Raw genomic sequence first — 142499 nt, 5'->3', positions numbered from 1 at the left:
TAGAAGGAAGCCAAAATACCTTTTTGATTTGGTTGAGGGTGATTCCGATTCACACCCAAAACACACAATGCAAATTGAAATAAGCCCACTCGCAGCTTATTCGTCTTCTTTCTACGCATATGGGAGCGAAAAGACGGTCATTTGCTATTTTGGTCTCATTACAAACACTTTGTGATTTCTGGGTCATTGTGCATTAAAACCAAAGAACACGAGTTTGAAAAAAGTGAAATCCAAGATGCTTCTTTCTATGTGGATGGAACCCAAAGCAACCTGTTTTACTTTGTTTAGGCATTTATGACACTTCGCTTTGCTATTTGTGGGTGAATGAACAACGAAAGAGCAATTTAAGCTTATTCGCCCTCTTTCTATTGAGATTGAACCAAAACACCTATGCTTGATTTGGGCTGATAAGAAAAATTTCACTCTGGGATTTTTGGCTGAATGTGCATTTTAACCCCAAAAACACCTATTTGAAATAAGCCCAATCAGAGCGTTATCATCTTCTTTTTATGTAGATGGAAGCCAAAACACCTTTTTGCTTGATTGGGGGTGATTCTGGTGCAAACCCAAAAACCACGATGCGAATTGAAATAAGACTAATCAAAGCTTATTTGTATTCTTTCTATGCTATGGAAGCGGAAAGATGGTGTTTTATTATTTTGGTCTCATTACATACTGTCAGAGCTGCCTCTAGGTCCCAGCTCACAGACCAACGCCAGGCTGTCGTTATGTACAAAAGTCTTTATTGAGGTTTAGTTTCCATTTCAAAGCCGCAGCGCGCAGCTCTACGTCTTAAAGCCTAGACCGGCGAAGTACCATCTGAGTCTCCTCCCCTATGACACCAGTTTAAGATCCTAGCCCGGCTCCACCTTTTACGCTGCTCTCTCCTCCTCTGGGTCCTCCTGCCCGCTAGGGCATTGCCCTTTCTGGACTCTTCCGACGCTGACTTGCTTAGCTCCTCCCCCTCCCTCCAGCGGGCTTTAGGACCCTGTTCCCAATCCTCATTCTCTGCTGTCCCGCGCTCCTGTACATTTGAACTTGCCTCTCGCGCCAACCCAGTGACCTTCCTCCTGACCGTTACACTACTTCTGTCACTGCTTCCCTCTTCCGGGATACTGGCCGGATCTGACCTCCCCTCATTTGTCTGACTCTCCGATGGAGGTGTGGTCAGCCCTGCCTTATCTTCTCTCCCTGGTGGGGAATGCACTGGCCCTGATCATTGGGACTCTCCCCCCCCCACTCTGCTCTGGTGGGGAAGCTGGTCCTGATTTCCAACTACTCATCTGGGAGTCCCTGCTGCCCCCTTGCTCCTGGGACGTTCCCCTTGGGAACCCCCTACCCCTGGCCACTGGCGCCCCCTTCTGTGAATCTTCCGATTCGCTGGAGAGGCTCATGGAATCCCTTGGTCGACTGTCCTCTTCTCCTACGCTCCCCTCGGATTCTTCCCCTTAGCTCTCCATCTCCTCTCTTCCCTGTGCCTCTGCTCCTGAACCCCTGACACATACTGTCAGAGCTGCCTCCAGGTCCCAGCTCACAGAGGACCAACGCTAGGCTGTAATTATGTACAAAAGTCTTTATTGAGATTCAGTTTCCATTTTAAAGCCGCAGCGTGCAGCTCTACGTCTCGACCTTAGACCGGCGAAGTCCCGTCTGAGTCTCCTCCCCTTCCACACCAGTTTAAGACCCTCACCTTGCTCCACCTCTTCCTAAGTTCCTTTCTCCTCTGGGCCCTCCTGCCCGCTAGGGTCTCATCCTTCCTGGACTCCTCTGACGCTGACCCTGACGATTCTTGCCCCTCCTTCCGGCGGACTTTAGGACCTGGTTCCCTATCCGGGCTACCTTCTGTGCCGCTCGCCTGTACCTTTGAACTTGACGCGCGCGCCCAGCCTGCAACTTTCCTCTTGACTGTTAACTCGCTCTCCGATGGAGGCGTGGTCAACCCTGACTCATCTTCTCTTGCTGGTGGTGCATATGTGGGCTCTGACACCTGGGACTCCTCCCCCCCACTACGCTATGGTGGGGAAGCTGGTCCTGATTTCCAACTGCTGCTCTGGGAGTCCCTGCTGGCCCCTTGCTTCTGGGGTGTCCCCCTTGGGTCGCCCCTTGTCCTGCCCATCGGCGCCCCCTTCTGTGAATCTTCCGATTCGCTGGAGAGGCTCATGGAATCTATCGGGCTGCTGTCATACTCTCCTACGCTGCCCTCGGATTGCTCCCCCTCGCTCTCCATCTCCTCTCCTCCCTGCGCTCCCGCTGAGTCCCTGACAGATACACTTTGCGATTTCTGGGTAAATGTGCATTAGCACCAAAGAATACTACTTTGAAATAAGCGAAATTCAAGATGCTTCTTTCTATGTAGATGGAACGCAAAACAACCTGTTTTGCTTTGTTTACTCTTATTACAATTCACTTTGCTATTTGTTGGGGAATGAACAACGAAAGAGCAATTTAATGTGCCACTACTTTGCAATAGAATACTACTTTGAAATAAGCGAAATTCAAATTCTTCTTTCTATGATGGAACCCAAAACAACCTGTTTTACTTTGTTTAGGCTTATGACATTTCGCTTTGCTATTTGTTGGTGAATGAACAACGAAAGAGCAATTTAAGCTTATTTGCCCTCTTTCTATTGAGATCGAACCAAGACACCTATGCTTGATTTGGGCTGATATGAAACATTTCACTTCGATTTTGGTTGAATGTGCATTCTAACCCCAAAAACACCTATTTGAAATAAGCCCAATCAGAGCGTTATCATCTTCTTTTTATGTAGATTGAACCCAAGAAACCTTTTTGATTTGGTTGAGGGTGATTCTGATACACACCCAAAACACACCATGCAAATTGAAGTAAGCGCACTCGCAGCTTATTCATCTTCTTTCTACGCATATGGGAGCGAAAAGACGGTCATTTGCTATTTTGGTCTCATTACATACACTTTGTGAACCCAAGAAACTTTTTTGATTTGGTTGAGGGTGATTCTGATACACACCCAGAAAACACCATGCGATTTGAAATAACTCCACTCGCAGCTTATTCGTCTTCTTTCTACGCATATGGTAGCGAGAAGACGGTATTTTGTTATCTTGGTCTCATTACATTCACTTTGTGATTTCTGGGACAATGTGCATTAACACCAAAGAATACTACTTTGAAATAAGCGAAATTCAAATTCTTCTTTCTATGATGGAACCCAAAACAACCTGTTTTACTTTGTTTAGGCTTATGACACTTCGCTTTGCTATTTGTGTGTGAATGGACAACGAAAGAGCAATTTAAGCTTATTCGCCCGCTTTCTATTGAAATCGAACCAAAACACCTATGCTTGATTTGGGCTTGTCAAGGACTCAGCGGGAGCGCAGGGAGGAGAGGAGATGGACAGCGAGGGGGAGCAATCCGAGGGCAGCGTAGGAGAAGATGACAGCAGCCCGATAGATTCCATGAGCCTCTCCAGCGAATCGGAAGATTCACAGAAGGGGGCGCCGATGGGCAGGGCAAGGAGGGACCCAAGGGGGACACCCCAGAAGCAAGGGGCCAGCGGGGACTCCCAGAGCAGCAGTTGGAAATCAGGACCAGCTTCCCCACCAGAGCGTAGTGGGGGGGAGGAGTCCCAGGTATCAGAGCCCACATATGCACCACCAGCGAGAGAAGATGAGTCAGGGTTGGCCACGTTCTTCTAGCCGCACACCAATCGTCAGCGCCTTCTGGACCACTTCTTGAGTGCTCCGTGGTCTCTCCCCCCTTGCGATTTCGTCTTTCACAGCCCCGTTCAGCCCCTCCCAGAACAGGTCCCTGACGGACGCTGAGTCTTTTTCCCATCCCAGCGCATTGACCAATGCAAAAAAGCGGGAATGATATTGCCTTACAGTGGCTCTGCCTTGTTTCAAACCGTGAATCTCTTTTCTAGCGACATCCACATCTATCTCAGATAAAAAACAATCGTCCATTGCCTTAATGAAGGCTTTTGCGTTTTGGAGGGCTGGATCATTATCTCTCCACAGATTGCGCAACCACGCTTTAGCTTCTCCATGGAGATGCGTTAGTATGAAGCCTACTTTCTCCTGCTCATCTCTAAAGTCCTTCTCCAGCAACTTTAGCGCAAAAACTACGTCTGCTCTGAAGTTAGGATATTGCTGCAGACTCCCATCGAAATGCGACACCAGGCTCCCCCCTCTCTTCCCGAGCCCAATCCCCTCTGATTTGGCTCCCGGTGGCCCCTGCTTAGTCAACATTTCCAACCTGGTTTGCAGATCCTTGCAGACAGCATCTGATTCCTCTTCTCTCCTCCTTGCCGCTAGTATTTCTGCGTTAAGTTGTGCCACGGCGTCTTGCAAAGCTGCCAGTCGTTCTTCTGTAGACATCTTGTGCTGCTTTTGTGAGCTCGCGAAGCACCAATCTTCGCCCCTCGCTGCGTCCTCTCACGTTGCGAGGTTCTTTGAAACAGACGGGACTTACTGTCAGAGCTGCCTCCAGGTCCCAGCTCACAGAGGACCAACGCTAGGCTGTAGTTATGTACAAAAGTCTTTATTGAGGTTCAGTTTCCATTTTAAAGCCGCAGCGCGCAGCTCTACGTCTCGACCTTAGACCGGCGAAGTCCCGTCTGAGTCTCCGCCCCTTCCACACCAGTTTAACACTCTCGCTTTGCTCCACCTCTTCCTAAGTTCCTTTCTCCTCTGGGCCCTCCTGCCCGCTAGGGTTTCATCCTTTCTGACGCTGACGCTGATGATTCTTCCCCCTCCTTCCGGCGGGCTTTAGGACCTGGTTCCCTATCCGGGCTACCTTCTGTGCCGCTCGCCTGTACATTTGAAGTTGGCGCGCGCGCCCAGCCTGCAACTTTCCTCTTGACCGTTCCCTCGCTCTCCGATGGAGGCATGGCCAACCCTGACTCATCTTCTCTTGCTGGTGGTGCATATGTGGGCTCTGATACCTGGGACTCCTCCCCCCCACTACGCTCTGGTGGGGAAGCTGGTCCTGATTTCCAACTGCTGCTCTGGGAGTCCCCGCTGGCCCCTTGCTTCTGGGGTGTCCCCCTTGGGTCCCCCCTTGCCCTGCCCATCGGCGCCCCCTTCTGTGAATCTTCCGATTCGCTGGAGAGGCTCATGGAATCTATCGGGCTGCTGTCATCTTCTCCTACGCTGCCCTCGGATTGCTCCCCCTCGCTGTCCATCTCCTCTCCTCCCTGCGCAGAGCCACTGGGGCCCAGAGCCACTGGGGCCCAGCCATATGAGTCAGTGAAGCAGTCCCCAGGAATCTTACAGCCCACAGACCCCCTCCCGCCCAAACCAGTGGTGCAGCTCACCGCAACACTCCAGCTTCCCAATGGGCTCACCATGGAAGTCCCTATTACCATTGACTCTGGTAGCAATGCAGACTTTATAGGAGTGGATTTCATCAAGCAACATAGCATAGCGCTCCTGCCTGCCGCGATGCCCCTGAAAGTAGTGACAGTCGATGGAAGAGAATTTCTGGGGGGACAGGTGGTACAGGAAACGCCGCCAATGGTGATGTGAATTGGAAATCACCATGAAGTCATCAGTTTCAATGTCACCCAACTGTCAGACACGCCCATAGTGTTGGGCATGAGCTGTTTGGACAGGCACAGCCCGGCATTGGCATGGTACCAGCGTAAATTGACCTTCTGCTTCTCCTACTGCGCAGAACATTGCATCATGACTAACCAGGAGGACGAGGGGCAAGAGGATGACCCACAGCTACAACGGGGCATGCTGCAAGCGGTACCCGACAAGTACAAGGCGTTTTTGGAGGTATTCTGCGAGAAGGAAGCGGACAAGCTGCCTCCCCACAGACCCTACGACTGCAAGATTGACCTCCTGCCGGGGGCAACGCTGCCGACCGGAAAACTGTACTCCATGTCTGAAGACGAACTGCAAGAGCTCAGGGAGTTCATAGATCACAATTTGAAGCGGGGATTCATCCGAGAATCCAAAGCAGTGGGGGGCAGTCCTGTGTTCTTTGTGAAGAAAAAAGACACGCCCCAAAAGAGGCTGGTAGTTGATTTCAGAATCTTAAACTCGAAAACCAAGCCCACGGCTTTCCCGATGCCCAAGATCGACGACTTGCTTGCGACGGTGAGGAAGGGACGCATCTTCACCAAGTTGGATCTACCAGGGGCGTACAATCTTATACGCATGCGGGAGGGCGACGAGTGGAAGACGGCCATGTTCACGCCCTTGGGCACCTATGAGTATAGGGTTATGCCCTTCGGTTTACAAAATGGCTCCCACTGCTTCCAAGCCTTCATGCATCACGTGTTAGCGGGGCTCCTCTACAAGAAGTGCGTCTGCTTCCTGGACGACATTCTGATCTTCTCGGAATCGCAGGAGGCTCACGAGAGAGATGTCAAGGAAGTCCTGCAAAGACTACGGGAGCACAGGCTTTACGCCAAACTGTAGAAGTGCCAGTTCGAGCACACCGGCAACGAGATGGAAGCGGAGGAGAGCGACGTCGATGTACCCGTCACGGACTGGCAGCATGCCAGGGGGGAAGAACTGTATCCGGCATGCACTCCCACAGCATTGGAGCACCCGGAACCCACGCCAGAAGAGGGGGAGGGGGGAAGGGGGGGCTTCAATAGGGGGATGGATGTCAGGGACTCAGCGGGAGCACAGGGAGGAGAGGAGATGGAGAGCGAGGGGGAGCAATCCGAGGGCAGCGTAGGAGAAGATGACAGCAGCCCGATAGATTCCATGAGCCTCTCCAGCGAATCGGAAGATTCACAGAAGGGGGCGCCGATGGGCAGGGCAAGGGGGGACCCAAGGGGGACACCCCAGAAGCAAGGGGCCAGCGGGGACTCCCAGAGCAGCAGTTGGAAATCAGGACCAGCTTCCCCACCAGAGCGTAGTGGGGGGGAGGAGTCCCAGGTGTCAGAGCCCACATATGCACCACCAGCGAGAGAAGATGAGTCAGGGTTGGCCACGCCTCCATCGGAGAGCGAGGGAACGGTCAAGAGGAAAGTTGCAGGCTGGGCGCGCGCGCCAACTTCAAATGTACAGGCGAGCGGCACAGAAGGTAGCCCGGATAGGGAACCAGGTCCTAAAGCCCGCCGGAGGGAGGGGGAAGAATCATCAGGGTCAGCGTCAGAGGAGTCCAGAAAGGATGAAACCCTAGCGGGCAGGAGGGCCCAGAGGAGAAAGGAACTTAGGAAGAGGTGGAGCAAAGCGAGAGTGTTAAACTGGTGTGGAAGGGGCGGAGATTCAGACGGGACTTCGCCGGTCTAAGGTCGAGACGTAGAGCTGCGCGCTGCGGCTTTAAAATGGAAACTGAACCTCAATAAAGACTTTTGTACATAACTACAGCCTAGCGTTGGTCCTCTGTGAGCTGGGACCTGGAGGCAGCTCTGACAGGGCTGATAACAAACATTTCACTCTGGGATTTTTGGATGAATGTGCATTCTAACGCCAAAAACACCTATTTGAAATAAGCCCAATCAGAGCGTTATCATCTTCTTTTTTATGTAGATGGAAGCCAAAACACCTTTTTGCTTGATTGGGGGTGATTCTGGTGCAAACCCAAAAAACACGATGCGAATTGAAATAAGACTAATCAAAGCTTATTTGTATTCTTTCTATGCTATGGAAGCGGAAAGATGGTGTTTTATTATTTTGGTCTCATTACATACTTTCAGAGCTGCCTCTAGGTCCCAGCTCACAGAGGACCAACGCCAGGCTGTCGTTATGTACAAAAGTCTTTATTGAGGTTTAGTTTCCATTTCAAAGCTGCAGCGCGCAGCTCTACGTCTTAAAGCCTAGAGCGGCGAAGTACCGTCTGAGTCTCCTCCCCTATGACACCAGTTTAAGATCCTAGCCCGGCTCCACCTTTTACGCTGCTCTCTCCTCCTCTGGGTCCTCCTGCCCGCTGGGGCATTGCCCTTTCTGGACTCTTCCGACGCTGAGTCGCTTAGCTCCTCCCCTTCCCTCCGGCGGGCTTTAGGACCCGGTTCCCAATCCTCATTCTCTGCTGTCCCGCGCTCCTGTACATTTGAACTTGCCTCTCGCGCCAACCCAGTGACCTTCCTCCTGACCGTTACACTACTTCTGTCACTGCTTCCCTCTTCCGGGATACTGGCCGGATCTGACCTCCCCTCCGTTGTCTGACTCTCCGATGGAGGTGTGGTCAGCCCTGCCTTATCTTCTCTCCCTGGTGGGGAATGCACTGGCCCTGATCCTTGGGACTCTCCCCCCCCCACTCTGCTCTGGTGGGGAAGCTGGTCCTGATTTCCAACTACTTCTCTGGGAGTCCCTGCTGCCCCCTTGCTCCTGGAACGTTCCCCTTGGGAACCCCCTACCCCTAGCCACTGGCCCCTTCTGTGAATCTTCCGATTCGCTGGAGAGGCTCATGGAATCCCTCCGTCCACTGTCCTCTTCTCCTACGCTCCCCTCGGATTCTTCCCCTTCGCTCTCCATCTCCTCTCTTCCCTGTGCCTCTGCTCCTGAACCCCTGACTTTATCCTTCTTCTCATTTTTTTTCTTCCTCCTTATAGAGTTCTGTTGTATTAAGAAACCTCGCATCACGGCTTTACTTGCGTCCCAAATTACTCTTTTCCCCACCTCAGTTTTCAGATTTATCTCAAAATAGTATCTCAAAGTTTTTTGGGCTATTTGTAGACCTCTTCATCTCTAAATAGGGTGTCATTCATCCTCCATCTAAAGGAACCAGCTGTTGTTAATTTCATAAGTCCATCAATCTCAAGAAGCCATCAGCCCAGAGATCTTACATCGGAGGCTCTTAAGTCTCTCTCTCATGTCCCCTCTGCCAGCCTTTTTGATAGTCCTTAGTATTGAAAACGGGACGCAGGTGGCGCTGTGGGTTAAAGCCTCAGCGCCTAGGACTTGCCGATTGAAAGGTCGGCGGTTCGAATCCCTGTGGCGGGGTGTGCTCCCGCTGCTCGGTCCCAGCGCCTGCCAACCTAGCAGTTCGAAAGCACCTCCGGGTGCAAGTAGATAAATAGGGACCGCTTACCAGCGGGAAGGTAAACGGCGTTTCCGTGTGCGGCTCTGGCTCGCCAGAGCAGCGATGTCACACTGGCCACGTGACCCGGAAGTGTCTCTGGACAGCGCTGGCCCCTGGCCTCTTGAGTGAGATGGGCGCACAACCCCAGAGTCTGTCAAGACTGGCCCGTATGGGCAGGGGTACCTTTACCTTTACCTTTACCTTAGTATTGAAAACCAAATCTCGGGGAAGTTCCAACCCAGCATCATCCACATTCCTTCCAGCCAAACCTCCGTACTTAGAAGTAAGGCTTATGGGGTATTCCAAATCTTGTTTCATTCTCCTTTCAAATCCAAATGTCCCCAAAGCTCCAACTTCCACCTGAATCAAATTTGTAATCCTAGGGTCATCTGATCTCCACATAAGGAGATCTCTCCATCTTTCACTTTCCAATTCAGGCCAAGCTTCCATCTTCAAAAATTTATTTCCCCTTGTTGCCATCATGTCAGGCCTCAGATTGCAGCTCTCCTTTCACATCTGCAGCGTTACAGCTCCCCCTTTCTTCTCTTCAGAGACAACATAATTCTCCTTCTCAAATTTCCCTGTTTGTTCAGTTGAATAGAATTCCTGTACCGAGTTCTTATCGAGTTCAATGATGTATTCACTCTTTTGTCGAAAGTTGTAACATTTGTAGTCAAAACATCAATTTGACCTTGCAACTTTCCCAAGAGAAAAAATGTCCCATTCAGTTCAAACTGGATTTCCTCTCCAACAGCCATTCTCTGCAATATCCAAAGCTCCCTCTAGGGGAATTTAAGTTTCTTTTTACTCCTTTCAGCGCAGATCCAAAAGTCCAGTTAAATTGTTAAATTGTAACAGTCCTTCCTTCTTTTCAAAAACAAGCTTGTAACAAATGTAGACAACAGATACAAAGTCCTCTTTTTGCGTCTTGACAGCTAGCTTGACAGCTGTCAAATTGTTCTATACTTCATCAGTTTACACCAAAGAAAACGACTTGAAATAAGCGACATCCAAGATTCTTCTTTCAATGTAGATGGAACCCAAAACAACCTGTGTCAGAGCTGCCCAAGGTCCCAGCTCACAAAGGACCAACGCCAGTTCTTGCTATATACAAAAGTCTTTATTAAGGTTCAGTTTCCATTTCAAAGCCGCGGCGCGCAGCTCTACGTCTCAACCCTAGACCGCTGAAGCTCCATCTGAATCTCCTTCCCCTCGACACCAGTTCAAGACCCTAGCCTTGCTCCACCTCCTCCTTTGCTCCTTTCTCCTCTGGGTCCTTCTGCCCGCTGGGGTGTCGCCCTTTCTGGACTCTTCTGATGCTGATTCCCCGGATTCTTCCCCCTGCTTCCGGCGTGCTTTAGGACCTGGCTCCCAATCCGACCTCCCTGCTGCCCCACGCTCCTGTACATTTGAACTTGGCGCGTGCACCCAGCCGGCAACCTTCCTCCTGACCGTTACACTGCTCCTGTCACTGCTTCCCCCTTCGGGGGGGTTAGCTGGGTCTGACTTCCCCTTCGTTCCCTCACTCAGCGATAGAGGCGTGGTCAGCCCTGCCTCATCTTCTCTCCCCACTGGAGTGGAAGCCGGCCCTGACACATGGGACTCTTCCCCCCCGCTACGCCCTGGTGGGGAAGCTGGTCCCGATCTCCAGCTGCTGCTTTGGGAGTCGCCGCTGGCCCCTTGCTTCTGGTGCGTCCTTCCCGGGACCCACCTTGCCCTGGCCATCGGTGCCCCCTTCTGGGAATCTTCCGAATCGCTGGAGAAGCTCATGGAATCTCTTGGCCCACTGTCATACTCCCCTACGCTGCCCTCGGATTGTTCCCCTTCGCTCTCCGCTCCCTCTCTCCCCTGTGCCTCTGCTCCTGAACCCCTGACATCCATCCCCCCCTCAAAGCCCCCCCTTCCCCCCTCCCCGTCTTCAGATGCGGGTTCCGGGTGCTCCAGTGTTGTGGGGGTGAGTGCGGGATACAGTTCTTCCCCTCTGGTGTGCAGCTGGCCGGCTGGGTCCGGCCAGTCCGGAATGGGCTCGTCGACGTCGATCTCCTCTGCTTCCATCTCTCTGCAGCTGTGCTCGAACCCAGGATCCTCCCCCAACACGTCCATGTCCGTCTCCCCCCCGGTCGCCTCGGGGGATGCTGCCTGCCAAGGCCCCTTCAGCAGTTCCCTGCTCCACCCCACCTCCGGTTGATCGTCCCACCAATAAGAGCGGTCTGTAACAGACCCCGAGGATGATCCCTCCGGGGAGCGTGTGTCGGGTGCTGGTTCCTCATCTGACCCCTGGAACGTGCTGGCTGAAAGTGTGGGTGTGAAAAGATATTCGTCGAAATAATCTGCTGGCATAGGTCTGTGTGGGAAGAGTGCATGGAACTCGTCTTTGAGGTAGTGCTCCTCCACCACGTAGTATGGTACCCACCTGTTGGCGCTGGCCGGGGTACCTTCCCTGGCGAGGAGATATTCAACCCCCTCTTCCCCCCATCTCGAGTCCAAAATCTCTGTGACCTCGTTGAGTGGCCCTGCTCCCGGTGACCCCCCCTGTTGGCGATTTGCGGGGTGGGTCTGGTGCATTCCCTGGTGCCTGGAACCTGTGGGGTTCCTTGTAGGGTGTGAGCACTGATCTATGAAAGACCGGGTGCATTCTGGAGCCCTCCGGGAGTGTCAACCGGAAGGCTACCGGATTGATTTGTGCCTCGACTTGGTAAGGCCCTAGCTGTTTGTGTCTGAGCTTCTTCTTAGCTAACGTCCTGGCCGGCACTGCCTGGGCTGCTAACCAGACCCAGTCCCCCACCTGGATGTCTTCCCCAACTCTCCTGTGCCTGTCTGCCTGCACCTTGTATGCTTGCTTTGCTAGTTCTAAATTCCTTCGGAGCTGCTCGTGGACCTCCCGCAATTCCTCTGCCCAAGCCTCTGCTCCCTGTGTGTCCCCCTCCCCCACTTTTTCTAATCCCGGGAAGGTTCTGGGATGCCGTCCATTGTTGGCGAAGAACGGTGTCACCCCCGTGGACACGTGCTTCGTGTTGTTGTAGACAAACTCGGCCAGCGGTAGGTAGTCCATCCAGGTCGCGGGCTGTTGATTCGCGTAGCATCTCAGGTACTGCTGCATGATGGCGTTGACCCTCTCCGCTTGTCCGTTGGTCTGCGGGTGGCGAGCCGACGCTAAGTTGATCTTGACGTTCAGGATGCCCAGCAGCTTCTGCCAAAAGCTCGAGATGAATTGACGACCCCGGTCGGACAGGATGGACCGCGGTAAGCCGTGAACCTTGAAGACGTGGTCTATGAACAGCTTGGCTGTCTGTTCCGCTGTGGCCACCTTCGCACAAGGAATGAAATGCGCCATCTTGGTGAACAGGTCTACGACCACGAGTACCGCTGTTTTGCCTCACGAACTGGGCAAATCTGTGACAAAGTCCAGGGCCACTTTCTCCCACGGTCCGAGCGGCGTCTGTAGCAGTTCCAACAGTCCCGCCGGCGGCCTGTGTACTGGTTTGGCCCTTTGGCATGTGTCACACCTCGTGACGTAATCCGCGACTTCTCCCCTCATCTTGGGCCACCAAAAGTCTCTGGCTACTAAGTCCGCCATCTTGTCCTTGCCGAAATGCCCAGCGCTGGGCGCGTCGTGTAACTGCTGCAGCACTTTCGTGCGGAGGTCGTTTCCCGGCACGTAGAGGGCCCCTTTGCGGATGAGCAGTCTGTCGCGTATCTGGAACTCGTCATCCTTCGCAGTGCCTCTTCGCACCTCCTCCATCTTGGATTGTGCGAACGAATCCACCTGCAGCGCGCGACGTACCGCGTCCAGGTCCACGATAGCTGAAGCACACGCCCACGCCTTCGGTGCGAAAATGTGCTTGGCCGCCACCGGTGCCGCTTCCTTGAGATACTGCGGCTTCCTGGATAGCGCATCCGCCATGACGTTGCTGTCTCCTGGGATGTATTCTATCCTGAAGTCGAAATCCGCAAAGAACTCCGCCCAGCGGATGTGTCTCTGGTTCAGGAACCGCGCCGTGCGCCAGTACACCAGATTCTTATGGTCCGTGCGGACCTGCACCGTGCGTTTGGCTCCGATGAGGAAGTGCTGCCATGCTTTGAAGGCTGCATGAATGGCCAGCAACTCCCTGTCCCAGATGGTGTAGTTCTGTTCCGACTTGCTGAGTTTTCTGGAGTAGAATGCGCACGGCCTCCAGTCCCCTCGCGGATCTTGCTGCAGCAGGACCGCCCCCACCGCTCTGTCCGAGGCGTCCGTCTCAACCCTCATTGGTTTGCTGGGGTTGACGTGTAGCAGCTGTTCTTCGGACGCGAAGAGACGCTTGAGTCTCTAAAAGGACTGCTCCGCCTGGTCCGTCCAGGTGAACTTCTTCTTGGAGCTGAGGGTGTCCGTGATGGCTGCCGTCTCCATCGCGAATCCGTTGATGAACTTGCGATAAAAGTTGGCGTAGCCGACGAACTTCTGGACCTCCTTCCGATGGCGCGGGCTCTTCCAGTCCAACACTGATCGGACCTTGGCGCTGTCCATGGCGAGTCCCTTGTCGGACAGCTTGTAGCCCAGGAAATCCACCTCCGTCATGTCGAACTGGCATTTCTCCAGTTTGGCGTAAAGTCTGTGCTCCCGTAGTCTCTGCAGGACTTCCTTGACGTCTCTCTTGTGAGCCTCCTGCGATTCTGAGAAAATCAGGATGTCGTCTAGGAAGCAGACGCACTTCTTGTAGAGGAGTCCGGCTAGCACATATGCTATATACAAAAGTCTTTATTAAGGTTCAGTTTCCATTTCAAAGCCGCGGCGCGCAGCTCTACGTCTCAACCCTAGACCGCTGAAGCTCCATCTGAATCTCCTCCCCCTCGACACCAGTTCAAGACCCTAGCCTTGCTCCACCTCCTCCTTTGCTCCTTTCTCCTCTGGGTCCTTCTGCCCGCTGGGATGTCGCCCTTTCTGGACTCTTCTGATGCTGATTCCCCGGATTCTTCCCCCTGCTTCCGGCGTGCTTTAGGACCTGGCTCCCAATCCGACCTCCCTGCTGTCCCGCGCTCCTGTACATTTGAACTTGGCGCGCGCGCCCAGCCGGCAACCTTCCTCCTGACCGTTACACTGCTCCTGTCACTGCTTCCCCCTTCGGGGGGGTTAGCTGGGTCTGACTTCCCCTCCGTTCCCTCACTCAGCGATAGAGGCGTGGTCAGCCCTGCCTCATCTTCTCTCCCCACTGGAGTGGAAGCCGGCCCTGACACATGGGACTCTTCCCCCCCGCTACGCCCTGGTGGGGAAGCTGGTCCCGATCTCCAGCTGCTGCTTTGGGAGTCGCCGCTGGCCCCTTGCTTCTGGTGCGTCCTTCCCGGGACCCCCCTTGCCCTGGCCATCGGTGCCCCCTTCTGGGAATCTTCCGAATCGCTGGAGAAGCTCATGGAATCTCTCTCTCTTTTTTTTTTTTTATAAATTTTTTTTATTAATTTCCAATTTTTTAACAGAAACAAAAAACAACAAAAGAAACAGACAAACAAAAAAACCTCATGTTTTCATAACCTTGTTTTCATAACCCTCTTTTCCCGGACTTCCCCATACCTTTCCCTTTTTGCATCCTTAATTTAGTGCCATTATTCAGCAACCTATCTTGCCCAATTAAATATAAGTTTATCCTCTTTCTCTATTCCACCCTTAATTTTAAACCCAATTATCGCTGCAATTCTACGTCTTCTTTTCCCTCAGCATTTTAACACTCCTCAGTTTTATAATAATTCTTAAGATACATCTTAAATTTCTTCCAATCTTCTTCCACAGTCTCTTTCTCTTGGTCGCGGATTCTGCCGGTCATTTCTGCCAGTCCCATAAAGTCAATCACTTTCGCCTGCCATTCCTCCAGCGTGGGTAGCTCTTGTGTCTTCCAATACTTTGCTAGAAGGATCCTTGCTGCCGTAGTAGTGTACAAAAAGAAATTCTTATCCTTCTTCGGCACCAACTGGCCGACCATACCCAAGAGAAATGCCTCTGGTTTCTTGTTAAAGGTGCACTTAAGCACTTTCTTAATTTCATTATAAATCATTTCCCAGAAGGCCTTAATCTTTGGGCAGGTCCACCAGAGGTGGAAAAAGGTACCCTCAGTCTCTTTACATTTCCAGCATTTATTATTGGGCAAATGATAAATCTTCGCAAGCTTGACTGGGGTCATGTACCACCTATAGATCATTTTCATAATGTTTTCTCGTAAGGCATTGCATGCCGTGAATTTAATACCTGTGGTCCATAACTGCTCCCAGTCAGCAAACATAATGTCATGACCTATGTCCTGTGCCCATTTAACCATAGCAGACTTCACTGTCTCATCTATTGTATTCCACTTCAACAGCAAGTTGTACATTCTTGATAAATTCTTAGTATTGGGTTCTAACAATTCTGTTTCCAATTTCGATTTCTCCACCTGGAAACCAATTTTCCTGTCTTGTTTGAAAGCCTCCATTATTTGAAAATAATGGAGCCAATCTCGTACCTTGGACTTTATTTTCTCATAACTTTGTAATTTAAATTCACCACCTTCTTGTTCTAAGATCTCAGAGTATTTCGGCCAATTGGTTGTCATATTAAGTTTCTTTACTTCCTTAGCCTCCATAGGTGAAAGCCACCTGGGAGTTCTGTTTTCCAGTAAATTTTTATACCGTATCCATACATTATATAGTGCTTTCCTGACAATATGATTTAGCTCATGGAATCTCTCGGCCCACTGTCATACTCCCCTACGCTGCCCTCGGATTGTTCCCCTTCGCTCTCCGCTTCCTCTCTCCCCTGTGCCTATGCTCATGAACCCCTGACAACCTGTTTTGCTTGTTTTGGATTATTACACTTCGCTTTGATATTTGTGGGTGAATGAACACCGAATGAACAATCAAAGCTTATTCATCCTCTTTCTTTTGAGATGGAACCAAAACACCTATGCTTAATTTGGGCTGATAACAAACTTCACTCTGCGATTTTTGGGTGAATGTGTATTCTAACTCCAAAAACAACAAGTGGAAATAAGCCCAATCAGAGATTTATCATCTTCTTTTTATGTAGATGGAACCCAAAACTCCTTTTTGTTATTTTGTTTTGTTATTTTAGTCCCATTACACACACTTTGCGATTTCTGGGTCAATGTGCATTAACACCAAAGAAAACGACTTGAAATAAGCGAAATCCAAGATTCTTCTTTCAATGTAGCTGGAACCCCAAACAACCTGTTTTGCTTTGTTTAGGCTTATTACACTTCGCTTTGCTAGCGTTAGGGTTAGGGTTAGGGTTAGGGTTAAGGTTAGGGTTAGGGTGAATGAACACCGAAAGAACAACCCAAGCTTATTTGTCCTCTTTCTATTGAGATGGAACCAATACACCTATGCTTGATTTGGGCTGATAAGAAACATTTCACTCTGCGATTTTTGGGTGAATGTGGCGGAGATGGTGGGACATAGACCAACATCTACCTTTGGGTAGCTCTTCCAGGTGCTGTTGATGAGGAACATGTTCATGTCACCCTCAAGAGGTCAATTCCCACTCAAGGAAGTCCGATGAGTCTGTCCCTCAAGAGCAGCATTCCTGCTGACATGTGCTTGAACAACTTCTTCTAGCGGCAATATAGGTGTTCTATGAATTTGAGAGGGGAACCCCCCCAACCCCAAGAAAATAATAAATGATAGGGTTTTGATTCATAGGGTTATTGTCCAACCCCTTGCAATGCAGGAATCTCAAATAAAGCATCCATTTGGAATATGAAGGGAAAATACAAACTGCAGACGAATTATGGGCAAGCTTATGCAAAACAACCTGGCTACGCTAGGGCTACTAAGAAGTGATGCAGGGTCACTGAGGGCCATTGGTAATGCAAGAGAACTGTCCTTCCCCCCTGCCCAGATGTACAAACAGAGACAGGAGATTTGGAAGGTTACCGGGGTAGCAGAGCATGATGTCATATGTAGAGCTGGGGGCTGAGAACAAAGGAGAGAACCATTTTGGCAGGATGGCTGAAGGGAGGCTGGGAGAGATGCCTTGGTGTGATGGCCTGGGATTCCGATTCAGAGGCTGAACCAGAGGAATCCCAGCCTGCACAGGAGTCCCCGCCTCCAGGGCCGGCTGAATTGGGGCAGGGCCTTGATGCTGAAGCGCCTGCACCTGTGTCGGATCCTCAGGAGCAGGCACCAGGTGATCCCACTCTGGCTCCAGAGGTGGTTGAGGACTCAGTGCCTGCAGGTGAGTCTCCCCCTGGGCCCAGTAACCCTTTAGCCTCTCCTGAACTGCAGAGACTCAGGGCAGAGAGGCGAAGGGAACTGGTTGCTCCCAGGAGGAGTGCTCGCCTTAAGGCCAAGAGAGGCGGGTCTCCTGGAGGCCGGGACCGCCCCTGGCCTCAGAACAGATAAAGGCCAGTCGGCCCGGTCCCAGGTTGTGGGAGCAACGTCATTGTTGAGTTCCTGTTCCTGCTTGGACCCAGACCTGACTCTCCAGTGCTCCTGTCCCCGCCCGGCTTCCCGTTTTGGACCTCGCCCCGCTCCTTGTGGACTGATTCCAGGCTAGTGACCCAGGACCGGACTTCGACTACTCCTACGGTAACCTTCCCCCCGGGATCAGCACACTTGGACTCCATTGCTGCACTGCTGTGGGGAACAAACCCCTCTTGGATGACCACGTTGTTAGATCTGGACTCCTTCCATCCAAATTCAGGTGTAGATATGTCAATATATCATATTTCTTAAAGCTACAACAGGGACTCCCCTGGAATCTTGCCAAACCTCAGCAGAGATTGTGGGTGGCATCCAACCAACAGGTGTTATATAGTTGTATTTATTTTGTGGAAAGATAACAAAGCAGTTCTGGTATGTTTCAGGGACTTTGCTCTCTTAGTTATTAAGCTGGCATTTGGGAATGCTACAGGCAAAGTTTTCCAGGCCCCCATATGCATCAGGCATCTTCCATATAAAAGACTGAGAGCCAGTGTGGTGTAGTGGTTAAGAGCGGTAGTCTCGTAATCTGGGGAACCGGGTTCGCGTCTCCGCTCCTCCACATGCAGCTGCTGCGTGACCTTGGGCCAGTCACACTTCTCTGAAGTCTCTCAGCCCCACTCCCTGCCACCAAGAGCCATCCCTCCCTTCAGACATCTTTTGAAAACTTTAATGTTTAGAGAAGCCTTTGTAACATGAATCTTCTTTCATAGTATTGTAGAGTTGGAAGGGACCCCTAGGGTCATCTAGTTCAATCCCCTGCAATGCAGGAATCTCAACTCTGTTAACTAATTAGCATTTATTGGCATTTTAATGATGTTTTCATGCTGATTTTATTCTCATATATAATAATACATATATACAGTACATATATATGGTTGTAAGAAAATAAATTAACAGCTCATATCAGAATAATCAAAAGCAGTCAATTATTTGGGCTGATTGTACAAAGAGGAAATGTCACTATTACATGGGGCAAACTAGCAGTGTTCTATATAGTTACTTGTTATAGTTACTATACAATAGTCTATAATAATACATTATGATCTTTCCTGTGGTTTAAAACTGTGGCTTTTATTTTAGCAGTATGGGTGATGGTATGTAGAACTCTGGCAGAAATTAATCAGGAACAGTTGCCAGCCACACTTACTTGCAATATGAGACCAGTAATTCAAAGGATTCCTATGCAGGGAGATGGAGTTGGAAAGCAGGATATGGTGGCAAAAAGTTGAGCCTTTGTTTACTAGCAGGAAGAGATTGCATGCAGTGCCCTCATCTAGCTACCGTAGTCTGGCTGACAGATGTCATGGGATAGGCTGGATACCATTTCCTGAGTTCACAAGGCCACATTGCATTTTAGCATGTTCCTAACCATTGAAAAAGTCTTGAAACGGTCAAATCTGCTATGATAAAATGGGCACAAGATATTGGTCATAATATTATGTTCGCTGACTGGGAACGGTTGTGGACCACCGGTTTGAAATTTACGGCATGTAATGCCTTAAGAGAGAATATTATGAAAATGATGTATAGGTGGTACATGACCCCAGTCAAGCTCGCAAAAATCTATCATTTGCCCGATAATAAATGCTGGAAATGTAAAGAGATTGAAGGTACATTCTTTCACCTTTGGTGGACGTGCCCAAGGATCAAGGCTTTCTGGGAGATGATTTATAATGAAATGAAAAAGGTATTTAAATACACTTTCCTAAAGAAACCAGAGGCCTTTCTCCTGGGCATGGTCGGCCAATTGGTGTTAAAGAAGGATAGAACCTTTTTTATGTATGCTACTGCAGCAGCAAGAATACTCATCGCAAAACACTGGAAGACACAAGACCTACCCACCCTGGAAGAATGGCAGATACAAGTAATAGACTATATGGAATTGGCAGAAATGACCGGCAGAATCCGAGATCAAGGAGAAGAGTTGGTGGAAGAAGACTGGAAGAAGTTCAAAGTTTATCTACAAAATCATTGTAAAATCTATGAGTGCTAAGGGCAGTGTAAACGAAATGATGGGGTTCCAGTGATTAGGATAAGGAAGAGTATAAAGGGAAAGATAAAGGATAAAACGAATATGAATGAGCTTGCTGAAAAAACTTTTTAAAGTGGAATACAAGAAGGGAAGGCGGGAGGAAGCAAGGAAAATAAGGTTTTGAAGACTATTAGAATGAACCAGAGTTTTCTTTTAATGTTTCTTTTATTATTATGTTGAATCTTTTTTATGTTTTTTTTCTTATGATTTTTGATATTGTTTGTATTTCTGATGTTTGTTGTTTGTTGTTTCGAAGTTTGTTATATTTTGTGAAACTTAATAAATATCATTAAAAAAAAAAAAAGTCTTGATTTTTACCTCTACCAATTATATATTGAGCTGTTGCAGCTGCTGAGAAGTTGGTTGGCAAGATTCTGTGCCGTGGCAAGTCTCCCTCCAGTCAGTGCACCATGTCTGCAGTGGGGCCCTCATCAGCCAAGAATGGGTGTTGTCCTCAGCTCAGTGCAGCAAGAGGTGGGTATAAGCCTGCTTCACACCCTTTGCACACAATCTGTCTCCCACAGGGAATAAAGTCCATTCTCTGTTGTTGGCTGCTCTGTTCTCATTTGAAATAGGAGGGCAACTTGTGCATTTGACTGCCTGCCCACAAGAATCCTTGAGGGTGAGCAAGGAATCTTTCAACCCAGGCTGAGGCAGAAAAACTCTAGGGAGAACACTATTAACCCACCTGCTCTTCTTCCAGCAGCCCAGACCACATGGAGGTCTGGCTTCGCCTACAAGTCCCTGAGACTCTTCCTAAGGAGAAGCAACAGGTCATTGCTGCTGCCAAGCTGGTCCCTCATAAGCAGTTCAACAACTACACACTGGACTATGACATCATGCTCATCAAGCTTGCACAACCAGCTGTCCTGGGTGAGCTAGTGCAGCCCATTAGTTTGCCCAGCCAATGTGCCATAGCTGGGACCCAGTGCCTGGCTTCAGAATGGATCAGCAGCAACTGTGAGTACAGAGAGGGTGGTGCTGAGAGACTAACCAGGACCAGCAACAACTGTGACAGACTGGAGCAGGGGGCTGCTGGAAGATGGCCCTCTTCGTGGTCTTGGGGGATTGTGGTGGGGACACGCAAGGGGGCACTGAAGTTCCATAGTGATGCATGGGATAAATGACACCATGCAAAAAAGGGAAGGGTAGATGAACGGCAAATGGGAGGGAGGCACCAACAATACATTGTTCTATGATAGATTCATGACAGGTGGCAGTGCCCCCTTGAAGCAGAAAGAGCTCAAGGAGAGAGGGGTGAGGCCTGAGCATAAGAGTCTCCCTCCTGCCTTGCCCCAGGTAGCTGCTCAGGATCAACATATTTTGGGCTTACAGCTGATGGAACAGACAACCTTCTGCAGTGCTCCTACCTTCCAGTCACATCTGATGCCACGTGCAACAATGTCTACCCAGGACGGTTCACTGAATGGATGCTTTGTGCTGGACAGCTGAACAGCAGCCAAGATGCCTGCAAGGTGAGGCTCTTCTCTTTTTACTGGCAAGTCCAGTGATGGGGGGGGGGGCAGACAAGCAGAGGCATACCTTGACTCCCTTGTGATCTTGGCCAGAAGCTGTATCAGTACATGTGAAGCTGGGAGAGACCATGGACCAGAAACTCCAAAAGTTTGCTTTTTGTCACCTTTCATGCTCTGCCTGTGATTTTCTCTATGACCATCAGGACTGCTCTTCTTCCTCTCTCCCTCCCTCTCTTCCTGCAACTCTCACCTGCTGTCTCTATCTTTCTTCTATCCAAGCGCCACTTGGCACTCCACTCACAGTTCCAATAGCACCACTGGCCAACCTGGGAGATGGTCCTGCAGGGCTGATGAGATGGGTGCCTAGAGGAGCCTGCATGCCTTGCCTGGCCTCCCAGATGGGCATGTGTGCTCCTAGCCACTCCAAGCCATAGGTGAGAGGTATGGTTTTGGTGGCCCCCTGAGCCTGTACATTTTGGTGGGAGGTAAGGTTGTATAGGTGTCCCTGACTTTGAGTTCAGTAACATGGTCTAATTATATGTATCCACACACACCATATAGATGAATGCTTCCCTTCAGACTAGAGCTGTCTCCAACCAAATCACTCACAAGCACAAGCATTCTCCATAGGCAGGCTAGTAGCTTACTGGCCAGACATTAACCAGAACTAAACAACAAAGCATAATATATTTGAAAAGTACAATAAAAAGCCATGTGCCAAATCCTCCCCATATCAAAGTTAAATAGCATTTATGTCATTCCCACATTCTTGAGAGGGCCAGAGGGGCTGTAAGCGCAAGCGCACACCCACCCCAACGAAAAGGGAAATTCTCCAACTGCAAGAGCCAACCTCTTGGGACCACTCAGGAGGTACTTGTGGCTGGGGAAAGCCTCACACAGCTCCCTCTCTCCTGCTGCAGGCAGTGCTCCGGGGCCTGAGAGTTCAAATAACGACAGTGAGAAATTGCCATGATTTGATCCTGTCCCCTGGAGAGTCCCAAAGCTGTTGTCTGTGTCTTAGGGAGATGTGGGCAGCCCCCTTGTGTGTGAAGAAGCCCTCCAAGGACTGCTATCCTGGAAGAAAAGCTGCAGTGAAGAGAACTGGTTGGGGCTGTACACCAAGGTCTGCATCTTTGAAGACTGGATCCACTACACAATTGCCAACAACTGAAGAGCAGTAAAGCCAGATTGAGCTCTGACCTAGTATCTTGCTGCTCTGAGAAAGACCCTGTGATCTGGCACCACCAGCAATGCAATGACTATACAGGCCTGGTTACTATGGAAGAGAAGGCTTCTAGGAAGTCCACCCCCCAGTCTGCCCACCACCAGAGGGGTCATGGCTGAGGCAAGGGAGCAGAATCAAATGATTTGCTCCCTCACTCCTCAGCTTCCGGCACACCTCCTGGAATGGCTTGATTTCACATTATGGTAGATGTTGGTTAGGTTTTACCATGTAGGTGAGGGAATATATTAACTATATTTTATTCCTCCACAAACCTGGCCAACAGACAAAACATCAGCTTATTGCTTGTTGTCAGAGCTACCTCCAGGTCCCAGCTCACAGAGGACCAACGCTAGGCTGTAGTTATGTACAAAAGTCTTTATTGAGATTCAGTCTCCATTTCAAAGCCGCAGCGTGCAGCTCTACGTCCCGACCTTAGACCGGCGAAGTCCCGTCTGAGTCTCCTCCCCTTCCACACCAGTTTAAGATCCTCGCCTTGCTCCACCTCTTCCTAAGTTCCTTTCTCCACTGGGCCCTCCTGCCCGCTAGGGTCTCATCTTTCCTGGACTCCTCTGACGCTGACCCTGACGATTCTTGCCCCTCCTTCCGGCAGGCTTTAGGACCTGGTTCCCTATCCGGGCTACCTTCTGTGCCGCTCGCCTGTACCTTTGAACTTGGCGCGCGCGCCCAGCCTGCAACTTTCCTCTTGACCGTTAACTCGCTCTCCGATGGAGGCGTGGTCAACCCTGACTCATCTTCTCTCACTGGTGGTGCATATGTGGGCTCTGACACCTGGAACTCCTCCCCCCCACTGCGCTCTGGTGGGAAAGCTGGTCCTGATTTCCAACTGCTGCTCTGGGAGTCCCCGCTGGCCCCTTGCTTCTGGGGTGTCCCCCTTGGCTCGCCCCTTGCCCTGCCCATCGGCACCCCCTTCTGTGAATCTTCCGATTCGCTGGAGAGGCTCATGGAATCTCTCGGGCTGCTGTCATATTCTCCTACGCTGCCCTCGGATTGCTCCCCCTCACTCTCCATCTCTTCTCCTCCCTGCGCTCCCGCTGAGTCCCTGACATCCATCCCCCCCTCGAAGCCCCCCTTCCCCCCTCCCTCTCTTCTGGCGTGGGTTCCGGGTGCTCCAATGCTGTGGGGGTGCATGCCGGATACCGGTCTTTCCCCCTGGCATGCTGCCAGTCCGTGACGGGTACATCGACGTCGCTCTCCTCCGCTTCCATCTCGTTGCCGGCGTGCTCGAACCCAGGATCCTCCCCCAACCCGTCCATGCCCCCTTGTTCCCCCATTTCCTCTGGGGAGTCTGCGTGCCAGGGCCCTCTGAGCAGTCCCCTGCGCCACTCCTCCTCGGGTTGAGTGTCCCACCAATAAGAGCCTTCCGCACCCAAGTCTGAGACCGACCCCTCCGGCGAGGTAGTCTCTGGAACCGTCTCCTCAGCCGAGGAGAACCCCTGAAACGTACTGGTTGAGAGTGTGGGGGTGAAAAGATATTCGTCAAAATAATCCTCCGGCATGGGCCTGTGTGGGAAGAGTGCGTGGAACTCGTCTTTGAGGTAGTGCTCCTCCACCGCATAGTACGGCACCCAGCTGTTGGCGCTGGCCGGGGCACCTTCCCTTGCGATGAGATATTCGACCCCCTCTTCCCCCCATCTCGAGTCCAAAATCTCCGTCACCTCGTTGAGTGGCCCCGCCCTCGGCGACCCCCCTGTCCTGGGTGCGTCACTAAGCGGACTGGGAGCCGTCCCTGGCTCCTGAAACCTGTGAGGTGCCTTGTAGGGCATTAGCACCGATCTATGAAAGACCGGGTGCATTCTGGAACCCTCCGGTAGTGTCAAACGGAAAGCCACTGGGTTGATCTGTGCCTCGACTAGGTAAGGGCCCAGCTGCTTGTGTCCTAGCTTCTTCTTAGCTAAGGATCTGGCCGGCACTGCCTGGGCCGCTAACCAGACCCAGTCCCCTACCTGTATGTCCTCCCCCACTCTTCTGTGTTTGTCTGCTTGCACCTTGTATGCGTGTTTTGCTAGGTCTAACTGTCTACGGAGCTGTTCATGGACCTCCTGTAACTCCTCTGCCAATGCCTCTGCTCCCTGCAGCTCCCCCTCCCCCTCTTTCTCTAAGCCCGGGAAGGTCCTGGGATGTCGCCCGTTGTTGGCGAAAAACGGTGTCACCCCCGTGGACACGTGTTGTGTGTTGTTGTAGGCAAACTCGGCCAGGGGCAGGTAGTCCACCCAAGTCGAGGGCTGCTGGTTAGCGTAGCATCTCAGGTACTGCTGCATGATGGCGTTGACCCTCTCCGCTTGTCCGTTGGTCTGCGGGTGTCTTGCCGACGCTAGGTTGACCTTGACGTTCAGGATTCCCATCAGCTTCCGCCAGAAACTCGAGATGAACTGGCGCCCCCGGTCGGAAAGGATAGACCGTGGCAGGCCGTGCACCTTGAACACGTGGTCTATGAACAGCTTGGCTGTCTGTTCCACTGTGGCCACCTTCGCACAAGGAATGAAGTGCGCCATCTTGGTGAACATGTCGACTACCACGAGTACTGCTGTTTTGCCCCTCGAGCTGGGCAGGTCAGTGACAAAGTCCAAGGCCACCCTCTCCCACGGTTGGGACGGGGTCTGTAGCGGTTCTAACAGTCCCGCCGGCGGTCTGTGTACTGGTTTGGCCCTTTGGCATGTGTCGCACCTCGTGACGTAATCCGCGACTTCTCCCCGCATCTTGGGCCACCAAAAGTCTCTGGCTACTAATTCCACCGTCTTTTCCTTGCCGAAATGTCCGGCGCTGGGTGCGTCGTGTAGCTGTTGCAGTACTGTCGCGCGGAGTTCATCTCCCGGTACGTAGATGGCCCCCTTGCGGAGGAGCAGTCCGTCGCGTATCTGGAACTCGTCGTCCTTCGCCGTGCCGCTGCGCACCTCCTCCATCTTGGAGCGCGCGAAGGAATCTGTTCGCAGCTCGCGTCGTATCGCTTCCAGGTCTACGGTGGCTGAAGCGCATGCCCACGCCTTGGGTGCGAAAATGTGTTTGGCCGCTACCGGTGCTGCTTCCTCCAGATACTGCGGCTTCCTGGATAGCGCATCAGCCATGATGTTGTTGTCTCCGGGGATATATTCCATCCTGAAGTCAAAATCCGCAAAGAACTCTGCCCAGCGGATGTGTCTCTGGTTCAGGAACCGCGCCGTGCGCCAGTACTCCAGGTTCTTATGGTCCGTGCGAACTTGCACCGTGTGTTTGGCTCCGATGAGGAAGTGCCGCCACGCCTTGAATGCTGCATGAATGGCCAGCAACTCTCTGTCCCAGATGGTGTAGTTCTGCTCCGACTTGCTGAGTTTCCTGGAGTAGAAAACACACTGCCTCCAATCCCCTTGCGGGTCTTGCTGCAACAGGACTGCCCCCACGGCTCTGTCGGAGGCATCCGTCTCCACCCTCATGGGTTTGCTGGGGTTCACATGCAGCAGTTGTTCCTCGGAAGCGAAAAGACGCTTGAGTTTCTGAAAAGACTGCTCCGCCTGCTCCGTCCAGATGAACTTCTTCTTCTTGGAGCTGAGGGTGTCCGTGATGGCCGCCGTCTGCATAGCGAAACCCTTGATGAACTTGCGATAAAAGTTAGCAAAGCCGACAAACCTCTGGACCTCCTTCCGATTGCGCGGGCTTTTCCAGTCCAGTACTGATCGTACCTTGGCGCTGTCCATGCGATTCCCTTGTCGGACAGCTTGTAGCCCAGGAAATCCACCTCCGTCATGTCAAACTGGCATTTCTCCAGTTTGGCGTAAAGCCTGTGCTCCTGTAGTCTTTGCAGGACTTCCTTGACATCTCTCTCGTGAGCCTCCTGCGATTCCGAGAAGATCAGAATGTCGTCCAGGAAGCAGACGCACTTCTTGTAGAGGAGCCCCGCTAACACGTGATGCATGAAGGCTTGGAAGCAGTGGGAGCCATTTTGTAAACCGAAGGGCATAACCCTATACTCATAGGTGCCCAAGGGCGTGAACATGGCCGTCTTCCACTCGTCGCCCTCCCGCATGCGTATAAGATTGTACGCCCCAGCTTGGTGAAGATGCGTCCCTTCCTCACCGTCGCGAGCAAGTCGTCGATCTTGGGCATCGGGAAAGCCGTGGGCTTGGTTTTCGAGTTTAAAATTCTGAAATCAACTACCAGCCTCTTTTGGGGCGTGTCTTTTTTCTTCACAAAGAACACAGGACTGCCCCCCACTGCTTTGGATTCTCGGATGAATCCCCGCTTCAAATTGTGATCTATGAACTCCCTGAGCTCTTGCAGTTCGTCTTCAGACATGGAGTACAGTTTTCCGGTCGGCAGCGTTGCCCCCGGCAGGAGGTCAATCTTGCAGTCGTAGGGTCTGTGGGGAGGCAGCTTGTCCGCTTCCTTCTCGCAGAAGGCCTCCAAAAACGCCTTGTACTTGTCGGGTACCGCTTGCAGCATGCCCAGTTGTAGCTGTGGGTCATCCTCTTGCCCCTCGTCCTCCTGGTTAGTCATGATGCAATGTTCTGCGCAGTAGGAGGAGCAGAAGGTCAATTTACGCTGGTACCATGCCAATGCCGGGCTGTGCCTGTCCAACCAGCTCATGCCCAACACTATGGGCGTGTCTGACAGTTGGGTGACGTTGAAGCTGATGACTTCGCGGTGATTTCCAATGCGCATCACCATTGGCGGCGTTTGCTGTACCACCTGTCCCCCCACCAATTCTCTTCCGTCGACTGTCACTACTTTCAGGGGCATCGTGGCAGGCAGGAGCGCTATGCTATGTTGCTTGATGAAATCCACTCCTATAAAGTCTGCATTGCTACCAGAGTCAATGGTAATAGGCACTTCCATGGTGAGCCCATTGGGAAGCTGGAGTGTTGCGGTGAGCTGCACCACTGGTTTGGGCGGGAGGGGGTCTGTGGGCTGTAAGATTCCTGGGGACTGCTTCACTGATTCGTCTGGCTGGGCCCCAGCGGCTCTGCTTCCAGCCAGACTTCGTCGTTTCCCTGCTGCGGTTCCCTCTGCTGAGCTGCTTCTGTTACTTTTGCTGAGGCTGCATTGTGCTTGCGGAGCCTCTGGGGGCACTCTTTTGCCATATGCTGAGCACTTTCGCAGATGTAACACTTCCTGTTCCCTTTAGGAGGCTTCACCTTGGCTGCTCCTGGTGTGAGGGCTCTGGTTGCTGACTGAGCCTTGGCACCACCTATCTCCATCGGCTCCTCTCCCCCTCCCAGTGGAGGCGTGGATTGAGCGCGCGCTGAGTCTCTGGGGAAGAAAGGAGGTGTCCTTGCTGGCGTGCGTCCCCAACGCCCTTCATCTTTGCTCCAGGGACGTTCTTCTAGCCGCACACCAATCGTCAGCGCCTTCTGGACCACTTCTTGAGTGCTCCGTGGCCTCTCCCCCCTTGCGATTTCGTCTTTCACAGCCCCGTTGAGCCCCTCCCAGAACAGGTCCCTGACGGACGCTGAGTCTTTTTCCCATCCCAGCGCGTTGACCAATGCAAAAAAGCGGGAATGATATTGCCTTACAGTGGCTCTGCCTTGTTTCAAACCGTGAATCTCTTTTCTAGCGACATCCACATCTATCTCCGATAAAAAACAATCGTCCATTGCCTTAATGAAGGCTTTTGCGTTTTGGAGGGCTGGATCATTATCTCTCCACAGATTGCGCAACCACGCTTTAGCTTCTCCATGGAGATGCGTTAGTATGAAGCCTACTTTCTCCTGCTCATCTCTAAAGTCCTTCTCCAGCAACTTTAGCGCAAAAACTACGTCTGCTCTGAAGTTAGGATATTGCTGCAGACTCCCATCGAAATGCGACACCAGGCTCCCCCCTCTCTTCCCGAGCCCGATCCCTTCTGATTTGGCTGCCGGTGGCCCCTGTTTAGTCAACATTTCCAACCTGTTTTGCAGATCCTTGCAGACAGCATCTGATTCCTCTTCTCTCCTCCTTGCCGCTCGTATTTCTGCGTTAAGTTGTACCACGGCATCTTGCAAAGCTGCCAGTCGTTCTTCTGTAGTCATCTTGTGCTGCTTTTGTGAGCTCGCGAAGCACCAATCTTCGCCCCTCACTGCGTCCTCTCACGTTGCGAGGTTCTTTGAAATGGGAGACGGGACTTACTGTCAGAGCTGCCTCCAGGTCCCAGCTCACAGAGGACCAACGCTAGGCTGTAGTTATGTACAAAAGTCTTTATTGAGATTCAGTTTCCATTTTAAAGCCGCAGTGTGCAGCTCTACGTCCCGACCTTAGACCGGCGAAGTCCCGTCTGAGTCTCCTCCCCTTCCACACCAGTTTAAGACCCTCGCCTTGCTCCACCTCTTCCTAAGTTCCTTTCTCCTCTGGGCCCTCCTGCCCGCTAGGGTCTCATCTTTCCTGGACTCCTCTGACGCTGACCCTGACGATTCTTGCCCCTCCTTCCGGCGGGCTTTAGGACCTGGTTCCCTATCCGGGCTACCTTCTGTGCCGCTCGCCTGTACCTTTGAACTTGGCGCGCGCGCCCAGCCTGCAACTTTCCTCTTGACCGTTAACTCGCTCTCCGATGGAGGCGTGGTCAACCCTGACTCATCTTCTCTCACTGGTGGTGCATATGTGGGCTCTGACACCTGGGACTCCTCCCCCCACTGCGTTCTGGTGGGGAAGCTGGTCCTGATTTCCAACTGCTGCTCTGGGAGTCCCCGCTGGCCCCTTGCTTCTGGGGTGTCCCCCTTGGCTCGCCCCTTGCCCTGCCCATCGGCGCCCCCTTCTGTGAATCTTCCGATTCGCTGGAGAGGCTCATGGAATCTCTCGGGCTGCTGTCATATTCTCCTACGCTGCCCTCGGATTGCTCCCCCTCGCTCTCCATCTCTTCTCCTCCCTGCGCTCCCGCTGAGTCCCTGACACTTGTGTTTAGAAGCACAGTGCTGAGCATCTTAAACAGTAAAAACAAAAGCCTTTAGGCTGATCTCCCCCTTCAGTTACCCTGTAAACAGGTCACCGACTGAAAAGTATGGTTAAAACATATAGTTTGCTCACAGTCAAGCATCTGTCCTTAGCAACAACAGCAGTAAAAATAAATGCAGGTAAAATACTTGTATTTACAGTGAAAGCAGCCTCAGGCATGAGCCTGATGCTGGAGCAAGCAGATACAAGTCTTCTCCCATCGGCTGGTTGGAGAGAGAGAGAGAGAGAGAGAGAGAAGGAACAGAAAATACTTCTTTTCTTCTTCCCTACCAAGAGAGGAGGGGAAATCAAATAACACAGAGCCTTCTCTACCAAGTGCATTGATCTGAGTCCACCTAACAGCAATACTGCTCTGTGATTTTAATCCCCACACATGCTTACTAGTAATAATATGCATTTTTAGATTTGATTTCTAAACTCCCACAATATTCACTCCATGGAGCAGTTTTGTTAGCATCCCAGCCTTCCATGGCCTAACACAGTCAAAGCTCCATGAAAGAACCTACCACACCAGCACCCACCTAGAGCTGGCTCTGAAGTCTGCTTGTTTGTGAAGTGAGGCACTTGGGGTGCTCAGAGGCCCGACCCCTCCAACGGATGTAAGTTGCAGAGCTGCTGATTTCCATACCCCCTAAGGTACCCATTTCACACACCCCTCTGCGACGTCACTGTTTCTGCCAAGAAAGTGCCTGGTAGGTTGAGGCACAACCTCTTCAGTTCTTTGCTCTTCATCAAAACTGGCTACAATTGTACTTAAGGAGGCCATCCAACAGTCCCTTGCCTGAGCTAAGCCAAGCCCCCTTGCCCACCTCACCAGCTTCTTCCCATCATTGCCAACCACAGAGATGCCAACTGAGAGTGCCCACAAATGGCAAGTTTAGTTGAGTGTGCTCATACGCTATGTCACTGCACTGAATGGTGCACAAAGCAGCCTGAAACAAAGACCAACTGATTATCAAAACACAGCATCCTTGGAGGTTGCTACTGCTGCTGAAAGCTCTTAACTCTGTCCCTTGATAAAAACAGGATTATGACAGGAGGGATGCATTCCATTGTCTCTGCAGGCAAGGGCAGAGGAAGGGGGTGCCGTGGTTGTGTGCCACCCTGGGCGTCACCACTGAGGAGGGTGACAAAATGCTGGGCGGCACTCACCACGAGGCCTGCAGCATGCCCAAACCACCAGTGGTCAGGACCTCATTAGCAGGACCAGTGGTCAGGGATGGTAGGCCTTGTATTCCCACAACATTGGGTGACCCAAGGTGGAGAAAGGCTGCTCTGCACTGACTGGCAACCACTCTCTATCTCACACGAGGAGAGATACCTGGGCGCATTGGGTTCGCTGATGCATTTGGTGCAGAAGTTTCCCCTACGCAGGTCGCTCTCTCTGTGGTCTTTGTGGTCTTTAAGAACAGGCGAAAAAGTCCACTGCCAGTCCTTTGGCAAACACACAGTGCAGAAGTGAAACCAATTGAATCATCTGAAGCAAACTTAACAATAATACAAGGCTATGGCTATATGCACACTAACTTGAAATGAATTTTGTTGAGATCAATGTGACATTTTGGAACCTGGGTGAAACTACCCTGATATGGGCAAGTCAGCATAGAGGTCTTTTTTTGGTTTTGTCTTTTGTCTTTACATGGAATGGCTGCAGGTCTGTCCTGCACATTTGTCTGGAAGCAAGTCCCAAATTTACGGGTTCAGGGAAAGGCCCAAATAAAAATATCTATGCCAATCCAGGCTATTTGCCACAGAAAGGCCTTCATTTGGCACCAACACCCAAGCTAAACACTCTGTCAGCTTGCCTCAGATTCTAGAGAATTGTAGGCTTCAGAGCTCCCCAAGGGTCATCCAGCCCACCCCCTGCAATGCAGGAAGTACACTTTGATTGCAACTGACACTCACTCACTGTTGCTCATGAGCACCAGAAGCAGGTGTTGTCCCCTTCCAATGAAAACCCAATCTGTTTTTGGAGATCTGCACACACCTCCCCAGGTTGGGCAGGTGGCCATGTTTCCATTTCACTATTTCATGAAAAGTATGTGTTGCTTGATTGTAGAACAAAAAACCTCAAAGCAGTTTACAAAACCAGCAAAAGCACAGGCAAGCGCAGCAAAATCCTTGGCAGTGAGCATGGGGGGGGGGCAGGGGGCAACGTGGGATTCTCACTTGAGTAAATGCAGGACAGGATGCCAGTATGGCTGAGAAGCATAGCTCTTGCAGGGGGACCTCCATGGACAGATGCAACCTAGCAAGAAATGGGCTAGGCTGGGGAGGGGTGCGAGCGAAGACCAGAAGCTTAACGCTGTGATGCAGCAGCAGCAGCAGCAAAAAAGGCGAATGCTCTTCTTGGCTGCCTCCACAGAAGTCTAGTGTGCAGATCCAGGGCCCAAATCCTGGAGAGTCAGTGTTCAAGTTCAGAGGCAAGAGCACTTATGTTGCAGGCAAATCCTCACTGGTATCTGCAAGGAGGGCTGGGAGAGACCCCCACCATGCCACCTGAAGCCCTGGAGAGCAGCAGCCAGTCAGTGTAGAGGTGGTGTGACATAGTTGTAAGAGCAGTGTTTCTCAAACTTGGGTCCAGACAACAGCTGGGAAGAAACAGTGGATCAGAATGTCGGTCTAGGGCCCGGGAGGCCGGGGTTCAAATTCCCGTCTGGCCATGAAGCTCACTGGGTGACCTCAGGCCAGTCACTCACTCTCAGCCTGACCTCCCTCACAGGGCTTTTGTGAAGACAGAATGAGCAGGAGTGGCAGAGCCTAGGAAAAGGGACGGGCCGTCTGTCGTTCTCTCACTTTAGCCTGGGGGCTGATGCCGTAGCTGGTGAAGGCATACTGCCAATGCAGCAGCCCCAGGTGGGTGATCAGGAGCCGACAGTAAGCGGTGAAGGTTGTGGTGAGGAAATGCCAGTAGAGAGCTCGGTCCAGAAACCAGATCTCAGAATGCGGGGTGACAACTGGAAGAGAGAAGATAGACCGCAGGATGAGAAGAACAGACCACCTCACCTTTCAAGGGGGCCTAGGGATGACGAACTGGGCCTCGGTGCTTTCTACAAAGGATAAAGGCGTTTCCGAGGGAAATTCATCCTCTGAGGCCCTTCTTCAGGTGCCTCCTCCCCGAGAGGAGGGTGGCTACACAAGAACAGGCCTTTTCTGCAGTGGCTCCGTTTGTGGAAGGCTCTCTCCAGGGAGGCTCGCCTGGCACCTTTGCGACCTATCTGTAGGCGTCAGGCGAAAATGTTCCTCTTCAACCCAGCCTTTGGCTGATTAACACCTGACAGCTTTCTAAATGTGTTGCGTGGGGGGATGCTTGTTTTTCTTCTTATTTTTATTATGCATTTTGTGCTTTTTATATTGCAGTTTTAGGTGGTAAACCACCCTGAGATTTGTGGATGAAGATAATAATAATAATGGGGAAAGATGAAAGCCAGGCATAGCTTGCTTCAGGAAGACTTCATCACAGGCCATGATAGAGAACAGCCTTTGTCAACCTGGTGCCCTCCAGATGTTTTGGACTATCCGTCCAAAGCCCATCAGTCTCAGCCAGCACAACTGTATGGTTCAAGGAACAGTAGTCCTGCCCTATTCCATGACGGGGACTCAGAGAAATAAGAGGGGCTGAAGACCTATAGGGAGTGGGGAATGGGGCAATCCGTCGTCCAGGAATGGCCTTACTGCAGCTAGCGAACCAGACAAAGCTGGTAAAAGGCACTGCTAGCTCCCTGACACTTTCCATTAGCTCTTGCTAACACTGGATGATGTATGGATGTAGTGATGTATGGAAGTGAGAGCTGGACCATAAAGAAGGCTGATCACCGAAGAATTGATGCTTTTGAATTATGGTGCTGGAGGAGACTCTTGAGAGTCCCATGGACTGCAAGAAGATCAAACCTCTCCATTCTGAAGGAAATCAGCCCTGAGTGCTCACTGGAAGGACAGATTGTGAAGCTGAGGCTCCAGTACTTTGGCCACCTCATGAGAAGAGAAGACTCCCTGGAGAAGACCCTGATGTTGGGAAAGATGGAGGGCACAAGGAGAAGGGGGCGACAGAGGACGAGATGGTGGGACAGTGTTCTGGAAGCTACCAGCATGAGGGAGGCAGTGGAAGACAGGAGTGCCTGGCATGCTCTGGTCCAGGGGGTCACAAAGAGGCGGACATAACTAAACAACAACAACAGCAAACTAGCAGCTGGAACCTTGTCAGGAGATAGGAGGCAGATATTACCTTGGAAGGCAAGAGCTTGCAATAGCTTAAGGAAGACACAGAGCAACAAAAGAAAAAATGCCTTTAAAAGAAGCTTGTAAGATTTAAGATTGCTCGTAAGAGACCAAAAGGACAGAATGTACCCCTGTTACCGGAAAAATCTGAGGGCTCCCTTGGACAAAAAGTAAAGACACCAACCAGAGTAAATTGGAGCAAATCAGCAGCCTGTAGGCTTGGTCTTTTTTTTTTTTTTTAATAAATTTTTTATTAATTTTCCAATTTTTAACAAACATAACAAAAACAACATAGAAACAAACACAAAAAATCATAATTTCTTAACCTTATTTCCATAAGCCTCTTTTCTCGGACTTCCCCATACCTTCCCCTTTTTGCATCCTTTTTTTTTTTTTACAATTATTCAACAACCCTTTTAGCCAGTTAAATATAAATTCATTCTCCTTTTCAATTTCACCCTAAATCAAACAAAATTTACCGCTGTAATTCTACATCTTCCTCTCCCTTAGCATTTTAGCACTCCTCAATTTTATAATAACTCTTAAGATATATTTTAAACTTCTTCCAATCTTCTTCCACAGTCTCTTTCTCTTGGTCGCGGATTCTGCCGGTCATTTCTGCCAGTCCCATAAAGTTGATCACTTTTGCCTGCCATTCCTCCAGCGTGGGTAGCTCTTGTGTCTTCCAATACTTTGCTAGAAGAATCCTTGCTGCCGTAGTAGCATACAAAAAGAAATTTTTATCCTTCCTCGGCACCAGCTGGCCGACCATACCCAAGAGAAATGCCTCTGGTTTCTTATGAAAGGTGCATTTAAGTACTTTCTTAATCTCATTATAAATCATTTCCCAGAAGGCCTTAATCTTTGGGCAGGTCCACCAAAGGTGGAAGAAGGTACCTTCAGTCTCTTTGCATTTCCAACATTTGTTATTGGGCAAATGATAAATCTTCGCAAGCTTGACTGGAGTCATGTACCACCTGTAAATCATTTTCATAATGTTTTCTCGTAAGGCATTACATGCCGTGAATTTAATACCTGTGGTCCATAACTGCTCCCAGTCAGCAAACATAATGTCATGACCTATGTCCTGTGCCCATCTAATCATAGCTGGCTTCACTGTCTCATCTATTGTGTTCCACTTCAACAGCAAGTTATACATTCTTGATAAATTCTTAGTATTGGGTTCTAACAATTCTGTTTCTAATTTCGATTTCTCCACCTGGAAACCGATTTTCCTGTCTTGTTTGTAGGCCTCCATTATTTGAAAATAATGGAGCCAATCCCGTACCTTGGACTTTATTTTCTCAAAACTTTGTAGTTTAAATTCACCACCTTCTTGTTCTAGAATTTCAGAATATTTTGGCCAATTAGTTCTCATATTAAGTTTCTTTACCTCCTTAGCCTCCATTGGTGAAAGCCACCTGGGAGTTTTATTTTCCAATAAATCTTTATACCGAATCCAAACATTGTATAGTGCTTTCCTAACAATATGATTTTTAAAACCCTTATACACTTTAACCTTGTCATACCAAATATATGCATGCCAACCGAAATTGTTATCAAATCCTTCCAAGTCTAGAATGTCTGCATTTTCAAGAAGTAGCCAGTCTTTTAACCAGCAGAAAGCTGCCGATTCATAATACAATCTTAAGTCCGGCAGGGCAAACCCCCCTCTTTCTTTAGAATCAGTAAGTATCTTAAACTTAATTCTGGGCTTTTTGCCCTGCCAGACAAATTTAGATATATCTTTCTGCCACTTCTTGAAACAGTCCAATTTATCAACAATTTGTAATGTCTGAAACAAAAATAACATTCTAGGCAATACATTCATTTTGATTACTGCAATTCGACCTAACAAGCAAAGCTTCAGGTTCGACCATATTTCTAAGTCTTTCTTTATCTCTGTCCAGCACTTATCATAATTATCCTTAAATAGGTTTACATTCTTAGATGTCATGTTAATCCCCAGGTATTTTACACTCTTTGCCACCGTTAACCCAGATTCCTCTTGGAATCTCTCTCTTTCGACATTTGTTAAGTTTTTTTTCCAGTACCTTAGTTTTTTGTTTATTCAACTTAAATCCTGCGACCTGACCAAATACTTGAATTAATTCTAGAACTCTTTTGGTACTAGTGTCTGGCTCTTGCAAGGTCAATACTAAGTCATCTGCAAAGGCCTTCAATTTGTAATGTCTGGCTCCGACCTGAATCCTTTTCACCAGCTTGTAGGCTTGGTCTTTATTGAAGAAAGACTGTCGTGACAGGGTGCTCCCCTCACTTGCAGGTGAGAGGAAAGACCCAGAATAATGGTGTGCAAGACCTTATAAAAACTTTTGAAATTCCCCTCCTCTAGGTCTAGCCCACCCCCAGAAACATCATGCATACATTACAGAAAGGAGGGGTTGAGGGAGGAGTTGGTGGTAACCTGAGTGTCTTGTCACCTGGCTGGTTCCCTTCTCTCCCCCTCCCCATGAGTCACTTCCAGGAGACAAAGGGGAGTTTGCAGTTTCCTGCCCCCTGAGGGAAGATCTGATCAGTGTCCTTTGTTTCAGTTCATGCTGAATCCACTCCCATATGCAAGTTCTTTGTGATCTTGATTGTCTTCTGTCTGGGATCATCAGGGTTGGCATAGCCATAACTGGGCAGGGCTCCTGTAGATGTGCTGGGATGGTGAAGGGATTATGGCTGCCCTGTATCAAACCTTCCCCATTTTGTATTCCTTCCCTCATGGAGTAAAAAATAAAAATGGAACAGTGCAAATCCGATGTATGGTTGATTTTTTTATGAATTTATAATAGAAGTGTGGCGTATGTAGTGTGTGAATGTGTGTGTGAAGTTTGTACAAACAGAATAATTGGGGTGGGGGGGTTCCTGCTACACCCCCAATAATAATAATAATAATAATAATAATTTATTATTTGTACCCCGCCCATCTGGCTGGGTTTCCCCAGCCACTCTGGGCGGCTTCCAACAAGGATGAAAAATACACTAAAAGGTCACATATTAAAAACTTCCCTGAACAGGGCTGCCTTCAGATGTCTTCTGAATGTCAGGTAGTTGTTTATCGCTTTGACATCTGATGGGAGGGCATTCCACAGGGTGGGCGCCACTACCGAGAAGGCCCTCTGCCTGGTTCCCTGTAACTTGACCTCTCGCAGTGAGGGAACCGCCAGAAGGCCCTCGGAGCTGGACCTCAGTGTCCGGGCAGAACGATGGGGGAGGAGACGCTCCTTCAGATATACTGGACCGAGGCCATTTAGGGCTTTAAAGGTCAGCACCAACACTTTGAATTGTGCTCGGAAACGTACTGGGAGCCAATGTAGGTCTTTCAAGACCGGTGTTATATGGTCTCGGCGGCCGCTCCCAGTCACCAGTCTAGCTGCCGCATTCTGGATTAGTTGTAGTTTCCGGGTCACCTTCAAAGGTAGCCCCATGTAGAGCGCATTGCAGTAGTCCAAGCGGGAGATAACCAGAGCATGTACCACTCTGGCGAGACAGTCTGCAGGCAGATAGGGTCTCAGCCTACGTACCAGATGGAGCTGGTAAACAGCTGCCCTGGATACAGATTTGACCTGTGCCTCCATGGACAGCTGTGAGTCCAAAATGACTCCCAGGCTGCACACCTGGTCCTTCAGGAGCACAGTTACCCCATTCAGGACCAGGGAATCCTCCACACCTGCCCGCCTCCTGTCCCCCAAAAACAGTACTTCTGTCTTGTCAGGATTCAACCTCAATCTGTTAGCCACCATCCATCCTCCAACCGCTTTCAGACACTCACACAGGACCTTCACCGCCTTCACTGGTTCTGATTTAAAAGAGAGGTAGAGTTGGGTATCATCTGCATACTGATGAACACCCAGCCCAAACCTCCTGATGATCTCTCCCAGTGGCTGCATGTAAATGTTGAAAAGCATGGGGGAGAGGACAGAACCCTGAGGCACCCCACAAGTGAGAGCCCAGGGGTCTGAACACTCATCCCCCACCACCACTTTCTGAACACGGCCCAGGAGGAAGGAGCGGAACCACTGTATGACAGTGCCCCCAGCTCCCAGCCCCTCAAGACGGTCCAGAAGGATGTTATGGTCGATGGTATCAAACGCCACTGAGAGATCCAGCAGAACTAGGAAACAGCTCTCACCTTTGTCCCTAGCCCGCCGGAGATCATCAACCAGTGTGACCAAGGCAGTTTCAGTCCCATGATGAGGCCTGAATCCCGACTGGAAGGGATCCAAATGGTCCGCTTCTTCCAGGCGTGCCTGGAGTTGTTCAGCAACCACTCGCTCAATCACCTTGCCCAAGAATGGAAGGTTTGAGACTGGGCGATAATTGGCCATCGTGGCCGCATCTAAAGATGTTTTTTTAAGAAGCGGTTTAATAACCGCCTCTTTCAGCGGGTCTGGGAAGGCTCCCTCACGGAGGGAAGCATTCACCACCCCACGAAGCCCATCGCCCAGTCCTTCCCGGTTAGCTTTTATAAGCCAGGATGGGCAAAGATCCAGGAGACAGGTGGTTGGCTTCACTCGTCCAAGCAGCCTGTCCACATCCTCGGAGGTAACAGATTGGAATTGATCCCACACAACTTGACCAGACAGGACTATAGCACTCTCCTGCCCCGGCCCTGCTCCCACGGTGGAGTCTACTTCTTCCCGAATCTGAGCGATTTTATCTGCAAAAAAATTTGCAAAATCATTGCAGGAGAACATATGGCCCGTACTGGGCCCCGATGTTACAGGTGGTTCCGCTAAATTGTGAACCACCTGAAAGAGTCTCCTGCTGCTGTTTTCTGCAGATGCAATAGAGGCGGTGAAGAAAGTCTTCTTCGCCGTCGCTATCGCCACTTGGTAGGCTCGACGTTGAGCTCTAACCTGTGTCCGGTCAGATTCGGAATGAGTTATCCGCCACCGGCGCTCTAGCCGTCTCAACGATTGTTTCATTGCCCTCAGATCCGTGGAAAACCACGGAGCTCTCCGGGCTCCATGCAATCGGAGAGGGCGCTTCGGAGCCAAACAGTCAATAGCCCTGGTTAACTCCACATTCCAACGGGCCACCAGGGAATCGGCTGAAAGGCCATCAACATGGGATAAAGCATCCCCTACCACTCTCTGGAAACCATTTGGATCCATTAAGTGGCGGGGGCGGACCATCCGAATCGGTCCCACCTCCCTGCAGAGGGGAAGGGTCGCAGAGAAGTCCAGTTGCACCAGGAAGTGATCTGACCATGGCACTTCTTTCGTTTCACTTTTACTTAGTGTCAGATCACCAACATCCATAGAGGTAAACACCAGGTCCAAGGCATGTCCGCGGCTATGGGTTGGGCCAGACTTATTCAGGGACAGCCCCATGGAGGCCATGCTTTCCACGAAGTCCCGAGCGGCCCCTTGTAAGGTCGTGTCGGCATGGATGTTAAAATCCCCTAGGACAACCAAGCTAGGTGTCTCCAGGAGAACATCCGCCACGACCTGAAGCAGCTCGGGCAGGGAATCCTTGGTGCAGCGGGGAGGTCGGTACACCAAAAGGAATCCTGTACTGCCCCTATTGCCCAACTTCCAGAACATGCACTCGGAAAATTGGGTCTTCCCAATAGGACGCCTGGTGCAAACTAATGACTTCCTAAAAATCACTGCAACCCCCCCTCCCCGCCCACATGACCTGGGTTGCTGTGCGTAAGAGAAACCTGGTGGACAAGCAGCGGCAAGGACAGGCCCATCTGCTTCATCCAACCAAGTCTCTGTTACACATGCCAGGTCAAGTCCTCCATCCATGATCAAGTCATGGATGGCAGTGGTCTTATGAATCATTGACCTGGCATTGCACAGCAACACTTTCAGGTCATGTGGGTATCCCTTGCTGATTCTAGTATCCATCCGGTCAGGACCAGACCCGGAGGCAGGGATAGTCCTCAGACAACGACTAAACCTGCCTCCTCTGTAATGACATGGTCTGGTCTTAGCGTAACTCCTCCTCCTACCCGTGATCACTGAGATCGGTTGTCCCAGTGCATTCCCTCCTGTGAAACATGTCCCAGCCATTTTGTTGGCTGGGACCAACTCCCCAGCAGCCCTGACCCCTCCCCTTAAGAACAAAATAACACCTTTAAAAACAACAACAACACAAATAAAACAATACAAACAAAAAGCAATAAAAATTACAAAAACATAAAATCAAACAAATTCCCATGCCCAATAAACATCCACCCCACCCCCACCCCCCACATACAAAAAATTCAAAATAAATTTTTTAAAACATTTTAAAAGCACTCTGCACCCCTCCAGCAGTAACAGCAACTGTCCTAGTGAGGCCCGTCAGGCCCTGCCCTGGGCCAGGTGGTAAGTGGCAGGAAGGAGCAGGGCCCCATACACTCACACAGGAGAGTCCTCCTGGGCAGCGGAGTGCAGCAGTCCTTATGAGGCTTCAGGCCCCACCCCAGGCCAGATGGTGAGTGGCAAGAAGGAGCAGGGCCCTCAGACACTCACACGCAGGAGAGTCCTCCTGGGCAGCAGAGCGCAGCAGTCCCTGTGAGGCTTCAGGCCCCGCCCCAGGCCAGATGGTGAGTGGCAGGAAGGAGCAGGGCCCTCAGACACTCACATACAGGGGAGTCCTCCTGGGCAGCAGAGCGCAGCAGTCCTTATGAGGCTTCAGGCCCCACCCCAGGCCAGATGGTGAGTGGCAGGAAGGAGCAGGGCCCTCAGACACTCACACGCAGGAGAGTCCTCCTGGGCAGCAGAGCGCAGCAGTCCCTGTGAGGCTTCAGGCCCCGCCCCAGGCCAGATGGTGAGTGGCAGGAAGGAGCAGGGCCCTCAGACACTCACATACAGGGGAGTCCTCCTGGGCAGCAGAGCGCAGCAGTCCTTATGAGGCTTCAGGCCCCACTCCAGGCCAGATGGTGAGTGGCAGGAAGGAGCAGGGCCCTCAGACACTCACACGCAGGAGAGTCCTCCTGGGCAGCAGAGCGCAGCAGTCCCTGTGAGGCTTCAGGCCCCACCCCAGGCCAGATGGTGAGTGGCAGGAAGGAGCAGGGCCCTCAGACACTCACATACAGGAGAGTCCTCCAAAGCTAATAGGGAGACCCCAACACTGAAAGAAGAGAACAGTAAGTGACTGCTCTTTAGGAAATCCTTGCGACCTAGTTCACATTCACCCAGGAAGCGAGAAAACTGGCCAACTCCGGAGAATGGAAGACCCTTTGAAGATAAGAAAGCGGTGCTGTAGAATTGCATCCTGTGTCATAAATGATGTCAGAGCTCCTACATCATGAGGAGCTTGCCTTTCGAAATGGGTCCAAGGTCTGGCCTGAAGTGCATACATCGCTTCAGTCTCTTGAGATTGGAGACTAGTTGCAACTAATCAAGGGCGGCTTTCCCTCAAATCCTTGGTCATTTTGATTGGCTAAGAAACTCGTGCTTCAATTCCGTCTTCCCCCAGACCTCTGGGAGATTGGCAGCTGATGGAAGCTGTCCTGCAGTGGTTGTCATGCAGCAGTGAGACTTGACTTGAGAAAATAAACTTGCTCCTAAACAGCACAGCCAAAGAGCATACACAGAGTGCTCAGAGTGGCTCCTTACAGATTAACTGCGGTCCTGGAGCCACTCTGCCTTAGTTTACACAGCAGCAGCAGCAGCAGCAGCCCAATTCCACAGACGTCTCCTGGCTGAGACACCCTCAGGCCCACAGAGCACCTGGCGGCTATTTCATAGAATCATAGAATCATAGAGTTGGAAGAGACCACAAGGGCCATCGAGTCCAACCCCCTGCCAAGCAGGAAACACCATCAGAGCACTCCTGACATATGGTTGTCAAGCCTCTGCTTAAAGACCTCCAAAAAAGGAAACTCCACCACACTCCTCGGCAGCAAATTCCACTGTCGAACAGCTCTTACTGTCAGGAAGTTCTTCCTAATGTTTAGGTGGAATCTTCTTTCTTGTAGTTTGGAGCCATTGCTCCGTGTCCGCTTCTCTGGAGCAGCAGAAAACAACCTTTCTCCCTCTATGTGACATCCTTTTATATATTTGAACATGGCTATCATATCACCCCTTAACCTCCTCTTCTCCAGGCTAAACATGCCCAGCTCCCTTAGCCGTTCCTCATAAGGCATTGTTTCCAGGCCTTTGACCATTTTGGTTGCCCTCCTCTGGACACGTTCCAGTTTGTCAGTGTCCTTCTTGAACTGTGGTGCCCAGAACTGGACACAGTACTCCAGGTGAGGTCTGACCAGAGCAGAATACAGTGGCACTATTACTTCCCTTGATCTAGATGCTATACTCCTATTGAAGCAGCCCAGAATTGCATTGGCTTTTTTAGCTGCCGCGTCACACTGTTGGCTCATGTCAAGTTTGTGGTCAACCAAGACTCCTAGATCCTTTTCACATGTACTGCTCTCAAGCCAGGTGTCACCCATCTTGTATTTGTGCCTCTCATTTTTTTTGCCCAAGTGCAATACTTTACATTTCTCCCTGTTAAAATTCATCTTGTTTCTTTTGGCCCAGTTCTGTAATCTGTCAAGGTCGTTTTGAAGTGTGATCCTGTCCTCTGGGGTGTTAGCCACCCCTCCCAGTTTGGTGTCATCTGCAAATTTGATCAGGATGCCCTTGAATCCATCATCCAAGTCGTTGATAAAGATGTTGAATAAGACCGGGCCCAAGACAGAACCCTGTGGCACCCCACTAGTCACTCTTCTCCAGGATGAAGAGGAACCATTGATGAGCACCCTTTGGGTTCGGTCAGTCAGCCAGTTACAAATCCACTGAGTGGTAGCATAGTCAAGTCCGCATTTTACCAGCTTCTTTACAAGAATATCATGGGGCACCTTGTCAAATGCCTTGCTGAAATCAAGGTAGACTACATCCACTGTGTTCCCTTCATCTACCAGGCTTCGAGGGGTGTTTAAAACAGAAATTTGAATGTTGTTTTTCTCCTGTCCTTGTTAATCTCCTCTCTGGCAGGTTACTTGATTGGATTGCTTGGGGAGCCCGGCCAGTCTTTCGTAATGATAAATACTTAGTTCCTGGGCTGATCACAGGCTCACCCTATTCAAACAGAGACATACCCATAAAGACAGGATTTGTGAAGACAATGGGGAGGCTTTTCCATTTTCCTTTGACCTTGCAGAGAAAACATTTGGTCAGTTTGGGAATCAAAATGGTTCCAGGTCAGTCTTCCTGTGCTGATCTATGTACGTGCTTGGTTGGTACACTTATGAACATTTAACATATATCTAAGACCTCAAAATTCCTATCACAGGGAGGAGTCCCATGTCTCAGGGACGCAGCATTTGACTGCTAACAGTTAGGCTGGAAAGATTTGTGCAGGCCTTGCCAGGCCTTCTAGGCCTTCCTGCTTCTGCTGACCAGAAGCTTGGTCTCAAGACAGGGGTGTCATGGACTGTCTGGATGCAGAGAATTGGGGGGAGGCCCAAGCTGGGGAACCCCCAGGGGAAGAAGGCTCTTAGAAGCAAAGAAAAGCCCTCAACGACTAGGACCCAAATGATTCCACCTCCCTCACGGAGAATCTCTGGTGGTTCCCAGCACCCCTGAGTTTCATCTAGTCTTCACTAGGGATGTACCCTTTAGTGTGACAAGCCAAGCCCTGTGGAACTCCTTGCTACTAGACGTTTGCGGGCACACGCGCTAAACCCTGTCTGTGGTGCCTACCCCTTTCCCCAAATGATAAGACAAGAGACCAGAGTATGGGGTCAAATTGGCCACAACTTGATTGAGCTTCAGAAGTGGGGAACTTGGCACAGGCCTTGGCAGGCAACCCTCTCAGCCCACCTGGCTGAGGATATGCAGGCAGTTGAGGCCCAGTGAGAGGGGACTGCAAAGCGCAAACTTACACAGCATGCCCTTCCACTGACCTCGTCTGGGGAGTTTGACCTACATGCCGCCGCTCTAGGGCCAGGGACTCCCGGTTTTGCCCTTCAATGGGCCCTGCAAGCATGACTGCATCCCCCCCCCCCAACTTGATGTTAGACTAAAGGCTACCTTGCCAAGGCCTAGAACCGCCACTCGAGGCCCTAAGGGGCCTCGCCGCCAAGTCCCACAACCGAGGACCAATTAAACCCCGCAATCTATCCAGTCCCCAAGGGCTCATCACAAGTCGTGGAGCCAGAAGTCATTGCCCAGTGGGGTCAGGTGCACCCCGTCCCCCCGGAATAGGTCAACTCTATCTGCTGTGATGGTGGGATGTGGGATTGAGAACCCACCAATTTGGCGCATGGTGTTGCACATGGCCCTGCTAATTTTACTCACTGCATAATTGAGGCGAGAGGGATTGGAAGCCCCCCTCCAGTGAAGACGGGGTAGGAGATTGGACCAGCCGATGGTCATTGATGGGTACAAGGCATGCAGGCTTTTTAAATCTGCCTTTTTGCTCCACTAGATCGTTCTCCCCCGCATGTATAATCAAGACCCTTGGAGGGCCATGGGTCGCTGCGGCACTACGCAGCATGGGCATCAAGCTCTGCCAACTCATGCCCCGCTGGGCCATCCAACAAAAGCGTACCTTGGGGTGGATGTTAAGGTTATGGCCACGATTTTGAGACTGTGCATAATCCGCTGCCCAATGGACAATGCTGTGGCCTATAACCCACATCTTCATGGTGGGCAAACCTGTAAGACAATTAAATTGCAAGTGATAAGGAGGAGGAGCCGGGACAAATGTGACTTTTGTAGGCTGTTGAGCGCCAGCGCCCCAGTGTCTTGATGTGTGCGGGGTCTCAACCCTGTATCGCCACTGAAGTGGCAGCCCCGATACGGAACGAGTGCCCGGAATATTCCTGGGGACTAACACCGCAAGCAGATAAGGCTTTGTGTAAGAACAGCAAAAGAGGCTTGAGCCCAGGAGTCAGCCTCTTTTCTTTTGGCCTTAGGCCCACCCCTGGCCAGCCGTCCATTGTCCTCCCTGGCCGAGGGCGGGTCAAAGGCCAGCTCAAGCAGGTGGGTGGCACCCGCCCAGGTGAGCCTTGCTCGGTGCCGCAAACCCTGCCCACCTGTGGGGAAGGGAGGGCGGATATTGTCAAGGAGCAGCCCTCCCTTCCTTCAGAGATCTTTGGAAAGCTTTGTTGGTTTGCTGAAACAGGCATCATGATTTTAACCAATGAGTATTGCTTGATATTCATTGACATTTTCATGGATCTTTTGTTGATTCTCCCTTCTTCATTTTCCCACTTGTTATATTGCTACAAAGGGACACGGGTGACGCTGTGGGTTAAACCACAGAGCCTAGGACTTGCTGATCAGAAGGTCACCTTCACCTGGAAACCCTGATTCTCCTCCTCTGCTACTGTTCTACATTAAGAACACAAGAAGAGGCTGCTGGATCAGGCCCATGGCCCATGGAAGATGCCCTCAGAATACTGCTGCTCTACGATAGAGGGGATTTGGGTTTCCAGGTGAAGCTTGGCAGAACTGAATGGAGCATTTTCCAAAACCTTGCCCCAGCCTTTTGCCTCGCAGCCATGCTCAGCTCCATGCCCCTCTGTCTATGGAGCGCAACCTTCTTCCACTTCAATCAGGCCTTATGGTTGCTTAAGAACAGAATAAAAGGCTGTGCTGGGTCAGGCCAATGGCCCATCTAGTCCAGCCTCCTGTTCTCACAGTGACCAACCGGATGGCCGTGGGAAACCAGCAAGCAGGACCCGAGCGCATGAGCCCTCCCCGCTCCTGAGGTTTCCAGCAACTGGGATTCAGAAGCATGGAGGCAGAGCAAAGCATTTCGCATGCGCAGAGGTATTTGTCTGCTTGCACATGTGAGGAAACGCTTGTATTAGGTGGTCCGCCAGAAACAAAAGGGTCTCCTTGTGCTCAGGTCAGGAGCAAATACAAGGAGCAGGTGTGGCAACAAGAGAGCACTCAACAAAATACCCCCCCCCCCACAAAACTGGCTGACTGACCGAACCCAAAGGGTTCCTCTACATCTTGGAGAAGAGTGACTAGTGGGGTGCCACAGGGTTCTGTATTGGGCCCGGTCTTATTCAACATCTTTATCAACGACTTGGATGATGGACTCAAGGGCATCCTGATCAAATTTGCAGATGACACCAAACTGGGAGGGGTGGCTAACACCCCAGAGGACAGGATCACACTTCAAAACGACCTTGACAGATTACAGAACTGGGCCAAAAGAAACAAGATGAATTTTAACAGGGAGAAATGTAAAGTATTGCACTTGGGCAAAAAAAATGAGAGGCACAAATACAAGATGGGTGACACCTGGCTTGAGAGCAGTACATGTGAAAAGGATCTAGGAGTCTTGGTTGACCACAAACTTGACATGAGCCAACAGTGTGACGCGGCAGCTAAAAAAGCCAATGCAATTCTGGGCTGCATCAATAGGAGTATAGCATCTAGATCAAGGGAAGTAATAGTGCCACTGTATTCTGCTCTGGTCAGACCTCACCTGGAGTACTGTGTCCAGTTCTGGGCACCACAGTTCAAGAAGGACACTGACAAACTGGAACGTGTCCAGAGGAGGGCAACCAAAATGGTCAAAGGCCTGGAAACAATGCCTTATGAGGAACGGCTAAGGGAGCTGGGCATGTTTAGCCTGGAGAAGAGGAGGTTAAGGGGTGATATGATAGCCATGTTCAAATATATAAAAGGATGTCACATAGAGGAGGGAGAAAGGTTGTTTTCTGCTGCTCCAGAGAAGCGGACACAGAGCAATGGCTCCAAACTACAAGAAAGAAGATTCCACCTAAACATTAGGAAGAACTTCCTGACAGTAAGAGCTGTTCGACAGTGGAATTTGCTGCCGAGGAGTGTGGTGGAGTTTCCTTTTTTGGAGGTCTTTAAGCAGAGGCTTGACAACCATATGTCAGGAGTGCTCTGATGGTGTTTCCTGCTTGGCAGGGGGTTGGACTCGATGGCCCTTGTGGTCTCTTCCAACTCTATGATTCTATGATTCTATGTGTTGTGTATTGAGTCAAATGATTTTATATCTGTATTATTATTGTCTGTAATTGCATTAGGGTAAAGTAACTGCCTTTTGGTTCCAGAGGGTACAGCTACTATTGGTTCATTTAAGCTGCTGTATTTGGATCCTCTGTCTTATTGGTTGCCTCCAAAAGGCAGGACTGTGATTGCCTGATATTGTTCCCTCCAAAATGTATCCTTTCTAGCTACCGTATTTTTCGCTCTATAACACGCACCTGACCATAACACGCACATCGTTTTTAGAGGAGGAAAACAAGTGAAAAAACATTCTGAATGAAACAGTAGATGTATCATTTTTGTGCTTCATGCTGTGGCCACAGACATGTGATCTGATGGTGAATTTGGGGTGACCCAATGCAAAAATCCTGAGAATCCCTGTGGATCCATGCTTTGTAACCACGTTTTTGCACCATTGCAGCCCCAGGCAACAGTGGGTGTGTGATTTTTGGGGGGCAGGCTGTAGCCATGGACATGCTATGTGCTCTAATGGTGATTTTGGGCTGACCCAATGCAAAGATCCTGTGGATCCATGTGGATCCATGCTTTGTAACCATGTTTTTGCACCATTGCAGCCCCAGGCAACAGTGGGTGCGTGATTTTTGGAGGGCAGGCTGTAGCCATGGACATGCTATGTGCTCTAATGGTGAATTTGGGCTGACCCAATGCAAAGATCCTGTGGATCCATGTGGATCCATGCTTTGTAACCACGTTTTTGCACCATTGCAGCCCCAGGCAACAGTGGGTGCGTGATTTTTGGGGGGCAGGCTGTAGCCATGGACATGTTATGTGATCTGATGGTGAATTTGGGGTGACCCAATGCAAAGATCCTGAGGATCCATGTAGATCCATGCTTTTTAACCACATTTTTGCACCATTGCAGCCCCAGGCAACAGTGGGTGCGTGATTTTTGGGGGGCAGGCTGTAGCCATGGACATGCTATGTGCTCTGATGGTGAATTTGGGCTGACCCAATGCAAATATCCTGAGGATCCATGTGGATCTATGCTTTGTAACCACGTTTTTGCACCATTGCAGCCCCAGGCAACAGTGGGTACGTGATTTTTGGGGGGCAGGCTGTAGCCATGGACATGCTATGTGATCTGATGGTGATTTTGAGGTGACCCAATGCAAAGATCCTGAGGATCCATGTGGATCCATGCTTTGTAACCACGTTTTTGCACCATTGCAGCCCTGTTTTTGCATCAGATCATTGCTATGTGATCTGATGGTGAATTTGGGGTGACCCAATGCAAAGATCCTGAGGATCCATGTGGATCCGTGCTTTGTAACCACGTTTTAAGTGGGGAGGGAAGGAAAAATATAGAAGGGACAAGGAGCATGAGAGGGGTGTGCGGAGAAGCAGCTGGCTAAGAATGCAGGAGAGGGGTTTAAAGGGGGGGGGGGGAAAGGAAGGCAAAAGTCCACCCACCCACTCAAGCCAGCCCTCTCTCTCTCTCTCTCTCTCATCTGCATGTTTTCCGCTGCCTGCCGAGTCCCCAGACGCAGCAGCAGCAGCAGCAGCAGCAGCAGCAGCACCGGAGCAGGGACGCTCTGCTTTCCTCTCTACTTGCCTGGAGGGGAGGGGTTGCCTGGAGGGCAGGGGATTTCACTGCTCTTTGTTCTGTCTGAGCAAACAGCAACCGAAACAGAACGGGGTGGGCAGTAAGACCCTGAGGCAGAATGCAGGAAAGCAGCAGCCTCCTCTCCTCCATGACGGCGCAATATGATTTTTGCCTGATCTTTGCCATGCACTTGGGACAAACGGCTCCAGGGACCACACATTCGCTCTATAACACGCACAGACATTTCCCCTTACTTTTTAGGAGAAAAAATCTGCGTGTTATACAGGGAAAAATACGGTAGTTCCCTGTCCCTATAAATGTAGCTCTCCCCTCCTCAGGTCTTAGCCTTGTTGCTCTAATAAAGAAGTGTTACTAGAGAACTGTCTCCAGCATATTATGTCAAGAGAGCTGAAATCACAAACCCCACGTCACAACACTATGATTCTATGATTCTATGAAAAAACCCCCAGGGGTAGACTTTGGTGATATGGCACCCTGAGCTAGGAAACAGCAGGGCTTGAGCTGACCTCTTTGAATTCCAAGGTGCCAGGAGAGAGCCCAGCTTCCATCTACCATAAGGCCTATTATGGGCTGGCATTGAAGTTACAGTGGCCTCTGCCAAAGCTGGCTTCTTCAAAGTACATTTGCAAGCCATTCTGAGGCTGCCTACCCAGAAGCTTAAAAATGGTTACAACTTCTTCTTTTTTTACAATTATATTTTATTGTTTCAATATTTTAAAAATCATATACAGTCAAAACACAATTTTGACTTTTCTCTTAATTTTCGTCAACTTCCCACCCTGTTTTCCATGGAGTTGTTGTTTCTCTCCTGCTGCACCCCGTCTTCTGTTTGTCAAATCATAACCCCAGTATTATAATCCAATTACTTACGTTGCTCATAGCTCAAGTCCTCCTTACGAGTTCAGCGTACTATAATCCGAAAAAGGCCTATTTGCCCACAAAACTGCTAATTTTGCCAGTTCTGCATAGTCCATTATCTTACTTATCCCTTCTTTGGAACTTCTTTTTCCTTCCATTTCTGCGCATATAGAATCCTAGCTGCTGTTGTTACATATAGAAACATCTTTAACTAATTATATCGAATAGCAGGTCACCACAACCAAAAACTGCAGTATCTAGCTCACCATTGCAATGATAAACTCTAAAAATATAATTGAGACAAGACAATTAATCAGAAATTAATCAGAAACTATTCACTTTGGTTATTGTTAGTGGCTGTGGACATGCCATAACATTACAGCACATGACTCCTTCCCCCCGAGAATCATGGGAACTGTAGTTGACCTCTAAACACAGTGCTATAGGTCCCAGTGCAACACATGCCTGGCTTATCCTAGAGATCACTGTGTGCAAAATTTGCGATGCCACTTGAGCCTAATATTTACCCTGCAATGCCAACCACCTTTGCCCAGGACAATGTACGACACCCTGGACTCAGCTCTTCAAAAATTATTAGAATTTGGACTAAGAAACAGGAGAGTGTTCTGGAAGGAATGATATTTTAAAATGACTAGAAGATCAGAATTATGAAATGGGGGGGGGGAATATATTTTAAAAACTCTTCCAAAAATCCCTTTAAAAGAATCAAGTCTTTAAAAAAAGTCCTAAAAAGTATTTAAAAGAATCCTTTCCAAAAAATTAAAAAATTGTACCATAGCCCCTTAGAGGTAGGTAGTTGGTCTACCTAGCTGAATCTGGGGGGAAACAAGAGAGAAGAACGCAGGAACAAGTGAAAGAAACTTTCTCCCGACAGCGAGAACATGGAAAGGCCTCCCCAAAATTTTTAGTTTGGAATGTATAATTGGCTTTATTGTTTGTATTATGATGTGGCAAGAATTGATTTGATTTGTTATCATTGGAATGTTACTAATGGAGAATTAATTTTAAAAATATTCAATCCATTAAGAAGTTCTTAGTTCATCTTCGATGAAGGTTTGCCGGATCATAAATCAGCAAATATAATGTCAATAGAAAAAGAGATGAGCAAGAGGTCTCCTTTCCACTGACATCATCATTCCATCATGTTGTCATAGTGCTGTGACCTCATGTCTCCAGGGGCTTGCCCTTAGCAACGCTGGTACACAGCGACCTCCATAGAGAGTGAGTGTGTTTTCTTTTTCTCTCCAAAGTCAGTGTGGTATATTTAGTTTTAACTTGACATTTGTGTTCCCTTTTAATAAGAATAAGAATGAGAATTTTTTATTTGTATCCTGCCCTCCCCGGCTGAGGCCGGGCTCAGAGCGGCTAACATCATAAAAAAACCCCAGGAAGGACCTTTTAGGCAGAATTTTGTTCCAAAGCCAGAACCATTCTGCTCTTTCAGGGGTTGGCCAGGGTAAAATGTAGAAATTGGAGACAGAGCTATTTGTGGTGGTATCATTACTACTCATGGAATTCCTTACTAATTAAAGTCTCCCTGATTTCACAAGAGGAATAACCATTCTCTATATAGCTCATGTCTGGGAAAAGATGGCATTTTCCCAAGGTCTTACCATGAGGGTGCAGTAAATGAGAATTGGCCCTTAACAGCTTGCTTGGTTCCCTCCCCTGTACGTTTTAGGCTCACGTTCCCTTTTTCTCTGGGATGCGGTGCAGGCTGTGATTTGGGCTGACTTCCCAGAGAGCCTCTGTTGTAAATAAAAATTGCCCTTTTTCCTTATGGGGTATCCAAGAGCCCATATAGAGTCCTTACATGGGTTCCTTATTGGTAGGAGAAGATAACAGAGGCCAACCAGAGAATATTGAGAAGCAAGGCAGCTAGTAAGCTTGATCTTTATTGATCTGTTGCAACAGGGTGCTCCCCTCACCCGCAGGAGAGACGAGGAACCCAGAACAATGGTGCGCAAGGCCTTACATGGACTCTTGAAATTGCCACCCTGTAGACCAAGACCACCCCTGGAACATCATACATACATCACAGAAGGGGTGTAACCTAAGGCCACCCCTCAGATACATCACACCTACATCACAGAAAAGGCGGCCTAAACAGAAATTTAATGTTGGTTTTGTCCTTGTTTATCTCCTGTCTGGCAGGTTACTTGATTGGATTGCCTGGGGAGCCTGGCCAGTCTTTTGTAATGATAAATAGTTCCTGAGCCAGGTCACAGGCTCACCCTATTCAAACACAGACATACCCTTAAGACAGGATTTGTGAAGGAAAAGACAATGGGGAGGCTTTTCCAATTTGACCTTGCAGAGAAAACATTTGCTCAGTTTAGGAATCAAAATGGCTTCAGGTCCAGTTAAAAAAGATTTAGAAATATGGTCTAATTTGAAGCTTTCCTTGTTGGGTCGAATTGCAGTTATAAAGATGAATGTATTGCCAAAAATGGTATTTTTGTTTCAAACTTTACAGATTGTGGACAAGATGGATTGCTTCAAGAAGTGGCAGAGAGAAATCTCTAGATTTGTCTGGCAGGGCAAAAAGCCCAGAATAAAATTTAAAATATTAACTGATGCGAAGGAAAGAGGGGGGTTTGCCCTGCCGGACTTTAAACTTTATTATGAATCAGCAGCATTCTGCTGGTTGAAAGATTGGCTGCTTCTTGAGAACACTGACATTTTGGATTTGGAAGGCTTTAATAATGCTTTTGGATGGCATGCATATTTGTGGTACGACAAGGTTAAAGTGCACAAAAACTTCAAACACCATATTGTCAGGAAAGCATTGTTTAATGTCTGGATTAGGTACAAAGATTTATTGGAAAATAAGACCCCAAGGTCACCCATGGAAGCAAAGGCTCTGAAAAGACTCAATATGGAGGCCAAATGGCCGAAGTATTGGGAGATATTAGAACAGGAAGGAGATAAAATGAATTTGCAGAGTTTTGAGAAATTAAAAGACAAAGTGCGAGATTGGCTTCATTATTATCAAATAAGAGAGGCCTATAATTTGGATAAAAAATTGGGCTTCCAGGTGGAAAAATCGAAACTGGAGACAGAACTGTTAGATCCTAAAACTAAGATCCTTTCAAGAATGTATAACTTGCTGTTGAAACGGAACACTCAGGATGAAACAGTTAAACAGCCATGATTAAATGGGCACAGGACATAGGTCATAACATTTTGTTTGCTGACTGGGAAAAATTGTGGACCACCGGTATGAAATTTACGGCATGTAATGCCCTAAGAGAGAATATTATGAAAATGATCTATAGGTGGTACATGACCCCAGTCAAGCTTGCTAAAATTTATCACCTGCCTGATAACAAATGTTGGAAATGTAAAGAAACTGAGGGTATTTTCTTTCACCTTTGGTGGACGTGCCCGAAGATTAAGGCTTTCTGGGAGATGATATATAATGAACTGAAAAAGGTATTTAAATATACCTTCCTTAAGAAACCAGAGGCCTTTCTCTTGGGTATAGTCGGCCAATTGGTGTTAAAGACAGATAGAATGTTTTTTATGTATGTGACAACAGCAGCAAGAATACTTATTGCAAAGTATTGGAAGACACAAGATTTGTCCACCTTGGAAGAATGGCAGATGCAAGTAATAGACTGGCAGAACTGGCAGAAATGACTGGCAGAATCCGAGACCTGGGTGAAGAAGCGGTGGAAGAGGACTGGAAGAAGTTAAAGAACTACCTGCAGAAACACTGCAAAGTTTATGAATGCTAAAATGATGTTGGACATAAAAATAATATGGCATTAGTGATACAGTGTTAAAAAGTATGCAAAAATGCAATAGAAATAGGGTGAAAGACTAAAGTTATATTATGTCAAAAGTAAACAATATGCTAAAGGTGTTTAAACATAAGGAGGAAAGATCGGAGACATAATAGAAGTGATTTTAATAATTAGAAATGAGTTTTTAAAGAGGGTAAGGATTTGCTGTATTTGATTGGACAAAGAGGAACACAAAAAAGGGAGGCGTGAGGAAGTCAAGAAAGAAAGTTTTGTAAACATGAATTTAAAAATTGGAGTTTTTATTTTTAATTTTTTCTTTTTTCTTGATGTGTATCTGTGATTGTTTTTGCTGTTCTGTATTTTTCTGATGTTTCTTCTTTTTCTGTAAAAACAAATAAATATATTTTAAAAAAACAAAACAAAATGGCTTCAGGTCGGTCTTCCTGTGCTGATCTATGTATGTGCGCCTATCACACCATCCCATGAGCGGTGTGAGTTGTTCAACTGCATTCTAAATGACATACAGCATTACCAAACCAATAAACAGAATATCTAGTCAACCTTCAGCTGAGGCTCCCACAAATGAGAGTTGTTGTTTTCAACACAACAAAGCCACTTCTGAACCTGGCGAGGAGTTGGGGTTGTGGGCTTCATGCCCACTCCATGTGCGCGGGGGCTGGTTCCAGCCCCCGTGAGACTGAGGGAATCCCAGCTGCGTCGTCAACCCAGCCAGCCAGTTGGGTGGCTGGGGGGCGTAGCCTGCCCTATTAGGGCCGGCGCGGCCGGGGCTCACCCTCTTTTCACCTGGCCAGCCATCCCGCTTTGGTTTGTATTAATGTTGTTTTGTCTCTTGCTTACCTTTTCTTTAGGCTGTGTATCTCAATTCCTTCGGTGATTGATTTTCACTTGGATTTACCCGCGCATCGGTGTTGTGCCTCCCATCGGATTGCCTGCCTCAAGCCCACCCGTGTTCCAGGCAGCCGCTTTGGCAGCCAGAGCCATTTAGCTCCGAAACAGCAGGGCTGAAACTGCGCTGGAAAACCCCATCGACCGGGTGTTCCCTTGTCTCTGGGTGGCTTCTCTGCAGCGGAGCTTTGCGGAACGCGGTTTGCACGTTCAGCGCCAGCCCATCGCTGTTTAGTCCTTTTACTTGGAAGCACACAGCTCGCCCGACAGATCAGGTTTGGCTGGGGGTTCTTATTTCTAGCCGCATTCGCAGGGTGGTGGGGCACCTTTAACGTTTGGGGGGAGCTTGGTGGAGCAAAAGGAGGGAGGCTTAAAAGGACACGTCTTTGTCGCTACCCCTTTGCATTTGGTACTGGCCGCGTTGCCTTTGCGTTCCAACGGTTGCTTCTTCACCATTATACCTTTCCAAGAACTTCAGCCAGACTTCCAGATCGGATTTTACCTCTTTAGATAGGCGAACCCTGTGATGGGGTGACCGCAAGCCTGCTGACAACCTCGCGAGGCAGCCGCAAAATGGGTGGCCTGGGGAAACCACCCGGCAAGCAAAGTTCAAATGGCCTAACAACGGCTGAATCTGCCTGAGCGTAACTTTTCTTTTCTTTTTTTTAATGAATATTTATTGGCATTTTCAAAAAACCACACAAAAACAAAAGTAGACAAAAATAACAAAAATACAAAAATCCAATTCTTAAAAAAACAATTAAAAACACATAAAATTTCAGTTACATATTTTCATTTAACTTGTTTCTCAGACCTCCTTACACCTCCCCTTCTTGTATTCCAATTTAAATTATTAACTCAGCAAGTCCTTATTACTTATTTCTCAACTTTAACTTAATAATTTAATTTTAGCATGTTGCTATTTTACTTTTCCTCCTTCCATTTCCTCAATTTATTTTTGCAAACCTTATTTTCATTTAATTTAGACCATTTTAGAAACCAATTTTAACTTATCCAAACTTAAACCTCAATACTTATACATCATTACTCATTCTTAAACATTTTTCCTAAAGTCGACCAAAATTTCCCTTCCACGACTTTCCCAATTTCCATACAGATAGCAAAATAAAAATAAAAACAGAGCAAGTTATAATTATATACCCTTTGGATTCCCAAACTCCACCCGCCCCTTTCCCGGTTTCAGTCCCCAACAAGTGTCCATCAGTTTCAATATACTGTTTAGCCTGGAGATCTCACATCCGAGGCTCTTAAATCTCTTTCAATTCCTCTCTGCTGGTCTTTTTGATAGTCCTTAATGTTAAACCCCAAATCTCGGAGAGGCTCCGGCCCAACAGGATCCATGTTTCTTCCAGCCAGACCTCCATACTTAAAAGTAAAGTCTATGGGGTACTCCAAATCTTGTTTCATACTCCTTTCAAATCCAAATGTCCCCAAAGCTTCAACTTCCATCTTAATCAAATTTATAATCCTTCGGTCTTCAGATCTCCACACAAGGAGATCTCTCAGTTTTCCGCTCTCCAATTCAGGCCAGACTTTCCACATCAGGTTTTTATTTTCCTTTGTTGCCATCATGTCAGGCCTCAAATTGCAGCTCTCCTTTAACATCTGCAAAATTACAGCTGCTCCTACCTTTTCTTCAGGGGCAAAATATGTCTCCTCCATATTCTCATGGCTCTCAAGTTTCTCTATTTGTTCAATTGAACGGGCTTCCTGCTTCAAATCCTTATCAGATTCAACAATGTTATTTACTGTTAAGTCCAAAGTTGTGACGTTTATAGCCAAAACATCGATTTGGCCTTGTAACTTTCCCAAGAGAACAAATGTTCTATCCAATTCAGCCTGGATTTTCCCTCCTCCAGCCATTCTTGTAATGTCCCTAAACCCCCTCTAGGGGGATTTTGGTTCCTTAATGTTCCTTTCAGCTCAAATCCAAAAATCAAGTTAGTTTGTATCAGCCCTTCCTTATTTTCAACAAATTGTAACAAATATAACCAGCAGAAACAACAGAAACAAAGTTCTCTTTTTCCTTCTGACAGCTAACTTGACAGCTGTCAAACTCTTCAATACTTCATCAACAGGCTCTCTCGCGGGACGCTCCCGGGTCCGGGGGGGGGGGGTGGAACTTCAGCTCCCAAAGTTAATCTTTTATCCTCCAGTAAAATTTCTTATAATGTCAGAACGTGAAAGTTAAAGTCTTTTAGAAAAAAGAAAGAAAAGATTCTCTCGACCTTAGTTAGCAGGTCCTTTGCTTTAGGTTATTTACAAAGGGGGGGGGGGCGGACTTCCTTTTTAACCCTTCCCCGCTCGTTCCTGATTCAACAAAATTTTCTTTAAATTCCAATTTCCGTACTACTCACGGGTTGTTACTTTAGAGTCCAATTGTTCCAAGGAAAAAGTCACTCCGCAGAAGGAGCAGTCTACTCACAGCACCTCGCCGCACCCCTTCCCCGTTCTGGAGCCTTTAAAAAGGCTCCTTCGCAGATTGGGGGGCGCAAATGGTGCCCACCGAGTCACCACGCTCACAGGCATCCATGCCTGTGATTTTTAAGGGTCCCCGCGTGGCTGCCGCGGACAAGACCCAATCCTGCGGAGCCGGTTCCCTCCGGAGCTCAGAGGGAATCTGCCATTAGATGATGGCGCTAACCCGGAAGTCCCTGAGCGTAACTTTTCTTAGAGGGAGAAGTTGCTGAATGAGGTCCCTAAGCGCAACCATTTTTTCACTAGGAAGTTTTGAAGTTTGGGCGACTGTGTCCAACTCAATGCCTAGGTAAACCATAGTTGTAGCTGGGCCCTCCATTTTATCTGCAGCCAAAGGTACTCCCAGCTGTCCTGCTAAAGATGTGAAGGCTTCTAGAAGGGCTGAGCACTTATGCCTATTATCAGCTACGAGAATAAAGTCGTCCAAATAGCGCGACACACCCTCAGAGCCTATTCTAAAACGAAGCGCCCAGTCCAAAAAGGTACTAAATGCCTCAAAGGCTGCACAGACCACTGAGCAACCCATAGGCATTGCTTTGTCTACAAAGTAAGTAAAGGTAAAGGTACCCCTGCCCGTACGGGCCAGTCACGTCCAACTCTGGGGTTGCGCGCCCATCTCGCTTAAGAGGCCGGGGGCCAGCGCTCTCTGGAGACACTTCCGGGTCATGTGGCCTGCGTGACGAAGCTGCTTTGGCGAGCCAGCACCAACACAGCACACAGAAACGCCGTTTACCTTCCCGCTATAAAGTGGAACTTATTTATCTACTTGCACTTAAGAGTGCTTTCGAACTGCTAGGTGGGCAGGAGCTGGGACCGAACGACAGGAGCTCACGCCACCACGGGGATTCGAACCGCCGACCATACGATCGGCAAGTCCTAGGCGTTGAGGTTTTACCCACAGCGCCACCCGCGTCCTGTGTCTACAAAGTATGCCCCGTCAGATTTAAAACCCAGCCACCGGAAATCTTCCGGGTGGACTGGCAGGAGTCAGAAAGCAGACTCTATATCACATTTCCCCAGCAACGCGCCTTTTCCAAATTTGCGAATAAGTTTAACCGCTTGGTCAAATGAGGCATACCTCACAGAGCAAAGTTCCTGAGGTATCGCATCATTGACGGACCCTCCCTTTGGGTAGGATAGGTTGTGAATCATGTGAAACTCACTGGGTGCCTTTTTGGGGACAATGCCTAATGGGGATATATGCAAACCCTCTATGGGAGGGACAGAAAAGGGGCCGGCTGCCCTCCCTGCCTTAATTTCTTTAAGTATTTTCTTGCGCGCCACTTTGGGCATCTCTCTAACTGATTTCTGATTTGGTGGGTCACCTGAATTGGGGGGGGGGAGCAACTGGGATCCTAAAACCTAAACTAAAACCTTCCCAGAGAAATAATGCAGCTGTTCTGTTGGGATAGAGATCCAAAAGGGTTTTTAAGGCTCACGTACCCTTTTTGTCTGGGATGCGGTACAGGCCGTGATTTGGGCTGACTTCCCAGAGACATCACATGAGCGGTGAGTTGTTCAACCACATTTTAAATGACACACAGCAGTACCAAACCAATAAACAGAATATCCAGTCAATCTTCAGTACCTATAAAAGAACTTCAGGGATAGGACCAGAAGCATTAGCCTCATCCTTAGGATCAGAAGCTGAGGCTCCCACTGATGAGTTGTTGTTTTCAACACAACAAAAGGGATAGCATTTCACTCCTGCATCTGCTGGAGAACCGCCCCCCCCCCCTTCCAACTAACTGAAAGTACAACCTGGGAATATACACAGAAGCCCAAATGATTATTTGGAGGCGGAACAGGTACTGCTCGAAGCTGATGGGGTGCGGCTCTTCCCATGCGCCGGCTTCTTGAGAGCGGATCGGTGTCCTGAAGCGACTCTCTGTTGTCCATGCCTTCCCCTTTCTCTGGGGGGGGGGGAGAAGCCAGGGAGTGAAGGAGGTGAGGACAGGTGACCCCCCTAGGCCCAAAGTCACCCCAGGCCTCAAAACCAAATTTCCCCTTTCTCTCGTCTACAACAGCTTTTCTCTGCTCTTCTCTGCTCTCTCACAAGATGCTGCTGCATAAGCAAAAGGTTATTTTTTATCAGTACAAGAAGCCTTCAAAAAGCTAATGAATAGGCTCTGTCAATGCCAGGAATAAGCAGGTCTGGGAATTGAGTCTTATCTCATCCAGTTGCAACACATCTTGGACACGCTGAACGCAAGGCTTCTCAACCCTCTTGGCTTCTCATCCCTCTTTCCTGGGAAGGGCGCCAAGAGTCCCAAGAGTCCCAGGACAGAAGCTTTCTGTTCATGCTCAGGGAAACTCATGAGGCAGGACTCCTGAGGAGGGGGAGAAGGGGGAGGGAACTGGAGGGGAATATATGCTCTGTGCAAATGGCTGTGAACTTGTGCTTGTTTGTGAAGTTATCACACTAGCTCCTTCTACCAAGCCCAGATGATAGAAATAAAGCTCTTTCTCTGAAATTATCCCTTGAGTGCCTGTTTGACTCCCCCTTCCCTCTCCCGGGTGCAATGCTCTTCCCATCCGAGGGCAAAGCCTGAAGAGGCTACAGGAGTTGTGGCGTCCTCAGGCACAGAGGTTTTCCAGGTAGCTAGTCCCAAGGTCCACTTCTGCAGGCAGCGCGCCTCCACCCGCACACAAGACAAGCCGCCAGCAGGAGTCGACTCCTGCAAAGTGGCCCACCAAGGGGAGATCCTTCCAGCAAGGTTTCAGGGCAGACCTTCAGCCAGACCTAGTCTGTCCTGGGATCCACCCATAATGAGAAAACGAAAACAAAACTATTCACACAAAAGGCAGGCCTTACATCCAGGCTTTTACTGACTGTACATTAAAAGACCTTTTCACAAGAGATAATAAAACACAGCACCCAGAATTAGGAAGAGATAACCAGGCTGGAATAGTAGATCATGTCAGATCATTTTCCTCCACAAATTTTACAATATTCTTCCACGGTATCCACTTCCTCCCCCCTTGGATCTACATGAGCGTGCTATTTCCAGGTCTGTCAAATATTTGGTCATCCTTCTCACTCTGAGTAAAAAGACTTCCTCATTTCAATGTTTACAAATAAAAATACGATACCAAATATTTTGAATCATTCCCAGATTCTGTCAATATCCAGGATAATATTTCCCAATTGCTAAATTTCCAGCAATCAAAACTGGAATATCATATTCCAGTCTTAATAGATTACCTAAAAATGATACTTGTTATCCAGAGATTCTATTTATTTTTTAAAAATAATTTTTTATTGATTTTTCCATGGATTCTACTTCTAACAATATATCTTTAACAATTTTTCATATTTCGACCCTCATCCCCTGGACTTCCCTCGTACTCACATTTTGTTTTATTTCCCTATTGTTCACCTTGCGTATTTGATGTTTCCCCAAAATTTCCTCAATACATATAGTCTTATTTTTTGTTGTAGACAGTTGTGATTGTTCACTGCCAATGAGTCCATTTCTTTATGTTGCCTCTTCATATATGTTGTAAATGGTTCCCATTCTCTTTTAAAGTCTTTGTTGTCCTTTTCATATAATTTTTCTGTTAGTTTTGCCGGTTCTGCATATTCCATAAGTTTCCCTTGCCATTGTTCTTTCGTTGGTATTTCTTCTGTCTTCCAAGTTTGTGCTAATTAAATTCTTGCTGCTGTTGTTGCATACATAAATAATTTCCAATTTTCTTTTTTTACATCTTGGTCTAAAATTCCTAGAAGGAATGCTTCTGGTTTCTTAACAAAAGTCTTTTTAAACAGTTTTTTCAATTCATTATATATCATTTCCCAATAATTCCTAATCTTTTTGCATCTTGCAGGATGGCTTTTTTTCTAAAAAGAAAAAAGAAGAACAAGATCTACCCCTCATATGAGGAGGAGGCCCCTGCCCTACTGCCGGCATTGGCAAAGCCTTCAACATCAGCCACAGAGGGCAGGAGGAGAAATCAAAAGATCTACCCCTCATATGAGGACGAGGCCCCTGCCCTACTGCCGGCATTGGCAAAGCCTACCCCATCAGCGGCAGAGGCCAGACCGGCAGAGGCCAGACCCCTAGTCTTGCCAGGGCTGGTGAAGCAAGACCCAAGCCAGCAGCGGCCCTCAAAAAAGAAGAGCCTTGAGGACTCTGGGCCAGCGTTCCCAGGTGAGTAGGCAGAACCAGATCCCTCTTGGGTTCCCCTTGGCCTTAGACTTGGTGTTTACCTCTACGGATGTTGGTGATCTGACACTAACTAAAAGCGAAACAAAAGAAGTGCCATGGTCAGATCACTTCCTGGTGCAACTGGACTTCTCCGCGACCCTTCCCCTCTGCAGGGAGGTGGGACCGATTCGGATGGTCCGCCCCTGCTACTTAATGGATCCAACTGGTTTCCAGAGAGCGGTAGGGGATGTTTTATCCCAAGTTGGTGGCCTCTTGGCTGATTCCCTGGTGGCCCGTTGGAATGCGGAGTTAACCAGGGCTATTGACTTTCTGGCTCCGAAGTGCCCTCTCTGATTGCATGGAGCCTGGACAGCCCCATGGTTTTCTCCAGAGCTGAGGGCGATGAAACCATTGTTGAGATGGCTAGAGCGCTGGTGGCGGAAAACTCACTCTGAATCAGACTGGACACGGGCTAGAGCTCAACGTTGAGCCTACCAAGTGGCAATGCAGAAAACAGCAGCGGGAGACTTTTTCAGGTGGTTCACAATCTATCAGAACCACTTGCACCACCAGGGCCTGGTAGGGACCCCAAGATCTCCTGCAGTGCTTTTGCAAAGTTTTTTGCAGATAAAGTCGCTCAGATTCAGAAGGAGCAGGGACCTCCACCGTGGGAGCAGGGACAGGGCGGGAGAGTAGCACTGTCTAGTTCTGTCTAGTCCTGTTACATGGGATCAATTCCAATCTGTTACCTCCGAAGATGTGGACAGGCTGCTTGGACAAGTGAAACCAACCACCTGTCTCCTTGATCCTTGCCCATCCTGGCTGATAAAAACGAGCCGGGAAAGGCTGGGCGATGGGCTCTGCGGGGTAGTGAATGCTTCTCTCTGTGAGGCAGCCTTCCCAGACCCACTGAAAGAGGCGGTCATTAAACCGCTTCTTAAAAAAACTTTTTTAGACCCAGCCAATTTGGCCAACTATCGCCCAGTCTCAAATTTACCATTCTTGGGCAAGGTGGTTAAGCGGGTGGTTGCCGAACATCTCCAAGCATGCCTGGAGGATACGGACCATTTGGATCCCTTCCAATCGGGATTCAGGCCTCACCATGGGACTGAAACTGCCTTGGTCGCACTGGTTGATGATCTCCGGCGGGCTAGGGACAAAGGTGAGAGCTGTTTCCTAGTTCTGCTGGATCTCTCAGCGGCCTTTGACACCATTGACCATAACATCCTTCTGGACCATCTAGAGGGGCTGGGAGCTGGGAGCACTGTTATACGGTGCTTCCGCTCCTTTCTCCTGGGCCGTGCCCAGAAAGTGGTGTTGGGGAATGAGTGTTCAGACCCCTGGGCTCTCACGTGTGGGGTGCCTCAGGGTTCCGTCCTCTCCCCCATGCTTTTTAATATCTATATGAAGCCACTGGGAGAGATCATCGGGGGTTTGGGCTGGGTGTTCATCAGTATGCAGATGACACCCAGCTTTACCTCGCCTTTAAATCAGAACCAGTGAAGGCGGTGAAGGCCCTGTGTGAGTGCCTGGAGGCGGTTGGAGGATGGATGGTGGCTAACAGATTGAGGTTGAATCCTGACAAGACTGAAGTCCTGTTTTGGGGGGACAGGGGGCTGGCGGGTGTGGGGGATTCCCTGGTCCTGAATGGGGTAACTGTGCCCCTGCGCAGCCTGGGAGTCACTTTGGACACACAGCTGTCCATGGAGGCACAGGTTACTTCTGTATCCATAGCAGCTGTCTACCAACTCCACCTGGTATGCAGGATGAGACCCTCCCTGCCTGCAGACTGTCTCACCAGAGTGGTGCATGCTCTAGTTATCTCCCGCTTGGACTACTGCAACACACTCTACGTGGGGCTACGTTTGACGGTGACCCAGAAACTGCAATTAATCCAGAATGCGGCAGCTAGACTGGTGACTGGGAGCGGCCGCCGGGACCAAATAACACTGGTTCTGAGAGATCTGCATTGGCTCCCAGTACGTTTCCGAGCACAATTCAAAGTGTTAAAGCCCTAAACGTCCTCGGTCCAGTATACCTGAAGGAGCCTCTCCACCCCCATCATTCAGCCAGGACACTGAGATCCAGCACCGAGGGCCTTCTGGCGGTTCCCTCATTGCGAGAAGTAAGGTTACAGGGAACCAGACAGAGGGCCTTCTTGGTGGTGGCGCCCACCCTGTGGAATACCCTCCCTTCAAATGTGAAGGAAATAAGTAGCTATCCTATCTTTAAAAGACATCTGAAGGCAGCCCTGTTTAGGGAAGTTTTTAACATTTAACGCTGTATTGTTTTTAATACTTGATTGGGAGCCGCCCAGAGTGGCTGGGGAAACTCAGCCAGATGGGCGGAGTATAAATAATAAATTATTATTATTATGATACAAGGTCAGGGTCTCTCTTGGTTTCCTTGATGTCTGGGTGGAAGTCCCCCCCCCCATCCCACCCCTCCTTGTTCAGAGGCGTGTAACATGGAGCAGGGACTTCCAGGTGGCTGCCCCTGTTCTGCATTGTTGGGGGTTGGACTAGGTGACCCCGCAGGTCCCTTCAGATGCTACAGTTCTATGATCCCTGTTCAGATATGGCATGCACCCGCTCATTGCAACAGGCGAGAAGCCCCCTGAGAAAGAACTTGCCGTCTTTTCTCATGTATAAGACGAGGTTTTTTACCCCCCAAATCAAGTGTCAAATTGGGGCTCCTCTTCTACAGGGGGAGTGCTGAGGGGGGACGGGCGCTTGATTGTAGCCGCCAGGAAGAGATTCCCAGCTATGATTTCTTTGCTGTGGAAAGGGCTGTTGTCAACTGGCAGACGATAGGTGACTTGGTGGTTGATGCCTGCCTGCAATTGTGCAATTTGATTAATGGCTCCCTCCCCCCAAAAAAAGCTCAACCACTCTGGGCAAAAAAGCTTAACAAGTCTTGGCAATCTGCCCCCGTTTTCTAAATTTTGAGTGCCCAGAAATAGGGGGCGTCTTATACATGGGGGCGTGTTATACATAGATAAACACGGTACCTTTCCCTCTCATCCGCCTCATTTACTCACCTCTCTCTCTCTCTTTCTTTCTGAAGAACTCTCTGATGAAAACTTAGAGTACTTGTTGGTGGGTAAGAAAATGCTGGGAGGAAGAACCGTCAGAGAAGCTTTGGAGATGATGGATGAAAGGGAGATTTTGGAGACCATCCTCCAACACCTCCAGCCACCTCCCCAGGTGTGTGTGATGCAGGGTGGATTTGATTGAAATCAAATCGATTTAAAGCATATTTTTACATTCTTGCTTGTATAATCTTAATATTTACAACCAGATGAAGGTTTCATTTTGGGAATAATAAATTTCCAGAGTAGTGTTTACTACTGATTTGGTTATACTGTTAGGAATGCATAGACAGATAATTATGAAATTATTGTGGGGTATAATAAGTTAACTGTGTACAGACGCTTCAGGTTACATACGGTTCAGGTTACAGACTCCACTAACCCAGAAATAGTACCTCGGGTTAAGAACTGCCATCGGCTCAGGGGCGAGAGGGGAAAAGCCGGATGGATTACAGAGAGCCCCCAAGGATCGTGGGAAGCAGCACTTCCTCAGCGGAGGAAGGAGAGGAGATGCAGGGGTCGGAGGAGGCAAGGCGGTGCCAGGACACCTTGCCTGAGCAAAGCGGGGAGGAGGGGGGTTCCCCATTACCCAAGCCTTCCTTGCGCAGTAGGTTTCCGCGCAGAGAGGGGAGGCGCAGACTGGGCCCCAAGAAATTACTCTGCTGGGGAAGGTTGAAGGGCCGCCCACTCTCAGATTCTGCCCGTGAATGAGCAAGACATGGAATAGAGGTGCTCTGCATTCTAAAGGTTTTGATCACTAAGAAGAAAGCTGGAAAACAGACTCTTGAGCCATATTTCCTGATTGCTCTCAAGCAACCAGCCGGTACCTCTAACAGTGGTGCTTCATGTTAAGAACAGTTTCAGGTTAAGAACGGACCTCTGGAAAGAATTACGTTCTTAACCTGAGCTACCACTGTATATTTGGACAACTTTTCTGCTGTACCTTATTGGAAGAAAAACAACCATTTTCTTAATTAGAATTTAAACAATTTATTTAACTAAAACAATAACATTATAGCATATATATCCATGTTTGTTAACTGATGTGGTTAACTTTTTTAAAAAAAAATTCTTAGAATGAATTTTAGCATATATGAAAAACTTAAAATAAATCCTTACTTCCCAGTGAATAGCCGTTGGACTATAATGCAACTTAAAAAGAAAAATATATTTCGGAAGATTTTTCCTCCAAAAGCATTTTATTTTAGAAATCCAAATTAATTTTTTAAAAAATGTGATTTAAATCAAAGAAATCCATTTTTAAAAAAGGGGGTCATTGATTTTTAGCCACCCTGGTCTGATGTTGCGCAGCGTGAACCAGGATTCCCCAACCTGGTGCCCTCTAAATGTTCTGGACCATATGCTGCCTGGGGCTGGTGGGAGCATGTAGAAGGAGAACTGCCATGAACTATCACAGGCAAAGGCAAACCCAGCCCTCCAGCTGTTTTGGGACTACAGCTCCCATCATCCCTAGCAAACAAGACCAGCGGGTCAGGGGTGATGGGCATTGGAGTCCCCAAACAGCTGGAGGGCCGTGTTTGCCTCGGCCTGAACTATTGGGAGCCCAGCTTGGAGGAAGGTCCTATTTGCAGATGCAAGAGACGACTTTCTCCTGGTGGGGCTTGAAAAGAGGACCAGGCAAATTTGGGGAAGCAGAGAAGGCGACCAGTGCAGGATCTGTAGACCGGAAGAAGAACCAATCCATGAACTTGATTTGGTGGGGTGACTTGGACCCCAGGAAATGTTGCATGTTTTTTTTTCTTTAACTTTTGCAACTGATCGTTCCCGATATCTGGGAACGTTTGAGAATCCGATATTGTGCAGTAAAAGTTTTTGTGACTGTATTGTGCCTGATATGGCCAATATTTCCTCTTCGCTCTCAAGAGCAGTTAATTTGCCAGGCCTGGGCATTTGGCAGAGCAGGCAAGCAAATACTTTCTGCAACAGAAAATTTAATAAATAATCATACTGGGAGTGGTATTGTCTGTTTGTTATTATGGTATGTATTTTTGAGTTTTTATATTGTAAACCGCCCAGTGATCTTCGGATGAAGGGCAGTACAGAAATTTAATAAATAATAGTAATAGCCACAATGCCTAGATTCTGTTTGTTCATGGCAAGAAACAAAGTGCTTTAAATGAATGGTGTGTCTCCCAGTCCAGAGGATTTATTGAATCTTCTTTGGAGTGTTACTTTAAAAAAGAAGAAGAATTGATTGCAATAGATTTTACTCCAAATGATTTTTGCAAGAAGTCTATTTCTAGGCATGTGGGTTTTTTTTTAGAGAAGACATGTGGCAGATAGATGGCAACTGTTCTCTAGACAAGAAACATGACACTTTTCTTCATTTTATTCCCAGCAGAAGACATCCAAGCCTGGACACAACAAGGTAAGTCCTTGTCGCGAATTCCTCGCGGCACTTTTAGTGGAATGCTCAGAGTCCCAGGTTCTTTAGTGCAGTATTTATTATTGTGAGCTCAATATATATACAAATATCTACAGAAGCAGTTCATCTAATCAGACAGAGTACCTGCACCTTGAGGCAAAAGAAGACTCCACACTCATCTACGCCACTCAAATCAAATCAAAATGTTTATTCGGCTTTACGCCCATCATGAAACACAACACAACAAAACAAATCAAATAAAACAGCGGACTCGTACAAGCCACATGTAGTATAGCACAGTTTACAACTCACAAGGACAAATATCAGCCATTCATAAGAAAAGTTTAAGATTAAGATTAAAAATTTTTAAAAAATTGCACTACACTAAAATCAGTATCTGATGTCGTTATAGAAAATTCTTATAACTATCAATAATCAGCTAACATTCCATTCCGTCTCTTGTACGAGAGGACGGCTGTTAGGAATTTAGCAACCTGTAGGGTAATATAAGGATCCACATCTTGAAGAAACCAGGCAAGCTGTAGGTCTACTGGTTTGTCAGCCATTGGCTGGATTATGGAGTTTAGTATGCTAGCACGGGCTGAACTGTACAAAGGGCAGATAAACATAACATGATATAGAGATTCAGATGTTTTCATTTCACAAGCACACGTTGAAGGGACTTGGCCCTTAGTGAATCTATGTCTCAGCACGTTTGTTGGAAAGACATTAAACCTAGTTCTAATGAAGGCATATCGGTGAGACGTGGCCATAAGCGATGTTAAGTAGGACGGAGTGCGGTAGATAGGGGTTATGCCGAAATTTAACGGCAAACAGGCTCCACCACCAGCTACAAAATTTTGGTATAGCTCTGCATCATCCAGCCTTTGATTTATACACCTTTTTGCCACATTTAGATCCAGTTTGAGCAATTCAGTGGGTGAGATCTCATAGTACTGCAATTTAGCAAGGATTTTTCCTGACCACAAATTTGTGAAGTCATCTCGCCACATGCATTGAATGAGATAGTGGTTCGGGAGTTTATGCCATAGGGATATCCAATAGATCAAAACTCTCCTCCATATAACTAACTCCACTGACGGGATCTTCATTTCTAAACGAATAGCCGTGTTACTTACGCATGTTGGTAATTTTAAAAGTCGGCGTAAGAATTGGCTTTGAAGTGACTCTAATGGTGAGAGGTTTGCAAAGGCAGCCCATAAAGGTGCAGCATAGGCCATTGTGGCCATCACTTTGATGCTATACACTTTTAGGGCCGCAGGGATGAATAAGGCCCCCTCAGAGTAGAAAAAATGAAGGAGGGAGTGTGATAGGGCTTTTGTCTTGTTTTGAAGATATTCAACATGCGCTTTCCACCCTAAATTATATTGAAAATAAATTCCTAAATATTCCCTTTTAAACCGGTGACAGCCAATCACATTACTGCTGTGTCATTCTGACCCAGCACTTCCACAGAGAGTATTGGATCTGTAGCCTTATTGGAGTTCACTGATTGGGTCTGCATTGCTCCGGGACAGGAGGAAGGAAGCCAAATGACACCAAGGTTGATTCAAAGAAGAAAGAGTTTATTCTGCTCTCTGGATAGCAGAAGGTACTTGCGTGATCAAGTCCACAGCAAGTCCAAAGGAATTTTAGGTGGTTCACCGGGGAGTCCCCCGGTGTCTTCCGACACCGGTACATTCTCCTGGTCAGTGTTATCAGCAAGCCAGATGTCTCTCTCTTTTTTTAAATGATATTTATTAAAATTTCCAATAAAAACATACAAATACAAACAACAATAAAAACAAAACAAACAAAAAACAACAAGTATAATTTCAAACCTTGTTTTCTCAACCTATTTTCCCCGACTTCCTCATACCTCCCCGTTTTGTATTCTAATTTCATAATCCAATTAGCAAATCCATTCCCTTATTTCCCAAAAGTTTTTTAATTCCATTCCTTTTCTTGATCAAGATCTCTGAAAACCACATTATTTTTAAACCCCTGTCAAACTAGCATTCATTAATCTTATAGTATTTATTAAGGTAGTCTTTAAATTTCTTCCAATCTTCTTCCACTGTCTCCTTCTCCTGGTCTCGGATTCTGCCCGTCATCTCTGCCAGTCCCATATAGTCTGTCATTTTCATCTGCCATTCTTCCAAAGTGGGTAAATCTGGTGTCTTCCAATACTTTGCAGTAAGGATTCTTGCTGCTGTTGTGGCATACAGAAACAAAGTTCTATCCTTCTTTAACACCACATGGCTAACCATACCCAGGAGAAAGGCCTCTGGTTTCTTCAAGAAGGTATATTTAAATACCTTTTTCATTTCATTATATATCATTTCCCAGAAAGCCTTAATCCTTGGGCATGTCCACCAGAGGTGAAAGAATGAACCTTCATTTTCTTTACACTTCCAACATTTATTATCTGATAAGTGGTAAATTTTTGCAAGCTTGACTGGGGTCATGTACCACGTATAAATCATTTTCATAATATTTTCTCTCAAGGCGTTACACGCCGTGAATTTCATACCGGTGGTCCACAACTTTTCCCAGTCAGCAAACATAATATTGTGTCCAATATCTTGCGCCCACTTAATCATAGCTGATTTAACCGTTTCATCCTGCGTGTTCCATTTCAACAGCAAGTTATACATTTTTGACAAATTCTTAGTATTAGATTCTAACAGTTCTGTTTCCAATTTTGACTTTTCCACCTGGAAACCAATTTTCCTATCCAGCTTATACACCTCCATTATTTGATAATAGTGAAGCCAATCTCGCACTTTGTCTTTTAGATTCTCAAAACTCTGCAATTTCCACTTATTGCCCTCCTGTTCTAGAATTTCACAATATTTTGACCATTTAGACTCCATATTAAGTTTTTTCAATGCCTTTGCCTCCATTGGTGACAACCACCTTGGAGTTTTATTCTCCAACAAATCTTTATATTTAATCCAAACATTATACAATGCTTTCCTGACAATATGGTTTTTAAAGCCTTTATGAACCTTAACCTTGTCATACCACAAATATGCATGCCACCCAAAAAAGTTATTAAAACCTTCCAAATCTAAGATATCTGTGTTCTCAAGAAGCAGCCAATCCTTCAACCAGCAGAAAGCTGCTGATTCATAGTAAAGTTTCAAGTCTGGCAGGGCAAATCCCCCCCTTTCCTTTGCATCAGTTAAAATCTTAAATTTTATTCTGGGTTTTTTGCCCTGCCAGATAAATTTAGAGATATCTCGCTGCCATCTCTTAAAACACTCCATCTTATCAACAATTTGCAGTGTTTGGAACAAAAATAACATTCTAGGCAATACATTCATCTTGATAGCTGTGATTCGACCAGACACGGAAAGCTTCAAGTTTGACCAAATTTCTAGATCTTTTTTCACTTGATTCCAACATTTCTCATAATTATCTTTAAATAGATTCATGTTTTTAGCTGTCATATTAATCCCCAAATATTTTACACTCTTAACCACAGTTAAACCTGTTTCATTCTGAAACCTCTCCTTCTCCCCTGCTGTTAAGTTTTTCTCTAATACCTTAGTCTTTGATTTGTTTAATTTAAATCCTGCCACTTGACCAAACTCTTGAATTAATTCCAAAACCCTTTTGGTGCTAGATTCTGGCTCTTGTAATGTAAGTACCAAGTCATCTGCAAATGCTCTCAATTTATATTGTCTCGCTCCGACCTGAACCCCTTTAACCAGCTGGTCTTTTCTTATCATGTTCAGCAAAACCTCCAGGACCGAGATAAAAAGTAGTGGGGAAATTGGGCACCCCTGACGTGTCCCTTTTTCTATCTTAAATTCTTCTGTAACTACATTATTTACAATTAACTTTGCTTTTTGTTCAGAATATATTGCGCCTATACCGTTTTCAAAACCTTGGCCTACCCCCATCCCATGGAGATTCTTCTTCAAAAAGGTCCAGGAAATATTGTCAAAGGCTTTCTCCGCATCCACAAATATCAGAACAGCTTTTGTGTTTATGTTAACTTCTAGCATTTCCAAAATGTCTATTATATTCCTTACATTGTCTGATAGATGCCTTCTCGGGAGAAAGCCTGATTGGTCCCTATGAATCTCCCCCATCAAAACTTTTTTCAGTCTCTTAGCTAAAATATCAGCAAAAATTTTATAATCCACATTTAGTAAGGAAATTGGGCGGTAGTTTTTAAGTTGAGTCTTTTCAGTCTCTGTCTTCGGTATAAGCGTGATATAAGCCTCTTTCCACGTTTCAGGTGCTTCTTTCTCCTCAAGAATTTCGTTGCAGACTTCCTTCAAAGGTTGTATTAGCCATTCTTTTAAAGTCTTATAATATTTGGAAGTCAGTCCATCAGGCCCCGGAGATTTGCCCAGTTGCGTGTTTTGAATGGCACCTTCTATTTCTTGTTCAGTTATTTTCTGATTCAAAATTACTTTGCCTTCACTTGAAATTTCCTTCATCCCATTTTTCTCCAAAAATTGTTCTATGTCGGTGTCTTTTTGTGGCCCTTGTGCATATAATTGTTTAAAATATCTCTGGAAGCAGCTTCTAATTTCAATTGGATTGTTGATGTTCTTTCCATCCACTTCTAAATTTGTCACTGTATTTAGTTTCTGTCTCTTCTTCAATTGCCAAGCCAAAAATTTCCCACATTTGTCCGCTGATTCAAACGTTTTCTGTCTCATTTGTTTAATTTTCCATTCTATTTCTTGGTTCATCAGTTCCATATACTGAATTTGATATAATTTAATTTCTCTCAAGATCTCCTGAGACTTTGGTTTTGATCTTAATTTCTTTTCTCCTTCTTTAATTTTTTCCAAAATTTTATCCTTTTTCTCATTTTGGCTTTTCTTTTTTATTGCATTTTGTTGTATCAAGAAACCTCTCATAACCACTTTGCTTGCGTCCCAGATTACTCTTTTTTCCACATTGGTCCTCATGTTAATCTCAAAGTAGTCTTTTAATGTTTTTTGGGCCTTTTTGCAGAATTCTTTGTCTCTGAATAATGTGTCATTCATCCTCCATCTGAAAGTGTCGGCTGCTGTTTGGTTCATCTCCATCTTCACGGCGTTATGGTCGGAGCAAGTTTTTGGGCAGATTTCCACTTTTTTTTCTCTTTGATGCCAGTCCTCTAGTAACCCATATTTGGTCAATTCTAGTCCAGGTCATTTTGGCTTCAGAAAAAAAGGTTCCTTCTCTTTCAAGAGGATATTTTATTCTCCAAATATCCACCAAGTCCATATTGTCAGTCATTTCAAAAAAGGTTTTTGGCAGTCTTCCATCTTTAGAGATCACTTGTCTTTGTGCTTTATCCATGTTTGTAGAAACTACTCCATTCATATCTCCCATCAAGATTACATTAGTGTCCAAATGATCCAACAGAATCTCATGCAACTTCTTAAAAAATTCAGATTTACCTTCATTCGGTGCATAAATTCCTAAAATCAAAAATTTCTGTCCTTGAACTTGAATTTCAATTGCCAGATATCTTCCTTGTTCATCTTTAAATATTTGTTTCGGCATCAATCTATCCTTTGCATATATGACCACTCCTCTTTTTTTCACTCTGTCTGATGAAATAAATTCCTGTCCTAATTTTTTATTAATAAGTAATTTTCTGTGTTTTCTTGTCACATGTGTCTCTTGCAAACAAATCAAGTCCAATTGTTGTTTCTGTAAAATATGAAAGACGTTCTTCCTCTTCCGAGGAATGTTCAAGCCATTGCAATTCCAACTCAATAGTCGCAAGGCCATGATGGGGTTATTTACTTATTCCTCCTACTGCTCCCAATCGTTGCTCTTCATCCGTTGGTGGCTGTAGTCCAAACGATAGATTTGCTAAGTCCAGTATTCCTTTTCCTGATAGTGTTGGCTCCTCTCCAATTTCCCCTTCCTTCACCAGGTCTTCTTCGTGGTCTCTCAAGAATTTGTCTTTATCGCTCAATGTCTTTATTTTGATTTTCTTTCCTCTGTATTTGAAAGATAGGCCTTGGGGGAATTCCCACCTAAAGAAGATTCTGCTTTTTTTCAGTAATAAAACCATGTCTTTGTAATCCCCTCTTGCATCTAAGATGGGCTTCGGAATATCTTTAAAAATCTCCACGAAGGAATCCTCAATTTGCAGTGTATTTTGATAGTGCAGGTTTAAAATTTTATCTCTTTCCTCCTTTGATCCCAAAGTAATCAAGCAGTCTCTTGCCTTATTCTTTTTTTTGTCTTATTCCAAGTCTGAATGCACTCACGATCTTGACCTCCTCCCCCTGCAGGCCCTCTTGCCAAAATTCAGAAAATTCTTTTGTAAGAAAGTCCACCAGATTGTCCTGTTCACTTTCCGGCACAAGTCTCAATCTTGGCCACTTTCCGGCACAAGTCTCAATCTTGGCCACTTGGCCGACTTGGCAGCAGTGATCCATGCGACGGTCATCTCCAGGCTTGACTACTGTAATTCGCTCTATGCGGGGCTGCCCTTGAAGCTGTCCCAGAAATTCCAGCGGGTACAGAATGCTGCAGCGAGGCTCCTCACGGGGTCTCTGCCATGGGAGCATATTCACCCAGTGCTTTTCAAGCTGCACTGGCTCCCGGTGGAGTACAGGGTCAGATTTAAGGTGCTGCTTTTGACCTTTAAAGCCCTTCACGGCCTAGGACCCTCGTACCTACGGGACCGCCTCTCCTGGTATGCCCCACGGAGAGCCTCAAGGTCCATAAATAGCAACACCCTAGTGGTCCCAGGCCCTAAGGAAGTTAGATTGGCTTCAACCAGAGCCAGGGCCTTTTCAACTCTGGCTCCGGCCTGGTGGAACGCTCTGCCTCATGAGACCAGGGCCCTGCAGGATCTGATTTCTTTCCACAGGGCCTGTAAGACAGAGTTGTTCCGCCTGGCCTTTGGCTTGGAGCCAATTTGATTCCCTCCCTCCCTCCCCCCCCCTCTCTTTTCTTTTCCTTCTCCTCCTGCGATGAGGCTACATTTTAATATTTTAATGTTCCATTATTTTAATGCTGTATTTTATTTTTGTTTTTAAGTTGTAATCATTCTTCTTGTTTTTATTATTGTTTGTAAGCCGCTCTGAGCCCGGCCTTGGTTGGGGAGGGCGGGGTATAAATAAAAAAATATTATTATTATTATTATTAAGTTGCGATCCCTCCTTTGCAGATCTATCATAGCAAAAGATAAGTCATGGTCCATCAGTTTCTTTTCAACCAGTGGTATTTTTCCCTGCGTTTCAGTTGCAATCTCCTTTGCCTCCTCGGCAATCTTTCGAGTAGTGGCTGATTCTTCTAAAAGTCTCCCAATATTCTGGGCATTAGCATTAACTTGTGTTCCCAGTTCTTTTAAACTAGAAGTGTTCAAGTCAAGTTTTTTTGAGATCTCAGCTACTTGTTTGCTTGTGTCAGTTCCTTGTCTCGTTAGAAGTTCCAAAGATTCATTTATTTTTCCAAGAGCTTTAGTCAAAGCATCTTCTGCAGACATAGTTTTGGATTTTATTTGCGAGGCCGCAGCTGCTCCTGTCACTGAGGCCCTTCTTTGTTGTGTAGTACTGTAGGTTTTGCCGGATCTGAGGTTTTTCTCCTGAGCCAGCTCTATCTTTCCTTTACCATCTGCCATGCCACTATCATGCCAGGCCAAGGTCAGTCTCACACTCCCGGATTTGTTTTTGCTAGTAAATTTCCAGTGGCTCAGCTTCTAGTTGCTTAGTTGTTTCCCACAAGGTAACAAAGTCTCCTCTAGAGGGGGGAATTCCCAGCCTGGTTTCACAGTTTTTATAACAGATATATTGTCTCAAGATTCCCCCCATCTTTCATAAAGGAAGAAAAAATCCCCAGTTCCAACTCTTTTTCTAAATAGTTGCAAATATGTAGCAGTCTAAATAGAAGTCCTCAAAACTGTATCTTTCAAAGTTATTTTCTTTTTTTTTATATAAATTTTTTATTGAGTTTTCACATTTTAAACACAGACACACACACACACACATACAAAGACAACACATATAAAGTTTCATATCCTTACTTTCCTAACCCCAGTTCTTGACCTCCCCCCACCCCCCCTTCATACATCCTAATTCAATTAAATTAGCTCAGCAAGTTCATATCTCTCATCCTTTACATATTATTATTATATATATATGTTTTTAAAGAAATACTTAATTCTTATTACTTGGCCAGATTTTACTTATCCAATTTTCTTATAAATATTAAATCCTTTTCTAAGGTCGACTCAAATTCCTTCCACGAATTTCCCTTTTATCCTAAACATAGGTCATAATAATCAAACACAAAGGTCATAAACATTTTTTTTAAAATTCTTCCCCCCCCCCCGCCCCAGTTTCTGTCCCTTCCCAATGTCCCCATGTCCACAAAAACAGTTTTTAGCCTGGATTCCTCACATCTGAGGCCTTTAAATCTCTGTCAGTCTCTCTCTGCCGATTTTGTTGGTAGCCCTCTTTGTTGGTCCTCGGGTCTCGAAGGAGTTCTAGCTCAGTCTCATCAGATTTTCTTCCATCCAAAGTACTTGGTACCGGCTGCTGCGAAAGGTCAGCTAATCTTCCATACTCAAAGAGGAAGCCCCAATCATATTTCTTGTTTCTTTTAAATTCAAATGTTCCAAGTGTTCCAGGAGCTTCCTCCCTCCTCTTTCGTATCTTTCGCAGATTTGTAATCCAAAGGTCTTCTTCTTTATGTTCTGACAATGTAGGCTTCTGGTTGGTACTCTCCATCTGTACTGGCCCTTGTTCCCTCTCCTCCTGTTCCGAAGTTATCTCTTCTAATTCAGCTGCAGATTTTTTCCCAGTCAAGTCCATTGTGCATTCAGCAGAGTCACCCATCTTAGAGTTCAAGGTTATAAGTTGTCCACTCATAGCCGTAGTCTGCTCCTGCAACTTTCCCACGAGAAAAAACATTCTTTCTATCTCTGCCTGTAGTTTTCCATCTGCAGCCATTGTAGTGTTTCAATGTTTCCCCTAGGGGGATTCTGGTTACTTAATAGTCTTTTCCCAACAGTCCGTTACTTTGTTATTTCACTACTTTGTTCCCAACCACTTTAATTCAAATATAACAAATTTAGTCCAGAAAGGTGTTAAATAATAAAATTATTTTTTGACAGCTCCTTTGACAGCTGTCAAACTCCTTGTTCCTTTTTCTCCAGCTCACATACAGGACACTCCCGGGTCTGGGGGGGGGGGTTAGACAAAAGCTTCTAAAATTCCACTCTTGCTCTCCAGCACAAATCTTCTTCTGTCAAATTCATGAAAATATTATCTTTTAAAAAACACCAAAAAGAAAAAACTCTCCACCTTAGTTCTCCGATCCTTGCTTTAAATCTTCTGTAAGCAGGGGGGTGCGGACTTCCCTTTAACACATCCCCCGGTCGTACCAAATTCAAGGGTAGAAATTTTAAAGTCCAAATTCCATTCTACTCACGGATTAATTAAAGTCCGAATTTCAGGGAAGAAAGTCAGCGGTCTCCGGCCATGGCTCGCGGCTTCGCTCCACTGCAGTAGCGGTCCACTCACAGCACCACGCCGCTCCCCGTACCCTCTCCGCAGCCTTTAAAAAGGCTCTTCGTGGGTCGGGGGGGCGCTTTAGGTGCCCGCCGAGTCACCAAGTCCGCAGGCTTCAGCGCCTGCGGTTTCTGAGGGTCCCCGCGTCGCCGTCGCGGTAGAACCCTTCTCCAGCGGAGCCGATTCCCTCCGGAGCTCGGAGGGAATCCGCCATTAACCAGATCGCGCTATTTTCAGGCTCACTCTTTTGACAGTTCAGAGTTCTTTTTCCTTACTTACAAAGCAGTCCGTCTCCAGGATACAAAAGACAGTGGGTAGAATTCAATCCTCTCCTTTCATGCAGGATATTTAATTCAGTAACAGTTCTCCCCCCCCCCCCGCCCCTGCCAGCTAAGTGGGGGGGGGGGGTTTAAATCTTATTTTTGAACAATGGATTTGTTATTCCAAATACAATCTTCAAAGGTTTCAGCTTAATAGTCTCTTTGCTTTCTTCTATCTACAACGTGGGAAGACAGACTTCCTTTTTATGCCTTTCCCGTGGCGGTAAATCTTTTAAAAATTTAGAGTCCAATTTAAGCCTTTATTCCTACTCACGAGTAGATGCTTTCAGTTCCAATTTGCCGGAAGAAATCAGCGCTCTCCGATAATGGCGATGCGGCTTCGCTCCACGGACTGGGTAGCGGCTCTCAGCACCACGTTCTCCCCGACACTGTTCCGGAGCCTTTAAAAAGGCTCTTTGGCAGTTCGGGGGGGTCGCCAAGGTACCCGCCGAGCCTCCTTGTTTACAGGCTTCTCCACCTGTAATTTTTAAGGGTCCCCGCTTCGCCGTAGCGGCAGGACCCGAACCCGCAGAGCAGGCTTCTCCCGGAGCTCCGGGAGAAGTCCGCCATTAATCGCTGGAGCCAACCGGAAGTCCAGCAAGCCAGATGTCTCTCGCACATGGACAGCTTGAGCGCATCCCACGCCTCACTTGCTGTCACCTTATCAGCTATGTAGACTAGCTGGCTGTCGTCCATTCCAAGGATGATCATAGCCAAAGCTTTCTCATCCTTTTCATCCTCCTCAGGGGGCTGCGGTGGATCTTCCACCACTTTCCACAGGCCCTCACGCTTGAGGAAGTGTTGCATGCGGACTGACCAGATGCTGTAGTTCATGGCCGTCAGCTTCTCCAGCAGCACGCCAGCTCTGGACTGCTCCATTGCTGCAGCTCCCCTCCAGCACCCATGGCTAGATAACAGCCACCTGTACTCATGCGCAGCAGAAGTGTGCTGGGCCCATAACCCTGTCACGAATTCCTCGCGGCGCTTTTAGCAGAAAGCTCAGAGTCCTAGGTTCTTTAGTGCAGTATTTATTATTGTGAGCTAAATATATATACAAATATCTACAAAAGCAGTTCATCTAATCAGACAGAGTACCTGCGCCTTGAGGCAAAAGAAGACTCCACACTCATCTACACCACTCCACCACTATTGGACAGGCTTCCCTTTTAAACCGGTGACAGCCAATCACATTACTGTGGAGGGAGGCTGGGGACACCTGTAAGAGGCTGCAGGTGCAGGTATTAGTCCTCTAAAAAAGCGGGAAGAGCCTAGGGTCAGCGTATCTAGGACAAAAGTGTGTCATGAGAATGAAAGACGAGGCTGCTGGGTTAGACCAGCATCCTTATCTCACAGTGGCCAACCAGATGCCCATGGGAAACTGGAAAGCAGAATTCGAACACAGAGCCCTCTCCCCTTCCTGTGGTTTCCAGCAACTGGTATTCAGAAGCATTCCTGCCTCCAACAGTGGAGGCAGAGCAATTAGGACATGCTGAACTTGTCAACTTTCAAATTCCCCAAATGAGGAGTACTAAAGAGTTGTAATAGGGACGTGGGTGGTGCTGTGGGTTAAACCACTGTGCCGCTTGGGCTTGCCGATCGGAAGGTCGGCGGTTCGAATCCCTGCGATGGGGTGAGCTCCCGTTGTTCGGCCCCAGCTCCTGCCCACCTAGCAGTTCAAAAGCACATAGTGCAAGTAAATAATAATAATAATAATAATAATAATAATAATAATAATTTATTTATATCCCACCCTCCCCAGCTGAAGCCAGTACTGCTCCGGCTGGAAGGTAAACGGCATTTCCGTGTGCTGCTCTGGTTTCGCCAGAAGCGGCTTAGACATGCTGGCCACATGACCTGGAAAAACTGTCTGTGGAAGCGGACAAATGCCGGCTCCCTCGGCCTTAAAGCGAGATGAGCTTTAAGCCCAGAGTCGTTTGCGACTGGACTTACCTTTACCTTTACCTTTAAAGAGTTGTAACATGACTTGGGAATTCAGAAGATGTGTAAAATTGCATACAAATCATTAAAACAATTGCCTAGTACTTGCAATCTATTATTATTATTTAGTATTACCCGACATTTTCAGACGGTAAAATTGAAATTCTTTGGTTTTCCAAAAGCAGTTGATGTAGCTGGTGGGGTCTCCTCCCTGTGACTCACCCAAACCTTCCCCAACCCTTAGAACGCCCTCTATAGATACTATGGACTCAAGCTGCGGGATTCCAGGAGCGCAGAGACAGTCCACCAGTACCTGCACTTACTCCTGAGGTTGCCTCTCGAAGAGGAAGCAGACAGAGAGGTGAGTGAATGTGTGGGATGTCAGGGGGGAGGAGAGCCAGTGGGACTGGGACTGCGCTCACACGGAGACTGTCCTGGAAGAGCCTCCTCCTTCTGAACCCTCCTGATTCAAGCGCCTCCCCAGGCTGCTCCCCAGTGTCCCACCACCACAATCCAGGGTCCCCCACTCTTACTCATCCAGCCAGTCCCTGACATTACCCCACCAGCCCTCTGTCCTGATTTCCGGATTGGTCTCTGCTCATGACCTTCCTCCCTCCAAGGATTTTGTGCCCACCCACTCACCCCCTCAAAGCCTCTTACAGGAGCAACTGCTTTTCAGCATTCAACAGATTTGTTTAGTTTTGGGTTAGATCAGAACAGCCAGCAAGTGGCCCTCAATGCCTTTCTTGGCAGCCCTCAGCAAGCTTGGAGGCACCCCTACACACCTGTAGGCCTTGCACTGCCTTCCCAAAGCTGGGTAAAGAGGTGCTGGGCTTGGGGAAGGAGGCAGGTGTGATCTGTCAGGGTCCTAGAGTCCTCAGTTAGCTCTTTCCCACCTTTGGCAAGAAGGTGGGAAGGCTCTAGGTCCCGCCAGAGCCTCGTGCCTCCTTCCCAAAACCCAGCGCCTCACCTGCCTACCTTTGGGAAGGCAGCATGCGGGCCGGGGCGTGTGTGTCAAATTGTGGCCTTGCTCCCCTCTCCCACACGACAAGTCAGTGTGCGGCCCACAGGTTCTGTGCTGAACTACTCTTGTGGCCCACTTGGTATGAGAAATTGGAGCACCCTGGTTTAGATGGTGCATATTCCTGCTCTGGTGCCTTTGGGTGAGGGGTGGATTACAAATACTTCCAGGGAATAAATGGTGCATTTTAATGTAGTTGAGTGTTTAATGAAGCCAAGAACTGTATCACAAGATTTGAAAATGTCAGAATGCAAGGCATCCTTGCGTTGCAAGCTGCACGAGTCTGGGAGGTGTGGTCTGGTCAGTTCACATCAGAATTCACAGAAATATCGTTCTTCAAACCACCCCTATTATTATCCGGGATGAAAGGATCTCTTCAAATTGGTTCTCTAAGTGTCTCATTTCTCCATTCTTAAATTTGGTTCCCCACATTTCGCAGGAATCTGCTTACAGAATCACATTTATCCTCCATCCCTCATGATCAGCTTAGCTTAATGGTTGCCATCAATTTCATTTTAATTGATTTTATTTAATTTTTATAATGAAATGTTTTTAGAATGTTGTACTATTTTATTGTTGTTAGCCGCCCTGAGCCCAGCTTTGGCTGGGGAGGGTGGGATATAAATAAAATTTATTATTATTATTATCACTAATTGCAATCAAGAAAACGACATGTTTGACGTGCCTCATTCTCCCTAGGGAATTTCTGAGGCTATCGGTGTGGCTTCAAGCACCCATATTTCACAGGTGCTGATGGCAGTGCGGGACTTCGGCCACGCAGCCATTGCAAGGAATACTGAGACGTCTGAGGTAAGGGTGTGAAGTGAGGAAGGAGCGTAGCAAGAGTGTAGGTCAGCCATCCCCAGCCTGGTGCCCCTTCCCCATCCGTGTGTTTTGAATTGGAACTCCCATCAGCCCCTGACAGCATGGCCAATGGTTAGACGAAGATCCTGGCGGATTGGATCCTTAGCGGCTCTTTACATCCACACCAAAGCATGTTGGAAAAGAACGAATCCTGCCCCATTTCCAAACATGCTCTTTTTCAAGGGATGGGATCCTTACCATTCCAAAAAGGCAATTGGATCTGCTCTCAGTATGGAAGCCAGACAGCTTCCTCTGTGGGTATGTCTCAGTCATCCTTCTGAAGTGGGCTCCAGCAGTCCTGTCTCTGTGGCTCCAGATCCTAGATCTGATCTGATCCCTTGGCTCAGTCAGTCAGTCAAACAGATTCGTTAGAAACCATTGGTCACCCCCCAAAGTACACTGACCCCTGTTTTTAGGTTGGTTGTCAGATGGTTGGTTGGCATTTCTTCAATAGTGGAAGCTAATGGGGACCCCCAAGGGTCATCTAGTCCAACCCCCTCCGATGCAGGAATCTTAAGCATCCCTGAGAGATGGCCATCCAACCTCAAACGAAGGAGAGTCCACAACCTCCCAAGGGAGAGTGTTCTGCTGTCAGAAAGCTTTGAATGAAGAACCTCTTAGAGTTTGGAAGAGGGGACACCTCTCCAACTGAGGGGAGGGAGCAGAACCCAAGAGAGAAGGCAGGCGGCAGGCTGGGAGAGGCAGAGAGAAAGAGGGGAGAGGTTTCAGCTGCATCACCTGCCAAATTTGCTCTCGTGCAAGAGTTCTTCTGCCTTACGGGAGTGCCTGCTGGCCCCATTCAACTATGTTCTAGAGTAGACCCACTGAATTTAATGAAGATGACTAAGTTAGGCCCATTCATTTCGACAGGTCTACTTGAAGCAAAGCATAGTTGAGTGTCGCTCTCTGTGTTCATCTCCATATATTTGTCAATTAAGCAAATTATTACAAAGGCATGTGAGGAGAATCAGAACTTACAGGGTTAAACAGTTCTGTGTGACGTCTCACATTCTGAGGCGTGGTTATGTTCACATACGGGAATCTTTCTTTGTGTGTGAGTTTCTTTCGTTTTTGGCTGAGAGGCGAAAGGATGTCTGCTCTTTCGCCGGGCTGATTTATGATGTTTTTCTACTCATTAAAAGACTGTTGGAGTTTAGCAAGAAGCCTGCATTCAGTCTGATTTATTATCCACACACAAGGCAAGTGTTTCTGCCGCTGCAAAACTCTGCTAAGGACTTTGCTAAGAGAGCTAAGGGAGCTCAAGTTTTCTATCGGCACAGACGTCCATCGGCGCAGCAGAAGTGTACTGGGCGCCATCTTATCTCACAAGGCATAGTAACTGCGTGCAGATCTAACAGTTCCATAACCTGAGGGGGCCTTGGGGTCATGTGCCCCCGACTCTCCAATTCTCCAACCCAGCTGGAAGGAGATCAGATCCTTTTCCTTCCACTTTCAGTTAACTTCCCTCAAGCTTCCGGTCTCCGTTTTGCAACTGTGGTAGAGGAGAAGGGAGCAGGAGCCGATGAGTCCAAGGCTCATTCACACAATAATAAACCATAGTTTATCACAGAGGTAACCAAAATGGTGCCCTTCAGATGCTACAGACTGCAACTCCCATCCCTCCTGACCCAGAGCCATGCTGGCTGAGGCTGATAGGAGCTAGAGGCCAACCTATGTTGATGCCCTCTGGTTTATTGTTACATCTGAACGCAGCCCTGAACTCTCTTGTGCTCTGCCATCCAAGAGAAATGAAACCCAGGAGTGTGGTACCTCTGGATTTTTGCTGTGAGTTGGTAAATGACCAAGGAAATTTCCCAACCCTCACTATGGAGAAGATGAGCAGATCCACCTGGTTCATTTTAATTTTTAAAAAGCAGCTCCCATGGAAAAGAGCACCAGTGGTCAGTCTACCCTACACTGTCCTGCACTTTCTCCCTGGTTGACTGACCGAACCCAAAGAGAACACCTTCATGGTTCCTCATCATCCTGGGGAAAAAGTGACCAGTGGGGTGTCACAGGGTTCTGTCCTGGCCCGTTGTTGTTCCACTTTTTTTTAAAATAAAAGACTTGGATGAAGGAATTGAGGGGATGTTCATCAAATTTGCAGATGACACCAAACTGGGAAGGGTAGCCAATGCCACAGAAGACAGAATCGGGATTCAAGATAACCTTAACATATTGGAGAACTGGGCCCAAACTAACAAAATGAAATTCAATAGGGTCAAATGTCAGGCTCTACATTTAGGCAGGAAGAACCCGATGCACATATATAGGGTGGGGGAGCCCTGGCTTGCCAGCAGTTTGAGTTTCCTGGAGGAAAAAAAATACAAAATTTGTAAGTCTGCACAACAACTTGTTGTTGTTGCTTAGTCGCTTAGTCGTGTCCGACTCTTCGTGACCCCCTGGACCAGAGCACGCCAGGCACTCCTGTCTTCCACTGCCTCCCGCAGCTTGGTCAAACTCATGCTGGTAGCTTCAAGAACGCTGTCCAGCCATCTCGTCCTCTGTTGTCCCTTTCTCCTTGTGCCCTCCACCTTTCGCACAACAACTTACTGACTACTAATATTTTCCCAGCTGCTAAAAGGTCCCAACTAAATGGTGATTTGTCTCCAATTGCACTTAAGGTTCCCAAACTCACTTTCCCCATCCTTTCCCTCCAGAATACTAGCGAGACGAATGCCAGTATCACCGTCATCCTTTGCTGTGGTCAAATGGCATCCGGGGCACGGCAGGATGACCTCCCCCTTTTTATAGACCTCATCACAGAGGAGCTCCTCTTCCAATTCCAGAACAGCAGGAAGGTATGGCTCTGATTATCACACGGACTCCTGTTGTTTGTTCTCTCAGCTATACCATACTTTTCCGTGTATAAGACGAGGGTTTTTTTATTATTATTAAAAAATGATGTTTAAAAATGAGGGTCATCTTATACACAGAGAGTGCATAGGAGGGACGTGGGTTTGGTTGCCGCTGCAAGCCGGAGATAGTCAACAGCTATTGTGTGCGTTATTGGTGGCTGCGGCAAGGGATGGTGTTGATTGGCTGTCACTGCGGAAATTGGGAATGCGATTGGCGGTTTCTGCCGGCGAGGGACAGACAATAGGTGGGTTTTGTGACATGTGTGAGTGGCAGCATAGGTTCAGCGGGTGAGCAATTTTTGGAATCCCCTCCCCCAAATAGCTGAACTACTGTGGGTAATCCTACCCCCGAAAAGCTCAGCAACTCTGGGCAATCCTTCCCCCATTTTCTTAATTTGGAGTCCCCCCAAATAGGGGGCGTCTTATACTCGAAAAAATATGGTATATTCTGCCTTTCTCCTGTCATACGTCTCCAGGAGGTGTGCAACCATTTCCCCCGTGGTCACCATCCAGGCACTGAGCAGACCTCCTGAGCTCCATCAAGGTCCTTGCACCACATGCCTTCAGACTGTGCCCTAGGGCAGGGTTTATGCCTTCAGACTGTGCCCTAGGGCAGGGTTTTTGGCTTCATCCACCGAAGGGTTGTAGACTGGGGTGTATACTGGCTCCACACTTAGGACCAGATGGGGCATTACAGTGGTACCTTGGTTCTCAAAGTTAATCCATTCTGAAACCAAAGCGTTCCTGTCAGAGCTGCCTCTAGGTCCCAGCTCACAGACCAACACCAGGCTGTCGTTATGTACAAAAGTCTTTATTGAGGTTTAGTTTCCATTTCAAAGCCGCAGTGCGCAGCTCTACGTCTTAAAGCCTAGACCGGCGAAGTACCGTCTGAGTCTCCTCCCCTATGACACCAGTTTAAGATCCTAGCCCTGCTCCACCTTTTACGCTGCTCTCTCCTCCTCTGGGTCCTCCTGCTCGCTGGGGCATTGCCCTTTCTGGACTCTTCTGACGCTGAGTCGCTTAGCTCCTCCCCCTCCCTCCGGCGGGCTTTAGGACCCGGTTCCCAATCCTCATTCTCTGCTGTCCCGCGCTCCTGTACATTTGAACTTGCCTCTCGCGCCAACCCAGTGACCTTCCTCCTGACCGTTACACTGATTCTGTCACTGCTTCCCTCTTCCGGGATGCTGGCCGGATCTGACCTCCCCTCCGTTGTCTGACTCTCTGATGGAGGTGTGGTCAGCCCTGCCTTATCTTCTCTCCCTGGTGGGGAATGCACTGGCCCTGATCCTTGGGACTCTTCCCCCCCACTCTGCTCTCGTGGGGAAGCTGGTCGTGATTTCCAACTACTGCTCTGGGAGTCTCTGCTGCCCCCTTGCTCCTGGGACGTTCCCCTTGGGAACCCCCTACCCCTGGCCACTGGCGCCCCCTTCTGTGAATCTTCCGATTCGCTGGAGAGGCTCATGGAATCCCTCGGTCCACTGTCCTCTTCTCCTACGCTCCCCTCGGATTCTTCCCCTTCGCTCTCCATCTCCTCTCTTCCCTGTGCCTCTGCTCCTGAACCCCTGACATCCATCCCCCCTCGAAGCCCCCCCTTCCCCCCTCCCCCTCTTCTGGCGTGGGTTCTGGGTGCTCCAATGTTGTGGGGGTGAGTGCAGGATACAGTTCTTCCCCCGTGGTGTGCCTCCAGCCGGGTAGATCCGGCCAGTCCTCCACGGGCTAGTCGACGTCGATCTCCTCCGCTTCCATCTCTCTGCCGGTGTGTTCGAACCCCGGATCCTCCCCCAACACGTCCATGACCCCCTCTCCTCCTGTCGCCTGGGGTGACGCTGCGTGCGCTGGCCCGCTTGGCAGTTCTGTGCGCCACCCCACCACAGGTTGATCTTCCCACCAATAAGAGCCGCTTGTGCCAAACCCTGAGAGGGACCCCTCTGGGGATCTAGTCTCCGGCGCCGTGTCCTCCTCTGAAGAGAAACCACGGAACGTGCTGGCTGAAAGTGTGGGTGTGAAAAGATATTCGTCAAAATAATCCTCCGGCATGGGCCTGTGTGGGAAGAGTGCGTGGAACCCGTCTTTGAGGTAGTGCTCCTCCACCGCATAGTACGGTACCCAGCTGTTGGTGCTGGCCGGGGTACCTTCCCTGGCGAGGAGATATTCAACCCCCTCTTCCCCCCATCTTGAGTCCAAAATCTCCGTGACCTCGTTGAGCGGCCCCGCCCTCGGCGACCCCCCTGTCGTGGGTGCGTCTCTAAGCGGACTAGGAGCTGTCCCTGGCACCTGAAACCTGTGAGGTGCCTTGTAGGGCGTGAGCACCGATCTATGAAAGACCGGGTGCATTCTGGATCCCTCCGGTAGTGTCAACCGGAAGGCCACTGGGTTGATCTGTGCCTCGACTTGGTACGGGCCTAGCTGCTTGTGTCCGAGCTTCTTCTTAGCTAAGGATCTGGCCGGCACCGCCTGGGCTGCTAACCAGACCCAGTCCCCTACCCGTATGTCCTCCCCAACTCTCCTGTGTCGGTCTGCCTGCATCTTGTACACGTGTTTAGCTAGCTCCAACTGCCTTCGGAGCTGTTCATGGACCTCCTGTAACTCCTCTGCCAATGCCTTTGCTCCCTGCGGCTCCCCTTCCCCCTCTTTCTCTAAGCCCGGGAAGGTCCTGGGATGTCGCCCATTGTTGGCGAAAAACGGTGTCACCCCCGTGGACACGTGTTTCGTGTTGTTGTAGGCAAACTCAGCCAGCGGTAGGTTGTCCACCCAGGTTGAGGGCTGCTGGTTCGCGTAGCATCTCAGGTACTGCTGCATGATGGTGTTGACCCTCTCCGCTTGTCCGTTGGTCTGCGGGTGTCTTGCCGACGCTAGGTTGACCTTGACGTTCAGGATCCCCATCAGCTTCTGCCAGAAACACGAGATGAACTGGCGCCCCCGGTCGGACAGGATAGACCGTGGGAGGCCGTGCACCTTGAACACGTGGTCTATGAACAGCTTGGCCGTCTGTTCCGCTGTGGCCACCTTCGCACAAGGAATGAAGTGCGCCATCTTGGTGAACATGTCGACTACCACGAGTACTGCTGTTTTGCCCCTCGAGCTGGGCAGATCAGTGACAAAGTGCAAGGCCACCCTCTCCCACGGTTCGGACGGGGTCTGTAGCGGTTCCAACAGTCCCGCTGGCGGTCTGTGTACTGGCTTGGCCCTTTGGCATGTGTCGCACCTCTTGACGTAATCCGCGACTTCTCCCCGCATCTTGGGCCACCAAAAGTCTCTGGCTACTAATTCCACCGTCTTTTCCTTGCCGAAATGTCCAGCGCTGGGTGCGTCGTGTAGCTGTTGCAGTACTCTCGCGCGGAGTTCATCTCCCGGCACGTAGATGGCCCCTTTGCGGAGGAGCAGTCCGTCGCGTATCTGGAACTCGTCGTCCTTCGCTGTGCCACTGCGCACCTCCTCCATCTTGGATGGTGCGAAGGAATCCGTTCGAAGCTCGCGCCGTATTGCTTCCAGGTCCACGGTGGCCGAAGCGCATGCCCACGCCTTAGGTGCGAAAATGTGTTTGGCCTCTACCGGTGCTGCTTCCTCCAGATACTGCGGCTTCCTGGATAGCGCATCAGCCATGATGTTGCTGTCTCCGGGGATATATTCTATCCTGAAGTCGAAATCCGCAAAGAACTTCGCCCAGCGGATGTGTCTCTAGTTCAGGAACCGCGCCGTGTGCCAGTATTCCAGGCTCTTATGGTCCGTGCGAACTTGCACCGTGTGTTTGGCTCCGATGAGGAAGTGCCGCCACGCCTTGAAGGCTGCATGAATGGCCAGCAACTCTCTGTCCCATATGGTGTAGTTCTGCTCCGACTTGCTGAGTTTCCTGGAGTAGAAAGCGCACGGCCTCCAATCCCCTTGCGGGTCTTGCTGCAACAGGACTGCCCCCAAGGCTCTGTCGGAGGCATCAGTCTCAACCCTCATGGGTCTGCTGGGGTTCACATGTAGCAGTTGTTCTTTGGAAGCGAAGAGACGCTTGAGTTTCTGAAAGGACTGCTCCGCCTGCTCCGTCCAGATGAACTTCTTCTTCTTGGAGCTGAGGGTGTCCGTGATGGCCGCCGTCTGCATAGCGAAACCCTTGATAAACTTGCGATAAAAGTTGGCAAAGCCGACAAACCTCTGGACCTCCTTCCGATTGCGCGGGCTTTTCCAGTCCAGTACCGAGCGTACCTTGGCGCTGTCCATGGCGATTCCCTTGTCGGACAGCTTGTAGCCCAGGAAATCCACCTCCGTCATGTCGAACTGGCACTTCTCCAGTTTGGCATAAAGCCTGTGCTCCCGTAGTCTTTGCAGGACTTCCTTGACATCTCTCTCGTGAGCCTCCTGCGATTTCGAGAAGCTCAGAATGTCGTCCAGGAAGCAGACGCACTTCTTGTAGAGGAGCCCCGCTAACACGTGATGCATGAAGGCTTGGAAGCAGTGGGAGCCATTTTGTAAACCGAACGGCATAACCCTATATTCATAGGTGCCCAAGGGCGTAAACATGGCCGTCTTCCACTCGTCGCCCTCCCGCATGCATATAAGATTGTACGCCCCGCGTAGCTCCAACTTGGTGAAGATGCGTCCCTTCCTCACCGTCGCGAGCAAGTCGTTGATCTTGGGCATTGGGAAAGCCGTGGGCTTGGTTTTCGAGTTTAAAATTCTGAAATCAACTACCAGCCTCTTTTGGGGCGTGTCTTTTTTCTTCACAAAGGACTGCCCCCCACTGCTTTGGATTCTCGGATGAATCCCCGCTTCAAATTGTGATCTATGAACTCCCTGAGCTCTTGCAGTTCGTCTTCAGACATGGAATGCAGTTTTCCGGTCGGCAGCGTTGCCCCCGGCAGGAGGTCAATCTTGCAGTCGTAGGGTCTGTGGGGAGGCAGCTTGTCCGCTTCCTTCTTGCAGAAGACCTCCAAAAACGCCTTGTACTTGTCAAGTACCGCTTGCAGCATGCCCAGTTGTAGCTGTGGGTCATCCTCTTGCCCCTCGTCCTCCTGGTTAGTCATGATGCAATGTTCTGCGCAGTAGGAGGAGCAGAAGGTCAATTTACGCTGGTACCATGCCAATGCCGGGCTGTGCCTGTCCAACCAGCTCATGCCCAACACTATGGGCGTGTCTTACAGTTGGGTGACATTGAAGCTGATGACTTCGCGGTGATTTCCAATTCGCATCACCATTGGCGGCGTTTGCTGTACCACCTGTCCCCCCAGCAATTCTCTTCCATCGACTGTCACTACCTTCAGGGGCATCGCGGCTGGCAGGAGCGCTATGCTATGTTGCTTGATGAAATCCACTCCTATAAAGTCTGCATTGCTACCAGAGTCAATGGTAATAGGGACTTCCATGGTGAGCCCATTGGGAAGCTGGAGTGTTGCGGTGAGCTGCACCACTGGTTTGGGCGGGAGGGGGTCTGTGGGCTGTAAGATTCCTGGGGACTGCTTCACTGACTCGTCTGGTTGGGCCCCAGTGGCTCTGCTTCCAGCCAGACTTCGTCGTTTCCCTGCTGTGGTTCTCTCTGCTGACCTGCTTCTGTTACTGTTGCTGAGGCTGCAGTGTGCTTGTGGAGCCTCTGGGGGCACTCTTTTGCCATATGCTGAGCACTGTCGCAGATGTAACACTTCTTCCCTCTAGGAGGCTTCACTTTGGCTGCTCCCGGTGTTGGGGCTCTGGTTGCTGACTGAGCATTGGCACCACCTATCTCCATCGGCTCCTCTCCCCCTCCCAGTGGAGGCGTGGATTGAGCGCGCGCTGAGTCCCTGGGAAAGAAAGGTGCTCTCGCTGGTGTGCGTCCCCAACGCCCTTCGTCTTTGCTCCAGGGACGTTCTTCCAGACGCACCCCAATCGTCAGCGCTCTCTGGACAACTTCTTGAGTGTTCTGGGGTCTCTCCCCCCTTGCGATTTCGTCTTTCACAGCCCCGTTCAGCCCCTCCCAGAACAGGTCCCTGACGGCCGCTGAATCTCTTTCCCATCCCAGTGCGTTGACCAATGCAAAAAAGCGGGAGTGATATTCCCTCACAGTGGCTCTGCCTTGTTTCAATCCACGTATCTCTTTTCTGGCGACATCTACATCTATCGCTGATAAAAAACAAGCATCCATTGCCTTAATGAAGGCATTCGCGTTTTGGAGGGCTGGATCATTATCTCTCCACAGATTGCGCAACCACGCTTTAGCTTCTCCATGGAGATGCGTTAGTATAAAGCCTACCTTCTCCTGCTCATCTCTAAAGTCCTTCTCCAGCAACTTTAGCGCAAAAACCACGTCTGCTCTGAAGTTAGGATAGTGCTGCAGACTTCCCTCGAAATGAGACACAAGGCTGCCTCCTCTCTTTCCCAGCCCAATCCCCTCTGATCTGGCTCCCGGTAGCCCCTGTTTAGTCAACAGTTCCAACCTGGCTTGCAGATCCTTGCAGACAGCAGCTGCTTCCGTTTCTCTCCTCCTGGACGCTAGTATTTCTGCGTTGAGTTGTGTCACTGTGTTTTGCAGAGCTGCCATTTGCTCTTCGGTAGTCATCTTGTGCTGCTTTCGTGAGCTCGCGAAGTACCAATCTTTGCCCCTCGCTGCGTCCACTCACGTTGCGAGGTTTTTAGGAGACGGTACTTACTGTCAGAGCTGCCTCTAGGTCCCAGCTCACAGAGGACCAACGCCAGGCTGTCGTTATGTCCAAAAGTCTTTATTGAGGTTTAGTTTCCATTTCAAAGCCGCAGCGCGCAGTTCTACGTCTTAAAGCCTAGACCGGCGAAGTACCGTCTGAGTCTCCTCCCCTATGACACCAGTTTAAGATCCTAGCCCGGCTCCACCTTTTACGCTGCTCTCTCCTCTTCTGGGTCCTCCTGCCCGCTGGGGCATTGCCCTTTCTGGACTCTTCCGACGCTGAGTCGCTTAGCTCCTCCCCCTCCCTCCGGCGGGCTTTAGACCCGGTTCCCAATCCTCATTCTCTGCTGTCCCGCGCTCCTGTACATTTGAACTTGCCTCTCGCGCCAACCCAGTGACCTTCCTCCTGACCGTTACACTACTTCTGTCACTGCTTCCCTCTTCCAGGATACTGGCCGGATCTGACCTCCCCTCCGTTGTCTGACTCTCCGATGGAGGTGTGGTCAGCCCTGCCTTATCTTCTCTCCCTGGTGGGGAATGCACTGGCCCTGATCCTTGGGACTCTTCCCCCCCACTCTGCTCTGGTGGGGATGCTGGTCCTGATTTCCAACTACTGCTCTGGGAGTCCCTGCTGCCCCCTTGCTCCTGGGACGTTCCCCTTGGGAACCCCCTACCCCTGGCCACTGGCGCCCCCTTCTGTGAATCTTCCGATTCGCTGGAGAGGCTCATGGAATCCCTCGGTCCACTGTCCTCTTCTCCTACGCTCCCCTCGGATTCTTCCCCTTCGCTCTCCATCTCCTCTCTTCCCTGTGCCTCTGCTCCTGAACCCCTGACAGTTCCAAACCAAGGCATGCTTTCCCATAGAAAGTAATGCAAAATGGATTAATCTGTTCCAGACTTTTTTTAAAGAAACCCTAAAACAGCAATTTAACATGAATTTAACTATCTAACAAGACCACTTCTGGGTTAGGGTTAATTTTTGGATTGGTATCTGAAGAAGTGTGCATGCACATGAAAGCTCATACCTAGAACTGACTTAGTTGGTCTTTAAGGTGCTACTGGAAGGAATTTTTTGTTTTTGGATTGGGTTAGTGTTAGGGTAAGGATTAGAATTAGGATTAGGTCAGTGTGGCTTTATGTTTCCTTGTGATTTTGATTCAAACTCAATTTTATAAAATCCCTTCTCCTTTCAGAATGAGGCTTTGAAGAAGAGCTTTATGAAGGCAGCAACTCTAACAACCAAGGCGCTTGTGCAATCGAATGTGGGATATGTCACCTTCCCCCACAAAGACGAGCTCACCTTCTGCATCACAGTGAGTAAAAAGAAAAAGAAAAAAAGGGGGGGAATCTCCTGGGGTTTCTTTTCAGAGCGTTTTTTCTTAAAAATAGCTGTGTAGGTCTAGCTCTGGGTTGCATGTTCTGATCATCTGGCCCCAAACCATTTCTGGGTGGTCACGTTCTGCTCCAACTCAAGTTTCCAAACCCACTTGAAAGGCAGCCCTACATTGTGGCAACCTCAGCAGGATGTCACCAGTGCCTAAGTAAAAGAGGCTAGGTTCTCCCAGGAGGAGAGGGCTGTCAATGGCTCCCAGCCATGATTGCTATGTTCTACCTCCACAGAGGAAGGAAGCAATGTTTCTGAATATAGTTGCTGGAAGCCACAGGCGGGGAGAGGGCTCTTGGGCTCATGGTCTGCTCCCTGGTTTCTCACAGACGTCCGGTTGGCCACTGTGAGAATGCTGTGAGGATGCTGGACTAGATGGGCCCTTGGCCTGGTCCAGAAGGCTGATCTTATGCTGTTCTTATGCGGTAGAGCTCTGCCCAGGAGAAAAAGGGATCTTATTCCCAGATCCAGGAAGCCCACTCTCCTCCCCTAGGAGGACCCACTTGCCAATTGCAAAGAAGTTGTCAAGTGGGCTGGATAGAGAGCACAACTCAGGGCTTGGTGTGGTGGCAGGGATGGCGCCTCCAGTTCCCTGACATGCTGTGTGCTTCCCCACCACAGGAGGTCATCAAAGAGGAGCCAATGGCATCACTTACCATCTTACACCCCGCAATGGAAACGATCATTCGCATGACGTAAGTACGGCCAGACACAGTACATATTTCTTCACCAGGTTTATGGACTGGTGGGTGCTGATCCTTTCCTCTCCCCTTCTTTCTCTTTTCAGTGCCTTGAGACCATGCATGGACCCCCTGCTCCGGTTTCAGCTGCTACAAAAAACCATCAGGAAGGTCTTCCAATTGCCATCATTGCAGGTTACGAAGGTCAAAGCTGGGAGCTCCGTGCCGGCAACACAGAGCCAGGTGACTGGACCTTCTGCTTCTGGAGGAAAATGGGGTTGCCAGGTTAAAGGATTTGAGGGCAAAGAGTCTGAGCCGTGTAAGCTGCAAAGAATGCTGCCCGAGACACTTGACCCATCACAATGATGTAACAGCCAGAGACTTGGGGTGTATATTTTTGATTTTAATCCTGTTTCCATATTTATTGCATTTCACCTTTGGCTAGAATGCATCCACGAATGATTCCTGCATGCCTGCATTTTGTGACTCTCATGCCTCCCTCCTACGCTACATTTAATTTTATTTGTTTGCTTGTTTGTTTATATGCTGCCCATCTGACTGGGTTACTCTAGCCACTCTGGGCAGCTTCCAACAAATTAAAACACAGCCAGACATCAAATATTTAAAACTTCCCTATGCAGGGCTGCCTTCCGATGTCTTCAGATGGAAGTATAATGATGTATCTCTCTGACATCTGATAGGAGGGTGTTCCACGGGGTGGGCCCCACCACCAAGAAGGCCCTCTGCCTTGGAACACCCCAAGGAAGTTGAGCCCAGTGTGGAGTCCTGTATCTTTATATTGCATGACCTGTAACCTTACATACATCAAGAAACGTTTGATGTTTATGACTCTTTGTGTGCCTTGCTTGAACCCCTGCATAAGCTTTGTTACGAATTTGGACTAGAAGGCTCCAGAGCATATGGGATTTCCATGGGGGTCTTCAGCTTCTAACTGCTTTTGCTTCTCTCCTTCCAGGACTGTTATCAAGAGACGATCTACATCTGGCTCAACATGCTCACCAGCTTGCTGTCGGAGGCCCCCTCTCTGGAGACACTGCAGAAGATATTAGTGGTAAGGGAGTCCCCAAGGTGTCAGAGCAGGGGGAAGCAGCAGCTCCCATGCCGGAGGACAGACCCTCTTGAAATGATTGCACGGGGGGCATCTGTGGTCAACTCGCTGGTTGTGGGTGCTGATGGTCAAGTGGGCCTCTGTTCTGCTAGCAATGCTTGTGCAAGGCACACAAGATATGTCCTCTGCTGAGGGGATATGGGGAAGGGCCGTGGCTCGGGGCAGAGCATCTGTCTTGCATGCCCAAGGTCCCAGGTTCAGTCCTCAGCATCTCCAGTGGGGCTGGGAAAAGGCTCTCTGTCTGAAAGGCCAAAGGGCCAACTGCCAGCCCTCATTACCTGTGGATCAATGGCTGGGCTTGGTCTAAGGATGCTTCCTGCATTCCATTGCTATGGCTGTGGTGAGGTGTATGTTGTATTCTTGTAATTATCACACAGACAAACACACCAATGACAGGTCGCAGGGCGGTTCACAACATAAAAATACAAAATCAGAACAGAAAATGCATAATAAAACAAAAGCAACCCAAGAGCCAATTAATATCTAATCCTACTAAGCTGCCTCGAGTCCCTGTCTGGGGAAAAGGTGGGGTATTAATAATAATAATAATAATAATAATAATAATAATAATAAACAAATTGCAGCAAACTTTCTCCTTTACAAAACAACCCCCTTTTGCAATTTGTCCCCTCTATGAAGCTTTGTGAATTTGCAAACCTGGATTAAGGGTTGTCCTTCCATGTGATGACGATGATTTCTCTCCCGCAGCACACAAATGGCTGGATTGACTCCACAAAAATCAGTGAGAGGCAAAGAGCAGTCAAGACCACCAACGTACTCCTGAAATATGTCTCCGAGCATTTGGACTTTGATGTGAGTGACCAAGGCTTAACGCTGCAATTTCAAATCGTATTGCGTTGGAAAGTTCAGGTGTGAACTAGATGAAAGCTGTATGGCATGGCCATTCCAGGGGAAGGTGCCAGCCAGTGCTATTTTTCTAGAAAAAGAGGTGCCAGGACTCACCATGAACTCACCACCCTTGTTCTCTTATAATGGCAATAGTGCCCACCTGAGAGGTGCCAGTGTTAGCTTTTTGCAGTATAGTAGCACTGCAGAGAGCTTGCTGGGGAGACAATGCATAAAAAGGGACTCAAAAATAACTTAAACAAGATTTTAATAACAAAAACAAAAACTCCTTATACACTAAATACACCAACAACAAACCAGACCCAACCACCAACCCATCCCCCAGGGTAATGGGAAAGCTAGGTGCTGCTCCTTATATACTATACCCAAATGCTGACACAGTTTAATCAATACAACTCAGCACCTGCTATGTTTCACAGCTGTAAAGCTGGGTCTCGTTATTTTGCTCTGGCCCCTTAAAGACATACACAACTGGTGGAACAATTATGAACCTTTACATTTAAAGAAACCATTCAACATTTCCCCTGCGGTTCATCATTGTGGAACAAAAACATAAAGCATATTTTGTATATGTCTTTCATGTGTAACCTTTGGAAGTGCTTTAGTAAAAATGTCTGCAATTTGATTGTCACCTGGAACATATTGAAATACAATCATTTCATCAGCAATTAGTTTCTTTACTAACTGTAAACGTAACCTTAAGACTCTAGTGCGCTGCGTATTGGTCTCTGAAAACAGGATAGCGAGTCCGCTCTGGGAATCAAGGTAAACTCTTACTAGTAGTGTTACTTTCATCTGTAGGTCTGCAAATACTTGCAGATACCATTCCACATCACGAGTGGCCTGAACGCATGCACATAATTCACTCTCTGTTGTGGAGAGACAAATAATGGTTTGTGTCTGGGACTTCCATTCAAATGGACAACCTTTATAACAAAACACCATACCAGACACACCCCTGCAATTATTTTGTTCCACTGCATGAGATGCATCGCAGAAAATTTCAAAACCTTTGTCAATACATGATGTAAACTGCAACCTATAATGTTTGGTATGTTTAAGGTACATTACCACTCTCTTAAGAGCAGAGAAACATTGCGTAGTGGGCTTTTCCACAAATTTTGCCAGAAAGTGAAAAGCATAAGTTATATCTGGTCTTGAGATTCTTTGAATGAAATTTAGCTTGCCTATAGCAGAACGATACAAAGTTTTGTTAGGAAATGGCTTATCTTCACCTGTAAAGGTGAAACCACATACCATAGGTGTTTCCTTCCCATTTGCATTTTCTTAAACCCATTTTGAATCAATAAGTCTCATATCTGGGGTTTGTGGTACAAGAGACCAGGTGTTATGCTCTTTTAAAGAAGCTATCTCAGAGTTGATAGCTTTATACCAATTTACTTGGTGCTTAGGTAAATTCTGAACATCATTGTAGCTTTTTGGCTCAAAAACCGCCTTATTGGCATACACAGTATTTAAAAGTTCATCTGCAAAACATTGTGGCTTCTGTCTCTTGCTGTTTGAACGTCTCAGTCCGGAAGGAGAGTCAGACTCCTCAGACTTAATGAGACTAAGTAAACTACTAGTTTCAGGTTGTAAATCATCATTGTCAGACTGAAGAGGTGCCTGTAGGCTAAGATCATGGTCAGAAAACTCAAGAGAATCTAACCTCCCCTCGGGTGCCTGTGACTTTAAATCATCAAACAAATTATCAGATTCAACAGGCTTTTTGTCTTGTTCCATTAATTCAGAAGACCATTTCCTGCTGCTGCTGCTGCTTCTTCCTCTTCTTCCTCAGTATCATTTATACCGTTAGTATCTTGGAAAACAGCAACGCCATTCCAATTTACAGTTTGTATTATGCTTCTGGTAATATGAAATTTGCCAGTTGCTGGTATGTAAATTCTGTACGCCCCCTTCTGGTAGCCCATTAATTTTCTCAGAACACTACACTCACCCAATTTCTGCTTAGCGGGATAATGCATAATTACACCTGAATCCCAAATGCATAGGTATTTCAGATTAGGGCGTTTTTTAAACAGCTTCTCATAGGGGGTGACATCTAAACCAGAATGATAACTGCGATTTCTAACGTAACAAAAGGCATTGAGCGCTTCAGCCCAAAAGACTTTGGGCAGATTAGTATCGTACAGATAAGTTTTAACCCCTGCCTGCAGGTCATGCTGCACAACTTCAACAAGCCCATTTTGCCAGGGACTTCAGGGGCAAGATAACTCGTGAGTAGGCCCCTGTGCCTCAGAAAAAAATTTCCCACCCCGGTCAGAAAACAGATACTTAATTGGTTTGTTAAAATGCATTTTTACCCAGTTGCAAAAAGCTCTGTACTTCTCAAATGCTTGGGACTTCTCAGCTATTGCATAAGTCCAACAATATCTACTATACTGGTCTATCAGGGTAAGCCAGTATTTAGAACCTCCTAATGATGGTGGGAGTGGCCCAACTAAATCACAATGTACATGCTCAAATGGCTCAGTTATTTTCCTATCTAAGCACCTACCCTTGCGTGCAACCTTAATCTTATTCTTGCAACAGGATAGACATTGCATAAAGAATTTACATGGTTTTAAGCTTAGGCCATTAACAATATTCTTTGTCTTAATTACAGCAGCAAAATTCAGGTGTCCCAGAATTCTGTGTGCTTCATGGACACACCCGGAATGTGGCCTTACACTCCTCAACCCCTGGCTTGACTGTGCTGCTCTGCAATTTATAGGCGATTGGGAGTAGGTGTGAAAATACAGTCTATATAATCAGAGTCCCGGGCATACAATAGACGTTTGTTCCCATTGAAAAACTCACACATTGACTTTAAGAAACGCACAGTTATGCCTTGATGAGCAAAACTTCTTACTGACAATAAATTGTCCACTGACGGGCAGTAAATGCAGTTCGCTATCGTAATGTTTAAAGAGTCAAGTTTAATAGTACCCCTGCCAAGCGACTGCAAGACTTGTGAATTGGCTAAATGTACATTACCAATATCCTCTTCGAAAGAAATAAACAAGCTTCGATTGTTGCAAATGTGCTGAGATGCTCCTGAGTCCACAATAAAAGACTTCCACTTGGCACCTTTAATTCTTTTACGATCTGTAGTCCGAGCATGAAAAGCTCGTGGCTCGTTTCTGTCTTTACGGTACAATGTCGGCTGCTGGGCTGATGACTGTGACTGACGAACAGAAACAGACTTGGGAGTACTTTGCTTTCTTTTGGATCTGCAGTCCTTTGCAAAATATCCCTGCTTATTGCAGAACCAACAACGCTTTGCAGCTTTAAATGCAGTCGTATCAACACAAGTTTGCATATGGCGTTCCTCATTGTTTCTGGAAATAGGAGTGCTTATGGCACAAGCCTCCCTTCTATCCAACTCGCCCATTAATCATGCCATTATTTTTTTTTAATAATTTTTTATTTTTTATTTTTTAAATAATTTTTATTGGTTTTCCAACACAAATAAAAACAAACAACACATTTACATACACAAACAAAAACATATAAAACATGTATAATTTCATAATCCTGTTTTCATACCCCTTGTTTCTGCGACTTCCCCATACCTCCCTTTTACTGCATTCTTATTTTTAACATTTTTATTTAGCAATTCTCCAATAGTTAATTATTTAATTCACTTTCATTACATTCCTTTTTCTTTAACTTATTAGTTACAGCTGCAATTCTCTATTTCTTATTCCCTGTCATCTAACACTCCTCAATTTTGCAATAATTTTTGAGATATATCTTGAATTTCTTCCAGTCTTCTTCCACTGTCTCTTTCCCCTGGTCACGAATTCTGCCGGTCATCTCTGCCAGTCCCATATATTCAATCACCTTCGTCTGCCATTCTTCCAGAGTAGGTAGTTCTTGTGTCTTCCAATACTTTGCGAGGAGAATTCTTGCTGCTGTAGTAGCATACATAAAAAACGTCCTATCCTTCCTTGGCACCAATTGGCCCACCATACCCAGAAGAAAAGCCTCAGGTTTCTTAGGAAAAGTCCATTTTAGGACTTTCTTAATTTCATTATAGATCATTTCCCAAAAGGCTTTAATCCTCGGGCAGGTCCACCAAAGGTGGTAGAAAGTACCTTCAGTCTCATTACACTTCCAGCAATTATTATTGGGCAAATGATATATTTTTGCAAGCTTGACTGGGGTCATGTACCACCTGTAAATCATTTTCATTAAGTTTTCTTTTAAGGCATTGCATGCCGTAAATTTAATACCGGTGGTCCATAACTGCTCCCAGTCCGCAAACATAATATCATGACCCATATCTTGTGCCCATTTAATCATAGCTGATTTCACCGTTTCATCCTGTGTATTCCATTTAAGCAGCAAATTATACATTCTTGACAAATTTTTAGTATTGGGTTCTAACAATTCTGTTTCTAATTTAGACCTCTCCTTCTGGAAGCCTATTTTCCTGTCCTGTTTAAATGCCTCATATATCTGATGATAGTGTAACCAATCTCGTACTTTAGGCTTTAGTTTCTCATAACTCTGTAATTTAACTTTTTCACCATCTTGTTCTAAAATTTCACAATATTTTGGCCAATTAGGCTCCATATTAAGTTTTTTCACCTCTTTGGCTTCCATTGGTGACAACCACCTGGGAGTTTTACTTTCTAACAAATCTTTATACCGCATCCAAACATTATATAATGCTTTTCTAACAATATGGTTTTTAAAGCCCTTGTGTACTTTTACCTTGTCATACCATATGTATGCGTGCCAACCAAATCTATTATCAAACCCTTCCAAATCCAAAATGTCTGTATTCTCAAGAAGCAGCCATTGTTTCAACCAGCAAAAAGCTGCCGATTCATAATAAAGTCTTAAGTCCGGCAGGGCAAACCCCCCTCTTTCTTTTGCGTCAGTTAAAATCTTAAATTTTATTCTGGGCTTTTTGCCCTGCCAGACAAATTTAGATATATCTTTCTGCCACTTCTTGAAACACTCCATCTTGTCCAATATCTGCAATGTTTGAAATAAAAACAGCATTCTAGGCAGCACATTCATCTTGATAACAGCAATTCGGCCTAACAAGGCAAGTCTCAACCTTGACCATATTTCTAGATCTTTCTTTATCTCTGTCCAACATTTATCATAATTATCCTTAAATAAATTCACATTTTTAGATGTTAAGTTTACCCCCAGGTATTTCACTTTTTTTGTTATCTCTAAGCCTGTTTCACTCTGAAACTTCTCCTTTTCAGCCATTGTAAGATTTTTCTCCAACACGTTCGTCTTTTGTTTGTTCAATTTAAATCTTGCCACTTGACCAAATATCTCAATTAATTCTAAAACTCTTTTGGTACTAGCTTCTGGCTGTTGCAAAGTTAGTACCAGGTCATCTGCAAATGCCCTTAATTTGTAATGTTTAGTTCCGACCTGAACTCCTTTAACCAACTGGTCCCCTCTAATCATATTCAACAAAACTTCCAGAACTGTTATAAACAATAGAGGGGATATTGGGCATCCTTGTCGTGTACCTTTTTCTATTGATATTTCTTCCGTAACCACATTATTTACAATCAGCTTTGCTCTTTGTTTAGAGTATATTGCACCTATACCATTTTCAAAACCTTGGCCCACCCCCATTTCTTGGAGATTTTTCTTCATAAAACTCCAGCAAATGTTGTCAAAGGCTTTCTCCGCGTCCACAAAAATTAAAACCACTTTCCTATTAATATCCACTTCCAACATTTCCAAAATATCTATAATGTTCCTCACATTATCTGACATATGTCTCCCCGGGAGAAAGCCAGTTTGGTCCTTATCAATCTCCTTTAGTAACACTTTCTTCAATCTTTTTGCCAAAATGTCTGCAAAAATTTTGTAATCCACATTCAGTAATGATATGGGGCGGTAATTTTTAACCTGGTTCTTTTCCTTCTCAGTTTTCGGTATAAGTGAGATAAAAGCTTCTTTCCACGATTCGGGTGCCTTTTTCCCCTCTAGAATTTCATTACAAACTTCTTTCAATGGATGTATTAACCATTCCTTCAGTGCTTTATAGTATCTGGCGGTCAAACCATCTGGTCCTGGAGATTTTCCCAATTGCATATTCTGAATGGCACCCTCTATCTCTTGTGCTGTTATTTTCTCATTCAAAGTCATTTTACTTTGCTCTGAAATTTTTGGTAATCCATACTTCTTAATAAATTCTTCTATTTCTTGTTCGTTTATTGGCCCTTGTGCATATAATTTTCTGAAAAAACTTTGAAAACAATTACTTATCTCATTTGGTTTGGAAATAATTTTTCCATCCACTTCTAAACTTGTCACAGTATTCATTTTTTGCCTCTTTTTCAATTGCCATGATAGCAGTTTCCCACATTTGTCCGCCGATTCAAATGTCTTTTGTCTCATTTGCTTTATTTTCCATTCTATCTCTTGATTCATCAATTCCATGTAATGCTTCTGGGTTTTGTTTTTTTTTAATAAATTTTTATTAAGATTTTAAAGGTTACAAAAAAATAAGAAAAAAAATACAGTCAAAAAAGAAAATAAGAAAAAAAACAATACATATATCAAAATACAGAAAAAAGAAAGATAAAAAACAAAGGTAAAAAGAAAAAAAAAGTAAAAAAGCAAATCAAACCTTTAACTCGCTTAGTTGCAATCACTTATTTCCTTGACTTCCTCATGCCTCCCATTTTTGTATTCTAATTCTGTTAGATATTCTAGCAAATCCTTCCAACCTTGTTTTTATCCTAATAGTTTATCTTAACATACTATACTTCCCCTCTTTATATTTTAATTCATATAAAAATTTCAACACATCCTTGATCTTAATTTTATCCTCATATCTTATCTTAATATACTGTAATTTTGCATTCTTTCCTTCACCAAGTTATCATCCACTTTAACTTTGTTTAATCTTATTTCCCATTAAAACTTATATATCTGTACTTATTCTTAAGACATTTCCCCTAAGGTCAAAGAAAAAATTCAATTCCGCGATTTTCCCATCTCTCATTAAAAAAAAAACAAATTTATATTATATATACTTTAGATTCCCAATTTTCTTTCACCAAATCCCCTCCCCAGTTTCGGCCCTTCAATAGTTCCATTAATCTCGGAAAACCATCAGCCCGGAGATCTTAAATCCGAGGCTCTTAAGTCTCTCTCCTGTCCCCTCTGCCAGTCTTTTTGATAGTCTTTAATGTTGAAAATCAGATCTTGGGGAAGCCCCAATCCAACAGTCATCATATTACTTCCTGCCAAACTTCCATAGTTAAAAGTAGGGCCTATAAAGTATTCCAAATCTTGTTTCACACTCTTTTCAAATCCAAAGGCCCCCAAAGCTCCAATCTTCCAATCTCCACCTGGCTCGGATTTATATTCCAAAGGTCATTTGATCTCCACATAGGGTGATCTCTCCATCTTTCATCTTTCAGGCCAAATCAGGCTTCTATCTCCAAATATTTACTTCTCCTAGCTGTCATCATGTAGGGCCTCAAGTAGTAATCCACTATTTGCCTCTGTAGGGTTACGGCTCCCCCTTTCCTCACTTTGCTCACAGCAAGATTTTCCTTTTCAAATTTTTCAATTTGTTCAGTTGAAAGAGGTTCCTGTGCTTGGTTCTTGTCCACTTCTTTGCCAAAACCTACTTTTGTTTCCAAGATTACCACGTTAGTAGCCATAACATTTATCTGGTCTTGCAGCTTTCCCAAGAGATAAAATGTCCTGTTCAGTTCACACTCGATTTCCTTCCTAACAGCCATACTTAAATAGTCCAAGGTCAAAAACTAGTTTCTCAAGGCTTTTATCTTTAGCTGCATCCTTACGACAATAACCCAAAGCTCCCTCTAGAGGGATTCAAATTCTTTTTCACTCCTTCCAGCACAGACCCAAAGGTCCCATACATTGAATTATAACAGTTCCTTTCTTCCTTTTAAACATAAACAGGCAGTAGAAACAAAGTCCTTCTTTTGTATCCTAACAGCTAACTTGACAGCTGTCAAATCACTGTCAACGGGCTCACACAGACCACTCCCGGGTCTGGGGATGTGGCACTTCAATTTCACGGATTTTAACCTCCTGCAGGTTCCCCTGCTTCCAAAAAAGATATTGATGATAGTTTCAATCAATGGAATTTAGGTCCTTTACACAAAACTCTCCACGACCTTAGTTAACTGGTTCTTTGCTTCAGTTTATTTACAGAAAGGGGAGGCGGACTTCCTGTTTGGACCTTCCCTGATCGGTACCAATTTTTTTTTTAAAAAAAAACTTTAAATACTTTAGAATTCCAATTTCCGTTCTACTCACGGGTTGTTGTTTAAAATCCATTTGTCCACAAGAAAAAGTCAGCGCTCTCTGGCAACGGCTACACGGCTTCACTCCGTAAAAATAGCAGTCGATTCAAAACACCACGCTGCTCACCCCACATCACTTCGGAACCCCCAAAAAGGGGTTTCCCTGTGGGTAGGGGGGCGCTCCTGGTGTCAACCGAATCCCACGTTCCCAGGCTTCATCCGCCTGGGATTTCTAAAGGGTCTCCGCCTTCGCCGTGGCGGTACGACCCGAATTCCACGGAGCGGGTTCCTCTCAGTCAGAGGAATGCTGCCATTGCCGATGGCGCTAACCCGGAAGTCCGCTAATCATGCCGTTACCCCTTCCACGGTTAATTGTGCTGGTGGAACGGCAGATATTTGGCTAGCTACACCATCAAAGTCCTCATTAAGGGAAGAAAGAATGATAAAAACAAACTGAATATAAGGTATCTCCATGTCCCTTCGAATTAATTCGCAGTGTATTGCCTCCAGACGTCTCAAGTGTGCTGCCAAATCACTACCAGGCTGCAACTTGGTCTGGTACAGCTGCTTGAAAAACGTCAATGAAGACACTGACTCTTTTCTAATATGCACTGCTGCAAGACTGTCCCACATTTCTTTGGCAGTTTTCTTATTTCTTATATAGACTACTTGCTGGTCGCTGACTGCCAAATTAATTATTATTATTATTTTTTTATAAAAAAATTTATTAGGTTTTCACATTTTATACACACACACACAACAAAAACAAAAACAAAAACAAAACATATATAATTTCATACTCTTACTTTCTTTACCCTCTTTCCTTGACTTCCCCCACCCCCTCTTCATACATCCCAATTCCAATAATTAATTCAGCAAGTTCTTATCTCTCATCTTTAACATATTATTATTATTTTTAAAACTTAACTCTTTTTACTTGTCCACATTTAACTTATCCAATTCTCTTATAAACATTAAATCTTTTTTCTAAGGTCGACCTAATTTCCCTCCCACGAATTTCTCCCTTTATATTTTAATTAATTATATGTCATAATGGCCAAATACAAAAATCATAAAATTTTGAAATTCTGTTCTCCCCTCCCTCCCTGCCCCGGTTTCCATCCCTTATGTCCACAGAAACAGTTCCTAGCCCAGATTCCTCACATCCGAGGCCTTCAAGTCTCTGTCAGTCTCTCTCCGCCGATTTTGTTGGTAACCCTTTTTGTTGGTCCTCAGGTCTCGAAAGAGTTCAGTCGCAGTCACACCAAGTTTTCTTCCATCCAAAATACTTAAAAGCAGTTGCTGCAAAAGGTCAGCTGATCTCCCATACTCAAAGAGGAAGTCCCAATCATATTTCTTTATTCTTTTAAATTCCAGAATTCCAGGTACTCCAGGGACTTCCTCCTTCATCTTTCTCATCTTTCGCAGATTTGTAATCCGAAGATCTTCTTCTTTATTTCCTGACAATATAGGCTTCTGATTGGTATTTTCCTTTTCCACTCCTTCTTTCCTCTCCACCTGTTCCAAAAATGTCTCTTCTGGTTCAGCTGCAGATTTCTTATTAGTCAAATCCTTTATGCATTCAGCAGAGTTGTTTGTTTTAGAATTCAAGGTCATAAGTTCTTTGTTCATAGCCGTACTCTGCTCTTGCAGGATTCCCACGAGAAAAAACATTTTTTCTATCTCTGCCAGTAATTTTCCCTCTGCAGCCATTGTAATGTCTCTAGTTCCCCCTAGGGGGATTCCAATTACTTGATAGTCCTTTTCCAACAGTCTGTTACTTATTGTTTATAGCTACGTTGTTTCCAACCACCTCAGTTCAAATGCAACACTTTTAATTCAGAGAGTTTTTAAGTAACAAAGTTCTTAACTTTAACCGCCCGTTTGACAGCTCCTTTGACAGCTGTCAAACTCCTTATTCTTTTTCCTCCGGCTTACGCACAGGACACTCCCGGGTTCGGGGGGGGGGCTTTACACAAAAGCTTCCAAAATTCCTCACTTTCTCTCCAGCACAAAGACTTCTTCTGTCAAATTCATTGAAGTATCTTTTATCTGACAGCAAAAACAATACTCTCCACCTTAGTTCTCCAATCCTTGCTTTAGATAGTTTGTAGGTAGGGGGGGTGCGGACTTCCCTTTAGCACATCCCCCGATTGTACCAAATTCAAAGGTATAAATTTTAAAGTCCAGATTCCAATCTACTCACGGGTTGTTTATTTTCCAGTCCGAATTTTGGGGAAAAAGTCAGCGCTCTCCGGCCATGGCTCGCGGCTACACTCCACTGAAGTAGCGGTCTACTCACAGCACCACGCCACTCCCCGTACCCTCTCCGTAGCCTTTAAAAAGGCTCTTCGTGGGTCGGGGAAGGCGCTTAAAGGTGCCCGCCGAGTCACCAAGTCCGCAGGCTTCCGCGCCTGCGGTTTCTAAGGGTCCCCGCGTCGCCGGCGCGGTAAGACCCGTCCTCAGCAGAGCCGATTCCCTCCGGAGCTCGGAGGGAATCCGCCATTAATCCAATCGCGCTAACCCGGAAGTGACTGCCAAATTAATTATTGCCCTGGCTTTTGCATCTCCTTTTGACCAAGCATTAGTTACAGGGTCAGGAGGGTCATCAGTTACATAGGTCCATACTTCTCTAGAGGTCAAAAGCGCCTCCACCCGAAAAGACCATAAACTATAGTTCTCATCTGTTAGCTGTGGGAACACCAGAGCCTTCTCAGCTTCTGGAACCCGGTCAACCATTCTGGAACTCTTCCAGACCCACAGAAACTACACTAGCAGGAGAAGGAGTTTTCAAAGCTTTCTCAGAGTCCAAAAATATGCAGTCATCCACTCAGCAGCTGGGCCCATAACCAAAGATGTTAGCTATTTGCAGTATAGTAGCACTGCAGAGAGCTTGCTGGGGAGACCATGCATTAAAAAGGGACTCAAAAATAACTTAAACAAGGTTTTAATAACAAAAACAAAAACACTAAATACATCAACAACAAACCAGACCCAACCACCAACCAATCCCCCAGGGTAATGGGAGAGCTAGGTGCTGCTCCTTATATACTACACCCAAATGCTGACACAGCCATTCAACATTCAACCATTCAACATTCAACCATTCAACAGCCAGAACTGAGTTCCAGTGAGTTCTGGCTGGGGAAAAAGCCCTGGGGCAAGCCTAGGGAGGGCCACCTAAGCACAGCTCTCTTGCCCTGTGCCCCTCTGCCACCTTTGCCGACTGAGAGCCAGTGTGGTGTAGTGGTTAAGAGTGGTAGTCTCCTAATCTGGGGAACCGGGTTCACGTCTCCGCTCCTCCACATGCAGCTGCTGGGTGACCTTGGGCCAGTCACACTTCTTTGAAGTCTCTCAGCCCCACTCACCTCACAGAGTGTTTGTTGTGGGGGAGGAAGGGAAAGGAGAATGTTAGCCGCTTTGAGACTCCTTAAAGGGAGAGAAAGGTGGGATATCAAATCCAAACTCTTGGGGACTTTCGGGTTAGCGCCATCGGTAATGGTGGAATCCTTCTGACTAGGAGGGATCTGCCTCGAGGAAATCGGGTCTGTACCGCTACGGCGAAGTGGAGACCCTTCAAAAATCACAGGCGGGAGAAGCCTGTGAGTGTGGGATTTGGCGGGCACCTTTTGGGGCCCCCCAATTCGCGGGGAATACCGATTACGGTTCCGGAGCGAAGCGGGGTGAGCGGCGCGGTGCTGTGAATCAACTGCTTTTTCCTTGGAGCGAAGCCGCACAGCCGTTACCGGAGAGCGCTGACTTCTTCCTGTGACAATTCGACCTCAAAAGCAACCACCCGTGAATAGGAAAAATTGGAAGTATAAAAGGACGAAAAAGACTTAATTTGGCACCGATGCGGGGAGGTTTAAACAGGAAGTCCGCCTTCCGCTTTTGTAAATAGATCAAAGCAAAGAGACTACAAGCTAAAGTTTTGGAAATCCGACTGGAAAGGATTAATTTCCTAACACAAAAAGTATCAAACCCCCCCCAGGAAGCAGGGGAAGGAGGGGGGAGTTTTGGACTATATATACCTGCAAGAGAGAGGGAAAGAAGTTAAAATCCACTGCTCAAAACTTGGGAACGGGCTGCCAATAGACAAAGACTGTTGTGCTTTGAACTGCGTATTAACTGTGAATAGACGACTTGCTGACAGCTAGCTCAGCAAGAGAGATACATTGTGGTTAGTTGTCCTCTTCTGCTCTTAAAAAGGAGGGAAAGTAACTGGAAAGTAACAAAAAATTGGAAATGTTTATTTTTTTTATTTGAGTTTAAAAGGTGTCATTTTGGACTATTGCAACTGTTTCCACCTAGAGGAAGTTTCTGAAATTGATACTAGGGGAATTTTCCACTTGCAAAGAGAAACTGTGTAGCTGGGATTGACCTTGGCTCTTCTATTGTTTAAGTGTTATGGCACATGGGAAAGAAAAAGTAGACTCGTCATTCCCAGACAAAACAACAAGGTCTGGGAAGATTTGGCAGTGAAGACCATCAGCCGTTGGTCTCCCTACCCCATCTGCGACTGTACCAACACAATCTAAGCCTAGTGGAATGTCATCAGAAGATGTTTTAGCGATTGCACTGGCCAAGATTAATGAATCTTTGGAGCAACTTAATAAGAGGGTCGAAGAGACAAATAAGACGGTTGAAGAGACAAAGATGACAGTGGACGAGGCAAAAGTGAAGGTAGACGCAGCAACCACTAAAATTGACTTAAATACAGAAAGCTTAAATAGCTTGGGACAAAAGGTGAACACTAATACAGAATCTATTCAGAAATTGTTGCAGGAATCTACTTTGATCCGACAGACTGCAGATGAAGCTAAGGAAAAAGCTGCTGCTGTGGAATTTAAGATAACACAATTGGAAACAGAGAAAGTCCCAGATCTACAGAGGCAAATTGAGGACCATAAATTGATACTTTCTATGATCCTCCGGGTGCAAATAAATAGGGACCGCTTACCAGCGGGAAGGTAAACGGTGTTTCCGTGTGCGGCTCTGGCTCGCCAGATGCAGCTTTGTCACGCTGGCCACGTGACCCAGAAGTGTCTCCGGACATCGCTGGCCCCTGGCCTCTTGAGTGAGATGGGCGCACAACTCCAGAGTCTGTCAAGACTGACCCGTATGGGCAGGGGTACCTTTACCTTTACCTTATGATTGAACTTAAGGAAAAACAGACGAATTTAACGATTAGAGCTGTACCTGAATTAGAGAAGGGCAGTTTGATAGAATTTCTGACACAGGAATTTGCAGAGTTCTGGAAGTTGGATTTGAAACAAGAAGAATTCAAAATTGTGAGGGCCTTCAGACTTGGAAGAGGAGGAAACAAGAATAAAATAAGGGACTGTCTGATTACTCTCCGATCTAAAGAAGAGAGAGATAAAATTTTGGGTCTGCACTTTCAGAATTCTTTGACAATTCTGCAGTCAAGAGTGGAAATCTTTAAAGATATACCGAAACATCTGTAATGGTTATAAGGGGTTACTTGTGCGTAAGTTGCCGTCACTTTTGGCTAGATTGCCTGGCTAACCATGCTTTTGGCTGAAAGCCCTCACTCCGTGGTCGTTCAGTCGCTTGCAGAATCCGTCAGTGGGCGTTTCTTGAACCTCTTCCAGCATAAGAGCTGTTTGACGCCAAGTCTCCGCCTACTCTCCCTGCGTGGGACTCTTCTGCGCAAGGAAGGAGTGGGCAGAGGCGTGCCCGTGCTCTCTCCACTGGTCTCAGATGAAGGGTCCTGGAGACCTCTCTCTGAATCCTCCATCTCCCTCTCTTCTCTACTGGTGTTACGTTGAATTCCTTCCCCCCTGCTGGTCCCCTCTCCTGCATCGCTTTGGAGCCCAGCCTCCACCTCACGCTCCAATGTCAGGTCCCTAACAACATCTTTTGGATCTTAGGTCCAACTTTGGAGATTTGGTTGCCCTGTTGAGAAGGAACAAAATCATCTTCAGGTGGGAATTTCCCCAAGGCCTATTCTTTAGCTTTAAAGGAAGAAAGATAAAGATAAGATCAGTGGAGGAAAAAGATAATGTCAGGGACTCAGCGGGAGCGCAGGGAGGAGAGGAGATGGAGAGCGAGGGGGAGCAATCCGAAGGCAGCGTAGGAGAATATGACAGCAGCCCGAGAGATTCCATGAGCCTCTCCAGCGAATCGGAAGATTCACAGAAGGGGGCGCCGATGGGCAGGGCAAGGGGCGACCCAAGGGGGACACCCCAGAAGCAAGGGGCCAGCGGGGACTCCCAGAGCAGCAGTTGGAAATCAGGACCAGCTTCCCCACCAGAGCGTAGTGGGGGGGAGGAGTCCCAGGTGTCAGTGCCCACATATGCACCACCAGCGAGAGAAGATGAGTCAGGGTTGACCACGCCTCCATCGGAGAGCGAGTTAACGGTCAAGAGGAAAGTTGCAGGCTGGGCGCGCGCGCCAAGTTCAAAGGTACAGGAGAGCGGCACAGAAGGTAGCCCGGATAGGGAACCAGGTCCTAAAGCCCGCCGGAAGGAGGGGCAAGAATCGTCAGGGTCAGCGTCAGAGGAGTCCAGGAAGGATGAGACCCTAGCGGGCAGGAGGGCCCAGAGGAGAAAGGAACTTAGGAAGAGGTGGAGCAAGGCGAGGGTCTTAAACTGGTGTGGAAGGGGAGGAGACTCAGACGGGACTTCGCCGGTCTAAGGTCGAGACGTAGAGCTGCACGCTGCGGCTTTAAAATGGAAACTGAATCTCAATAAAGACTTTTGTACATAACTACAGCCTAGCGTTGGTCCTCTGTGAGCTGGGACCTGGAGGCAGCTCTGACAGTAAGTCCCGTCTCGACTCAAAGAACCTCGCAACGTGAGAGGACGCAGCGAGGGGCGAAGATTGGTGCTTCGCGAGCTCACAAAAGCAGCACAAGATGACTACAGAAGAACGACTGGCAGCTTTGCAAGATGCCGTGGCACAACTTAACGCAGAAATACGAGCGGCAAGGAGGAGAGAAGAGGAATCAGATGCTGTCTGCAAGGATCTGCAAACCAGGTTGGAAATGTTGACTAAACAGGGGCCACCGGGAGCCAAATCAGAAGGGATCGGGCTGGGGAAGAGAGGGGGGAGCCTGGTGTCGCATTTCGATGGGAGTCTGCAGCAATATCCTAACTTCAGAGCAGACGTAGTTTTTGCGCTAAAGTTGCTGGAGAAGGACTTTAGAGATGAGCAGGAGAAAGTAGGCTTCATACTAACGTATCTCCATGGAGAAGCTAAAGCGTGGTTGCGCAATCTGTGGAGAGATAATGATCCAGCCCTCCAAAACGCAAAAGCCTTCATTAAGGCAATGGACGATTGTTTTTTATCGGAGATAGATGTGGATGTCGCTAGAAAAGAGATTCACGGTTTGAAACAAGGCAGAGCCACTGTAAGGCAATATCATTCCCGCTTTTTTGCATTGGTCAACGCGCTGGGATGGGAAAAAGACTCAGCGTCCGTCAGGGACCTGTTCTGGGAGGGACTGAACGGGGCTGTGAAAGACGAAATTGCAAGGGTGGAGAGACCACGGAGCACTCAAGAAGTGGTCCAGAAGGCGCTGACGATTGGTGTGCGGCTAGAAGAACGTCCCTGGAGCAAAGATGAAGGGCGTTGGGGACGCACGCCAGCAAGGGCACCTCCTTTCTTTCCCAGAGACTCAGCGCGCGCTCAATCCACGCCTCCACTGGGAGGGGGAGAGGAGCCGATGGAGATAGGTGGTGCCAAGGCTCAGTCAGCAACCAGAGCCCTCACACCAGGAGCAGCCAAGGTGAAGCCTCCTAGAGGGAACAGGAAGTGTTACATCTGCGAAAGTGCTCAGCATATGGCAAAAGAGTGCCCCCAGAGGCTCCGCAAGCACAATGCAGCCTCAGCAAAAGTAACAGAAGCAGCTCAGCAGAGGGAACCGCAGCAGGGAAATGACGAAGTCTGGCTGGAAGCAGAGCCGCTGGGGCCCAGCCAGACGAGTCAGTGAAGCAGTCCCCAGGAATCTTACAGCCCACAGACCCCCTCCCGCCCAAACCAGTGGTGCAGCTCACCGCAACACTCCAGCTTCCCAATGGGCTCACCATGGAAGTCCCTATTACCATTGACTCTGGTAGCAATGCAGACTTTATAGGAGTGGATTTCATCAAGCAACATAGCATAGCGCTCCTGCCTGCCGCGATGCCCCTGAAGGTAGTGACAGTCGATGGAAGAGAATTGCTGGGGGGACAGGTGGTACAGCAAACGCCGCCAATGGTGATGCGCATTGGAAATCACCGCGAAGTCATCAGCCTCAACGTCACCCAACTGTCAGACACGCCCATAGTGTTGGGCATGAGCTGGTTGGACAGGCACAGCCCGGCATTGGCATGGTACCAGCGTAAATTGACCTTCTGCTCCTCCTACTGCGCAGAACATTGCATCATGACTAACCAGGAGGACGAGGGGCAAGAGGATGACCCACAGCTACAACTGGGCATGCTGCAAGCGGTACTTGACAAGTACAAGGCGTTTTTGGAGGTCTTCTGCGAGAAGGAAGCGGACAAGCTGCCTCCCCACAGACCCTACGACTGCAAGATTGACCTCCTGCCGGGGGCAACGCTGCCGACCGGAAAGCTGTACTCCATGTCTGAAGACGAACTGCAAGAGCTCAGGGAGTTCATAGATCACAATTTGAAGCGGGGCTTCATCTGAGAATCCAAAGCAGTGGGGAGCAGTCCTGTGTTCTTTGTGAAGAAAAAGGACACGCCCCAGAAGAGGCTAGTAGTTGATTTCAGAATCTTAAACTCGAAAACCAAGCCCACGGCTTTCCCGATGCCCAAGATCGACGACTTGCTCGCGACGGTGAGGAAGGGACGCATCTTCACCAAGTTGGATCTACGAGGGGCGTACAATCTTATACGCATGCGGGAGGGCGACGAGTGGAAGACGGCCATGTTCACGCCCTTGGGCACCTATGAGTATAGGTTATGCCCTTCGGTTTACAAAATGGCTCCCACTGCTTCCAATGCACCTTCATGCCTTCATGCACCACGTGTTAGCGGGGCTCCTCTACAAGAAGTGCGTCTGCTTCCTGGACGACATTCTGATCTTCTCGGAATCGCAGGAGGCTCACGAGAGAGATGTCAAGGAAGTCCTGCAAAGACTACGGGAGCACAGGCTTTACGCCAAACTGGAGAAATGCCAGTTCGACATGACGGAGGTGGATTTCCTGGGCTACAAGCTGTCCGACAAGGGAATCGCCATGGACAGCGCCAAGGTACGATCAGTACTGGACTGGAAGAGCCCGCGCAATCGGAAGGAGGTCCAGAGGTTTGTCGGCTTTGCTAACTTTTATCGCAAGTTCATCAAGGGTTTCGCTATGCAGACGGCGGCCATCACGGACACCCTCAGCTCCAAGAAGAAGAAGTTCATCTGGATGGAGCAGGCGGAGCAGTCCTTTCAGAAACTCAAGCGTCTTTTCGCTTCCGAGGAACAACTGCTGCATGTGAACCCCAGCAAACCCATGAGGGTGGAGACGGGTGCCTCCGACAGAGCCGTGGGGGCAGTCCTGTTGCAACAAGACCCGCAAGGGGATTGGAGGCCGTGTGCTTTCTACTCCAGGAAACTCAGCAAGTCGGAGCAGAACTACACCATCTGGGACAGAGAGTTGCTGGCCATTCATGCAGCATTCAAGGCGTGGCGGCACTTCCTCATCGGAGCCAAACACACGGTGCAAGTTCACACGGACCATAAGAACCTGGAGTACTGGCGCACGGCGCGGTTCCTGAACCAGACAAATATCCGCTGGGCGGAGTTCTTTGCGGATTTCGACTTCAGGATAGAATATATCCCCGGAGACAACAACATCATGGCTGATGCGCTGTCCAGGAAGCCGCAGTATCTGGAGGAAGCAGCACCGGTAGCGGCCAAACACATTTTTGCACCCAAGGCGTGGGCATGCGCTTCAGCCACCGTAGACCTGGAAGCGATACGACGCGAGCTGCGAACAGATTCCTTCGCGCGCTCCAAGATGGAGGAGGTGCGCAGCGGCACGGCAAAGGACGACGAGTTCCAGATACGCGACGGACTGCTCCTCCGCAAGGGGGCCATCTACGTACCGGGAGATGAACTCCGCGCGACAGTACTGCAACAGCTACACGACGCACCCAGCGCCGGACATTTCGGCAAGGAAAAGACGGTGGAATTAGTAGCCAGAGACTTTTGGTGGCCCAAGATGCGGGGAGAAGTCGCGGATTACGTCACGAGGTGCGACACCTGCCAAAGGGCCAAGCCAGTACACAGACAGCCGGCGGGACTGTTAGAACCGCTACAGACCCCGTCCGAACCGTGGGAGAGGGTAGCCTTGGACTTTGTCACTGACCTGCCCAGCTCGAGGGGCAAAACAGCAGTACTTGTGGTAGTCGACATGTTCACCAAGATGGCGCACTTCATTCCTTGCGCGAAGGTGGCCACAGCGGAACAGACAGCCAAGCTGTTCATAGACCACGTGTTCAAGGTGCACGGCCTGCCACGGTCTATCCTGTCCGACCGGGGGCGCCAGTTCATCTCGAGTTTCTGGCGGAAGCTGATGGGCATCCTGAATGTCAAGGTCAACCTAGCGTCGGCAAGACACCCGCAGACCAACGGACAAGCGGAGAGGGTCAACGCCGTCATGCAGCAGTACCTGAGATGCTACGCCAACCAGCAGCCCTCGACCTGGGTGGACTACCTGCCCCTGGCCGAGTTTGCCTACAACAACACACAACATGTGTCCACGGGGGTGACACCGTTTTTCGCCAACAACGGGCGACATCCCAGGACCTTCCCGGGCTTAGAGAAAGAGGGGGAGGGGGAGCCGCAGGGAGCAGAGGCATTGGCAGAGGAGTTACAGGAGGTCCATGAAGAACTCCGTAGACAGTTAGACCTAGCAAAACACGTATACAAGATGCACGCAGACTCCCCAGAGGAAATCGGGGAACAAGGGGGCATGGACGGGTTGGGGGAGGCTCCTGGGTTCGAGCATGCCAGCAACGAGATGGAAGCGGAGGAGAGCGACGTTGATGTACCCGTCACGGACTGGCAGCATGCCAGGGGGGAAGACCTGTATCCGGCATGCACCCCCACAGCATTGGAGCACCCGGAACCCACGCCAGAAGAGGGGGAGGGGGGAAGGGGGGGCTTCGAGGGGGGGATGGATGTCAGGGACTCAGCGGGAGCGCAGGGAGGAGAGGAGATGGAGAGCGAGGGGGAGCAATCCGAGGGCAGCGTAGGAGAATATGACAGCAGCCCGAGAGATTCCATGAGCCTCTCCAGCGAATCGGAAGATTCACAGAAGGGGGCGCCGATGGGCAGGGCAAGGGGCGACCCAAGGGGGACACCCCAGAAGCAAGGGGCCAGCGGGGACTCCCAGAGCAGCAGTTGGAAATCAGGACCAGCTTCCCCACCAGAGCGTAGTGGGGGGGAGGAGTCCCAGGTGTCAGTGCCCACATATGCACCACCAGCGAGAGAAGATGAGTCAGGGTTGACCACGCCTCCATCGGAGAGCGAGTTAACGGTCAAGAGGAAAGTTGCAGGCTGGGCGCGCGCACCAAGTTCAAAGGTACAGGAGAGCGGCACAGAAGGTAGCCCGGATAGGGAACCAGGTCCTAAAGCCCGCCGGAAGGAGGGGCAAGAATCGTCAGGGTCAGCGTCAGAGGAGTCCAGGAAGGATGAGACCCTAGCGGGCAGGAGGGCCCAGAGGAGAAAGGAACTTAGGAAGAGGTGGAGCAAGGCGAGGGTCTTAAACTGGTGTGGAAGGGGAGGAGACTCAGACGGGACTTCGCCGGTCTAAGGTCGAGACGTAGAGCTGCACGCTGCGGCTTTAAAATGGAAACTGAATCTCAATAAAGACTTTTGTACATAACTACAGCCTAGCGTTGGTCCTCTGTGAGCTGGGACCTGGAGGTAGCTCTGACAGATAAGTTTTTGGGAAACCATGGAGAAGATCTGCAGAAAGAACTTGGAAAAGAGCCAGGAGTTTTGGACAGAAGTTCACCAAAAAGAGGGAAATCAACACCCCTGACAGAAATAGATAAAGTACTAAGTGCTGTTGGAGGAGAAGCAGAGTAACTACATCATGGCACTGCAAGTATTAAGCTGGAATGTGAATGGACTCAACTCCCCGGAAAAAAGGCGAGAGTCTTTCATTTATTAAAAAAAGAACAATTGGATTTGATTTGTCTACAAGAAACACATGTGATAAGGCTACACAGGAAGATATTGAGCAATAAAAGATTGGGACATGAATTTATTTCATCAGACAAAATTAAGAAAAGAGGAGTAGTACTTTATGCAAAATGAAATTGATGAATCAGGAAATAGAATGGAAGATCAAACAGATGAGACAGAAGACATTTGAATCGGCAAATAAATGTGGGAAACTGCTGGCTTGGCAAATGAAAAAAGACAAAAACTTAATACTATTACTAATTTGGAAGTGGAGGGAAAGAATATACAGAATCCAGTGGAGATCAGGAAGTGCTTTCAGAGGTATTTTAAACATCTATATACACAGGAGACTCAGAAAGAAATGGACATTGATCAATTTTTGAAAATAAATGGATTACAAAAAATCTCTCAAGAAAATAAGCTAATGTTGAATTATAAAATAACAGACCAGGAGGTAGAAGGAGCCATTCAGAACATGCAATTGGGCAAATCCCCAGGGCTGGATGGTTTCACTTCAAGATATTATAGATCCTTGAAAGAATGGCTAGTACAGCCTTTAAAGGAAGTTTGCAATGAAATACTGGAAGGGAAAAAGGCACCAGAGTCGTGGAAGGAAGCTTATATTACACTTATACCGAAAACAGAGTCTGAGAAGACACAGCTTAAGAACTACCGCCCCATATCTTTGCTCAATGTGGATTACAAAATTTTTGCTGATATTATGGCTAAAAGACTAAAAAAAGGTACTAGTAGAAGAAATCCATAAAGATCAAGCGGGCTTTCTCCCGGGGAGACACTTGTCTGACAATACGAGGAATATAATTAACATTTTAGAAAAATTACAAGTGAATATTAACACCAAAGCAGTTTTGATATTTGTGGACGCGGAGAAAGCCTTTGACAATATTTCTTGGAGTTTCATGAAGAAAAATTTACAGGGAATGGGGGTAGGTCAAGGTTTTGAAAACGGTATAGGTGCAATCTATTCAGAACAAAAAGCTAAATTAATTGTAAACAATGTAGTCACAGAGGAGTTTAAGGTTGAGAAAGGAACACAACAAGGTTGCCCAATCTCTCCATTGTTTTTTATATCGGTCCTGGAGGTTCTGCTTAGTATGATTAGAAAGGACCAATTGGTTAAAGGTATACAAGTCGGAGCTAAACAGTACAAATTGAAAGCATTTGCTGATGATTTAGTATTGACACTACAGGAGCCAGAATCTAGTACCAAAAGAGTATTGGAATTGATTCAAGAATTTGGTCAGGTTGCAGGATTTAAGTTGAATAAGTTGAAAACTAAGGTTTTAGAGAAAAATCTAACAGTGATTGAGAGAGAGACGTTTCAGAAGGAGACAGGATTAACATTGGTTAAGAAAGTGAAATACTTAGGGGTTAACATGACTGCTAAGAATGTGAATTTATTTAAAGATAATTATGAAAAATGTTGGACGGAAGTGAAAAAGGATCTAGAAATATGGACAAATTTGAAGTTATCATTGCTAGGCCAAATTGCTGCGATAAAAATGAATGTATTGCCAAGGATGGTGTTTTTGTTTCAAACACTGCAAATTTTGGACAAAATGGATTGTTTCAAGAAGTGGCAGAAAGATATCTCTAGATTTGTCTGGCAGGGCAAGAAATTTAAGATACTAACTGATGCTAAAGAAAGAGGTGGATTTGCCCTGCCAGACCTTAAGCTTTATTATGAATCAGCCACATTTTGTTGGCTGAGAGAATGGCTGCTTCTTGAAAACATAGACATTTTGGACCTAGAAGGTTTTATAATGTATTTGGGTGGCATGCATATCTGTGGTATGACAAGGTCAAAGCACATAAAGCGTTTAAAAACCATATTGTCAGGAAAGCACTGTTTAATGTCTGGATAAGATATAAGGATTTGCTTGAAAACAAAACTCCAAGGTGGTTGTCACCAATGGAAGCAAAGGCTCAGAAAAAGCTCAATATGGAGGCCAATGGGCCGAAATATTGGGAAATTTTGGAACAACAAGGGGGCAGATTAAAACTGCAGAGTTTTGAAAAACTAAAAAACAAAGTACGAGATTGGCTTCATTATTACCAAATAATGGAGTGTCAGGGGCTCAGGAGCAGAGGCACAGGGAAGAGAGGAGATGGAGAGCGAAGGGGAGGAATCCGAGGGGAGCGTAGGAGAAGAGGACAGTGGACCAAGGGATTCCATGAGCTTCTCCAGCGAATTGGAAGATTCACAGAAGGGGCGCCAGTGGCCAGGGGTAGGGGGTTCCCAAGGGGAACGCCCCAGGAGCAAGGGGGCAGCAGGGACTCCCAGAGCAGTAGTTGGAAATCAGGACCAGCTTCCCCACCAGAGCAGAGTGGGGGGGAAGAGTCCCAAGGATCGGGGCCAGTGCATTCCCCACCAGGGAGAGAAGATAAGGCAGGGCTGACCACGCCTCCATCAGAAAGTCGGACAACGGAGGAGAGGTCAGATCCGGCCAGTGTCCCGGAAGAGGGAAGCAGTGACCGAAGTACTGTAACGGTTAGGAGAAAGGTCACTGGGTTGGCGCGAGAGGCAAGTTCAAATGTACAGGAGCGCGGGACAGCAGAGAATGAGGATTGGGAACAGGGTCCTAAAGCCCGCCAGAGGGAGGGGGGGGAGCTAAGCAACTCAGCGTCGGAAGAGTCCAGAAAGGGCAATGCCCCAGCGGGCAGGAGGACCCAGAGGAGGAGAGAGCAGCATAAAAGGTGGAGCAGGGCTAGGATCTTAAACTGGTGTCATAGGGGAGGAGACTCAGACGGGACTTCGCCAGTCTAGGGTTTAAGACGTAGGGCTGCACGCTGTGGCTTTGAAATGGAAACTGAACTTCAATAAAGACTTTTGTACATTACTACAGCCTAGCGTTGGTCCTCTGTGAGCTGGGACCTAGAGGCAGCTCTGACATGGAGGCTTACAATTTGGATAAGAAAATTGGCTTTCTGGTGGAAAAATCAAAATTGGAAACAGAACTGTTAGATCCAAAAACTAAGAATTTGTCAAGAATGTATAACTTGCTGTTGAAATGGAATACTCAGGATGAAATGGTGAAATCTGCTATGATTAAATGGGCACAAGATGTTGGACATAACATTATGATGGTTGACTGGGAACAGTTATGGACCACAGGCATGAAATTCACGGCATGTAATGCCCTAAGAGAAAACTTAATGAAAATGATTTGCAGGTGGTACATGACACCAGTCAAGCTTGCAAAAATTTATCATTTGCCCGATAATAAATGTTGGAAATGTAAAGAGACTGAGGGTACATTTTTTTCACCTTTGGTGGACATGCCCAAGGATTAAGACTTTCTGGGAGATGATCTATAATGAAATGAAAAAGGTATTTAAGTATACCTTTCAGAAGAAACCAGAGGCCTTTCTCCTGGGCATGGTCGGCCAATTGGTGTCAAAGAAGGATAGAACTTTCTTTATGTATGCCACAACAGCAGCAAGAATACTCATTGCAAAATATTGGAAGACACAAGGTCTACTCACCCGGGAAGAATGGCAGATGAAGGTGATGGACTATATGGAACTGGCAGAAATGACTGGCAGAATCCGAGACCAAGAAGAAGAGTTGGTGGAAGAAGATTGGAAGAAATTTAAAGTTTATCTACAGAAACATTGTAAAATTAAGGAATGTTAGAAGGATGTTGGAATGAAGTTATGTGGTTTTAGCAGAAATGATATAAAGGTCTAAGTAAAAATGGATTGTTAATTGGTGAAAGAAGAGAATGTAAATTATAGTATATTAAGATAATTTTTTAGGATAAAAACAAAGATGGAAAGGATTTGCTGAAATATCTAATTGAACTAGAATACAAAAAAGGGAGGTGTGAGGAAGTCAAGGAAATAAGTAAAGGAAAGAAAGTTATGTAAAGGTTTGATTTGTTTTTTTTAATTGTCTGTTTTTTATTTTTTTTGTTTAAATTGATATTTGTTTATCTTTTTTTTCTAACCTTTAAAATCTTAATAAAAATCCATTAAAAAATAAATAAATCAAATCCAAACTCTTCTTCTTCTTCTTCTTCTTCTGAAAGCATGCCAGACGGTTTTCTCTTGCTGGGCTCTGTGGGACGAGGGCTGACTGTGCATCTCTCTCTCTCCACTTCTTAGGTATCCCAGGATTTCCCCCTTCTTGGACAGCTGGTGGCGCTCTTGTCCCTTCACCTCGCAGACAACGTGAAGGAGATTGGCCTGCAGTCAGCGGAGGCCTTGTACCATCTCCATTACATCATGATAGCCAAAATGGGTGAGGGGGATGCTGGGAAATGGCTTGTTTCTTGTAAGCCGCAGGGTGGGAGATCTGTAGCCCTCCAGAGGCTGCTCCAACTCCCATCATCCCTGAGTGTTGCCCATGCTGGCTGCTGCTGGGGTTGATCAGGGAGTTCAGGAGGGCCAGAATTGTGCTAGCACTGGCCTAACGCCAACACCCCATTGGCCAGAGATGAGAGGGCAGTCTTGGGGGAGGAATTCACTGCTGATGTTCATCAGAAAAGCCTTCTGGACCTGACCAGTGGCCCAGCCCAGTCCAGCATCCTGTTCCCACAGGGGTTGATCAGATGCTTGTGGGAATCCAGCAAGCAGAATTCAAGCTCTTTCTACTCCTGTACTTTGCTGCCTCTGACCATGGAGGCAGAGCATAGCCATCCTGGCTAATAGCCATGGGTAGCCTTCTCTTCCATGAATTTGCCTCATCTTCTTTGAAAGCCATCTTGGTCCGTGGCCATCAGTGCCTCCTGTGGCAGGGAGTTCCAGAGTTTAGCTGTGCATTGCAAGAAGAAGGACCATCCTGAAACTTCAGTTTCATTGGAGGTCCAGTTGTTCTCATGTTATGAGGGCAAGAGAGAAAGCTTTCTCTCTCCACTTTCTCCAAGCCATACATTGTGTCTCCGCTTCCTCGCCGTTTTTCTAAACGGAACCGCCCCCCAAATGCTGCAACCAGCATTTGCTCCACAAGCACCCCAGTCCTTTTGGTTGCCCCCTTCTGAACCTTTTTTCCAATTCTGAATTATAATTTTTGAGGTGAAACCAATAATTGTTTTTGTTGGTCCCAGTGGGAAAACTGGAGGTTTTGAGCAGGGAGCACTAATGCTGGGTTCTTTTGCATGCATATTCCAAAACCCGACCCTGCTTAGGTAAGGAACTGGAGAAGAGGAGGAATAAAAATAAGAAAGGCAACATGGTTAGATGGGTCCGAGAAGACTTCTTCATCCCTGGGCCCTCTCTCTTCCACTACAACATCGCAAAAGTGGCCAAGGTAGGGGTGGCCTTTTGTACTCTTTATTGCTAAGACCGCAGCCACTCCCAGTTAGCAAAGATTTGCTCACTCGGGCCAATGGGGCCCTGCCCCACCAACTTCAGCCTGCCCTCAGGCAGCCCACGCCTTCTAGGGATGAGGGAGAGATTCAGAGCAGTTCACACTGGAAGCCAAAGCTATCAAATCAAGGCTTTCAGAAACATCAGGAGAACTGAAACACAACCCGCCTTTGAAATTCACATGTCCTTGAATTTCGCAATGCCAAACAGTGTGTAAAAAATCCATGCGTGAGCTATTAGTGTAAATAACATTCAGAAATGCATTGTATTAGAATAAATTGCTCAAAGACAAGTGCCCGGTAGCCTAAACTGCATGCAGAATTCTACTTATTGAAATTCTACCAGGTGCTGGGAGACCTAGGGTTCAGATCCCCACTCACGAGTCAGTCACAGTCTCTCAGTCTAACCTACCTCATGAGACTAAAATGGGGAGGAGAGAGAACCATGCATTGCCACCTTGGGCTCCTCAGGGCGGAAAAAGAATAGGAAAAGTTGACTCATTCAATGCATCTTTCACAAGGCACTGCCAAGCCAATGGACTATGCCAACCTTGTGGTGGGTGTTTTTGTTGTATATTAAGAACTAAATAGCCCAATAACATTACAATTAAAGTGGAAGATTCAAGGGCTGTACAGATGGAGAATGAATGACTACCTACTTGAAAAAGAAGAAGTGATCGAAAAAGCTAAAATTACCATTAAAGACTACTTTGACTTAAACATCAACAAAGGGACAGGTATAGACACAGTATGGGATGCTAGCAAGGCTGTGTTAAGAGGCCTCCTGATACAACAAAATTCCCAAAGAAAAAAGGCTAAAGAGAAAAAAAAAGAAGAATTAATCCATCAATTGAAAGAATGCGAAAAAAATATGATAAAAAACCCAAATGACGATGGCTATAAGCAACAATATAAAACGCTCCAAACAGAATACTCGATATTAATAAGCCAAGAGGTGGAATGGGGAATAAAGTTAATGAAACAAAGGTCCTTCGAATCAGCAAATAAAATTGGAAAGTTTCTGGCGTGGCAACTGAGAAAAAGAAGAAAATTTAGTACCATCAATAAAATAAAAGTTGAAGAACAAGTCTTGGAAGACCCCAATGATATAAAAAAGAACTTCCTTAAATTCTATGAGAACTTATACAAAAGAGAAGAAGAAGATTTAACGGGCATCGCAAAATATCTAGAAGAAAATAGTCCCAAAAATATATCAGAAGAGGAAAGAACCGCCTTAAATAAACCCATAAAAATAGAGGAGATCCGAGAGGCAATCAAGAGGATGAAACTGGGGAAAGCCCCAGGCCCAGACGGGTTATCTGCCAAGTATTACAAGGTCCTAGAGGAACACTTAACACCAGTACTATGTGACGTAATCAACGAGATACTAAGAGGAGGAAAAATGCCAGCATCCTGGAAAGAAGCCTATATCACGTTGATTCCGAAACCAGATTCAGACAAACTTAACATCAAGAATTATAGACCGATTTCATTACTAAATAACGACTACAAGATCTTCGCAGATATAATGGCACACAGACTTAAAAAGTGTTTAACTAATCTCATCCATATTGACCAGGCCGGTTTCCTTCCCAACAGACAAATAAAAGATAACATTAGACATACAATAGACATCATTGAATATTTAGAATGTCATAATGAAATTCCCGCTGCTTTAATGTTCGTCGATGCCGAGAAGGCTTTCGACAATGTCTCCTGGGGTTTTCTGATAAAGTGCCTGGAAAGATCAGGGATAGATGGCATATTCCTGCAAGGAGTTAGAGCAATCTACACACAACAAAGAGCTAGATTAATTATTAACAATACCCTGACAGAACAGTTTGAAATAGCAAAAGGCACTCGACAGGGGTGCCCTCTGTCACCGCTGTTGTTTATCATGGTTTTAGAGATAATCACAAACAAGATAAGAAAAACCCCAGAGATCCGTGGCATAAAAATAGGAGCGAAAGAATATAAACTGAAAACATATGCAGACGATCTTATGCTGTCATTGGAAGAACCAAAAGAGAGCGTCGGCAAAGTGTTAAAGCTACTAGAGGAATTTGGAAAATTATCCGGATTTAAATTGAACAGAGCAAAGACTAAAATAATGACCAAAAATATGGAAGAAGAAACCAAAAACGATCTTGAAAGTCAAACTGGAATTAAAATAACTAAAAAAGTAAAATACCTTGGAATCTGGTTAACTATGAAAAATATAAATCTGATTGAAAATAATTATAAGAAAACATGGAAAGAAATAATGAAGGACTTGGATACATGGAATAGAATACATCTCTCGTGGTTGGGGAGAATGGCGGCGATTAAAATGACCTTACTACCTAAATTACTCTTCCTATTTCAGAATATACCGATAATTAGAGGAACCTCAATATTCAAAGAATGGCAGAGATTACTTTCTAAATTCATTTGGCAGGGAAAGAGACCAAGAATCAGATTTAAATTGCTCACAGACCAAAGAGATAGGGGTGGCCTTGCGGTTCCAAACTTGAGGTTATATTACGAAGCTGCATGTCTTTGTTGGGTAAAAGACTGGATTGTCATCAAAAACAAAAATTTGTTAGATCTAGAGGGGTTTAATCTAAGATTCGGTTGGCATGCCTATTTATGGCGAGACAAGGGAAGGGTTCATAAAGGTTTTTCTAACCACATTTTCAGAGGGCCACTGCTGGAAGTGTGGGAAAGGAATAAAAAACTGCTGGAGCAGAAAACGCCCTGGTGGTTATCACCAATAGACATTTTAACAATTAAAAAATTAAATATAGAGGGGGAAAGATGGACATATGAAGATTTACTAACCAAAACAGAATCCGGATGGAGGATTAGACCTTATGAAGAAATAAAAAGCAAGCTGACTGGCTGGATTCAATACCATCAAATTAATTCAATGTGGAGAGAAGATAATAAGATCGGAATAAATGACAAGAAATCTAGATTTCAGATTGAAATAATAGAAAGTAAAACAAAATTATTATCAAAAATGTACAACCAGTTACTTGAGTGGGACACCAAGGACGAGGAAGTAAAGGATGTAATGGTGAAGTGGGCGGTAGACCTAGGGTACAACATAGAGTTTGACAAATGGAAGGCATTGTGGTGTAAAGATATGAATTTTTCAGCATGCACGACACTAAAGGAAAACATGTATAAGATGATGTACAGATGGTACATAACGCCGGTAAAACTACATAAAATGTATAGAACGGGCGATAAACTGTGTTGGAAATGTAAGAGCAAGGAGGGCGAATTCATTCATATGTGGTGGACGTGCGAGATTCTCAAAAAATTTTGGGAATCCATCTATAATGAATTAAAAAAAATTCTTAAATACACGTTTGTTAAAAAACCCGAAGCCTTCCTGCTGGGGATAATTGGTAAGGATATCAAAGAAGAAGATAGAACCTTTTTTCAATATGCAACGGTGGCCGCCAGAACCCTCATAGCACAGTACTGGAAAACACCAAAAATCCCAACACTAAAGGAGTGGCAACTTAAATTATCCGATTATTTGGAGCTGGCTAAATTGACACAGAAAATAAGAAATCAAAGAAGTGCAAAATTTAACAATGAATGGGATAAATTTAGGATATATATGGAAATAGAGACAAGGGGAAAATTAAAATGTTGATCAGAAACACATATGTACTTATAGATATCACAGTAGGCATGAGATAACGCTTACTACGTAAAAAGTTTTATTAAGGAATAGACACAGCAGATAGATAAACAAGATAATAATTTCCGAAATCGAGATAAAGGGAAGTCGATCAATGTCATCAAAGTTGTATGTATTTCATGTTTTGTTTGTTTGTTTTTTTCTCTTTTTCTGTTTTTTCTTTTTCATTTTGTCTTTTGTATGTTTGTGAAATATATTTATGTCAAAATTTAATAATAAAAAAAAAAAAAAAAAAGAACTAAACACACAGCCGGCAGGTTCCCACCCAGTCTGTTTGGCATTGGTTATATAACGGATAGCCACTATTATTCACCCTCTCTGTTCCTGGAGGAATTTTTTTTTTTAATTTTCTAGTCTGATTTTAGATTGAACCTCTTCATGTTCCAATGTCATAACCAATTTAAGATGTGGATCGAAAATAGCAAGGCGTCACCTGACTTTTAGTTTTGTTTGTTGTAAAATCTTTCAGCTACTTAAATAAACACATAAATAGAATCACCAAATTGTAGAGTTGGAAGGGACGTGGGGGTCACTTAGTTCAACCCTCTCAAGGCAGAGTGGAGATGTCTTTCACTTGGTTTGTGAAGGCACCCTTGGACTACTGAAACGTGGTCAGAGTGTGGAGCAGAAGAAAACTCCCTCTTCTTTCTTCTTTGTGCCAGGCTTTTGGGGAGCACCTCACGCCCAGCCAGATCAACGAAGTCGTGTTGAAGGCGATTGACAACCTGACAGTGGAAGACAGAGCCGTCTCTCAGGCTGCAGGAAAGCTCCTGAGGTCCTTCCTTGAGGAATGCGGCATGGAAATGGAGGACGTAAGGCTCAAAACGGAGGCAGGGGGAGCAAGTTTCCTCTAAATCAAACGTTCTCTTCGGACTTAGAATTAGCTTGTTTCTGGCAAGTAAGAAGAGCCAGTGTGGTGTAGTGGTTAAGAGCGGTAGACTCGTAATCTGGGGAACCGGGTTCGCGTCTCCGCTCCTCCACATGCAGCTGCTGGGTGACCTTGGGCCAGTTACACTTCTTTGAAGTCTCTCAGCCCCACTCACCTCGCAGAGTGTTTGTTGTGGGGGAGTTACAGATAGGTAGCCATGTTGGTCTGCCATAGTCAAAACAAAAAATTCCTTCCAGTAGCACCTTAAAGACCAACTAAGTTAGTTCTAGGTATGAGCTTTCGTGTGCATGCACACTTCTTCAGATACACTGAAATAGAAGTCACCAGACCCTTCTATATAGTGAGAAGGTGGGGAGGGGTATTACTCAGAAGGGTGGTGGGATTGGGTGATTGGCAGATAGCTGTGATGAGCCTGTTGACGACTCTTAACGACTGCAATAGGTCTTACAGGAAAAAGCAAGGGGTGAGAAGGTGAAAAATGGCTTTTAGTTATAGATAGGTAGCTGTGTTGGTCTGCCATAGTCAAAACAAAATAAAAAAATTCCTTCCAGTAGCACCTTAAAGACCAACTAAGTTAGTTCTAGGTATGAAGAAGTGTGCATGCACACGAAAGCTCATACCTAGAACTAACTTGGTCTTTAAGGTGCTACTGGAAGGAATTTTTTTATTTTGTTTTAAAAATGGCTTTGTCATGTATAATGAGATAAGAATCCAATGTCTTTGTTCAGACCAGGTCTCTCCATGGTTTTAGGTTTGTTAATAAGTTGCAATTCAGCAGCTTCTCTTTCCAGTCTCTTTCCTGCTTTTTCCTGTAAGACCTATTGCAGTCGTTAAGAGTCGTCAACAGGCTCATCACAGCTATCTGCCAATCACCCATTCCCACCACCTTCTAAGTAATACCCCTCCCCACCTTCTCACTATATAGAAGGGTCTGGTGACTTCTGTTTCAGTGTATCTGAAGAAGTGTGCATGCACACGAAAGCTCATACCTAGAACTAACTTAGTTGGTCTTTAAGGTGCTACTGGAAGGAATTTTTTGTTTTGTTGTGGGGGAGGAAGGGAAAGGAGAATGTTAGCCGCTTTGAGACTCCTTTGGGTAGTGATAAAGCGGGATATCAAATCCAAACTCTTCTTCTTCTTCTTCAATTTCCATGTCTGTGGCTCGCGCCTCTGTTTCCATCCTGCTGCAGTTCGGCTTCCAAAAATCAACCACCCTGTTTTTCATCTCGCTGTCTGCTTTGGCAGTATTTTAATTACATTATTCCACCCTGTTCATTTCAGTGCAAAGGAAACACAATATGGACAACTCTGAGGTCAATTAATAAAACTTTGCTATGATCAAAATGATCACCCTCCCAAAACTAACCTACCTATTCCAAACCCTCCCAATCTGGATTCCCCCAACACAGCTCCGCAGATGGCAGAGAAAACTATACTCTTTTGGACTTCCGGGTTAGTGCCATCTGTAATGGCGGAATTCCTCTGATCGGGAGGAATTTGCCTCTTGGGAATTTGGGTCTGGCCGCCACGCGAAGGCGGAGACCAATTAAAAATCACAGGCGCTGAAGCCTGTGAACGTGGGATTTGGCGGGCACCTTTTGCGCCTCCCCTACCCGTGGGGAAACCCAATTTCGGGGATCCGGAGCGACGTGGGGTGAGCGGCGCGGTGCTTCGAATCAACTGCTTTTTCTTTTTTCTTTTTTTTTAAAAAAATATTTATTCAAAGTTTACAGGTTACAAAAAAAATAGTAAAAGAGAAAAAAGAAAAAGAAAAGAAAAGAAAAAGAGAAAAATACACAAAAGATAAAAAAGATAAAAAAGGAACAAATCAAACCTTTACATATTTACCTTTCTTAACTTATTTCCTTGACCTCCTCACACCTCCCATTTTTGTATTCTAATTCAAATTGTTAATTCAGCAAATCCTTCCACCTTGTTTTTATCTTAATAATTTGTTTAAAATGCTATAATTTTACATTCTCTCTTTCATTAATTCATTTTTACTAAATCTTTACGTTATTCCTGCCAAACCGCATAATTTTCTTTTTCAACCATCTTTCTAATCCTTAATTTTACCATTTTTTAAAAAAACCACTTTTACTTTCCAATCTTAACTCTCATCCAAACCAATATATCTATACTTATTCTTAAAACGTTTCCCTAAGGTAAAAAAAGATTCCATTCCACAAATTTCCCAACTTTCATTAAAAACAAAAAACAAAAAAACAGATTGTATTATATGCACTTTGAGTTCCCAATTTCCATTCCACCAACTCCCCTCCCGGTTTCAGTCCCCAGCATAGGTCCATCTATCCCAAAAACCATCAACCCGGAGATCTTAAGTCTGAGGCTCTTAAATCAGTTTCATGACCCCTCTGCCAGTCTTTTTGATAGTCTTTAATATTAAAAACCAATTCTCGGGGGAGCTCCAACCCAGCAGCATCCACATTCCTTCCTGCCAAACCTCCATGGCTGAAAATAGGGCCTATAAGATGTTCCAAGTCCTGTTTCACACTCCTTTCAAATCCAAAGGTCCCAAAAACTCCAATCTCCACCTGGGTCATTTTGTAATCCAAAGGTCATCTGGTCTCCACATAAGGAGATCTCTCCATCTTTCATTTTCCAATTCAGGCCAGGTTTCCATCTTCGAAAATTTACTTCTCCTTGTTGCCGTCATGTCAGGCCTCAAATTATAACTCGTCTTTTGCATCTGTAGGGTGACGGCTCCCCCTTTCTTCACTTCAGTCGCAACATGATTTTCCTTTTCAGAATTTCCTGTTTGTTCAGTTGAATAAATTTCCTGTGCCGAGATCTTATCAAGCTCTTTACTAGTGTCCACTCTTGTCTCCAAAGTTATAACATTCGAAGTCAAAACATTTATCTGACCTTGCAGCTTTCCCAAGAGAAAGAATGTCCTGTTCAATTCAAGCTGAGTTTCCTTCCCGAGCACCATTCTTAAACAATCCAAGGTCAAAAAACAGTTTCTCAGCTGTTCCTTAAAGCAATATCCCAAAGCTCCCTCTAGAGGAATTTAAATTCCTTTTCACTCCTTTCAGCACAGACCCAAAGCTCCCATAAGTTAAATTGTAACAGTCATACCTTCATTGTATATATAAACTTGTAGCAAATATAGACAATAGAAACAAAGTCCTCTTTTGTATCTTGACAGCTAGCTTGACAGCTGTCAAATTGATCTATTCAGCATCAACGGGCTCTCACGGACCACTCCTGGGTCCAGGGGGGTGGCACATCAAATCTCAAATTTTATTCTTCTCCTGCAGGCTCCCCTGCTTCCAAAAAAAATTTCTAATAGTCTCAATCAGTAGAATTAAAGTCCTTTACATAAAACTCTCCATGACCTTAGTTGACAGGTTCTTTGCTTTAGCTTATTTACAGAAAGGGGAGGTGGACTTCCTGTTTGGACCTTCCCCGATCGATACCAAATTTGCAAATATTTTAAGAGTCCAATTTCCGTTTTACTCACGGGTTGTTGTTTGAAATCCAATTATCCACAGTTTAGCCCTTTACAGATAGGCTTTCCAAGGCTTCAGCTTACAACCTCATTGCTTCAGTCTATTTACAAAAGGGGAAGGCGGACTTCCTGTGTTGAGCCTCCCCCCGTTTCGATGCCAAATCAATTTTTTTTTTAAAAAAAAGTCCAATTCTCCTACTTCGCTGTACTCACAGGTAGTTACTTTAATGTCCGATTGTCCACAGGAAAAAGTCAGCGCTCTCCGGCAACGGCTGTGCGGCTTCACTCCGTGAAAATAGCGGTCGATTCGAAACACTGCACCACTCTCCCCACGTCACTTTCGGAGCCCCCGAAAAGGGGTTTCCCTGTGAGTAGGGGGGGTGCTCCTGGTGTCCGCCAAATCCCACGTCCCCAGGCTTCCACCGCCTGGGGTTTTTAGAGGGTCTCCGCCTTCGCTGTGGCGGCAAGACCCGATTTTTGCGGAGCGGATTCCTCTGAGTCAGAGGAATTCCGCCATTTGCCGATGGCGCTAATCCGAAAGTCCGAATCAACTGCTTTTTCCATGGAACGAAGCCACATAGCCGTTGTCAGAGAGCGCTGACTTTTTCCTGTGGACAACACAGGAAGTCCGCCTTCCCCTTTTGTAAATAGACTGAAGCAATGAGGTTGTAAGCTGAAGCCTTGGAAAGCCTATCTGTAAAGGGCTAAACTTTCATCGGTAGAAAATATTAATATTAAACCCCCCTTGGATGCAGGAGAAGGGGGGGGGGAGATTTGGACTGAGTTTGCCTGCAGGAGAGAGTGGGAAGAGAGTTAAAAGCACCACCGCTCTGACCCTGGAAACGGGCTGCTACTGACGTGCTTTGGAACGTTTGTTGACAGCTAGCTAAACAAGAGAGATACATTGAAATACATCGTTGCGACTGTTTCCGTCTGTGTTAAAGGTAAAGGTAAAGGTACCCCTGCCCATACGGGCCAGTCTTGACAGACTCTGGGGTCACGTGGCCAGAGTGGCATCGCTGCTCTGGCGAGCCGGAGTCGCACACGGAAACGCCGTTTACCTTCCCGCTGGTAAGCGGTCCCTATTTATCTACTTGCACCCGGAGGTGCTTTCGAACTGCTAGGTTGGCAGGCGCTGGGACCGAGCAGCGGGAGCGCACCCCGCCGCAGGGATTCGAACCGCCGACCTTTCGATCGGCAAGTCCTAGGCGCTGAGGCTTTAACCCACAGCGCCACCTGCGTCCCTTTCCGTCTGTGTTAAAAAGGACTAAAAGTCAAAAATTGAAACTAAGTTTATTGTTTGAACTGTATTTGGACATTTGGACATTACGGATTAATACAAATGGAAACTGTTTCCCCCTAGAGGAAGCTGCTATTGTTACAAGAGCTGGGCTAGGGAAGGCAGGGAAAAAGCTGTTGCTGTGGAATGTAAAGTAACACAACTAGAGAGAGAAAGAGTTCCATACTTGCAGAGGCAACTTGATGACCATAAGTTGACGCTTTCTGTGATTGAACTTAAAGAAAAACAGACGAACTTGAGGATCAGAGCTTTACCTGAATTGGAGAAGGAAAGTCTGATAGACTTTCTTATGCAGGAATTTGCTGACTTTTGGGATGTGTATTTGGATCAAGAGGACTTTAGAATTGTGAGGGCCTTTAGAATTGGAAGAGGAGGGAAAAAGAGAAGAATAGAATAAGAGATTGCTTGATTACCCTTCAAACTAAAGAAGAGAGAGACAAAATTTTGGGTTGGCACTATCAGAAGAATTTAGAAGTACAACAGTCAAGAGTGGAAATCTTTAAAGATGTCCCAAAATATCTTTTGGATCTTAGGCCTAATTATGGAGATTTGGTTGCCCTGCTGAGAAAGAACGAAATTAAATTTAGGTGGGAGTTTCCCCAAGGTTTATCCTTCAGTTTCAAAGGAAGGAAAATTAAAATAAGATCAGTAGAAGATAAGGTAAAGCTTTTGTACAAATACGAAGAAGACCTGCAGAAGGAAGTTGGAAAAGAGCCAAGAGCACCTGTCAGGGGCTCAGGAGCAGAGGCACAGGGAAGAGAGGAGATGGAGAGCGAAGGGGAAGAATCCGAGGGGAGCGTAGGAGAAGAGGACAGTGGACCGAGGGATTCCATGAGCCTCTCCAGCGAATCGGAAGATTCACAGAAGGGGGCACCAGTGGCCAGGGGTAGGGGGTTCCCAAGGGGAATGCCCCAGGAGCAAGGGAGCAGCAGGGACTCCCAGAGCAGTAGCTGGAAATCAGGACCAGCTTCCCCACCAGAGCAGAGTGGGGGGGAAGAGTCCCAAGGATCGGGGCCAGTGCATTCCCCACCAGGGAGAGAAGATAAGGCAGGGCTGACCACGCCTCCATCAGAAAGTCGGACAACGGAGGAGAGGTCAGATCTGGCCAGTGTCCCGGAAGAGGGAAGCAGTGACCGAAGTACTGTAACGGTTAGGAGAAAGGTCACTGGGCTGGCGCGAGAGGCAAGTTCAAATGTACAGGAGCGCGGGACAGCAGAGAATGAGGATTGGGAACTGGGTCCTAAAGCCCGCCGGAGGGAGGGGGAGGAGCTAAGCGACTCAGCGTCGGAAGAGTCCAGAAAGGGCAATGCCCCAGCGGGCAGGAGGACCCAGAGGAGGAGAGAGCAGCGTAAAAGGTGGAGCAGGGCTAGGATCTTAAACTGGTGTCATAGGGGAGGAGACTCAGACGGGACTTCGCCGATCTAGGGTTTAAGACGTAGGGCTGCACGCTGTGGCTTTGAAATGGAAACTGAACTTCAATAAAGACTTTTGTACATTACTACAGCCTAGTGTTGGTCCTCTGTGAGCTGGGACCTAGAGGCAGCTCTGACAGCACCAAACAGGAAATCACCAGATAGAGGACTTGAGCAAAGAGCATTGGATAGAAGATCTCCAAATAAAGGAATAGTGGAGATAGCAGCATTATCTTTTGGATTGGACTCCCCCAGTGAACCTGCCGTCAACATTACCAACAGAAGAAGAGCAAGCAGTTGGAAAAAAAGCAGAGTAATTACACTATGGCCTTGCAAGTGTTGAGCTGGAATGTGAATGGACTGAACTCCCCGGAAAAGAGGCGGAGAGTCTTTCATTTATTAAAAAAAGAACAATTGGATTTGATCTGTCTACAAGAAACACATGTGATAAGGCTACACAGGAAGATATTGAGCAACAAAAGATTAGGGTCATGAATTTATCTCATCAGATAAAGTTTAAAAAAGAGGAGTAGTTCTTTATGCAAAAGAAAGCCTATCACCGAAATTTATATTCAAAGATGACCAAGGAAGATTTGTTGCAATTGAAATTCAATCACAAGGAGAGCAATTCTTGATAGTATGCATCTATGCACCAAATGAAGGAAAATAGGAATTTTTTAAGAAACTACATGAGACTCTGATGCACTATATGGATTACAATATGATCTTGATGGGAGACATGAATGGAGTGGTGTCTACAAATATGGATAAGGCTCAGAGACAGGTAGTCACCAAAGATGGTAGACTACCAAAAACCTTTTTTTGACATGACTGAAAATATGGACTTAGTTGATATTTGGAGAATAATAAAGAATCCTCTGGGAAGAGAGGGAACTTTCTTCTCCGAGCCTAAAATGACATGGACAAGAATTGACCAAATCTGGGTAACTAGAGGACTGGCTCCAAAGACCAGCAAAGTGGAGATTTGCCCCAAGACTTGTTCTGATCATAATGCAGTGAAGATGGAAATGAAATTGATGCCAATTGGTTCCTTCAGATGGAGGATGAATGATACTTTGTTTAGGAATGAAGAAGTGATGAAGGCGGCCCAAAAAACTCTGAGAGACTACTTTGAGATAAATATGAACACAACAGTGGAAAAAAGAGTAATCTGGAATGCAAGTAAGGCAGTTATGAGAGGATTCCTGATACAACAGAATGCAATTAAGAAGAGAACCCAAAATGAAAAAAGGATAAAATCTTGGAAAAAATAAAGGAAGGAGAAAAGAAGCTGAGAGCAAAACCAAAATCACAGGAGATCCTGAAAGAGATAAAGTTATATCAAGTACAATATATGAAATTGATGAACCAGGAAATAGAATGGAAGATTACAAAATTTTTGCAGATATTTTGGCTAAAAGATTAAAAAGGGTGTTAGTAGAAGAAATTCATAAAGACCAAGCGGGCTTTCTCCCGGGCAGACATTTGTCTGATAATACGAGGAATATAATTTATATTCTAGAAAAATTACAAGTGAATATCAATACTAAGGCAGTTTTGATTTTTGTGGATGCAGAGAAGGCCTTTGACAACATTTCTTGGAGTTTTATGAAGAAGAATCTACAGGGGATGGGGGTAGGTCAAGGTTTTGAAAATGGTATATGACGCAAAGGGTCAGAAATCAAAAAAATACAAAGTTTATTGGAGATTGGAATAAATTTATGGTCTATATTGATGGAAACTATAGAAACTTACCAACTATAGTAGGTATGCTATAAAACTTACGATGTATAAACTAGTAACCAATACCAGCTGCAGAAAGTGAAGCCTTTAATCTAAGAAACCCGAAACCAGAAGGGAAGGAAGTCAGTATGTGTATCCGAAATGTATACTGTAATGTAAATGTCCAATGTTTTTCCTTTTTTTTTCTTTTTTGCCCTTTATTAATTCTTTTTTCGTGTTTTATGTGTAAGTGTATTTTTTCGTTTCTTTCTTCACGTTTATGTTGAGGTCTATGTTTATGTTATGTACGTGGTAAATGAAAATCAATAAAAATATTTATAAAAAAAGAAAAAAAAGAAAATGGTATAGGTGCAATTTATTCAGAACAAAAGGCAAAATGAATTGTGAACAATGCAGTGACAGAAGAGTTTAAGATTGAGAAAGGAACAGGACAAGGTTGCCCAATCTCTCCATTGCTTTTTATATCGGTCCTGGAGGTTTTGTTAAATATGATCAGAAAGGACCAATTGGTTAAAGGCATACAAGTGGGTGCTAAACAGTACAAACTGAAAGCATTTGCTGACGATTTAGTATTGACTTTGCAGGAGCCAGAATCTAGTACCAAAAGGGTACTGGAATTGATTCAAAACAAAGATCACCACAGCCAATCACAAACAAACAACCACACCCTAGGCCAACCCCAACCTCTCTTACCACCATAGGAACACAAGTGAACGGCAGAGAACCGGCACGAGTAACGCTGACACCAAACCCTACATACATTAAGCAAAATAGAAACAGGTTCACCACACTTTCTCATCCTGGTCTTCTTTTATCTTCTTCCAGCTGCCTATGGTTGTGAAGGAGATTTACAACCGTCTCCACCAGATCCCCGACACCCGCACTAAGGAAGTGACACTTTCGGCTATTGTCAGCCTAGCCACCAAGCGCATGCAACCGGTCGTAGACAGCCTGTTGGACTGTTCGATGGAGTGTGATGAGTAAGTTTTTGTGATGTGAAAATGGGGAGGGGTAGATTTAAGGGGTTTCTTAATTTATATTTATTTATATTGAATTTCGTACTTGCAAAAAATTGTGCTCCGAGTTGTGGTTTCTTTCTTTGCTAATGTATGTGCAATATAAAGAAAATATCAAAGGCCTGACTTTTTTTAAGAAAAGGAAAAAGGAAAAATTCTGTTTTGAAAAATTGCAGAAGTGCCACGGTGATCTGGAAGGCCTTGGTCGCTGATCAGTATTCCAGCGTCAAGCTGCTGAGACCCCTCCTGAAAAGGCTGCAGGATGATGACCCCAAAGCGGAAGTCACTTCCAGGCGACGCAGCACTTCTCAAATGCCAATGGCGGTACGAAACCACTCATTTTCTCTCTCCTGGATTGTTTTGAATGGGAGCTGGATGGGGCTGGGGGCTTCTTGCTGGGAGGGGGGTGCATCTTAATAAGTGGTCCATCCTGTGAGCACCTGCTTTGTATGCAGAAGGGCCCCAGCATCTCCATGTCGGGGAGTTCCTTGCCTGAAACCCTGGACAGCCACTGCTAGTCAGTGTAGACAACACTGAGGGAGATGGACCGGGGCTCTGAGTCGCGTCTGAGTCTGAGATCTTGATCTGACGATGACCTCTGCTGAATGCCGTTCTCCTGTCCTTGTCCCTCCAGGCTACCAACGCTCTGTGTCATATCCTGTCGTTCCCTGAGGCTGCAGGTATCCTGAAGAGCAAGTTCCACCACCTGCTGTTTGCACTTAGCACTCAGATCTGTTTTGTCCATGAGGCGAGAAGAAGAGGTTCGAGGGCGGCAAGTCTAATCCCGGAGCCCTCTTCGCATCTCGATCCACTGATGTAAGGGACCTGCTAATGCATTTGGGGGGACCCTCCCTTCTCTCTCTGACCCATAGCGGTGATGGCTCAGCCCTCCCCCAAGAGATAGGCTTCATTTGGACATGGAGGTTCTGCTTAGGTTAGATAGCTAGGAGACCCAGGCTTCCCCAACCCCTGTGCTCTTCAGTCACTTTGGACCACAACTCCCACCAGCCCCAGCCAGCACAACTGGGCTGAAGATGGGAGTTATTGTAGCCCAAAACATCTGAAGGACACTAGGATGGGAGAGGATGTTGGAGACTCTCCCGCACGATGGGCTGATTTGGGTGTGGTGGGACTCACGTGTCATGAAACCTTAAGTCTCCATCACAGCCGAAAGGTTGCCGCTTGTGCTGGAAACATGGGGGAGGCTGCAGGGGGTGATGGTTGGGGTTGGACTGCAAGATGTCAAGGACCTAAAACTCCCCAGATGAACCTACCCAGACCTTGCGCTCATCATCGGAAGCCCCTCTTCACGTGCCTCCTCCACACAAGAAGGGGCCTTTTCTGTGGTGGCTCCCCATTAGTGAGTTGCTCTCCCCAGGGAGGCTTGCCTGGTGCCTTTAGATGCCAGGCAAAAATGGTCCTCTTCAATCACGCCATTGGCTGATTAATCTCCTATGCCCTTTCAACTGCGTTTGTTGGAGGGAGAGGAGTTATTGGTTTGCTTTGGTTCTTGTTTTTATTCTGTATTTTGTGCTTTTTAACTTGCATTTTTATGTTGTGAACTGCCCGGAGATCTACGGGTGAAGGGCAGTATACAAATTTTTAAAATATAATATTCTTAATTCCTTCACTTGACTCAGGACTACTGTGCAGGCCCTGAAACAACTGATTGGGCGTGCTGAATACCTTGACGAATTTGAGGTTTTGGGGTTGCAAAGCTGCTGGGATATGCTGTCAAGTCCAGAAAGCTTTTTCAAAGGCATTCGTCTTCTGGCAAGGTAAGAAGGTGAAAAGGACTGGCAGGTGAGGCATGAAGAGCAAGGCCTGCTTTCTGGGGAAATGGGGATAAACTTCTTATTTATTTCAGAAAATGTACCATATTGTTCACTCTATAAGACACACTTTCCCCCTCCTAAAAAGTAAGGGGAAATGTGTGTGCGTCTTAGGGAGCGAATGCAGGCGGGAGGCTCTGCTCAGCGTTCAAGTAACCTGGTGGTGGTTGTTGTTGTGCAGGAACGCTGGGTGGTTCTTCCTGCCAGCTTCAGACTTGTGAATTCTTTGTCTCTTACTCTTATGTTTCAGGACCTTGTTCACCTCCTCAACAGAACAGTACCAGAGGATTGCCCGATTGGCCCGGGAATATATGTGCTGTCCGAACAACAAGAAGAGAGCCATTGGCATGGCGTTTTACTTGGAGGTAGGAACTGGAAACAGGGAATGCCTGTTCTAATGTTTCTAATGGTTTCTTTATTCCTCACAATTTAACTGTCAAATGTTCTTTAGTATTTACACATTTTTTATTTAATTGTACAACTTCAGCTGCATTCACTGCTATCATGTCTAATAAATATGGACAGTGTTTTTTTGATAGAAGATGAATGTATACATAATAAAAGATGCACTTACAGTGGCTTTGCTCCAACTTAGGGGATGTCTGACTCCGATACGGACACTTCCGTGACCTAGTGCGCAAGTTACTGCAGGCAGCAATCATACAGGTATTCCGTTAATGGATGAGCAAGTCTTCACCTTTGGAAGGCTAAGATTTTTCTTAAAATTACATTTTTATATGTACTATTGGAAACACCTTAAAGCTGGTATAAGTTCATATGTGTTTATTTTTGCCTGCTTTAAAGATTGATTTTTGTATGTCTGCTGGTTTATTATATATCTTTTTTTCTCTTTGTTCCGCTATGTATTGGGGTGGGGAGACATAACAACAACAACAACAACAACAACAACAACAACAATTCTTTGCTCGTCCAAATAAGCTTTTTTCATATATTTATTGAGGCCACTAAGTCTTTGAACTGAAGAGATTTCTCCAGTTTCAAGCGTCATCTCATGCTCTTTATGAGCCAAGTCCAAATCCTCCTGCAGTTCAGACCCAGCTTAGGATGTGTTTGGTTCAGCATGATTCCAACCAGCTCATACTCTTTCCTTCCCTTTCCCACCAAAATGTACCTGACTGTGAGAGCAGAGGTGAATTAGATTGGGAGGGCCATGCCCAGCCCTAGAGGTTGGAAGGCGGGGTCCAGGCCCACCAGAAACCAGCAGAGAACTCCATAGTTCCAAATGGAAGCACCAGCCTAGCTTCTGCTGCAGCCACGTTGGGATGAGAAGGGGCAGGAGGGGTCATGCGTGGCTGGGTGCTTCTTGCTGGAGACCATTGAACTGAAGTGAGCTGCTTTGGGGGCCAACCTGAATCAATCCCAAAATAACCCGTTCAAGAGGTGCTTTTTAGAAACTGAGCTCACACTAAAACTGTAAAACCATGAAAATATATGCTTATGAAATACATGATATTTGTTGTCTGATAAGGGGGAGGGGGGCGGCAGCTCTATACCTTCCATGGGTCACAACAAGCCTGGGGGTCAAAACAAAGCACCACCATCTCAGGTGAATATCAGGATTGAGTCCATTGCTCAACTTTATCTGGTGTCACTTAGGCTCTGCCAGTGAGACCACTTGTGCTGCTGCCACTGCCTTGTCTGGCTGTCAAAGCCTCGACGACCTGCGCTACTGCCTCTTCCTGCCTCCGCCTCTTCTGGCTGTCAAAGCCTTGACAACCTGCGCTGCTGACGCTTCTGGCTGTCAAAGCCTCGACGACCTGCTGCCGCTGCCCCTTCTGGCTGTCAAAGCCTCGAAAATCTGTGCTGCTGCCTCTGCGGCTTCTGGCTGTCAAAGCCTCGACGATCTGCGCTGCTGCCTCTGCCTCTTCTGGCTGTCAAAGCCTCGACAATCTGTGCTGCTGCCTCTGCCTCTTCTGGCTGTCAAAGCCTCGACGACCTGCACTGCTGCCTCTTTCTTTTCTGGCTGTCAAAGCCTTGACGACCTGCGCTGCTGCCTCTTCCTTTTCTTGTTGTCAAAGCCTCGATGACCTGCGCTGCTGCCACAGCCCCTTCTGGCTGTCAAGGCCTCAACGATATGCGCTGCTGCCTCTGCCTCTTCTGTCTGTCAAAGCCTCGAAGACCTGTGCTGCTGCCTCTTCCTTTTCTGGCTGTCAAAGTCTCGACAACCTGCTCTGCTGCCGCTGCCCCTTCTGGCTGTCAAAGCCTCAACGATCTGCGCTGCTGCCTCCGCCTCTTCTGGCTGTCAAAGCCTCGATGACCTGCGCTGCTGCCACAGACCCTCCTGGCTGACAAAGCCTCAACGATATGCGCTGCTGCTTCTGCCTCTCCTGGCTGTCAAATCCTTGACGACCTGTGCTGCTGCCACTGCCCCTTCTGGCTGTCAAAGCCGCAATGATCTACGCTGTTGCCTCTGCCTCTTCTGGCTGTCAAAGCCTCGATGACCTGCACTGCTGCCTCCGCCTCTTCTGGCTGTCAAAGCCTTGACATTCTGCGCTGCTGCCTTTGCCACTTCTGGCTGTCAAAGCCTCGACGATCTGCGCTGCTGCCTCTGCCTCTTCGGGCTGTCAAAGCCTCGACGACCTGCACTGCTGCCTCTTTCTTTTCTGGCTGGCAAAGCCTCGACGACCTGCGCTGCTGCCTCTTCCTTTTCTTGTTGTCAAAGCCTCGATGACCTGCGCTGCTGCCACAGCCCCTTCTGGCTGTCAAGGCCTCAACGATCTGCGCTGCTGCCACAGCCTCTTCTGGCTGTCAAAGCCTCAACGATCTGCGCTGCTGCCTCTGCCTCTTCTGGCTGTCAAAGTCTCGATGAGCTGCACTGCTGCCTCCGCCTCTTCTGGCTGTCAAAGCCTCGACGACCTGTGCTGCTGCCGCAGCCCCTTCTTGCTGTCAAAGCCTCGACAACCTGTGCTGCCGCCTCTGCCCCTTCTGGCTGTCAAAGCCTCGAGAACCTGTGCTGCTGCCTCTTCTTCTTCTGACTGTCAAAGCCTCGATGACCTGCGCTACTGCCTCTGCCTCTTCTGTCTGTCAAAGAGTCGACGACCTGCGCTGCTGCCTCTGCCTCTTCTGGCTGTCAAAGCCTCGGTGACCTGCACTGCTGCCTCCGCCTCTTCTGGCTGTCAAAGCCTCGACAATCTGTGCTGCTGCCTCTGCCTCTTCTGGCTGTCAAAGCCTCGACGACCTGCACTACTGCCTCTTCCTTTTCTGGCTGTCAAAGCCTCGGCAATCTGTGCTGCTGCCTCTGCCTCTTCTGGCTGTCAAAGCCTCGACGCCCTGTGCTGCTGCCCCTTCTGGCTGTCAAAGCCTCAACAATCTGCGCTGCTACCTCTGCCGCTTCTGGCTGTCAAAGCCTCGACGATCTGCGCTGCTGCCTCTGCCTCTTCTGGCTGTCAAAGCCTCGACAATCTGTGCTACTGCCTCTGCCTCTTCTGGCTGTCAAAGCCTCGACGACCTGCACTACTGCCTCTTCCTTTTCTGGCTGTCAAAGCCTCAACGACCTGCGATGCTGCCTCTTCCTTTTCTTGTTGTCAAAGCCTCGATGACCTGCGCTGCTGCCTCTGCCTCTTCTGGCTGTCAAAGTCTCAATGATATGCGCTGCTACCACAGCCTCTTCTGGCTGTCAAAGCCTCAACGATATGCACTGCTGTCTCTGCCTCTTCTGTCTATCAAAGCCTCGACGACCTGTGCTGCTGCCGCTGCCCCTTCTGGCTGTCAAAGCCTCAACAATCTGCGCTGCTGCCTCTTCCTGTTCTGGCTGTCAAAGTCTCGACAACCTGTGCTGCTGCCGCTGCCACTGCCCCTTCTGGCTGTCAAAGCCTCAACGACCTGCGCTGCTGCCACAGCCTCTTATGGCTGTCAAAGCCTCAACGTCCTGCACTGCTGCCTCTTCCTTTTCTGGATGTCAAAGTCTCGACAACCTGCGCTGCTGCCGCTGCCACTTCTGGCTGTCAAAGCGTCAACGACTTGCGCTGCTGCCACTGCCCCTTCTGGCTGTCAAAGCCTCGACGACCTGCGCTGCTGCCGCTGCCCCTTCTGGCTGTCAAAGCCTCAATGATCTACGCTGCTGCCTCTGCCTCTTCTGGCTGTCAAAGCCTCGATGACCTGCACTGCTGCCTCTGCCTCTTCTGGCTGTCAAAGCCTTGACAACCTGCGCTGCTGACGCTTCTGGCTGTCAAAGCCTCGACAATCTGCGCTGCTGCCTCTGCCGCTTCTGGCTGTCAAAGTCTCGACAACCTGCGCTGCGGCCTCCGCCTCTTCTGGCTGTCAAAGCCTCAACGACCTGTGCTGCTGCCTCTTCCTTTTCTGGCTGTCAAAGTCTCGACGACCTGCGCTGCTGCTGCTGCCCCTCCTGGCTGTCAAAGCCTCAACGACCTGCGATGCTGCCTCCGCCTCTTCTGGCTGTCAAAGCCTCAACGACCTGCGATGCTGCCTCCGCCCCTTCTTGCTGTCAAAGCCTCAACAACCTATGCTGCCGCCTCTGCCCCTTCTGGCTGTCAAAGCCTTGACAACCTGCGCTGCTGCCTCCGCCTCTTCTGGCTGTCAAAGCCTCGACGACCTGTGCTGCTGCCGCAGCCCCTTCTTGCTGTCAAAGCCTCGACAACCTGTGCTGCCACCTCTGCCCCTTCTGGCTGTCAAAGCCTCAACAACCTGTGCTGCTGCCTCTTCCTCTTCTGACTGTCAAAGCCTCGATGACCTGCGCTACTGCCTCAGCCTCTTCTGGCTGTCTAAGACTTGACAAGCTGCGCTGCTGCGACTGCCCCTTCTGGCTGTCAAAGCCTCAACGACCTGCTCTGCTGCTGCAGCCCCTTCTGGCTGTAAAAGCCTCAACGATCTGTGCTGCTGCCACAGCCCCTTCTGGCTGTCAGAGCCTCAACAAGATGCGTTGCTGCCTCTGCCCCTTCTGGCTGTCAAAGCCTCAACGATGTGCGCTGCTGCCACAGCCCCTTCTGGCTGTCAGAGCCTCAATGATATGCGCTGTTGCCTCTGCCTCTTCTGTCTGTCAAAGAGTCGACAACCTGCGCTGCTGCCTCTGCCTCTTCTGGCTGTCAAAGCCTCGACGACCTGCACTACTGCCTTTTCCTTTTCAGGGTGTCAAAGCCTCGACAATCTGTGCTGCTGCCTCTGCCTCTTCTGGTTGTCAAAGCCTCGACGACCTGCTGCCGCTGCCCCTTCTGGCTGTCAAAGCCTCAACAATCTGCGCTGCTACCTCTGCCGCTTCTGGCTGTCAAAGCCTCGACGATCTGCGCTGCTGCCTCTGCCTCTTCTGGCTGTCAAAGCCTCGACAATCTGTGCTGCTGCCTCTGCCTCTTCTGGCTGTCAAAGCCTCGACGACCTGCACTACTGCCTCTTCCTTTTCTGGCTGTCAAAGCCTCAACGACCTGCGATGCTGCCTCTTCCTTTTCTTGTTGTCAAAGCCTCGATGACCTGCGCTGCTGCCTCTGCCTCTTCTGGCTGTCAAAGTCTCAACGATCTGTGCTGCTACCACAGCCTCTTCTGGCTGTCAAAGCCTCAACGATATGCACTGCTGTCTCTGCCTCTTCTGTCTGTCAAAGCCTCGACGACCTGTGCTGCTGCCGCTGCCCCTTCTGGCTGTCAAAGCCTCAACGATCTGCGCTGCTGCCTCTTCCTGTTCTGGCTGTCAAAGTCTCGACAACCTGTGCTGCTGCCGCTGCCGCTGCCCCTTCTGGCTGTCAAAGCCTCAACGACCTGCGCTGCTGCCACAGCCTCTTCTGGCTGTCAAAGCCTCAACGTCCTGCACTGCTGCCTCTTCCTTTTCTGTATGTCAAAGTCTCGACAACCTGCGCTGCTGCCGCTGCCCCTTCTGGCTGTCAAAGCCTCAATGACCTGCGCTGCTGCCGCTGCCCCTTCTGGCTGTCAAAGCCTCGACGACCTGCGCTGCTACCGCTGCCCCTTCTGGCTGTCAAAGCCTCGATGACCTGCACTGTTGCCTCTGCCTCTTCTGGCTGTCAAAGCCTTGACAACCTGCGCTGCTGACGCTTCTGGCTGTCAAAGCCTCGACAATCTGCGCTGCTGCCTCTGCCGCTTCTGGCTGTCAAAGTCTCGACAACCTGCGCTGCGGCCTCCGCCTCTTCTGGCTGTCAAAGCCTCAACGACCTGTGCTGCTGCCTCTTACTTTTCTGGCTGTCAAAGTCTCTACGACCTGCGCTGCTGCTGCTGCCCCTTCTGGCTGTCAAAGCCTCAACGACCTGCGATGCTGCCTCTGCCTCTTCTGGCTGTCAAAGCCTCAACGACCTGCGATGCTGCCTCCGCCCCTTCTTGCTGTCAAAGCCTCAACAACCTATGCTGCCGCCTCTGCCCCTTCTGGCTGTCAAAGCCTCGACAACCTGTGCTGCTGCCTCTGCTTCTTCTGGAAGTCAGAGACTCGATGACCTTTGCTGCTGCCGCTGCCCCGTCTAGCTGTCAAAGCCTCAACGACCTGCTCTGCTGCCGCAGCCCCTTCTGGCTGTCAAAGCCTCAATGACCTTTGCTGCTGCCTCTGCCTCTTCTGGCTGTCAAAACCGCGACGACCTGTGCTGCTGCCTCTTCCTTTTCTTGCTGTCAAAGCCTTGATGACCTGCACTGCTGCCGCTGACGCTTCTGACTGTCAAACCTCCATGACCTGCGCTGCTGCCTCTGCCTCTTCTAGCTGTCTAAGACTTGACAAGCTGCGCTGCTGCGACTGCCCCTTCTGGCTGTCAAAGCCTCAACGACCTGCTCTGCTGCTGCAGCCCCTTCTGGCTGTAAAAGCCTCAACGATCTGTGCTGCTGCCACAGCCCCTTCTGGCTGTCAGAGCCTCAACAATATGCGTTGCTGCCTCTGCCCCTTCTGGCTGTCAAAGCCTCAACGATGTGCGCTGCTGCCACAGCCCCTTCTGGCTGTCAGAGCCTCAATGATATGCGCTGTTGCCTCTGCCTCTTCTGGCTGTCAAAGAGTGGACAACCTGCGCTGGTGACGCTGACGCTTCTGGCTGTCAAAGCCTCGATGAACTGTGCTGCTTCCTCCGCCTCTTCTGGCTGTCAAAGCCTCGATGATCTGCGCTGCTGTCTCTGCCTCTTCTGGCTGTCAAAGCCTCGATGACCTGTGCTGCTGCCGCTGCCCCTTCTGGCTGTCAAAGCCTCGACAATCTGTGCAGCTGCCTCTGCCTTTTCTGGCTGTCAAAGCCTCGATGACCTTCGCTGCTGCCTCCGCCTCTTCTGGCTGTCAGAGCCTCGACAATCTGCGCTGCTGCCTCTGCCTCTTCTGGCTGTCAAAGCCTTGAAGACCTGTGCTGCTGCCTCTGCTGCTTCTGGTTGTCAAAGTCTCGACAACCTGCGCTGCTGCCGCTGCCCCTTCTGGCTGTCATAGCCTTGAGGACCTGTTCTACTGCCACTGCCTCTTCTGGCTGTCAAAGCCACGATGACCTGCGCTGCTGCCTCTGCCTCTTCTGGCTGTCAAAGACTCGACAACCTGCGCTGATGTCTCTGCCCCTTCTGGCTGTTAAATCCTCGATGGCCTGTGCTGCTTCCACAGCCCCTTCTGGCGGTCAAAGCCTCAATGACCTGCGCTGCTGCCTCTGCCTCTTCTGGCTGTCAAAGCCTCGACAATCTGCGCTGCTGCCTCTGCCTCTTTGGCTGTCAAAGCCTCGACAACCTGTGCTGCTGCATCTGCCGCTTCTGGCTGTCAAAGCCTCGACGACCTGCGCTGCTGCCTCTTCATTTCTGGCTGTCATGGCCTTGATGACCTGCGCTGCCGCCGCAGCCCCTTCTAGCTGTCAAAGCCTCGATGTCCTGCGCTGCCGCTGCTGCCCCTTCTGGCTGTCAAGCCTCGACGATATGCGCTGCTGCCTCTGCCTCTTCTGGCTGTCAAAGCCTTAATGAACTGTGCTGCTGCCTATGCCTCTTCTGGCTGTCAAAGCCTTGATGAACTGTGCTGCTTCCTCCGCCTCTTCTGGCTGTCAAAGCCTCGATGATCTGCGCTGCTGTCTCTGCCTCTTCTGGCTGTCAAAGCCTCGACGACCTGCGCTGCTGCCTCTGCCTTTTCTGACTGTCAAAGCCTCGATGACCTTCGCTGCTGCCTCCGCCTCTTCTGGCTGTCAGAGCCTCGACAATCTGCGCTGCTGCCTCTGCCTCTTCTGGCTGTCAAAGCCTCGACAATCTGTGCTGCTGCCTCTGCCTCTTCTGGCTGTCAAAGCCTCGACGACCTGCACTACTGACTCTTCCTTTTCTGGCTGTCAAAGCCTCGACGACCTGCGATGCTGCCTCTTACTTTTCTTGTTGTCAAAGCCTCGATGACCTGCGCTGCTGCCTCTGCCTCTTCTGGCTGTCAAAGTCTCAACGATCTGTGCTGCTACCACAGCCTCTTCTGGCTGTCAAAGCCTCAACGATATGCACTGCTGTCTCTGCCTCTTCTGTCTGTCAAAGCCTCGACGACCTGTGCTGCTGCCGCTGCCCCTTCTGGCTGTCAAAGCCTCAACGATCTGCGCTGCTGCCTCTTCCTGTTCTGGCTGTCAAAGTCTCGACAACCTGTGCTGCTGCCGCTGCCGCTGCCCCTTCTGGCTGTCAAAGCCTCAACGACCTGCGCTGCTGCCACAGCCTCTTCTGGCTGTCAAAGCCTCAACGTCCTGCACTGCTGCCTCTTCCTTTTCTGGATGTCAAAGTCTCGACAACCTGCGCTACTGCCGCTGCCCCTTCTGGCTGTCAAAGCCTCAATGACCTGCGCTGCTGCCGCTGCCCCTTCTGGCTGTCAAAGCCTCGACGACCTGCGCTGCTACCGCTGCCCCTTCTG

At 47.6% G+C, this 142499-nt stretch overlaps 4 protein-coding genes and 1 long non-coding RNA gene across 6 annotated transcripts; 4 read left to right on the top strand and 1 right to left on the bottom strand.

Moving 5' to 3' along the window:
* Positions 1 to 18497: 18497 nt before the first annotated feature.
* On the top strand, positions 18498 to 22119 carry LOC307202700 (anionic trypsin-like; the record flags this gene model as incomplete). The annotated part of the gene is made up of 5 exons (XM_079952865.1): positions 18498 to 18507; positions 19817 to 19919; positions 20152 to 20405; positions 20781 to 20920; positions 21942 to 22119. 5 exons carry the CDS (start codon positions 18498 to 18500, stop codon positions 22089 to 22091), a joined length of 657 nt encoding a protein of 218 aa, XP_079808991.1. The 3' UTR covers positions 22092 to 22119.
* Positions 22120 to 46395: 24276 nt separating this feature from the next.
* On the bottom strand, positions 46396 to 47513 carry LOC307202578. Its single transcript, XR_013832945.1, has 3 exons — positions 47295 to 47513; positions 46987 to 47126; positions 46396 to 46664 (listed from the first exon to the last, which is right to left on the bottom strand). It is a non-coding gene; the product is annotated as an uncharacterized lncRNA (long non-coding RNA).
* Positions 47514 to 59786: 12273 nt separating this feature from the next.
* LOC307203563 (maestro heat-like repeat family member 5) lies at positions 59787 to 90462 on the top strand (the record flags this gene model as incomplete). Its single annotated transcript, XM_079954444.1, has 8 exons — positions 59787 to 59973; positions 63037 to 63176; positions 65421 to 65450; positions 77441 to 77557; positions 78917 to 79027; positions 81742 to 81882; positions 89731 to 89850; positions 90415 to 90462. Exons 2-8 carry the CDS (start codon positions 63081 to 63083, stop codon positions 90460 to 90462), a joined length of 663 nt encoding a protein of 220 aa, XP_079810570.1. The 5' UTR covers positions 59787 to 59973; positions 63037 to 63080.
* On the top strand, positions 89892 to 104101 carry LOC307203003 (maestro heat-like repeat-containing protein family member 7). 2 transcript variants are annotated; one of them, XR_013833066.1, is made up of 5 exons: positions 89892 to 90616; positions 90709 to 90844; positions 91578 to 91673; positions 92439 to 92752; positions 103729 to 104101. XR_013833066.1 is itself a non-coding variant. In XM_079953526.1 (4 exons), exons 1-4 carry the CDS (start codon positions 90519 to 90521, stop codon positions 92604 to 92606), a joined length of 498 nt encoding a protein of 165 aa, XP_079809652.1. In that variant the 5' UTR covers positions 89892 to 90518; the 3' UTR covers positions 92607 to 93057. The 2 variants fall into 2 exon arrangements, 1 of the variants encoding a protein (XP_079809652.1); XM_079953526.1 differs by lacking the exon at positions 103729 to 104101 and having other exon boundaries at positions 92439 to 93057.
* Positions 104102 to 117968: 13867 nt separating this feature from the next.
* Positions 117969 to 131853, top strand: LOC307202699 (maestro heat-like repeat-containing protein family member 7; the record flags this gene model as incomplete). The annotated part of the gene is made up of 3 exons (XM_079952864.1): positions 117969 to 118298; positions 122716 to 122865; positions 131695 to 131853. Exons 1-3 carry the CDS (start codon positions 118221 to 118223, stop codon positions 131851 to 131853), a joined length of 387 nt encoding a protein of 128 aa, XP_079808990.1. The 5' UTR covers positions 117969 to 118220.
* Between the last annotated feature and the right edge of the window lie 10646 nt (positions 131854 to 142499).

This window comes from Podarcis cretensis (genome assembly GCF_951804945.1).
Source record: "Podarcis cretensis genome assembly, chromosome: 14".
Classification (NCBI taxonomy): domain Eukaryota; kingdom Metazoa; phylum Chordata; class Lepidosauria; order Squamata; family Lacertidae; genus Podarcis; species Podarcis cretensis.
The sequence above is the reverse complement of the archived record's forward strand: the minus strand, read 5'-3'. Positions and strand labels throughout refer to the sequence as shown.

Coding starts and splice junctions, on each gene's coding strand:
- LOC307203003 (XM_079953526.1), top strand. CDS start 90,519: ATGCTGTGTGCTTCCCCACCACAGGAGGTCATCAAAGAGGAGCCAATG. Junction 90,617..90,708: donor GAAACGATCATTCGCATGAC/GTAAGTACGGCC, acceptor TTCTCTTTTCAG/TGCCTTGAGACCATGCATGG. Junction 90,845..91,577: donor TGCCGGCAACACAGAGCCAG/GTGACTGGACCT, acceptor CTCTCCTTCCAG/GACTGTTATCAAGAGACGAT.